The following is a 144179-nucleotide window of genomic DNA, read 5'->3' on the forward strand; positions in this document are numbered from 1 at the left end:
AGTTATGCTGCGTTGTTTGCTATGCACAGGTCTTTTGTAGCAAGCGCCGAAAAAGTATAAGAGTGTATGCATTCTTCATCCAGTGGCTGAGTGAAGAGGACTGCTCCATACACACGCACACACACACGTCTTTCGTTTATATATATCTAATTCATACCCATCGTGGTCAGGCGCATTCTGTTTCTTTATGTATTCTCAAGATATATCTAGAACTTGATTGGACTTTATTTGTGACAAACTGAATTGCTTGAACATTATTAAGAAGAGCACACACCTGTGTATATAAGGTCCCACAATTCACACTGCATATTAGGACAAAAAAAAACAAGGCATGAAGTCCAAAGGCCCTCTGTAGATCTATGTGAAAAAACTGTGGCGATGCATATACCATAGGAAGGGCGTAAAACCATTTCTAAAACTTTAATTGTTCCCAGAAGCACTCAATAATTCTGAAACAGAAGAGGTATGGAACCACCAGGACTCTTCCTAGAGTTAGCCAGTTGGCTAAACTGAGTAATTTGTGTAATTACAGGGAAGTGACCAACAACCTAATAGTCACTCTAACAGAACTTCAGAAGTGAAAGAACTTTCCAGAAGAATGACCAGCACAAGCAGCAGTTAGGTGTAAGTTTTAGAGTGGCTAGAAGGAAGCCACTTTTGAGTAAAATGTGTGTGTTTTCATTGGAAAGGCTCTGAGATCACAAAGAAAAAGGTTCCCTTGTCTGGTAAGACAAAAAATAAAGCTTTTGGGCAGAACTCCAAGCACCATGGCTGGACATTTCTCATTGCCTCCCTAATTGTAACCTTGTGGTTAAGCATTGTGGTGGTATCATCATGTTATGGGGGTGTTTCTCAGCAACAGGTATAGAGAGACTGGGTCAGAAGTGATGGAATTCAGCCAAATGCAGAGAAGTCCTGTGGAAAACCTGCTTCACAGTGCATGCAGCCTCAGACTGGTGCAACGTTTCACCTTTCAGCATGACATTGACTAGAAACATAGAGCCAAGGCAATACCGGGCATTCTCTTACTGTCTTTAAGTGGTCCAGCCAGAGCCCAGGCATAAACCACGTGGAGCATCTGTGGAGAGATCTGAAGACAACAGTTTACAGACGCTTCCATTCCAATCTAACAGAGCTTGAGAGAATCTGCCAGGAAGAATGAGATAAACTAAATCCAGGTGGATTTAGCATTACGGGATCAAACTCACGACCTTTTGATTCCCAGTCAGCAGCTGATTCTATCGAGCCACGTAGGCAGTCATAATAAACAGGTGTCAATGTCGCATGTTAAGGAGGCTTTTTGTTTCTGCAGTTATATTTTTGAATATAAGTCGAAATTGTTGTGTTAGATTTGTAACTTTTGTGAAAGTATTTGTTTGATACTTCAGGCTTCATACATTATATAGTTTATGCCTACATTTTGTCATCTACTAGTAGAATATAAAAAACGTTTCTGTTTTAACAATGTGTTTACACAGATTACTGTAGAAACGGAACAGACATGATATGCGTGTGTTCCAAACAACGATCTATTATTTCCACTCTAAACTCCACTTCATTCCCAGAAAATCAATCAAGGCATGAGCTGGGAGAAGTTTGTGCACGCTCTAAGTCGGTGGGGGGATGGAATAGCTGGCTGCTTGCAGCCGTTTTTTTATCAGCACATTTAGATGACAAAAGACGCTGGTGGAGAGCTGTGAACAATTTTAAGAAGCGATTTAAGGTGGGACGGATTTACGAGTTTTTTCATAGGCTCTGGTAATTCTAGTGTTAAGGGTCTAAATACTTACAGTATATAAATGAGATAATTTAGGTTTTGATTTTTAATAAATTTGGAAACCTTTCTGAAAACATGCTTTCACTTTGTCATTATGGTTTATTAGGTGTAGATTGATGGGCAAAACAAGCAAATGTATCCATTTGACATTAAATCTACAAAAAAATAATATGTGCAGAAAATGGAGTCTGAATATTTTCTGAATCCACTACAGTAATCCCTCGCTATATCGCGCTTTGACTTTCGCGGTTTCACTCTATCGCGGATTTTAAATGTAAGCACATCTAAATATATATCACGGATTTTTCGCTGGTTCGCCGCTTTCTGCGGACAATGGGTCTTTTAATTTAGGTTACATGCTTCCTCAGTTTGATTGCCCAGTTGATTTCATACAAGGGACGCTATTGGCGGATGGCTTAGAAGCTACCCAATCAGAGCATGTATTGCATATTAACTAAAACTCCTCAATGCTATAAGATATGCTTCCCGCGCTGTGCTTGTTTGCTTCTCTCTATCTTTCTCGCTCTCTCTGCCTGACGGAGGGGCTGTTTGCACAGAGGACACGGACGCTCCTCTACAAAATGCCGCTTTATCGCGGTGCTTCTGTATACTTAAAAGCATGTATTGATTTTTTGATTGTTTGCTTTTCTTTTGCGCTCTCTGACATTCTCTGCTCCTGACGCTCCTTTATGATGGCGCTCCTTTGAAGATAAGATATGTTAGCTTTTAATTGTGAGAAAGAACTGTCATCTCTGTCTTGTCATGGAGCACAGTTTAAACGCTTGACTAAAGGGTGTTATTTCATGTCTAGAGGGCTCTAATAATGTTAACAGGGTGGGAGAGTTTATAAGGGCTTAAAATATATAAAAATAACCACACAAACATATGGTTTCTACTTCGCGGATTTTCACCTATCGCGGGGGGGTCTGGAACGCAACCCCCGCGATCGAGGAGGGATTACTGTATAGCTATTCTAAGATCAAAAACATGGAGACTGCAAATGAATGTTGAAATACACTAAGAGTGAGGTCATTACCATGAGTTTTAGTGCATTTGGGCTTTAACTAGCATAAATTAAAAATACAGAGCCAAATATAGTGAAATTTACAAAAGATAATAGAAGATGGGGAAACACAGTATAAGCAAATGTAATTAAAAATATTTCAACAGCCTTCATAACTGGCAAATACTAGGAAATGAAATTCACTGGCGATTTATATACTGTGAGTTGCAAGTAACACATGTCGTCATGATGTACTTTGTGCTGCCTCCTTTTGTAATGCTAACTTTGAGCAATGCCACTTCTTATTCAGTAAAAGATTCCAGACATTCCACAGGAGAAAGACTATCTGAGACTAAGGCTACAAAGCTTATGGAGCCATTTCTGGACAAAGGCAGAACAGTAACAACAGTTGCATAAACTGTGATGGGAGCTTCCACCTGCAATTAAAGTCACTTCATTACACATGTACTTTGTCAGCATGCCCGTGTCAATCAAACAAAGGAAGCTCTGCACTCTACTTAAGACTTTAAGCTGTAGGGAGATAAGTAAATAAATCGAGGTAAATAAACTTCGATCTGTATTTTATATAAATAACATATACATGTTTTTTTCTTATAAAAGACCATCACGAAAAATAATCACCAACAGGACTTTGCACAATAACTTGGCAGGCTCTGTATGCCCTGCTATTTCGCTGCAGGACATGCTTGTGGCAGATTCACTGGCAGGATGGTGCCCGACCTCTTGCTCATCTCATCTTTCACCTTTATGCCTGGTGCAGCTGCGTTGTTCTTGTGTGTGCGTGGACGTTTCTTGCGGGGAGGGATTCTGTTCTGTTTCTCCAATGCAGAACCCTCATCCTCATCTGAGTTCACCTCTGCTAGCAGTGTCAGATCAGGGGGAGCATGAATGTGACTGAGAGAATAAAAGTGAATAATGAAACAAACTTTTACAGGTGGCATAAATGTACACTGGCTGTAACAGACTCATATAAATCAAATGTATGTTTTTATTTTATAATAGTAATAATCACTACTCAAAACAGTTCAATGCATGAAAGACCCAGAACCAAACCTGCCACCTCTTGACTTGAAGACAGCAGTTCTTACCTCTACACCAGCCAAGCAGATGTATATATGCGTGTGTGTGTATGTGTGTGTGTGTGTCATACCCTATCCCAATTTCTTGTACTTTGATTAAATTCTTGAAAAAAAATGCAATTGGTTTGTTATATCTGTGTCTTTTGTGAAAGTGTTTATATGATATTTGGACTTCAGTCCCCACACATTATACACTTCACATCAGCATTTGGCCAATTATTAGTAGAGCATGAAGAAAGTTTCTGTTCTAATCATGTGTTCAACAGTTCTTTCCTCGCATTCCCTGTCATCCTACATTTACACAGATAGTTGTAGACACGGAACACCCACAAATTGTATGTGTTCCAAATAACTATATATATATATATATATATATATATATATATATATATATATATATATATATATATATATATATATATATATATATATATATACACTCACCTAAAGGATTATTAGGAACACCTGTTCAATTTCTCATTAATGCAATTATCTAATCAACCAATCACATGGCAGTTGCTTCAATGCATTTAGGGTGTGGTCCTGGTCAAGACAATCTCCTGAACTCCAAACTGAATGTCAGAATGGGAAAGAAAGGTGATTTAAGCAATTTTGAGCTTGGCATGGTTGTTGGTGCCAGACGGGCCGGTCTGAGTATTTCACAATCTGCTCAGTTACTGGGATTTTCACACACAACCATTTCTAGGGTTTACAAAGAATGGTGTGAAAAGGGAAAACATCCAGTATGCGGCAGTCCTGTGGGCGAAAAATGCCTTGTTGATGCTAGAGGTCAGAGGAGAATGGGCCGACTGATTCAAGCTGATAGAAGAGCAACTTTGACTGAACTAACCACTCGTTACAACCGAGGTATGCAGCAAAGCATTTGTGAAGCCACAACACGCACAACCTTGAGGCGGATGGGCTACAACAGTAGAAGACCCCACCGGTACCACTCATCTCCACTACAAATAGGAAAAAGAGGCTACAATTTGCACGAGCTCACCAAAATTGGACAGTTGAAGACTGGAAAAATGTTGCCTGGTCTGATGAGTCTTGATTTCTGTTGAGACATTCAAATGGTAGAGTCAGAATTTGGCGTAAACAGAATGAGAACATGGATCCATCATGCCTTGTTACCACTGTGCAGGCTGGTGGTGGTGGTGTCTTGGCACACTTTAGGCTCCTTAGTGCCAATTGGGCATTGTTTAAATGCCACGGGCTACCTGAACATTGTTTCTGTCCATGTCCATCCCTTCATGACCACCATGTACCCATCCTCTGATGGCTACTTCCAGCAGGATAATGCACCATGTCACAAAGCTCGAATCATTTCAAATTGGTTTCTTGAACATGACAATGAGTTCACTGTACTAAAATGGCCCCCACAGTCACCAGATCTCAACCCAATAGAGCATCTTTGGGATGTGGTGGAACGGAGCTCGTGCCCTGGATGTGCATCCCACAAATCTCCATCAACTGCACGATGCTATCCTATCAATATGGGCCAACATTTCTAAAGAATGCTTTCAGCACCTTGTTGAATCAATGCCACGTAGAATTAAGGCAGTTCTGAAGGTAAAAGGGGGTCAAACACCATATTAGTAGGGTGTTCCTAATAATCCTTTAGGTGAGTGTATATATAACGATTTATTAGTTACCCTATACAATTCAAGGCACCTCACACCCAGATAAACACACTTGAGCTGGGAGAACTTTGTGCACAACTAAAGTTGTGTCAGTGGGGGGATGGGACAGCAGACCGCTTGCTATTTGAGCTGATCGACACATTTGCAAAACAAAAGATGCTGATGGAGAGGTGCGAAGGAATTTAAGATGGCCTGAGATTACGAGTTTTATTTCACTTCAGGGATTTTAGTGTTAAGACTTCACCCAAGTATGACTATTACTTTAGCTTTTCAATTGGGAGTGTTCTGTCTCTCTCATGATTGACCTAGTTAAGAAAACGACTCAGTTTCCCAGCCCCTGCTGGTAGAATAGAGTAAAACATACAAGAAATGAAGCATTGTTAATACATTTTAATGTTAAAGTGTTATTAGTGTCATAAATTAAACCAAACAGAATGTAGAAATCTACAGCACATTACCTGATTAGATTAGATGTTCAGCCTCTTAGGTGGCATTTAATATTTTTTTACTAGAAATCTTGGCAGTAACGTCCACCATTATTGGAGACCTTTCTCTCTCTCTGATCTCTTGTATCTCTCTAGTAAGTTCATTTGTCTGATTTTATATAGTCCTCTAATTTGTGAGACTCATAAATTTAAAATCCTGTCTGTTCCATCCCCCAAGCTTTTTTGTCCTGTTATCTCCACACTTCTGAAGCACACTTGTGTTGCTTCACACTTAGAAGCGGTGCTTGCATAAAGCATAAAGCACAATACACTCAGAATCAGGGGCTTGAAGTGCTCTAGTAATGCCATATCACATAGGTGGAACACACTGAGAAGCTCTTCTAAAACCAGCCAGAAGCAGACATTGCACTCATCAGGGGGTTATAGTAGAGAGGTTTTAGAAGTGCATAATTCTCAATAGTCCTACTTCTCAAAACAATACTTCTCAAGCTTATCTTTTGAAGACATGTGCAGATAATTATCACAAAATGCCATATGTTACAAGTATATATTAACAAAGTGAAACAGCAACAATGCAAGTTTTAGAAAGCAAATACATTTTGTGCAGTCATTAACTCAGTTCAATTTTCGTTATTCCTGAGCATAATTTGAAGAATGCTTACTGATATACACTATCATTAGATTGCTATTTTTTTTTCCATTTGTTTTTTATTGACTCCATTCTCTAATTTTGGTCAAGGAGGTGGTAGATAATATCTATGAATTATTTGGTTCCTTTCTTTTTTAAATAATACACATAGAGACTTAGAATAAATGGCTAAAAGGCTGATAGGTTCTCTACTTCTAGTGAATTGACAAGCTCATTAATTTAATTCATCTAATCACCGCAGGGCTACTGGCTTTCTCTTCTTCTCACATAAACTCACATAGGGTCTTGCGTATTCTAAAAGTAGTCAAGTTGCTATTTTTGTTTTGTGAACATTCCATTTGACAGTTGAACATTTCTGAATGTAAAATATTGAGTGTAATATTGGTGAATTTCTGTTAATGATTGCTAAGCTATAGAAGAGAGTACAATATGACATATAAAGGTCAGCATCATGAACTTTCTGGTCGTTTGAGATTCTGCATACAAAATAAAAAGTCTTGTCAGTGCGGCCTACTTTACTGTTTTTCTTTGTGTGTGTCTTCCTGACAAAGAGTTTGGGTAATGGAACTTAACTTAGCTTTTTCATTCATGGTTCATCTCTAATCTATGATACAAATAAAATGTGCCTTTAATTTTGGTTTAAGTTTGGGAGGCTGGACATGAAAAACTATTCATCTATGACTATAATGAATGAAATAATAATAATAATAATTCTTTTCATTTATATAGCTTTTCTCACTACTCAAAACACTTCAGTGAGTACAGAGTCAACTCAACCACCATTGATGTGTAGCATCCACATGGCTGATGCGATGGCAGCCACTTTTGCACCAGTACACTCACCCCACTTTAGCTGTTAGGTGAAGTGGTGAGAGACAGAAACTGGGGATGATTAGGGGGCCAGAATGACTAGGCTGTGGTGGGCAATTTAGCCTGTGCATCATGATACACCCTACACTTTACGAAGGATGCCCAAGGATCTTTTATGGCCACAGAGAGTCAAGACCTCGGTTTTATGTCTTATCTAAAGGAAGGTGCCATTTCTGCAGTACACTGTTCCCATCACTGCACTAGGGCATGTGGATCCACATTCAGACCACAGGGTAAGTGCCCCCTGCTGGCCCCCTACTAATCCTTCTTTCTTCTGCCCAGGCGACATGACAGCAGCTCACCCCTAATGGGAGCTCTATCAGTGGGAAGCCCCCACCAAGCATGGTGAGGGAACATGCAGCCCCACGTGTTGATCTCCCAGACTTCCTTTATATTCCTCTCCTGAATGGGAAAGGGAACACCAACCATCCTATTTATAAGAGTTATAAGAGATGCCCTTCGGTCTCAGCTTTCAAATCCTGGCTGAAGACTCACTACTTCAGTTTAGCATATCCTGACTAGAGCTGCTGATTAACTGTACAGACTGCATCTCTGTTGTTAGTCATTAGCACTACAACATAAGTAACATGACAGTTACAGTATAATTTGTTACTAACCCTCACCTATTCTGTTTTTCTTCTCAGTACTCTAATGTGGCACTTGGTGCCACTACCCACCTGCCAAGTTGTTCTGCCTGCCCATGGTAAAGTCATCCATGATGGAGGATCGCAGGCGTCATTGGGTAGATGGGTCTTTTCATTGGATTGGCTGGCCCAGTGCTGTCTCAACTGTGGAATGGCCAATAGGGGGTGGCAGCTTGATGGCTGAGGTCTTCAGAACTGTAAACAAATCCAAATCATATTATCTGATATCATCTACTGTTCAGTTCTGCTCAATACTTGTAATATTTTTATTTTTATACTGTATTGAGGATTACTTCTGTTCTGTGTATTGTATTGTATTGACCCCCTTCTTTTTGACACCCCCTGTACACCCAACCTACCTGGAAAGGGGTCTCTTTTTGAACTGCCTTTTTCCAAGGTTTCTTCCATTTTTTTTTCCTACAAGTGTTTTTTTTTGGGAGTTTTTCCTTGTCTTCTTAGAGAGTTAAGGCTGGGGGGCTGTCAAGAGCCAGGGACTGTTAAAGCCCATTGCGTCACTTCTTGTGTGATTTTGGGCTATATAAAAATAAATTGCATTGTGTTGTATTGTATTGTTTGGAATGACTGCATGTTCAGTCTGTTCACAGACACTGGCCAATTCAGTAACTGGGCTTAGGTTTTGAGGTGGGTAAAGCTGACCTTGAATAAATCCACAACATTTTAAGAGGCAATAGAAAATTCAATTTAGTGGATTTCTTTTCATGCCTCTGAATATTTTGCAGCTTGGCAGTGTTGGAGACAAATGTGTTTCTTCAAAAATCTATAGTTAGAGGGATAAATCTACAGTTAGTTGTGGTATCGGGTACTAATTGTAAATCGTTTCAGGTTACTTTTCTCATAGCATAACAGACTTGAAAAACCTTTTGTACTATTAATTAAATTCATTATTGATGAGTGATTTTAGATTATTTACCATCCATACTATTATTGGTTTTAAATAATTATTTTCACATCTTAGAAAATAAAATGTAACATTTCCTCAGCAACACAGAGATTTACATAAAATTATCTTTAAATTTAATTTCTGTTTCAGGCACACATCTAATGAATACTTTCCTCAGATATCTATCCACTTGACAGTCTTTAGAGTTGACAGCATTTAAAGATTTATCTGCAGAGGAGATGAGTGATGACTCTAGATGGGGTTCAGAAGGTGACAAAAGGAGCTGACAGAAGGCTGCAGGCTATAACAAATTGAACATATTGACTTTTGATACTGACTTGCTGTGGTCGCAGAAGTGCTTTTGTAACAATAAATAGAAAACAACTTGGGATTTCTATGAATAAAGATGATTGCACTAATATAGTAAATTCTATTACAGAAACAGGTCAGCATTTATATACAGTATGATGCTCAGTTGGTTTTGGCCCCAAGGCCTGATATAAGACAACATGGAGAGATTTAGATTTGTACAATTTCAAAGGTGTAAAAGATAATATCTGCAAGTGTCATTTTATCATTGTTTTCAAGGGCTGTATTTCTAACATTGTTATTTCTTCCTGAACTCTGATAAGTTTAGTTCTTATATAAAAAAACTAGATTGTACTACAAGGGTATGTTTTTTTGTATTTGTATCTTTACAACTTCCCCTTTGCTTAGTTGATTATGAATAAAAAGAATAATTTAGTAAAAATAATTAATAAATAATTTAGCCTAGTAAATTAATATTTTACTAGCTGTGCTACCCATCGGGTTGAAGTCTAAGTAATCTACGTAGACCTCAGCGTTAACATTTGCAGTGCAATGTATATGTCTCTTTTATATGCCATTTGGTATGGGATTTGTAAAAGTAGTGTTAATAATTGTGATGTGCCATCTACTGGAATGACAAATGCAAACCGAGACAGATATACACCATCTTTTGGAATGATTGAGACATAGCAACCGGACAGACACACATAGGCACACTTGCACTTATCCTTTTATTAAGGCAGAATAATTCCTTGAACCCTCTTTTTCCATTACAGAGGTCTTGAGTTGCCAGAGTGGAATTGGATACAAGGTAGCATGTAGTAATGGATGGAATACTAGTCTAACAGAAAGCACATTTTTGTGCAAGAAGCCAGTTTAAACTTCTCACCAATTAACCTGTCTTCTCAATATTGGGTTGCAAGAAATCAGAGTATCCTGGAAACCAAACATAGACATGTGTAGAATGTGCAAAATCCACATAGATAGTAAATAGCCTGGAATGCAGGCCTTATTCCATGTATGGAATTAGGAGATGGCAGCAGTGAAAATATCTGCACTCTGTCACCATAATTAATTAGCTGCCCAAATTCTGTGCGCTCATAAAAAAATATAATGATTTTCTTCATTAGGTACAAGTATATAAGAAATAAGAATACACACTCCAACGTCAAATACTTGAAATATTAAAATATGTACTTCAATTTATTAATCATATAAATATTCTCGATTGTAATAGAAATTTGTCATTTTTCACCCTCTGATAGAGGTCCATAGAGGGCTAGACCCTAGTAAAGGATCAAAAATCAGAAATAACATCATATTGATAATCACTGGCCTTGAAATAGTCTAAAATTGTCTAACACAATACCCCACATGCTTATTTTTGAAATTTGCCATTTGTAACTTTGTGGAAGCTCTCTCTTTGTGGAACTCTGAGAGGGCTAGGACCATCAGTGAAAAATCAAATGTGAAAATTATTGTTATATTTGTTGTAAGAGGGGAAAACTGTGCAAACACAACTCAGTAACATGAACCTGGTTATTGAAACTATTGTCCAGCAACACTAACCACTGTATCACATTGTTACCCTTAGGGAATAGCATTAAAAATTTGTAAACAATTATTTATGATCATCTTGTTCTTTCTTGTGCAACACAGATCAAACACTACATAAAAGCTGTCCATTAAGGCTAACTGCAGTATCATTCTTAGGTATTATATTAGGAATGTATACAGTATACAGAGAGTATGTTAGGTTATATAGCATGATGAATAAAGTATAAGTCAAAGGAGGCTATGCTTATGATTTCTAATGCACTAGTGCAGCCTCATCTGGAGTGCCCTGTGTAGTTTTGGTCTCCAAGCTACAAAAAGGACATAGCAGTAGTAGAAAAAGCCCAGAGAAGAGTGCCTAGGTTGATTCCAGGACTGCAGAAGACGAGATATGAGAAGAAATTAATAGAACAAAAGGAAATTAAAAGGAGGGAGGAGTGAAGTGTTTAAAATTCTGAAAAGAATTTGTGCAGTGGATCGATACTTTAAAATGAGTTCAGCGAGAACACTGTGAGACAGTTGGAAACTTTTTAAGGGTAAAATTTGTGCAAACATTCAGAATTTTTTCTTTACACAAAAAACCATAGACACATGGAATAAGCTACCAAGTAGTGTGGTAGACAGTAGAGCTTTAGGGATCTTCAGTATTAGATTTGGCCTTATTTTCGAATAATTAAGTGGATAGGACTGGCAAGCATTGTTGGGATGAACGGCCTGTTCTCATCTAGATTATTCTAATGGTCTGTTATCAGACATGGCAGAATACCTGAGCATAACCTCTGGTGGTACTTTTCTTCTCCGGTTAGTTATTTGAGATTTCACCTCAGTCTAGCTTTTAAGAAATCTCTGCCAAATAATAGGTCAGCAAGCTAAGCTAGTAAATATATCAAACTGCTATTCACAATTGTTTTATGTTGGAAGCGTTTAAGAGTTTGCCATAATAGGAAGTATAAAGGAGATTCCATAATGCCATGAAATTGAGAATATGCACGATCCATTGAATGCAATGGCCATGGCCTCAGACTTAGCAGTTCTGGATGAGAGGTACATTTTAATGCTTCTGTTTAAAAATAAACTTAGTTTCACATATTCATCCCCACTTCCAGTAGTAGCAAACACTTCCCATGGCAAATTAAGAATTACTAATTAAACTAACATATCTTCGGGATGTGGGAACAAACCCACACAAACATAAAATCAACAATGATAGAATTTGGGCTACGTGTTCCAATCTAGAATGCTGCATCAGTGTGTAAGTAGTGCTAAGTACTTTGCCACTGTATTGTGAGGTAGATGGAGGATAAAGAATACATGCCTAATGTCTAATATCTGTTTTTTTCTTAACAATAAGAGTTAATACTTACTTGTTGTAAGCAAGTTTTGTACAAGTCTTCAAAAAGCAGTTAATGGGTTAATTGGAAATCTACTAAAGATCTTAAGATCTTATATCGTGGGATATATAAATGAATGTGTATAGTGTATCAGAAATATAAATATAATGAGCCATTAGTTTTTGGTGGAATGTCTTTGAAACAATGCCCAATTATAAAGATAAATTGACAGATTTCACTGTATATAGAAAGGGAGACACTGGAAAACAACTGTTTTGCATGTGTTCAGTAAATAGATTCATCAAGGCAGACAACTAATAAAAAGAATCCATTTACAGAATGCATAAACCAAAGCAGACTCAAGATATTCTATACAAAACCAAGTAAGCCAGAGAGTAATTCATAAAGAATTAGCAAAGAAAGGAATATTAAACATAAGGCATGACTACATGGGGCTTTGAAAGCAAAGAATCAGTAACTGTAACTCCAGAAATACTTAAAACAAAAGCAACAAAGTCTTGGACAATTACATTTCTTGCAGACACTTTAATCCAAGCGATTTACAAAGAGGTAACATAACAGAGCTACATTAGGCTAGGGACTGTTTGCTCAGTAGTGTAGTAGGACTTTTGTGGCAAAAGTTGATTACCACAAATGAAAAGATGTAATAAGTAATAAATTTACCATAATAGATTAACAATCGATAAAGCAGTTTAATGTAATGTAACAACAAATTAACCAACAATATGAAAGATCACAAAGTTGTTTTTTTTCCAATCAATTGGACAGATATTCTCAGAACAGATGGGTTTTCAATAGCTTCTTAAATACATTGAGGGAGTTAGCAGTACGGATGGAGGTAGGTAGCTTGTTCCACTATCTAGCAAATACACAGGAAAATAGTCTGGATTGAGACTTGATACCACACAGCGGTGGCATCACCAGACGCTGTTCCCTGGCAGACCTAATTGGACAAGCAGGAGCATAGCACCTCACCAGTGTCTCCATATACACAGGTGCTGTCCCACTGACTACTTTGTAGGCAAGCATTAGGATTTAAATATAATATGTGCTGCTACAGGGAGCCAATGTAATGACCTGAAGAGAACAGTGACATGTGTCCATATTGGCTGGTTAAATACAAGACAGGCAAGCTGCATTCTGTACCATCTGCAGTAGCTTGATAGCACCTTGTAGATACTTCTGCAAGAAGTTAGTTGTGGTAGTCCAGACCTGACAAGACAAAAGCCTACACCAGGGCATCATGTATAACGCTGCGTAGAATTCACACTAAAAGAAGGGTTAGGGACAAAAATGGAAATGTGCATATGCACAAAAAACTTCAGATGCACAAAACTGTGTGTAACCAACTTCCACACGCTTCAGCTCCCTAAATGTCTGTCAGCGTGAAAAGTAACGCTTGTGCAAACAGAATAACGTCCCTTTGAATAAGCAAATCAATATAAATAGCCCATTATGTTCAGCATTTTGTGAAAAGGCAACGACAAATGCGTGAAAAAAGAAAAAACTTCAGTGAATGAGAAGTGGAGACAAGGAAAACATTCTATTTGATGGCTTAAGCAATGTTATAAGCAACAAAAGGAAAGTGATGAAGTGATACAGTATGGCGAACTGTATTGAAAGTTCAAGTTTAGAAAAGTCGCGCAGTGTTCAAAATAAAACAGAAGTGATCAGATGTCAAAGTCCAGGTGAAAAGGCGAGTCGTAGCCCACTGTCAGAGTGTCATACAGAAGTGTATTAGGGCACAGAGAAAAGCAGAAAAAAAATACTAGGGACACAGTGAAGATAAAAAAGGTTGAAATGTAGACTTTCTTAAAATTTCCACTTTAATCTCGTAGTTTATTTTGTCATTAAAGCAGAACGCTGTAAACTTCATCTTAAAATTGATGGTTAATTTATTAGTGTTTCTCAAATCCCATCGTAACTAAAGTAGCATGTGTTCCCCAACCCAGTCATTAATCGGTACGTGCTTATTAAACAGGCTTTCTCTTTCATAGACAGAAGCGCGCAGGCACTAATAGCCAAAAAGGATACATTACATTCATGATATAACAGTTCTCTGAACATTTTAGAATAGTAAGATGTTTTCTTAATAAACTTTCATGATGAAATGCATTAGAGCATGTATTAAACATGTGGGAGAACGGTGACACAGCGGTAGCAATGAGCTGGCACAACGTCCAAAAATTGTGATTTTTCTTGCCTTCCCTATTCAGGATTATTCCTGCTTCCGTAAGATGTTTTCTGTTACACACACGACCCTGAATGGAATAATTTATTGCAGCAGTACTGTCTCTATCAAACGTACTAACTACAATTCCTGTCCTTCCTTTTCTTTCTCCAAGTAACCAATCTCCTTCAAATAAGCTCTGTAATAAATGTAAAGCCAGCTGTAAGGTTAGAATACTGATTCTTCAAAACTTTTATGGAACACTAAAAAATCTTCGTTATACACTCACCTAAAGGATTATTAGGAACACCTGTTCAATTTCTCATTAATGCAATCATCTAATCAACCAATCACATGGCAGTTTCTTCAATGCATCTAGGGGTGTGGTCCTGGTCAAGACAATCTCCTGAACTCCAAACTGAATGTCAGAATGGGAAAGAAAGGTGATTTAAGCAATTTTGAGCGTGGCATGGTTGTTGGTGCCAGACGGGCCGGTCTGAGTATTTCACAATCTGCTCAGTTACTGTGATTTTCATGCACAACCATTTCTAGGGTTTACAAAGAATGGTATGAAAAGGGAAAAACATCCAGTATGTGGCAGTCCTGTGGGCGAAAATGCCTTGTTGATGCTAGAGGTCAGAGGAGAATGAGCCAAATGATTCAAGCTGATAGAAGAGCAACTTTGATTGAAATAACCACTCGTTACAACCGAGGTATGCAGCAAAGCATTTGTGAAGCCACAACACGCACAACCTTGAGGCGGATGGGCTACAACAGCAGAAGACCCCACCGGGTACCACTCATCTCCACTACAAATAGGAAAAAGAGGCTACAATTTGCACAAGCTCACCAAAATTGGACAGTTGAAGACTGGAAAAATGTTGCTTGGTCTGATGAGTCTGGATTTCTGTTGAGACATTCAAATGGTAGAGTCAGAATTTGGCGTAAACAGAATGAGAACATGGATCCATCATGCCTTGTTACCACTGTGCAGGCTGGTGGTGGTGGTGTAATGGTGTGGGGAATGTTTTCTTGGCACACTTTAGGCCCCTTAGTGCCAATTGGGCATCGTTTAAATGCCACGGGCTACCTGAGCATTGTTTCTGACCATGTCCATCCCTTCATGACCACCATGTACCCATCCTCTGATGGCTACTTCCAGCAGGATAATGTACCATGTCACAAAGCTCGAATCATTTCAAATTGGTTTCTTGAACATGACAATGAGTTCACTGTACTAAAATGGCCCCCACAGTCACCAGATCTCAACCCAATAGAGCATCTTTGGGATGTGGTGGAACGGGAGCTTCGTGCCCTGGATGTGCATCCCACAAATCTCCATCAACTGCAAGATGCTATCCTATCAATATGGGCCAACATTTCTAAAGAATGCTTTCAGCACCTTGTTGAATCAAAGCCACGTAGAATTAAAGAAGTTCTGAAGGCTAAAGGGGGTCAAACACCGTATTAGTATGGTGTTCCTAATAATCCTTTAGGTGAGTGTATATATAGATAGATAGATAGATAGATAGATTATGGCATAATATGTAGTGTATTAAATTTAATTTTCTGCTGTGAGAAACAGGAAAGTTTGTGATGTCACATTGAAAACAAAACTATTCATATCCTTTCAAATGTATTAAACAAAAAAACTATTTTGTTCATGTCAAAAAATTTCAATTATCATTAGTGCAGTTATCTTCAGAAGTCCCATAATTATCTGAAAATTGGCCAATGCTTGCCCCAGCTTCTCACAAAATGTAAATAATAAAGACAAAGAAATGTTCAAAGCAAATTCAAGATGAAAAATAATGAAAGACAGATAAGTGGAATAAAAATATTTCCAAAACCTTGAAATTTCCTATCTTACAATAAGCTGCATAATAAAAAAATACTATAAATACTATAAAAAACTATAAATCAGCATAATGCTGAGCATCTTTTGAACTAAGCATTAGATTTAAAAAGCCTGCCAAGAGGCCTATTAGAAATGTAAAAGAGTACAGTTGAGATAAACTGGAAAAAACACATTAATTGCCCATGCCATTTGCTAATTTAGTTTTTAAAGAGAGAATAAAAAGCAATTGCTATTGTTGATACAAAAATACAGTATACAGTGCCTTCAGAAACTATTTAGACACCTTTACTTTTTCACATTTTATTATGTTGCAATTGTGCTATAAAATCGTTCAAATTCATTTTTTACCTTATTAAACAGCACTCAGTTCCCCAGAATTTTAGGAATTTTGCAAACCCTATTTTCTTGGACATTATTGCAAACACAAGATAAGCAACAGATAAAAAATAGCACTTCTTTAAAGACATATTGTCTCCCGTCACCTAACAGCATGGGAAGCCCCTGTAAAAACTTCCATCATGCCCCAATGCCCATGACTCCTATTGGTCCCTTAGGAGTAGTGATCTTTGGGGATCTATTCACAATACTGAAGCACAGTGTTTTCTACCAGAGGTGCCCTTATCTCATTGTCAGCATTACCAATAACAGTACACTTTCCACCAGGGTGTCCCACTGGCCAGTACCAGTTCTCCAGTATGGTAATGTCCCTGAAGCTATGGTCCTGGCGAGGCCTACCTTCATAAACTTTAAAGTAAGCTACTGGTTAATGGAGTTAACTAAGTAGTGCATAAACTAAAATAAATATTACCAGGGCTCTGCTAATAAATGAAAGAACTGTCTAAAAACTTTACACAAAATATTTCTTGTACAAAATTGCAAGGCTTTAGGAAAAAATATTTAATTATACTCAGCAAAATGAATAATGAAGATTTATTAAAAATATTTTAGTTAATTTACTTTACAAAACAGGATGTGTGCCATGTCATGGTGCTAATTTCTATCTATCTACATTTCTTGGACGTTGCCAGAGTAGACTCAGGAACCCTGGGTCTCTGTAATATAAGTCCAGAAGATAGATAGATAGATAGATAGATAGATAGATAGATAGATAGATAGATAGATAGATAGATATGGATTTTTAGGCAGAATAACAAATAACACATTCTTTAAAATGTTATTTTCCTTAAATCTTACAAAAATCTTGCAGCAGATGAAAAATCTTGCTCGTGTTCTTTCCTTAACAACATCTGCAGTGTTATCTTCCAGTGCAAATGCTGGTACTGCTGGACAGTTGGAATACAACTCATCACATTATTTACAGACAGTGAATCTTATGTGGCTGGTAAGTGTTTTCTAGCAACTAATGCTCCTTTGGACCATGCTGTGCATTCATCCATAGTTTGACGCTGATGAAAACTGACATATTCCTTGTAGGTGCACTGAATGAACACAAATAGAGCTAAGGCGTGTGTACACGTTTACCTTTGTCCCCAACACCAAATTCTGCACTAGGCCTAGGATGAAAATGTAAATATCAATTAGGCACAATAGCACATTATTTCAAATCTGAGGAGATTTAGAAAACCTATGTCATACATTCAAAATATAATTATACTGATACGCGATGTTATATTTATAATATAGTGACATATAAAATAAAGATGAGTGAAAAGCTTGGTAATACTGAATTGTCTGTAAAATTGCTTAAAAAATTTAAATCATTCATCAAACAGAAAACAAGAATACAATTATAAAATGTTCAGTCTAGAATTAGAGGCATTTCTCATCCACGTTTTTGTGGCACACTCTATTGTTTAAGATAGAATTCAGATGTGTGAGGACCTAGAGGCTTTGTGCCAACTGATACCAGGGCTGGCACGGTAAGACAGAAAAAATATTTCCTGTTTGGAATAACTTTTGAATTGAGACCTCCTCATTTAATTGAACCCCTTATGTTTGTGATGTGGATCATGTCTGAAAGTATAAGTGACCAAACAGGCAGAGTTATAAACAGAAAAAGATTAAGCAAACACCAAGAAGAATACAAGTTGTTGGTCAGAAGTAATCATGAATCAGAATAAAAAAGACACAAAAAAGAAACACATAAAGTATTGGAAAAAAAAATCGCCTGGATTAAAACAAGTTTTCCTCTCATACACAGACATGTCTCTGGTTAAGAAAAGAATTGTGCAATTCTGAATTTAGTGCAAACAGTTTCTCTAATCATGACTGGTGCATCCAAGATTAATCTGTATTTTAATTCTTGGTATTGCTTTTACTGTATTAGAACTGCTGGTACTGCAACATAGCTGGACAAGTTACATCAGCCAGGATGAGTCACCAAAAGTATGAGATGGCATTATATTACATGGCAGGGCGCCTATAAAAATGGCAAATCTGCAAAGTTGCACCCTTTTATCTTTGTGTGACTAGTGGTTCTTTTAAGGATAGCAATCTATAAAAAGAGCATAAAATGAGCATGAATCCATTGGGTCATCGCTGGCAGGCAGCACACAGCGTTTTAATACTGTATTATCGTGGGATTCCCCTCTTCTTCCCATTGCTTACTTTCTTCTGGGATACATGAACTTACTAGATTCATTACTAGGTGGGTCTACTCTTGCAGTTTAAGATTAACACACACACACACATAGATATACACATACACACAGACCCTAACCACAAAAGTGCCCTTGTGAACAACGTACACACACCACTGTCTAGCACTCTAACCACATAAGTGCCGTATGAATGATACGCCAGTCTCTAGCACTTAAAGAGACTTACTTGGCACGAATGATGTACAATGTCTTAGATATATCTCAGACCTAAATATTACTTTTTGGTCTTCAAGAATATATTCAAACATACAAAAGCTCAACATCCTTGGTTATAGGCCATTTTTCAACCAATGAAAGTCTTTATTTATGCACTCCTCACTATTGGATAGAGCTTTCATCCTCAGCCCGATAAATCCTTGCATTTTGGATCATATGGCAATTCCTTACTGCTCCAGGTGCTCGAAATATTTATGTTATTACTTCAAGTACCCTAGATTAAATTAAATTCAATTAAAATGAATTCATAATAAGTTAATTAGCAGCCATATTGGTACTCCAGGACCGGACTTAGCGACCCTGCTCTAAATATAAAGACAAAGTATAAAAAGTTAAAAGTAATGTGGTACTTATTAAATAACAATATACTAGTTGAGAAAAGCATAATATATATATATATATATATATATATATATATATATAGTCTTTAGAAAAAGCTTACAAAAAATGTTTTTTATTTATATTAACTAGGGGGCTTTGCTCGCGAACCCCTGTGTTTGGTTAATAATCGGATATACAATTTAAATTTTTTTTTCTTTGGAATTGTTTCAATTTCATTATTTGCACTTTTACTTGAAAGCTTCATTAAAAACAATATTTTTTGGAGACACATTGTGACAGTACAACATATAACAGCCTGTGAGTGAATATTGTTTATGTTTCTCTAATAAATAATCCGACTTTTTCTTATGTTTGTCCCTGTGATTTATTGATTGTCATAGCAAAAGCTATTCTCACGGTAAACTGTAAACATTTTAATACAAATGGCATATCACAGTCTCCTTTGGTGTGTAAGTTATTCGTGGAATATATACATTACCTTTCTTTTTGCTTGTTAAAATTTGCAATGCTTCTCCGTGATCATAAATATACACCTGACCGAATTGTGTATTCTTTGAAATTCAACTTGTTGTTGCTTTAACTGTTCCGGGACCACAGATTCTCATAGAGTATGGTCTATTATTGTGTAAATCCACGTTTTGTGCATTGAATGATGCGAAAAGACTTTGTTGTCTACTCTTTGCCTTTTATTTCTGACCTCGATTTGTCCCATTCTCTTTTTTCAATTACACCTGGTTCTGATGGTTAATCACCTTTTGTTTTAACAGTAATGCGATATTTTCTATCTTTTTTTTGATACTGTAGCGACTGACATGATAAAGTATCACAAAAGTTTTACTTGAACAATCGCTAACTTTGTAACCACCAAACAGAACTTTCTAGAACCCTCTCCAATCCCTCATACCCCGCGTTTCACCCCCCCCCTTACCGCATCAGTCAATACCCCACTATCAGTCTTTCGTGCTGTACTCCGCCCTCCCTCAATCGGACCGAATAGTCACTTAAAGCGAAAAAGGCCTAAACCTGGCTGGGACGCTACAATGCTTTCTAATTTTACTGCTTTCATATTCTGTACGTTTCTCTGCATGTGTATCGTGCCATCGTTTGTTTGAGCCTTTTGAATTACACTGCTTTCATAATCTCTTATCTGCCTTTTTTTCTCTCCAACACCTTTGGGTCTCTATTCTCCGTATTGTCCTTATAAGCTTTATATGTGTTGAGAGCACAGGATCTGTGTGCACTACGTGCTTTTACTGCGACTGACTGTTTTTTGATGGGTGTGCTCTTATATGATATTTTTTGTAAGAAGGGGGTGCCTTTCTAGAATCTCATGTTCCACATCCCCGCAAGATGGCCCTGGGACAATCTGTTGGCACCAAGTCTCATGTTTACGGTCCCCACGAGACACTCGTGACAAGTCTCTTTTGTCTCGTGGGTCTTTTAAATGTCTACCAAGAACTTCCGAGAAGATCACTTATCGTCGCCTTGCTTTTCCTTTCTACGATTTCTTTTCATAATAGAGAGACTAGTTTTTACTTTGTTTTTGATGTACTGTATTTTAATTAATGTGAATATGTCACAGTTCTGTATTTAGTGAGTGGTATATTGTATTTCTGAGGTGCCAATGACATATTACTTAACTAACTCTGTGAAGAGGAATACTTGTACAGTGATCATCGCTATATCAAGCCGACTTTCGGGCTTTACTCCATCGTGGATTTTAAATGTAAGCATATCTAAATATATATCACGGATTTTTAAGCTGGTTCGCGGATTTCTCACGGACAATGGGTCTTTAATTTAAAGTACATGCTTCCTCAGTTTGTTTGCCCAGTTGATTTCATACAAGGGGCTATTGGCGGATGGCTTAGAAGCTACCCAATCAGAGCATGTATTACATATTAACTAAAACTCCTCAATGATATACGATGTGCTTCCCCGAGTGGATTGTTTGCTTTTCTCGGTCTTTCTCTGACATTCTCTGCGCCTGACGGAGGGGGTGTGAAACAAGGGGCTGTTTGCCTAGAAGATATGGACGCTCCTCTAAGAAATGCAGCTTTATCACGGTGGCCCAAAAGCATGTATTGATTTTTTGATTGTTTGCTTTAATCTCGTGCGCTCTCTCTCTGACGTTCTCTGCTCCTGACGGAGGGGTGTGAGCAGAGGGCTGTTGCACAGAGGCTGTTTGTTTAGAAGATACGGAGGCTACTCTAAAAAATGCTGAAAGACTGCCTTCACATTACTCCCTTCTTTGCGGCTGCTTTATCGCGGTGCTCATACTTAAAAGCCCAACAGCACGTATTGATTTTTTGATTGTTTGTTTTCTGTCACGCTCTCTCTATCTCTCTGACATTCTCTGCTCCTGATGGCACTCGTTTGAAGAAGATACGTTTGCATTCTTTCAATTGTGAGAAAGAACTGTCATCTCTGTCTTGTAATGGAGCACAGTTTAAGCGTTTGACTAAAGGGTGTTATTTCATGTCTAGAGGGCTCTAATAATGTTAACAATGTGGGAGAGTTTATAAGGGCTTAAAATATATAAAAATAACCATACAAACATATGGTTTCTACTTCGCGGATTTTTACCTATCGCAGGGGGTTCTGGAGCATAACCCGATCGAGGAGGATTACTGTATTCTGTTTTGGGAGTCGTATTTACCACATTTGACACCCATTGCACGCCCCAACCTAGCTGGAAGGGGATCTCTCTATAAATTGCTTTTCACAAAATTTCTTCCATTGTTTTCTTCAAGGTTTCTTTGGTAGCTTTTACTCAAATTGTTAGTGAGTCAAGGCTGGGGTAGGTGTCAAAAACAGGGCCTGTTAAAGTCCATTGCAGCATTCCTTGTGATTTTGGGCTGTATAAGAAATAAGTTGTTATTGTTGTTATAATTATAATTCTGGAGTAGCACAAGTACATTTTAGGGTGCTGACACATTTTATACTATTTTAATTTTTCAGAAAAATTGTCTCCATATTTCAACAAGGAAAGTGCATACTGTATAAGTTTTAAAATATATTTAAGCAAACACATATTGTAAGAGTGTATCTTTAATGTAGTATCTTATATAATAGCCACAATTACTGTATAAACAGCACCCTTCACAATATGCTGCAATAACTTACATTTGTACAAAAGAATGTTAACAGTTCAGTAAAGGCCATTGATCCATCCATTTTCTAACCCAATTATAGAATCCAAAGTGACAAGTGCCACATTTTAAAAGAGCAAAATATTCTGGTGACTGCTTTACCCAACTGAGGATGGTTGCTTAGGAGTCCTGAAACCAATCCCACCAGCATTAGGTGCATCCCTGGACAGGGTGCTTGTCTGTTGTAGAACTCAATCATGCACACATCCACAATAATACAATGTAGGCATGATATGGGTGTTATAAACATTTTCTTGTAGGTTGGATGCTGTTTTGAAAGCAGCAGGAGGGAGAAAGGAGTTCTGGTACACAGGGCAGGGAAGTTCCGTTGGAGGATGGATGCTTTTTTTGGCAGAGGTTGGAGGAAGAATGAGTTTTTTTAGTGGGTGGAGGATGTCCTAAAATGGGCACCATAGTTATGGTGGGCAGTCTGGAAGCATGTGTTCATATAACTGAGTTGAGTCTGAATGTTCTTCTTGTACCTATTTCATTTTTAGCCTTGCATCTCAAAGGTGTTTGTATTAATTAAGTGGTTTTGAAAATGCATGGATGGATAACTTTCAATGGTTAAAATGACAAAAATAACAGCATGCTTAAGGAATTGGAAACAATAAGGATCTAATTATTAAGAAAATATAAGAAAAAAAAAAGGAAATACCAGTCTTTCAGATAATTCAACAAGCAGAATGAGGAGAAGCATCTTCAAACAAGGTATGTACTGGGCAGAGAAAAAAGCGTGAAGAAAGATTTGCATTACTCAGTATATCTCATTATAACTTCATAAACAAAACATGTTCTTATGACATAACAAGTAATAAAGTATTATAGAAAATAAAACTAAGGAGGTGTAAGAAAGCTGATTGTTAAATGCTTGTGAGTTTTCTAAGTGTTGATATAGTGTTTTTTATTTTGTTTAATCTATTTAGATACAGGGGTCTTTCAGTGGAGGAATGCATAGTAATTAACTTCAGATAATAAAATAAGCAACTGGTGAGAGGCAATTTGGCTGAGCTTGCCTTCTGTGAGTATAATTATTATACTTGGTTTATTTACTCCCTCCAATTTATTTCCATTAACAGATTCCATGGGTAGTTCATTATTGGTAATTTATTATTTCGTTCATGTTAATTCAATAATACAATTCAGTAAGAATATGTATTTGTCACACTGTTCTGGTTTTAATACATCTTTGATAATATACAGTATAAGTAATTAAACTGATGCTATTTACCATTATAATCTCCTTCAGGAAGGCTTGAGTGTTTATTGCATAAATGACTGATCATGCTGTTTCATTAATGCTGTGTACTATTTATATTTAAAAATGATGTCTATGTAGCAAGATCTCAGGGCTAACACTGGCCTTTACAAAGTGACTGCACAATAGTGAATAAAAATGTTGTCAGCGTTAATCCATATTAACAAATATCCTAGTGATTCAGTATACTTTGCTTTATGAGCTACCGAATTGTGCATGATCAGCAGGATGTGAGATAGCTAAACATAAAAGGGAGCAAATAGATGCCAGCAGAATTTTGTGAGTCAGGCCAGATACTTAATTAGAGATGTAGTCAACAAAAAAAGTGCTGGGCATGTAATATGCCCATTAATATGAGATACTTTTTCTAATTAAAAATTCTGTTTTTAACACTTAGTCTGAGTTGTTCTTGCTTACCTTTGAGAAAAATGCCAATGTTGATGCAATGGGATCATAACGAATGGGCAGGTATTCTTAGGAAAACTGCTTTATTTGTGATGTAAATACATAGACAATTATAATTTCTTGAAATAGCAAGTCATAATTTATGAGAATCTGTCTTTTATGGTTGTCTGTTTCATAGTTGCATCAAAAGTACAGTTTATATGGTTTGGCACAAGACCTTATGCACCTTATTTCAAGTTATAGACAAGATCATTTTCTTGAATACATCTTCTAAACATTTGTTTTTGCAATAATATTCAATTAAAATGGAAAGAAAAATGTGCAAAGATTGTTCAAGGTTAATCTTTAATCACTCATGCAGTTATTCCAGAGACCTGACAAAGTGAACACTACATGGAAGGAGAAAAGACTAAAAGGATGAAATTCAAATAAAGCTCCCCATTTTAGCAGCACACTAACTGGACTCCTTTCAACTGCTTCCTGGAAAAACCAAATGGTGCCTTGCAAAACTGGAGTCCTCCTAATAGGAAGACCGAAAGATCTATTATGACTATACAACAAGTCCAAAAAAGAGCTTAAGTGGTAAAACAAATCACTGTTGTTAACACTATTGACACCCTGTGATTTACTAGTTCTTAACTTGTAATAATACAATACAATACAATTTATTTTTGTATAGCCCAAAATCACACAAGGAGTGCCACAATGGGCTTTAACAGGCCCTGTCTTTTGACAGCCCCCCAGCCTTGACTCTCTAAGAAGACAAGAAAAAACTCTCCAAAAAAACCTTGGGAAAGGCAATTCAAAGATAGACCCATTTCCAGGTAGGTCAGACATGCAGTGGGTGTCAAAAAAGTGGTCAATACAATGCACAGAACAGAACACGAGTAATCCTCAATACAATACGATAGTATAATAGTAATAATACAAATACAGATCAAAATACAGGAGCAGCTGATATCACATAACACAATTCAGATTTATTCAGAGTCCTGGAGACTTTGGCCATCAAGCTGCCTCCCCATTTGGCCATTCCAGAGCTGAAACAGTGCTGGGCCAGCCAATGCAAAGACTTCTCTTTCCCTGTTTCCCACGATTCCTGCGATCCTCCATCAGGGATGACTTTATCTTAGACAGGCAAAACAACTTGAAAGGTGGGCCGTGGCATCAAGTGCCTCATTTGAGTACCAAGAAGTGAAACAGAATAGGTGCGGGTTAGTAACAATTTATAACTATGATTTTACTCATGTTTTAATGCTAATGACTAACAACAGAGATGCAGTTTGTACAGTTAATCAGCAGCTCTAGTCAGGATATGCTAAATTGAAGTAGTGAGTCAGCTGGGTTTGAAAGCTGAGACCGAAGGGGCATCTCTCATAGCAGAAGGCAGACCATTCCACAGTTTAGGGGCCCTGTAACTAAAAGCCATTATTTTATTAATCCTTGGAATCATAAACAGACCGGCATCTTGATATCTTAATGTGAGCTCTGGTTTGCATATTATAAGTAAGCCAGATCTTGGCCATTTAAGGCTTTATACGTTAAAAGTAGGACTTTGATTTCCCAACATCTTTAAGATGGAAGAAACATGTTTTGGACAATTTTGTAATGTGCACTCTAAATGACATGCAAGAGTCAAAGATAGTGCCTAGATTGTGGGCTGATTCAGTAAAATTAATGGTGATTCTACCTGGGTAAATAATGACAATGTATTGGTGTGATCAGCATCATTCCTTCCAATAATTAGCATCTTTGTTTTGTCTGTTTTTAAAGGCAAGTAGTTCTCATCTATCCACTCCTTTAATTCACTAACACAACTAATTAAAGACAACATCGGAGAAACTTCCTTTGGTCTCAAAAGGTATAGCTGGGTGTCATCTGCAAACGAGTGAAAAATAACATGATGCTTTCTAATGATAGATCACAATGGAAGCATGTAAAGTGAAAATGGTAAAGATCCCAGTATTGAGCCTTGTGGGACACCATATCTCATTTTTGTGTATAATGAAGGAGTACTGTCAACACATTTCTGTACATATTGGAATCAATTTGATAAATAAGAACTAAACCCAGTCAAGGACATTACCTGTAAGCACAATGTAATTTTCCAGCCTATGTAGTAAAATGGAATGGTCAGTGTGTCAAATGCTGCGCTTAAGTCTAACAACATAATTACAGTGGAGTTTCCTTCATCAGAGGATATCAGAATGTCATTTACAATGTGTATTAGTGCCGTCTTTGTACTATGACCTGTATGGAAGCCAGACTGGAATTTCTTGAATAATTTGTTATGTGTAAAGAGTGACTGAAGCTGATTGGTGACTACTTATTTATGTATTTTAGAGAGGAAGGTTACATTTGATATGGGCCTATAATTAGATAGATAGATAGACAGACAGATAGATAGATAGATAGATACTTTATTAATCCCAAGGGGAAATTCCCATGATCCAGCAGCAGTATACTGATACTGTGAGCGCTGAAGTCGAAAACAACGGAAGAACTTAAACCCAATTAAAGTAAAAATAATTTCTTTATTCTTAATTCTTGGTGAGTAGAGAAAATGTGAGACTACCTCTTCCCAACTCAGTCGACTGATTTGGGTTTTAGCAGAATACCTAAAGTAAAAACGTTCTCTCTTTTATATCCTAGAAAAGGAAAAAAAAACCCTAGCAGTTCATTCTGAGGTTATACATAAATCTTAATTTATAACATACTGGAATGTCCTAAAACATGAAATAAACAGCCATTTGCATTCCTAAGAAATACACCCTTGTATTTGTACCCACTTAGAATCAATTTAAACATTCTTATAGTCCATAAAGATCCTACATTCTTCAGGGGTCTTCTGATAGTAGCAGAGGTCAGCCTTTCCTCATAAAGGAATGCAAGTTAATGGTTTAAGTTTTTTCTTTCTCAGTTCCCCCCTTTTGCACAAAAATATGTGCACATGTGAATGATCAGACCCAATCATCGGGAATAATATCATCATATTCAGAAGAGGGAGAAAGTTCCGAAAGCAAAGGGTTGTAATCAGGGTTTTGGGAATTGTCAGCATGAAGAAAATAGGCTTTTTGAGAGAGGTGTCAATAAGCCTCTGAAGAAGGCCACGAATACAGGGATGAGGCAGCAACCACAAATAACCATGATTGCAAGGGAAATGAGGACAGTGGTGAAAATAGTTTTACACCATCCGGCCCAAATTCCGAACCACCGTTCAAATAGTTCATCAAGGGGATTGGAGATACCAGAATTTTCTGCAAGTTCTACAGAAAGGGCAGTAAGACCAGCAAGTGCACGAGATACTGAGCCATCAGGAGCAGTGTTATTAGGGATGAAGGTACAGCAATTGTCCCCAAACATGGCACATACACGCCTTTCTCAGCTAAAAGCATATCAAGTGCTATCCGGTTTTGCCAGGTCATGAGAGAAGTTTTGTCTAGTTGTTCATGGATGCCCTCGATGGCTTCACGAGTAAAATTTAGAAATCGCTGTTGATTGTAATAAAGATAATTTATCCAATCTACATTTTTATTTATTGTTGACCACCAGAATATAATTGATTCAAATCCAGCAGCCACTTGATCACGTGCTTTGTATTGGTTTGGAACTCCTCTGGGGACTCCGATACCATCTATATATACATTAGAATCAAACATTTCAAGGGTAGAACGAGTTTCGGGGGTTTACCTGGGCGACCTGACTCAGAAGGGTGCAGAGGTAAGAGGTAGAAAGGCATAAGTAATTGGATTAGGGCGCAACGGCCACTCCAGTCAGGGGAAGGATTGAGAGTAACATGTTCTTTTACACATCCACCATATATCGGCACGTGGGGAATTATGGGAGGAAAACCAGGAATGAGAAAGATTTTCATGAGTGCTTGAGCCGAGGGATACATTATAGGTCTGATGACACCATTCAGGTGGTAGTTTACCAACGAAGTTCAAGGAATCAGGGCCATTTCGAGAAAAACAAGTATAATTGGCCTTGTATGAACGGTACATTGGCGGGGTCATAGGGGGAAAAGGAGGGAATAGATGGTGTAGAGATGTACATAAGGGGTCCTTAGGGGGAGTCGGGGAGGAAAATAGCTGCAACACACAACAGAGACCTGCAGGGTGCAATAGGTCTGTTAAGGGAAAAGGGGTAGTGGCCAGATGTGGTCGGGCCATAGCACAGGCATAACAATTTGATTGGTTCACCTGTTTAGCAGAGTAAATTACCCACTGAAGCCATCGGTTCTGGTCCCCATATCCAGTCTCAACTGCGAAAGTAGAGGACAAGGAGGTAATATTTAAATACTGCACAGGGTGCGATGGAGAGTCATCAGGAAGGACAGTGGTAGGGAAGGTTAAAAAGGTAGGGGTGACAGAATCGGTGTTGGTGCTGTGACTCGAATAACGAATTTCCAAGAGGATCTTTTCCAGAGACATCTGCCCCTAATATGTAAATACCCCCATCATAAGGTGACGGATCTTTTAAAGTGATAATTAACGGATTACAATTATCATGTAAACATGTTCTGCTAGTATGTCCCTTAATGATAGAGAACCTTGTCTTGAGATCATGTTGCTGAGCCTTCCAGGGCTGATAACCCCAGTCATAGGTACCTGTATTGGCAAATACCCACTGCCATTTTTCACAATTACTACCATAATGAGTGGAGTCAGTAGTCACACACACATATTTTTCAGCCTTAGTCCATTGTTCATGGCTGCGGTTCCACAAGGAGCAACAGTACAAAAGTCAATCTGGGTGAGGTAGTCTTCCCTACTTGGAAAGTTAGTGTGGGAAGGTCCCCATAAGTTCGCTGTCCCATGTTCAAGGGGACAAAAGAAGTTATTAATAATAGAACTAAGAATGCCATTCTTTGCAATGTGAGATGTGGATCCAGGCAGGAAGTCCTTCGACTTTAACAGCGTGAGGTGTAGATAATAGCACCTGGAATGGTCCCTCCAGCGAGGTTGATGCCAATGTTTCCTTGGGTGTCTCTGACCAGTATCCAGGTTCCAAGGGGATCTTGAACTCCGTTGGTGGGGACCGTCCGCCAAGCCTTGTTAACTTGTTCGTGGACTTCCTTCAGGGAGGCTCGGAGACCTGCAAGACTAGAGAGAAGATCATTGTCCACAGTATGCAGAGTAACATTTCCGATAACCATGCCAACGGGCATGGGGGTCAGTTAAAATTTCAAATGGTGATAGTCCCAACTGCCGATGTGTTCTTCCTCTCAACCCCATCAAGGCCAAGGGTAGAGCATCTGGCCAGGTTAAGTTTGTCTGCTCACAGATTTTTGCCAATTTTGATTTTAGGGTACCATTGCATCTTTCTACAATACCTCCACTTTGGGGATGGTATTTGCAGTAATGATGCACATTTATCTGGAGCCAAGTAGTCAGCTCATTTATTACAGAATTCACAAAATGGGTTCCATTATCGGTCTGCAGTTTCTGTGGTATTCCCCATCTTGGAATAATTTCTTTTATTAGAGCTTTAGCCACAGTTTTGGCATCTGCATGTTTAGAAGGGAAAGCTTCCACCCATCGGGAGAACACATCGACAATTACCAAGCAATAACGGTAGCCTTTAGGCGGTGTTAACTCAATGAAATCCATTTGGAGGTGTTCAAAGGGACCCATTGGGTTAGAAGTGACGGGGCTTACCTGAGTACCTTTACCTACATTAAACCTAAGGCATAGTGCACATCGTCGGCAGAATTGTTCAGCATATGTAGAGGAACCCTGTGGTTTCCCAATGCGCTCGACATCCTGAGTCATAGTGTCTTTCCTGCATGATCCAGGCTGTGAGATTTTGCCATTCCTGGAAAAGAAGCTTTTGGGAGGAAAGGTTTGTTAGTTTGCTTATGGATCCAGACCCCAGCAGAGAGGGATCCTTCTTGGGACCACTTTATCCTTTCTCGGTCAGTGGCAGCTCTGTAAAGAAATAATTTGATTATCAGGGTCTTTGTCATCTTCCTGTTGGAATAAAGAGACTGGTGTAATATTATAAGCGCCTGTTTAGCAAAATGGTCAGCCAATTCATTTCCTTGGCTGACTGGGTTTTGTTTCCCAGTATGGGCTTGGCATTTAACTATTGCCAGTTTTGATGGTTCTGTTATAGCTTCGAGAAGGGATTCCACTAATTTCTGGTGTTGTATGGGCTTACCAGTACTGGTTTTGAATCCCTTAATTTCCATAATGCCCCATGATCATGGCAAACTCCAAAGGCATATCTGGAATCCGTGTAAATAGTTATGACCTTCCCTTTGGACAACTGACAAGCTCGGGTGAGAGCTATTAACTCAGCTGCTTGTGCACTTAAGTTTGAAGAGATTCGATTTGCTTCAAGTAAGTGATCTCCTTTGACCACTGCATAACTGGTGGAGAGTGTCCCATCGTCCAATCTCAAGGAACAACCGTCCACATAAAGTACTTCTCCTGTTTCTAGTGGAGTTTCCTGGAGATCTGGCCTGGGTTTCAGGACCTTTGTGATTTCTTTATGGCAGTTGTGTGGTTCCCCCTCTCCCTCAGTGGGAAGTAGGGTAGCCGGATTCAGAGTTGAGCATCTTTCAATAGTAACATTTGACAGGGTACAGAGTACATTTTGATAATGGATTGCCCTTGCAGTAGTGAGGTGTGAGGTTTTGGCCTGGACTAAAATGGAGTGAACAGCGTGAGGCACTTTCACTGTCAGGGGACTCATGAGCACAATATCCGTGCTTGCCAGCACAGCCTCCGTTGTTGCTGCAACTGCTCTAAGACAAGTCGGAAGTCCTGTAGCCACTGGATCTAATTTTTGAAAAATAAGCTACTGGCCTCTGTTTTTCTCCATGGAGCTGTGTTAATACTGCATTCATATATCCCCTTTTAGTCCACGAAGAGAGTGAATGGACGAGAATAGTCAGGAGTCCTAAAGCAGGCGAGAAAATAATGCACTTTTAAATCACACAGAGCCTTCTCAGCCTGCTCATTCCACTGTACACGACCTGTAAGAGGAAGGTCGACAGTGTTAGCTAGAATTTGTAAGGGCTGTGCTCTTTGGAAAAATTTAGGATCCAATGTCGACAATAACCAAGAATGCCCAATATAGACATTACCTGTTGCTTTGTGACCGGTCTGGGAAGATTTTGGATGGTAGTTATGCGGTCTTTGACAGAGCTCTGGTACCACAAGTGATGTCATGCCCCAAGTACTTGACAGTGGTTTTAATTAGCTGCAGCTTTGCTTTAGAGACTTTGTGGCCATTTTCCGCAAGATATCTTAATAATAATTCCGTATCTTGCACGCATGCTTCCTCTGTTTCACTACAGAGCAATAAGTCATCAACGTACTGTATTAATACACTTCCCCTGTTAGGCCAGAAGCCTTCCAGGTTTTGAGCAAGCGCCTGTCCGTATATACAAGGAGCTTCCGTATAACCTTGTGGCATAACGGTCCAGGTCCAGCGGCGATTTTGAAAAGTAAAAGCAAACCAGAATTGCGAATCAGCGTGTACAGGAATAGAAAAGAAAGCATTTGCAAGGTCAATAACGGAGAAATAACATGCAGAAGGAGGGATAGTAGACAGAATAGTGGAAGGATTAGGTACGATCGGTGCTCTAGGAAAGATAGCAGAATTGACTTGTCTAAGGTCTTGGACGAAGCGCCAAGATCCATCCGCTTTCTTTATTGGCAGAATGGGAGAGTTAACAGGAGAATACTGAATAGGAATTATAGCTCCCCGTTCAACTAAGTCTTTGTGTACAGCAGCAATTCCAAGTTCAGCCTCGGGAGAAAGAGGATATTGTGCACGAGCCGGAAGGATGACTTTGGGAAGACCACTAAAGGTTCACAATTTGCGATTCTGCCAAAATCGTTTTTTCCCTGAGACCACAGAATGTCAGGAATTGTAGATAGCCAAGGGAAAGAGTCTCTTTGCAAGGAATACAGAGAAGGAGACGGGTGACACAGGAAACGAACAACTGGCAGGTCGATTTTGCTTATCACCTTAGTAACCAGGTGATCAAGGGTGACAAAATTCCTGGTGCAATGTATGTCCAATCAGTCCTATTTTGACATTGTTCAACCCAGTCCCCAATTTCTACCCAACGAGCAGTGTTAGATTTTGCCAGGGAAACATGGGGGACTGCACCTTCTAAATAGAAAGTGTTTTGTAAGTGTGTAAGGTGAACTGAAGCAGCAGCTTTAGTGGGAGAGATGAAAATACAAGGGATGTGAAGACTCTCTGGACAAGGGGCTGAGGAGAGAAAAGATTCAAACCAAGGGATATCAACTTCAGTGTGGAAATATTGGGCAGTACAGTGAAGAGTGTCAGGGACTTGGAGGTGGGGAAAATTACAGGACGGAAAGCATGGAGGGCATTAAGAAGGAGTATTTGTGGGGAAATGTTTAGGGTCCAGGCAGCAAAAGAAGGTCGAGAGGGTTGGAGAGTTTGGCACAGGAGCTTAGGAATGGAGCAATAGAATCCTTGTTCAGATAAGGAGATTGAAACAGACAGTTTAGTCATGAGATCTCTTCCCAATAAGTTAACTGGACACAGATGATTTAACAGGAATCGATGTGTCAAAATTGAACTATCAGTGGACAGTTGAACTTGAAGAGGCTTGGATACTGATAAAGTATGAGGTTGTCCTGAGGCAGTGAGGACCTTCACAGTGTCTTTCGAGGCAGGGACCTCCAACAACGATAAAGTTGAGCGGTAGCTCCAGTGTTCCAAGGAAAACAGTTTCCTTACCATTTACTATCAAAGTTAGTAAAGGGTCTGCATCAGCATGATGAGTGAGCAAGGGAAACTGGAAAAAATGGCTGGGGGTCCCTGCTAATTCCTATGACCAGGGAATATCACTGGGTTCCGGGAGTGGAAGTGGTGGAGGTGAGCGCTTGTTTGGGCAATTACGTCTGAAATGGCCAGCTTCACCGCAGTTGTAGCAGGTGTAAGGTGTGTGAAACTGTTCTGATGATTTAGGTATCTGGGTGAACTGGTCAGTAGGCATGGAGGGTTGGAGTCTTCTTCCCTTTCCACTTCCTCTCCATCTGAAGGAGTTGCCACGACCACGACCTTGAAATCCTCTGCCCCTACCCGTTCCCCCGGTGTAATATTGAAGCTGTGCAGCTATCAATTTAGTTTTGTATCATATTCTTTTTGTTTGGATTGTCTCTCAGCATGCTCAGCATGGCGTTTCACTTCCTCAAAAGTAGCACTTTCCCAGCCTATGCAAGACGTTCTGACTTTATTCTGTATGTCACTTCTTAAACCCGAAACAAAAGGGGGAGCGGTAGCGGTTTGATCTTCGTTATCTCGCAAACCAGAATGATTAGCCATCAGGTCTTGAATCCTTTGGGCCCATTCATCAACCGTCTCATCTTTCCGCTGCTTGGCAGCTGATATAAGTGACCAATCTGTTCCTTTTTTGTATTTTCCTGCAATTGCAGTCTTTAATAATTCCCATTGTTCTAAAAATTGGGGCTCCTGATTATCACGATTCAAGGACTCATCCCATCTCCATTTCCATCCTCTCTGGTTCCATGATTTACTGTTGCCCAGGTGGTGCCTAGCTTTGGCGCAGCACCTCGCCCACTCCGCAGCATTTGGTTTATACATGTCATCCAGCTGCTGAAGTGATTCAACAAATTTTAAGCCGCCGACTCCCTTTGGATCTGGCAGTTCTGACACCACATCTTTTAATTCTTGGATGTCCCAATTTCGATGTATCATAACAGTGGTGGGATTATTAGCTCCTGCGGGTTGATTGGGGTTGTGCCTGGGGTTTGGGACTTGTATTAAGGGACATGAAAATTCGGCTCCAGAATTCTGTGGCTTTAGGGACGTAAAGCTGCATCCCAATTGGGGGTTTTGGTGTGATTGTAATGTTCGGCTTCTTGTATGACTAGAAATAGGGGATTGGAGTGAAGCATGTGGCTGGGATTTAGTATTATCTCCAAGCCGGGCGCCTCGGTCTTCGTCATCCGGGTCTGAATGAGAAGACGAGTCATAGTGAAACTGTGAATCTGCTCTGGGTAAATCATCGGCTACAAGAGGAGCGGTGGGGCATTTGGAGCAGGAGGAAGAGGTGGTAGGGGTTGATAAGGAGGTGGGGTGTGAATGATTGGGTAAAGAGGATTCTTTTATCCGATTTCTTTCGCCTATTTTCTGGCTCTGTCTCTGTCTTATTCTTTTGTAATGCTAGTAACATCTCCTCTTTTTCTTAATTTCTTAATTTCCGCAGAAAGCGTCTCATTTCGCTTCCGCATCGCCTCAATTGCTTGATCTTTAATTACTAGTTCCCATCTATCAAACATATCCATCCTATAGGGACCCATTTTCCAGCAGCTTTGCATGTTTCTACAGAGGATTTTTCTAATTTCTTGTATTTGAAAATATCCCCAGTTCCCTCAACTGGCCATCTACCACTGCTTTGTTTATTCCATTTCTTATACGCTTTTTTAAAGTCTAGCCCTGTTGTCTTTTCCACTAATTTTCTAGGTGATCCTCCCTTCGGACTCATACTGGGGTGTGGTAAGTCTTCCGAAAACAATCCTTCCAACAAAGACTTTTGAATTCCTAAAGGGGATCTTGACTGGTTTACTATTTGTTTTTCCCATTATTGGATAGCTAATACTACAAAGTATAAGGTTACAGCCCCTGCGTTTTCTGCCTCCAGTCCCTTCCGTTTCCCGGATCACTATCTGCTGCTTCGTGGTTTTAGCGGACTAACAGTTTTATTGACCACTGAGTTTGGGTTTTGACAGTTCAGTGCCAACCCCCTTTCCAGTCGTCTAACAACTAGTTAGCGCTTATGGTGTCCACAACAGATTAACCCGTTGGAGCAGGAATATGACCAGACTATAGAGGCAAAAGAGTCTCGCCCTCCCGCACCAGTGCTTTGTTGTCCCGCCGTGAGGTGTTTTCCCTTTTATCTATTCTTCCCACTCCCTGCCTTTTATTCATTTTTCCGAGCGGTATAAGACTCCGTCCCGTTTCAGGAAGCGTACTAACTAAGCCTTCTCAACACCTCACTTATTTGGCGCCCAGATCAAAAGGTGCTCCCTTTCTAGTTTTCTGTTCTTCCACCCCTCCTTTCCTTTAATATTTCTTTCAATTCCAAGGGGCGTACTCACTAACTATTCTGGCACTTTTTATTTCCGTCCGGAAGCGCCTTAATCCGCTAAGTCTATCTTTCCCAGTTAAGAAAACCCCAGGTACTCACCAAGAATTTTCCTCCCGTCTGGAAGTTCCCAGTTCACTCGACTCAGCAAAATCAGAGGAGGACAAGGGCTCTTCAAGCGGGACTCGGCAGAGGCAGGCCAGTCCTAACTTTTTGCGGATCTGGTCCTACCGACCCGGCGAATCGGTCCTTCACGGTCCTCTGGACGATCGCTCAAGGAGTCACTTGGCCGTCTCTGCCCCACGTTGGGCGCCAAAACTGTGAGCGCTGAAGTCGAAAACAACGGAAGAACTTAAACCCAATTAAAGTAAAAATAATTTCTTTATTCTTAATTCTTGGTGAGTAGAGAAAATGTGAGACTACCTCTTCCCAACTCAGTCGACTGATTTGGGTTTTAGCAGAATACCTAAAGTAAAAACGTTCTCTCTTTTATATCCTAGAAAAGGAAAAAAAAACCCTAGCAGTTCATTCTGAGTTTATACATAAATCTTAATTTATAACATACTGGAATGTTCTAAAACATGAAATAAACAGCCATTTGCATTCCTAAGAAATAAACCCTTGTATTTGTACCCACTTAGAATCAATTTAAACATTCTTATAGTCCATAAAGATCCTACATTCTTCAGGGGTCTTCTGATAGTAGCAGCCTTTCCTCATAAAGGAATGCAAGTTAATGGTTTAAGTGTTTTCTTTCTCAATACAAAGAAACAATATTAAATTAAATAGTAATAAAAATGAAAAAATGAAAAAAAAAGCAGACAATAACTTTGAGTAATGTTAGCATTAGCATAGGAATTGAAGAGTCATAGTGTGGGGAGGAACGATCTCCTCAGTCTCTCAGTGGAGCAGGACAGTGACAAAAGTCTGTCACTGAAGCTACTCCTCTGCCTGGAGATGACACTGTTCAGTGGATGCAGTGGATTATTTATGATTGACAGTAGTTTGCTTAACACTAGAATTACCAGAGCCTACGAAAAAACTCGTAATTCCATCCCACCTTAAATCGCTTCTTAAAATCGTTCACAGCTCTCCACCAGCGTCTTTTGTCATCTAAATGTGCTGATAAAAATCAGGCTGCAAGCAGCCGGCTATTCCATCCCCCCACCGACTTAGAACGTGCACAAACTTCTCCCAGCTCATGCCTTGATTGATTATCTGGGAGTGAAGTGGAGTTTTAGAGTGGATATAATAGATCATTATTTGGAACACACGCATTTCACGTGTGTTCCGTTTCTACAGTAATCCGTGTAAACACATTTTTAAAACAGAAACGTTTTTCATATTGTAGTAGTAAATGACAAAATGTAAGCATAAACTATATAATGTATGAAGCCTGAAGTCCAAATATCAAACACTTCCACAAAAGGTACAAATATAATAGAACAAGTATGCTTTTATTCAAAAATATAACTGCAGAAAAAAGCCACCTTAGCATGCCATATTGACACATACTACAGCTACCACGGGAGCATAATGGTATCAGCCACTGACTAGTATCCAAAAGGTCATGAGTTCAATCCCACATAGTTCAGTTTTGAGAAGTAAACTGCTCTTATTCTTACTATTTTAGAATAAAACACGCATTTGATTTCAGTGTGTAACAGCCAGTAATTTATGATACTTGTAAAGGTTTGTTTGTTTTTTTTTATTCACTTTTCATTCTCAGTCTCAGTCGTGTTCAGGATCCTTCCCTACCCCCCATCTGAGAATGCTGTTTTCACATAAAGATGCGCTGTAGCTCTGCAGCGTACTTGTTACTGCATTCTCGTACCAATGCTTGCGAACTGAAGTGCCTCGTGCACTTTTCGTGGCATTACGTCTATTTTTGAGCATGCCCGTGTCGCTCAAACACAGGAACATATGTTGGTGTACAAGAATAAAAAACAAGTGCACTTTTATTCTAGACTATAAGTGAAGAAAAAATAAAGCAAGTTACAGTAGGCGGTTGATCGACAGCTTGCGTGGTGCAATGCTAAGAACTGCTGATTTCGATCCATGCTATATAAAATCATCACATTCAAATATTAACAATTTCCACACACCCTTCCTACATTCACGACATGTGTACTTGTTGCAGTGTACACATCTCTCTGTGCTATGGTTTCTATTACACTGAATGAGCACCTGACATTGTACTTTCTTCCCTATATAAATAACATTCGAGTATAGCGCGTCTCCAAATAAATCACATTTGAGTTATAGCGCTTCTTTATGTGAAAACAGCATTGTCAGATTGATGATGGGGGGGGATCGTGAACGCGATTGAGAGAATGGAACTGAATAAAAAAAAAGACTGAAATCAAATATATGTTTTATTCTAAAATAGTTAAGTACATGCAATATTATTTGAAAACGAACAGCGTCAGATCGGGTTTGAATATATGCCCGATCTGACGCTGTTCGTTTTCAAATAATATTGCATGTACTGTGCGTTGAAACTGCTGCACTGAATAAGCTGAAGCGCTTCTGTAATAGCGTCAGAGTGTATTCAAACCCGATCTGACGCTGTTCGTTTTCAAATAATATTGCATTAGTGCGATGATGTTTTTACATATATTGTCTCTTTCATTCATCTTGCGGTTTGTAATCAGTAACTGCGTGTTTTTTCCCCGATCTTGCCAGTTCGCACATGTTGCTGTATGGTGCTGTTTCTTTTGTACTCCAGGACATGCAGAGGACAGAATAGTACAGAGCAGTAAGTTCAGCGCTATATGCAATCAGACAGACAAACAGGCAGAGAAGGCACTAGATATATAAATAAACAGGGAAGGCACTGTATAATAGATATATAAAAACAGCTAAGGGGATAGATATATAGATAGGTAGGAAGGAAAGGCACTATATGATAGGCAGACAGGGAAGCTCCTATATAATAATAAAATTACTGTTATTACTATGTACATAGATAGACAGGGAGTTCAGCGTAGCAGCGTGTATTCAAACCCGATCTGACGCTATTCGTTTTCAAATAATATTGCACGTACTTAACTATTTTAGAATAAAAACATATATTTGATTTCAGTCTTTTTTTATTCAGTTCCATTCTCTCAGTCGCGTTCGACCCCCATCTGACAATGCTGTTTTCACATAAAGATGCGCTATAACTCAAATGTGATTTATTTGGAGACGCGCTATACTCGAATGTTATTTATATAGGGAAGAAAGTACAATGTCAGGTGCTCATTCAGTGTAATAGGAACCATAGCACAGAGAGATGTGTACACTGCAACAAGTACACATGTCGTGAATGTAGGAAGGGTGTGTGGAAATTGTTAATATTTGAATGTGATGATTTTATATAGCACGGATCGGAAATCAGCAGTTCTTTTTTTTTTATTAATTTTATTACAATCAATACATAGCAATCAAGTTTTTACAAAAAAAAGAATTATGCTAAGAACAGATCGATCCCCACCCTTGAGAGAGAGAGCAAGCCAAACGGTGTAAAATTTAAGGCTTGTAAAAATACCTAAATCAACAAATTCTCTGTGCTTTATAAAATCATTTCAAAATATTACTGATTAGATCCTGCCATGTTTTGAAAAAAGTCTGCACAGATCCTCTAACTGAGTATTTGATTTTTTCCAATTTTAAATAATATAACACATCAGTTTCCCACTGACTTAAAAGAGGAGAGTTTGGGTTCTTCCAGTTTATCAGAATAAGTCTGCGTGCCAACAGTGTAGTGAATGCAATCACAATTTGTTTGTCTTTCTCCACCTTAAGACCCTCTGGAAGAACCCCAAACACAGCTGTTAATGGGTTAGGAGGGATTGTGAGTCCAAGACTGTCTGAGAGGTAATTAAAAATTTTTGTCCAGAATAATGTTAATTTGGAGCAGGCCCAGAACATGTGACCTAGTGAGGCTGGGGCTTGGTTGCAACGTTCGCAGGTTGGATCATGCCCTGGAAACATTTTGGAGAGTTTTAGTCGAGACAGATGTGCTCGATATATAATTTTGAGTTGTATAATTGTATGCTTTGCATATGGAGCTTGAGTGAATTCTCTGCATTGCTACTTTCCACTCCTTTTCTGATATATTAATTGAGAGGTCATTTTCCCAGTGTCCTCTTGGATCTTTGAAAGGAAGGGATTGTAAAAGGATTTTATATATTGTAGAGATGGAGTCTAACTCCTTGAAATTGAGCAATAATTTTTCCAGCGTGGATGAGGGTGCAAGATGAGGAAAATCTGGAAGGTTCTGTTTAACAAAGTTCCTGATTTGAAGATAGTGAAAGAAATTTGTAGCTGGAATGTTAAATTTGGAATGTAATTGTTCATAGGATGCAAAGACGTTGTCTATATAAAGATCTCTAAGCAAGTTAATTCCAAATTTTTCCAGATATTAAAAACTGCATATGTTTGTGAGGGTTGAAAGAGGTGGTTCTTTTGCAGGGTGCCACAGAAAGAAGCTTCTCCGTCTTAAAATGCTTTCTACATTGGTTCCAGATTCTAAGTGAGTGGAGCACAATTGGGTTATTAGTGTATTGCCGATAGCGTGTGTTTATTGGAGCACAAAGCAAGGAATACAAAGAAGTACTGCAGGATTTTACTTCTATTGCGGTCCATGCCTGTGTATGTTCTTCTATTTGTGTCCAGGTTCTTATCGACTGTATATTTGCCCAGTAATAAAACTGGAAGTTAGGTAGAGCCATGCCGCCTTCTGCCTTTTGTCTTTGTAGGGTCGCTCTTTTGATGCGTGGATGTTTAGAATTCCAAATAAATGAGGTTATTGTTGAATCTAATTGCTTAAAGAACGATTTATTAATGTATATTGGTATGTTTTGAAATAAAAAGGAGCTTAGGAAGAATATTCATCTTAACAGTGTTAATTCTTCCAGCTAGTGTGAGATGAAGGGTTGACCATCTATGCAAGTCTTGTTTAATTTTTTCCATGCAGACACGAAATTTTGTTGATAAAGAGCTTTATGTTTACTTGTGATGTTTACCCGAGGTATTTAAACTGTTCTGCAATGATAAAAGGAAGGGTGTCTAATCTAATATTATATGCTTGAATTCACGGAAAGAGTACACTTTTATTCAGATTAATTCTGAGACCAGAGAGCTTTTGAAATTCTGTGAGTGCTGCTAAGACTGCAGGCACAGAATTTTCTGGGTCCGATATATACAGTACCATGTCATCTGCATATAATGAGATTTTCTGTTCCAGTCCTTCTCTGCTAATCCCCTTTATCTGATCAGTATTTCGACAATGTATTGCCAGTGGTTCAATGGCAATTGCAAACAGCAGTGGTGACAAAGGGCATCCTTGTCTTGTGCCACGTTCTAGTTTAAAGTAGTCTGAGCAAATGTTATTGATGCAAACTGAAGCTTCTGGGTTAGTATACAGTAATTTAATCCATGCACAAATGTTGGGCCAAACCCAAACTTCTCCAAAATAGTGAAAAGGTATTTCCATTCAATCATGTCGAATGCTTTTTCTGCATCCAATGATAATAATATTTCTGGGGTGTTTGATTTAGTTGGTGAGTATATTACATTAAACAGGCGTCGAAGATTTGAAGATAAGTGTCGGCCCCTAATAAATCCAGTTTGGTCTTGTGATATTACTGAGGGAGCACTTTCTCCATCCTTCTAGCTATGATTTTAGAGAGTATTTTAACGTCGTTATTCAGAAGTGAAATTGGTCTGTATGATGCACATTGTAATAAGTCCTTATTTTGTTTTGGAAAGACAGTGATTAGTGCTTGGCGAAAGGTTTGTGGAAGAGATTGGTTATCTCTGGCTTCTGTAAATGTTGCTAATAGGAGGGAGCTAGCTGAGCGGAGAATTTCTTGTAAAACTCTGCAGGGTAGCCATCAGGGCCTGCTGCTTTTCCACCTTGGAGTGACTTTATAGCATCCAGTAATTCTGATAATGACAGAGGTTTATCGAGCTCCTCCACACTAATAGCGTCAATTTGTGGTATCTGTAATTTATCCAGAAATGCATTAGATTGTATATTGTCTTCTTTAAACTCAGTAGTATATAGGGATTTATAGTAGTCTCTAAAAGTGTACATTATATTTTTGTGTTCGATGATTTTATCTCCGTTCGTGTTAGTAATTACGAGATTGCGTTGCACATCTTGCTTGTGAATTTGTTGCGCTAAAAGCTTATTAGCTTTCTCTCCATGTTCATAATAATGATGTCTGGATTTGTAAATTAGTTGTTCGGTTTCTTTAGTTGTCAAGAGGTTTAATTCTGAATGTAGAGCCTGCCTCCTCTTATGTAGAGTCTCGCTTGGTAGTCTGGCATGTTCTTCATCTATTTTAGTAATTTCGCTTTTATCTCTGCTACTTTCTTCGCTTCGGATTTATTTCTGTGGGAAAGATATGAGATAATCTGTCCTCTTAAGAAGGCCTTAAGAGTTTCCCAGAGTATTCCTGCAGAGATCTCAGGGGATGTATTTGTCTCTAGAAAGAATTCAATTTGTTTGGATATAAATTCAGTACAATTCTCGTCAGCTAATAGAAGCGGATTGAGACGCCATCTGGGGTGAGTGTATGGGGCTTAGTAATTTCAGCTCCAAGATCATCGGAGCATGGTCTGAAATAACAATAGCATCGTATTTACAAGATTTAATCTTAGGCAAGAAGTTATTATCTATAAAGAAGTAATCAATCCTTGAGTAGCAATGATGTACTGGTGAGTAGAAAGAATATGTTCTTGAATTTGGGTTTAAAAACCTCCAGGGATCTGATAAGTTGTGATCAGTTATAAACTTTGTAATTATCTTTGCGGTGTTAGTTGCGTTCCCCTGTGGAGGAAGTCTTATCTAAAAGTGGATTTAGAACACAATTAAAGTCCCCAGCCATTATAAGTTTATGAGTGTTCAGATTGGGAATGGATGCAAATAAATTTTGTATAAATTCCTTATCATCAACATTAGGTGCATAAACATTTATCAAAATCATTTTACAGTTAGATAAGTCTCCCATGACCATCACATATCTCCCTTCAGGATCCAATACTACATCTGATGCTACAAATGGTACTGTTCTATGTATGAGAATTCCCACCCTCTAGTTTTCTTTGTAAAACTAGAATGGAACATTTGGCCAGTCCAGTCTTTTGCAGCGGAACTGATCCTTACTTAGTAAGTGGGTTTCCTGTAAAAATACTATTTTAGCATTTAGACCTGTTAGGTGAGAAAGTACTTTCTTTCTCTTTAATTCGTGATTCAGGCCTTTAACATTCCAGCTTACGAAGTTAACTGTCCCATCATGGAGACACTGATTCTGAGTTTTTGGTGTCATATTATAGTCTTAACTGGAAGTGAAATAGTTTAGGTCTTAATTTCCTATTCCCCCAAGAGTTGTTGCCATGCAGCTTATTATTACGTTGATAGTTATAATTATAAAGATTGAGATGATAGATTAGATATAGATCAAGCCTGCTCTCTTTCTCTTCCCCTTAACCCCCACCCTCCCTTTTTGCCTCCCCAGGTGAGGCTAAAACCCACTTCATGCAGTCCCAGTCCTCTGACATACCCAGAGACAGAGCACGTCCAAAGCACATCAAGCCCCCATGCAGTGGCGCTTTAAGGTTAAAAGATAGAGATATCTGTTACCAATATAGTCTTTAAAAGAGGAAAAAGAAAAAAAAGAAAAGAATTTTGCACTTATATATATATATATATATATATATATATATATATATATATATATATATAATCTTCATCAATTTTAGTGCATTAAGATGATATCCCCAGATAATAAACCCAGGTGATGGTGTTAAAGATGTGTCCAAAACAAGCATAACAAGTCTTAATGCAGTAATAGCAATAACAGCAAACCAAGGGTATGATATTGAACAGTCTCATTTAGGGTACACATGAAATAATTAGAAAAGAAAAAGAGGAGGAAAACGTAATTAAGCACAATAAAACATAAACATTTAGCCCTAGTAATACTAAGTAATGATAAGTAATAAGTAAGTAATAATAATATAAGAATATGAGAATATATGCTGATAAAAACCCATATTTTAAAACAAATAGATCAGACAGTAGATTATTAATCCTAGCTTTATCATTTACCGCCATGACTCACAATTATGTATCAGAATAGTCCCGGGATCAGCTTTCTTAACTCATTTTCTGCCTCCTCCTTGCTAGCGAAAACATAGAAATGACCCTGCCATTCCACTTTCAGTTTTGCGGATACAGGAGGCCGTATTTGACATTGGCTTGCCGTAGCGCTGTTTAATATTATAGAAGGCGCGCGTTTGATAGCTGTTGCTGGAGAGAAGTCAGGGAAGACGCGAATGTGGCAATCTTCATATATAATATCTTCCTTTTTTCCTGAGGAGTTCCATCACCTCTAACTTAAATGATAATCGTTCAAAACGAACTATAAAAGATCTTGGTCGGGGTCTGACGGTGTTTGATCCGCATACGCTGTAAGCTGCTGCTATCTCAGATTCTGCTTTAAAGTCGCCCCGATTATTTTAGAAAAAAGTTCAGTTGCGAATTTCACGGGTTTAAACTTTCTCGATTCTCCGGCAGGCCTTCAATTCTGACATTATACCTTCTATTCCCATCTTCTAAAGCAGCCAGTCTGTCTCCAAGTTTTTCTCCAAGTTTTTACATTCGAACTGACATTTACTGCTCTTTCCTCGGCACTGGCAGCTAGATGTTCGGCTATTTCGATCCGATTCGTGAATGTCTCACTAAGATGCTCCAATCGATCAGCAAGCGTGCTCAGTTTAACGAGTTTTTCTCAATGCGCTCTTCAATTTTACCCAGCACCTGTCGAAGTTCAAGTTGTACTTCTTGATGCAGCCTTTCATTTGCCTGTTGGATTTCCTGTTTTAATTCCTGTTTCAGTCTCTCAAGTGCCTTTGCCGTTGCTTTCTCATTAGCCTTCTCGCTTTTCTTTATATCTTGCCTGAGCTCAGCGAGCAACACTTTCAGTTCAGATAGCTCAAATGTGCCTTCTTGTGCCGTAGATGAAGCCGCAGACTCTGCTGAAGCCGGTGTCCCCGCTGCTCCAGTCCCATGTAATTGCGTAACTGAAGCCGCGGACCTCCCGGCCTTTCCCAGTTTCAGGTAATCCTCTCCAATCGGCGAGCTATCCACATCTGCACTCACGATCGCACCTTCGCTCCCCTTTTCGCTCTCAGCCGGCGACGATGTAACGGACCGTGGTCCAGAGGAGTCTGTACTTTCGCCCATCTGATCCAGGTCTGTCTCTGAGAGGCCGTATCTCGAACTAGGGCTTGCTGATCGCAGCTTGGATGTAGCTTTAGTCTTCGATTCTTTCGGACCCCCCTTCTTGTTGGCCATGTTTATATGTGTTTACATATACTGTAGCGGTCCCTCTCGGGTTGAATAAATACAGGATATCTCAGAATAATAAGCACGATAATATGAAAAATAGCACCACTGCTAGCGGAGCTCCACTTCAGACGTCCATCTCTCGCATCGGACGAGACCAAAACCAGCAAATCAGCAGTTCTTAGCATTGCACCACGTAAGCTGTCGTATCAACCGCCTACTGTAACTTGCTTTATTTTTTCTTCACTTATAGTCTAGAATAAAAGTGCACTTGTTTTTTATTCTTGTACACCAACATGTTCCTGTGTTTGAGCGACACGGGCATGCTCAAAAAAATAGTTGTGTAATGCCACGAAAAGTGCACGCAGGCACTTCAGTTATAAGCATTGAATGCGAGAATGCAGTCACAAGTGCGCTGCAGAGCTACAGTGCATCTTTATGTGAAAACAGCAGTGTCAGATTTAGAATCCTGAACACGACTGAGAGAATGAAAAGTGAATAAAAAAAAACAAACTAACCTTTACAAGTATCATAAATTACATTGGCTGTTACACACTGAAATCAAATGCGTGTTTTTATTCTAAAATAGTAAGAATAAGAGCAGTTTACTTCTCAAAACTGAACCATGTGGGATCGAACTCATGACCTTTAGGATACTAGTCAGTGGCTGATACCATTATGCTACCGTGGTAACTGTATTAAGAGTGTGTCAATGTGGCATGCTAAGGTGGCTTTTTTCTGCAGTTATATTTTTGAATAAAAGTATACTTGTTCTATTATATTTGTACCTTTTTTGGAAGTGTTTGATATTTGGACTTCAGGCTTCATACATTATATAGTTTATGCTTACATTTTGTCATTTACTACTACAATATGAAAAACGTTTCTGTTTTAAAAAATGTGTTTACACGGATTACTGTAGAAACGGAACACACGTGAAATGCGTGTATTCCAAGTAATGATCTATTCTTTCCACTCTAAAACTCCACTTCACTCCCAGATAATCAATCAAGGCATGAGCTGGGAGAAGTTTGTGCACGTTCTAAGTCGATGGGGGGATGGAATAGCTGGCTGCTTGCAGCCTGATTTTTATCAGCACATTTAGATGACAAAAGACGCTGGTGGAGAGCTGTGAACGATTTTAAGAAGCGATTTAAGGTGGGACGGAATTACGAGTTTTTTCGTAGGCTCTGGTAATTCTAGTGTTAATGCCCGTCGCTCTGCCACAGATGTTAAACTGTCCAACTTTACTCCTACAATAGAGCCTGCCTTCTTAACAAGTTTGTCCAGGCGTGAGGCGTCTTTCATCTTTATGCTGCCACCCCAGCACACCACCGCGTAGAAGAGGGCACTCGCCACAACCGTCTGGTAGAACATCTGCAGCATCTTACTGCAGATATTGAAGGATGCCAACCTTCTCTGAAAGTATAGTCTGCTCTGACCTTTCTTACATAGAGAATCAGTATTGGCAGTCCAGTCCAATTTGTCATCCAGCTGCACTCCCAGGTCTGCACCCTCTGCACACAGTCACCTCTGATGATCACAGGGTCCATGAGGGGCCTGGGCCTCCTAAAATCCACCAACAGCTCCTTGGTCTTGCTGGTGTTAAGATGTAAGTGGTTTGAGTTGCACCATTTAACAAAGTCTTTGATTAGCTTCCTGTACTCGTCCTCCTGCCCACTCCTGATGCAGCCCACAATAGCAGTGTCATCAGCGAACTTTTGCACGTGGCAGGACTCCGAGTCATATTGGAAGTCTGATGTATATAGATTGAACAGGACCGGAGAAAGTACAGTCCCCTGCGGCGCCCCTGTATTGCTGAACACAATGTCAGACCTGCAGTTCCCAAGACGCACATATGTGTGAGTCTACTCCCATCTCAGTCAGCTTGTCTCTAAGGAGCAGAGGTTGGATGGTGTTTAAGGCGCTAGAGAAGTCCAAAAACATAATTCTTACAGCACCACTGCCTCTGTCCAGGTGGGAGAGGGATCGGTGTAGCATATAGATGATGGCATCCTCCGCTCCCACCTTCTCCTGGTATGCGAAATGCAGAGGGTCGAGGGCGTGGCAGACCTGTGGCCTCAGGTGGTGAAGCATCAGCCGCTCCATGGTCTTCATCAGATGTGACGTCAGAGCAACAGGCCGGAAGTCATTCAGCTCACTAGGACGTGATACCTTTAAACAGGGGTGATACAAGATGTTTTCCAATTTTTCCAGTTTTACAATGAGCCTTGGGACTCTCCCCTGTTCCAGGCTCAGGTTGAAGATGCTCTGTAGATGAATCCCCAGTTCCAACGCACAGGCCTTCAGCAGTCGTGGCGATACACCATCTGGACCAGCTGCTTTGCTGGCACGAAGTCTTTTCAGCTCTCTGCTCACATGGGCTGCTGTAATTGTGGGTGGGGATGTCTCACCTATGCTGGTATCAGCAGAAGGATGGTTGGAGGATGCAGTACTCCGAGGTGAGAGTGGGTTAGGGAGATCAAACCTATTAAAGAAGTTGTTCATTTGGTTTGCCCTCTCCACGTCTGTCTCAATGGCAGCACCCTGCTTCGAGCTGCAGCCAGTGATAATCTTCATCCCATCCCACACTTCCTTCATGCTGTTGTTCTGCAACTTCTGCTCCAGCTTTCTCCTGTACTGCTCTTTCGCCGCTCTGAGCTGGACTCGGAGTTCCTTCTGCACGCGCTTGAGCTCATGTTAATCACCACCTTTAAAAGCACTTTTCTTCTGGTTCAAAAGGCCCTTGATGTCTCTTGTAACCCATGGCTTGTTGTTAGCATAGCAGCGTACTGTTCTTACTGGAACTACAATGTCCATACAGAAGTTGATGCAATCAGTTGTGCATTCAACAGCCTCTTCAATGTTCTCACTATGTGACCCAAGCAATATATCCCAGTCTGTAGCTCCAAAGCAGTCTCTCAGAGCCTGCTCTGCCTCAGGGGACCACTTCCTGAATGAGCGTGTGGTTGTAGGTAGCGCCCTCACTCTTGGTTTGTATTGAGGCTGAAGCAGAACCAGGTTATGATCTGTTTTCCCAAGCGCAGGCAGCGGGGTGGCGCTGTATGCGTCTTTAACGTTTGCATACAGTAGGTCGATAGTCCTGTTTCCCCGAGTGTTACAATCCACATACTGGGAGAAGGCAGGTAATGTTTTGTCCAGCGTTACCTGGTTAAAGTCTCCAGCGATTAGCACAAGTGCCTCAGGGTGCTGCATTTATAACTTAGCAACTGTGGAATGGATGATGTCACTCGCCATCTCTGCGTTCGCTTGAGGGGGGATGTAAACAATAACAACACTCACGTGTCCAAACTAGCTGGGCAAGTAATAGGGATGCAGACTTATGGCCAACAGTTCGATGTACCTGCAGCAATTGAAGATTTTAACGTTTACATGTCCTGAGTTGCAACAATTTGTATTGACATAGAGAGCGAGTCCCCCTCCTTTCTTCTTTCCGCAGGTATTTGCGTCTCTGTCCGCTCTAACTGTGCTAAACCCGGGTAGCTCCACGTTAGCATCTGTTTGTCGATCTTATTTGGTAGTGAGTTTACATTTCCCAGGATCACAGAAGGCACCGACGGTTTATAACGCCATTTTCTCTCAAGTTGTCTCGATTTAATCTTATCTTTTATCTTTGCACCGGCTCGGCTGCCCCGATATCATCTTCTTACCTCGTCAGGTAAATAAGGAACCATACCGGCATAAGCATTTCTTCTCAGTGCTTTAAGCTGACTACTTGAATAGGCGATTCTCGGAGTGTAAAAATCCATGTCAAGTAGTAAAAAATAGTAAAAAGTGTCCAGGGAGCAATTCCACATAAAAGAAAGTGGTAGGAGTGATCAGTGAAATAGAGAAAAATACAGATAAAAAGGTAAAAAGTTAAAGTCATATACGGAGCTACTGGAAAGGCTGCCACTCGGATGCAGCGCTGGAAATGAATTATTAAGAATGTGTGGATCTAGATCTGACTTTTTAAGTAATGGTTTGATGATTGGCACTTTTAGTGCATCAGGTACAGTGCCATACAATAATGAACTACTAATAATGCTTAGAATAGGCACTGCAAGAACATCCATTGCACTTTTTACTAGTTTTGTTGGCACCAGATCTAGGGAACAAGTAGTGGGCTTCATTTTAGAAATTAAAGTTAAGACCTGTTTTAAAGTGTTGAATGCAAGGTGTGACATACCAGCAGACTGTTTAAAAATGTACTTATATACTACTTCCAACTCAAATTGTAAATGTATTTAGTCAGAATGGCTTTTGCATCATTTTAGTTGTGCAGTTTGTTTTTTCTGGAATATAGTAGTTGAAAATACTGTCAAAATTGTACAATATTTTCAAGTGATGTATATTAATACACATTCGTTAGAAGTTATGTTTAATGATTATAATGCAAAACTAAATGTTTATCTAGTTCAGTTGGTCTTTCACACTATATATAATAAGTAGGTCTGACTCAGCCATTTAAAACTCAATGAAAAGGCGATGGAAAAAGAAAAAGAGGATGCAACATTTATAAGCTTCTGTTCCAAGACCGCCGTTTCCCCCAGGAAAACAAACTTAGACAGTGTCAGGTGCCCCTTCAGTGTTATAATAACCAAGGCATAGAGAGAAGTGTGTACATTGCCACAGGTACACATGTCATAAATATAGGAAGGACGGTCCATGGGGGTGTGGGAACTGTTAATATTTGAATCTGATGATTGCATGTGGCTGACCTCTCTGTACTATTCTTTCCTCTGCATGTCCTGGAGTACAAAAGAAACACCACTATGCACCAAAATGTGGAGACTGGGCAAAATCGGAAAAAAGATAAAATGTGGTCACTGATTACAATTGCAAGAAGGTATGCAAATGAATATGAATAGTATGAATAATGTTGCATCAGTGCCACAATGTTTTTCGAAATGTACTATACAGGTCATAAAATTAATTATTCCAAATATAATATATATCTATGTTTCTGTTTTTTGTCGGTGCTGCTTTGACATCATGGACCATAAGGTGCATACTAATTCAGTGTGAGCAGGAACACTCAATAAAACTGAAAAAAAATTCAAGTGACAGTGAGATACAAAGAAGGCTGATTCACCAGCGTTTGTGTGTCAGCTTTAATCCCCACAGATCAGAGAATTTCCAATTCCATTGTCTCAAAACACCACTCACGTCTACAGTTATTCCCAGTTTCAAATAAAAACTAACAGCGTCAGATGTGGGGTGGTCGTGGGGGTTGTATCGTGATTGTGACTAAGAGAATAAAAGTGAAAAAAAAAACCCACTAACTTTTACTGGTACTATAAATTTACACTGGCTGTTACAGACACAAATCAAATGTATGTTTTTATTGTATAATATTAAAAATAACAGAACCTCACTACTAAAAATGGTAAATTTGTGTGGCACCCAGGTTTGAACCTGCGGCCTTTTGATTACAAGTCACTTAGCGCTACACCACAGAAGCTGTCATATTGCACTTGCACGTTTTGTGAAAGTGTTTATTTGATATTTGAACTTCAGCTCTCACACATTATGCCGTTCATGTCAACATTTTGTCATTCATTATATGAAAAACGTTTCTATTTTAACAATGTGTTTACATAGATTGTTGTAGACATGGAACACACATGAAATGCATGTGTTCCAAATAATGATCTATTATTTCCCCTCTAAAACTCCAGCACCTCACTCCAAGATAATCAAGGCTTAAGCTGGGAGAACTTCTTACCCTTTCTGCAGTGATGTTAGGGGGGAATAGCAGGCTGCTTGCTGCTTCTGTTGATCGACACATTTACAAGACAAAAGACGCTGATGGAGAGGTGTGAAGGGATCTAAGGTGGGCTGGGTTTACATGTTTTTTCGTAGTCTTTGGTAATTCTAGTGTTAAGAAAAGGTTTAGAATGAAAACCTGCCGCCACTGGGGCCTTTCTGGTATAATCTGACTTGCTTAAAATGTACAAAGTAAGAGACGAAGAGAGAGAAAGAAAGAGAGACCAAGTGTGTTTATCCTGACAAATTCAGTAATAGAACTATAATGTTAACGTTTGCCCTTTCATTTGACATTTCATGTGTTTCAAATTCTAAATCAATGACAGCAAAATGATAAAAAAAAAATATCAGGAGTACTTTTTCAAGGCACTGTACTACCAAAACATCATTGGTTTTAATCCAACAAAGTATTACCTACAGTTATTAAGTTATTAAAACTGCATCCAATATTTTAAAAATTACTACAATATCTGGCACATTTATAACTGGACAACTGCCAAATACTAATACCTGTCATGTATCGTAGTGTACAAAGCAAATTTCTGGCAATGTTCCCTCCACAGGCTTTCAGTAAAAGCAGCCTACTGTAGCAAAACACAGATTCCTTTTTTAAATAATTGTGTTGGTGATCAGCAACAGCGCCAGCCCAGCTGGACACAATTAAGGCTTTTCATAATTGCATTGACAGTCATTGACTTTCCCCCTCAGTATCTCACTATTTCTATACTTTGTCCCTGTACTGTTTTATCCTACTAAGTAAAAACTCTTTTCAGCATTCTGTTTTCTTCCAATTTTAGCCTTTAATGATTTTGTCTGGACTGAGACAATCCTAAACACCTTTGGGTGTATCTTATGAATTTTGGCCTGCTGGTCAGAAAAATGACTTGTAAATGTTCCTGTTACATGCTATTTGATTGCAAGCACCAGATTGTGTGATTCTTTTATATTAGAAACAACAACTAAACCTGAACCATCTGTGGCAATCTAAAAGTAGCGCCACTGCTACTAGGAATGCAGCTTGGATATACCAAGTACTGTTGTTATATTTGTGAATGGGACAGTCATACTAAAGAGTTTCACTACTTTAATAAAAACAGGCCACACTATAAGTATTTGCTTCATAAACCATACTTTGAAATGTCTAGACAAAACACTTAAATGCCCCACAAAGGAGGGAATCGCCATCAACCCCTGACGTGTTCCAAGCAAGACTATGAGGACACTTTACAAAATCAGAATTTATAGAAGGAATCTAAAAGAGAAATCAAAGTGATAGAAGCAAAAAATATCTGCAAGCCAGAGATCAAAATCAAAGAGACTACAATGCTCACGAATCCCACCTTAATCCACCAGAGTGTGTTTAAACTGCTCATCCCTGGACTTTCTCAGCCTGCCTTTATAGTGATTGGGACAGTCCCTTAATGGTGATGGACAATTGGGACTGACTCTTGGGGATACACCAACAAAATACAAGGAACATAAGAGAACTGCAAAACACATACAGATACTTTATAGTAACTAAACAGAATAAAATTAACAGATAATGCATAATTAGAAGGTAATTATTGAACATAACAGTATTATTGATTGGTTCAGATCCTACCACTCAGGCTGCACTCAGTTTGTTCATCTTAAAACTTTCACATCCCAACCCACCGCTGTTACTTCAGGTATGCCCCAGTGTTCTGTCCTGGGTCCCCTTCTTTTCATTATTTTCCTCCTTCCCCTTGGTAATATGTTTCGTAAATATAACATTAGCTTCCACTGTTATGCTGATGACACCCAGCTCTATCTCACTAGCAAACCTACTGTTTCCTTTCCACGCTCCTCGCTTATTGATTGCATAGCAGAAATCAAATTCTGGTTTTCTTCAAATTTTCTTAAATTAAATAGTGACAAAACTGAGGTTTTCCTCATTGGTACAAAATCAAGATTATCCAAAACTGATCATTTTTCATTTGTTATTGATAATTCCTCTGTCTCCCCTTCCCCACAGGTTAACAGTCTGGGTGTCATCCTTGACAGTACTTTATCCTTTCACTCCCACATCAATAACATCTCCCGTACTGCATATTTCCACCTGCGTAACATTAATCATATTCACCCCTCCCTCACTCCCCACACCACTGCTATCCTTGTTCATGGAATTGATACTTCTCGTCTGGATTATTGCAATTCACTTTTCTTTGGTTTTTCTTGCAAATCTCTTTATAAGCTTCAACTGGTCCAGAATTCAGCTGCCTGCATCATTACTAGAACCCCCTCTATTCACCATATCACTCCCGTTTTGCAGCAGCTTCATTGGCTTCCAGTTCAGTTCCGAATTCAATTTAAAAATCTCCTCCCAACTTTTAAGGCTATCCACAACCTTGCCCCTCCATATCTGTCTGACCTCCTTCATGTTGCCATTCCCTCCTGTACCCTTAGATCCTCTTCCTCCATCCACTTGACTTTTCCCTTCGTCTATCTTACCACTATGGGGAGCAGAGCATTCAGTTGCTCTGCTCCCTAGCTTTGGAACTCATTATCTCCTGAGCTTAGAAATATTGAATCATTTTCACTTTTCAAATCTAAACTTACAGCTCATTTGTTTAAGGCTGCTTTTTCTCTTTGATTACAATTGCTCTGTCTGATTTTAACTTTTGTATTTTACTTTTGTTTATAATCTGTGTTTTGTCTATTGTTCGGTGTCCTTGAGTGTTTAGAAAGGCGCCTACAAATAAATAAAATGTATTATTATTATTATAAAAAAGTAGAAAAGAATTTTAAATGATGAAAGTGAAGAAGGAAGATGAAAAGGAGCAGTTTAAACATAAAGCCAGGGGAGCAGCTCTGGCTTGACCTACTAGGTTCTGCGTCACAAGAGAAATAAAGAAATACATTCTGATACAGACTGCATCCATATTGCATCTATAGACCCAATTTTTTTTAATCTATAAAGAGCTGTTACTGGGATGTTTACTCTCTAACATAAATGTTGGAGAAAATCTATTTCTCTATTGATGCTTCTTGCTGCCATGTAAGAACAAGACGAAATAAGTCTGACATCACTCTAGTCAAGTGTACTTGAAGGTTTTTTGCATTGTTTTTTTTAATACTGATTTATCCAATGGCCCATCTTCCCTACTTTTCAAAGACTTTCAGATAGCTTTGACATTATAATACTGAAGTGGAATGGCTACAAGCTTTACTGGACATGACCAAGGGAGTCATCCTGTGACTGTATGCTGCCTGGTACCTCTCCTATAAAAATCAGGATTAGATAGTGAGATTTACTATATTATAGCATAACTAAGCTAACATGAAAATTGTTATTAGAAACATAAATCCAATGTGTAAACACAGAAAGAACCACCTTAAACCATGTCACATTGCAAGTGATAATATAACTGGTAATGCATAACATTGTTATCAAGTAATATGTGAGAAAGTATGACAAAATGAGGATGTGGTGATGTCAATATAACAATGCACATTTAATATAATACTAAAGGTAATATCAAATATATAAAAAAAACCTACAATAGAAAGTATCTGCAGGTTCAGAAAAATAAGATTATGTGAGCTTTGAACACACGTTTATTTATTTTCAGTGTGTGTTAGTTATTTGTACTCAATAGGAGCTAGTGCCATGTAGGATGGTTCTCACATCTAGCCATGCAGGACCAAGGCATGAGGATTTTTGTCGGTTTGACCGCTAAATCTTTTTACCTACTTTTTTAGAGTATACAGCTTAATAGCATCGCTGTACTATATGAAGTTTTCTTTCTTGAGGCAAATCAGTGTTATAACTCCTTCCTCCAAAAAAAAAAAAAAATTCATGACAGCTGAACGACAATGGCAGTTTTGCTAACCCGTTGTTCCCATAATGTTGCAGTTTTGAGCAGTTACGACAGAATGTCATATACAGTTACTAGTCCTGATCACCAGTGAGGGCACTGTTGGTTATCTTGGTCATCTTGTGCTCTTTTTGTACCCATTGTGCTTGCAATTCATTTTCAAGAATTCACAGTAATTCTCTTTAGAACCTATTAGACTTATTTAAAGGAATTATATAATGGGCAAATTGTGAAGAATCTCAAGCTGTTTAAATTCTTGTTATAACCATACATTACTAAACTTCAGGAATTCTTTTTCTGCATTTAGAATGTATTTTATAAGTCCCTAAGATGCTCTGCAGTCCTTATTGTTATGATGTAAGTCAAGAAATGGTACAGCACAATCATTCCAATCATCTCAGAATTACAATCTTATTGAAATAATTCAAAATAATACACTCTAAGGTAGGAAAATAAATAAAATGGAGAATTTTCCATTTTTCCAGCTTTGCATGTTTTGTTTAGTATATGTCAATTTTCAAACTAAAGATAATGACTTGATTTTTTGCTAGTCCTCAGGCATAAACTGAAACATATATCATGCATTAATTGGGTTACCAAAGAATTTGTTAACACACTGCTTGAAGAGTCTTTCTAATATGTACTTTATAAGCACTATAGATTAGATGTAGATGAGGTGGACCTGCTTCACTGACAAATCTGTTTGCTTTAAGATGCTTTCCTCTTTGCACTATGTGCTTTGAACCCACTGGCAATCTCAAGGAACACGAATTTCAGTCACAAAAAAGCTGCCTTTTATAGCCAATTGTAAAGTGTAGGCAACATAACTTACACATTCCCACACAACATACCTCTATCTGTTGGCAAGCACAACAGTTCTCATAATGGCATACTTGCCAACATAAATATCTTCTATGCTCAATCTTTTATCTATAAATTATAGGTTTACAACAGTGTTTTCAGTTATGCATCACTTTGGAAAATTTTCCATATGTAAAATGACTACTTCATTATCACAGTTTAAGGCAGTGAGGTATTTTATATTTTTAGTGCTGCCTTGCTTGCTTTATTACGCACCTTGTAATGGTGCTACTATAAAAATTGCTATAAAGAATAATGTCTGATTATTTGACTGATGAGAAAGTACTTCCTTTTTATCTTTCTTTAAATTGATAGTTCAGAAAACTTGCATTTTATGTACCTCAGGTAGAGAAGTTGTCATCTTTTCTGCTCAAACACAGCACAAAAAATCCACAGTCCTAGTTTCACTTAAAATAAAACTGAGAAATCACTGATCTTTTATTATTTTATTGGTATTATTTGGAGAATAACTCACTGACTTATAACAGGTGGGCTGTGATGTAGTAATGTGATGTAAACAATTACAATCAATCTGTCCTTCTCCACTTTAAGCCTATCTGGGAGTACACGAAGCTGTTAATGGGTTAGGAGTGATTGTGACACCAAGGCTGTCTGATAGGCATTCAAAGAGTTTTGTCCAGAATTATGTTAATTTTGTGCATGTCCAAAATATGTGGCCCAGTGAGGCTGGAGCTAAATTGCAATGCTCACGTGTTGAATTTTTGGACAATTTTAAATGAGATAAATGAGCTTGATAGAAGATTTCAAGTTGGATGATTGAATGTTTTACAGATATGGAGCTGGAATGTATTCTATGCATGGCTGCCTTCCACTCCTTTTCAGAAATGTTAAGTGAAGGATCCTTCCCCAAGTGTACCCTAGGATATTTGAAAGGAAGGAACTTTAAGATGTTTTTAAATATTGTTGAGATACTATGTGAGTCTTAAAGACTGATCAGTATTGCCTCTGGAATAGAAATGTGTGGGAGGTGAGGAAAATTGGGCAGGTTCCTTTTAGCAAAGTTTCTGATTTTAAAGTAACTGAAAAATGAGGTTGATGGGAAGTTAAATTTATAGTGTAATTGTTCATAAAATGCAAATAGATTATCAATATCCATGTTCTTTAATCCTGGATGTTATTATAACATTAAATACAAAGTAGGTTTGAGAGGGTACAAAAAGATGATTATCATGTAAAGGTGCAACAGATAAGAGCTTTTCTGTCTTAAACTGCTTCCTGCATTGGTTCCATATTCTGAGTGAGTGATGAACAATTAGATTATTAGTATATTGATGACAGTTTATATTTACTGGGACACAAAGCAAGGCATATAAAGAAGTTAAGCAAGATTTTATTTATATTGCAGACCAGGTTTGTGTATATTCATTAATTGATGTCGATGTCCAGGGGCCTCATGCATAACGGCGTGAGTAGAATTCACACTAAAACATAGCGTGTGGGCAAAAGCGGAAATGTGCGTACACACAAAAAAAATACAGATGTGAATGTCAACTTCCACGTTCTGCTCCATAAATCCCAGTCACAGTGAAAAATAACCCACGTGCACGCACCTGCTGCCCCACCCCAACTTCTCCCAGAATTACGCCTCTTTGAATATGCAAATCAATATAAATAGCCCTTAAGCTCAGCGTTCTGTGAAAAGGCAATGGCAAAAGCACAGGGGAAAGAAGAAGATTTCAGCGTATACCAAGTGGAGGCAAAGAAAAACATAGTATTTGTTGGTTTAAACAGTGGTATAATCAACAAAAGGAAGTTGATCGAGTGACATAGCGTGTTGGAGAAACAAGCTCAAGTTCACAAAGTCGCACGGTGCCCGACATAAAAAAGAAGCTGTCACATATCAAAGTCGCCATGAAAGGCGAGACGTAGCCCACCGTCTGAGTGTCATATGGAAGCTTATTAGGGTACAGTGAGAAAAAAAGGCACCGAGTAGGAAAAAAGCATAAAATGTTAACTTCAATCTCGAAATATCCACTTTAATCACGTAGTTTATTTTGTCATTAAAGTAGAACATCATAAACTTCATCTTTAAATCGTTTAATTTACTAGTTTCTCAAATCCCATCGTAACTATAGTAGCACATTAAATGCTTTGTTTTGTGTTTGATCATCAATGTGCTGTATGTGTGTGAATCACTACGTGCTTCCGTTCTTTCCCTTTCTCCGACAGGACACAGAATCCATTACATTTGTGATATTACAGCTCTCTGAATAATTAAAATACTGAGATGTATACGTGATATCATTTTCATGATGATTGGAATAAAAGCATGTTATTAAGAACGCGATGGTGCAGTGATTGTTCATGTCTCAATAAGATGCTGCTACGCCATGTGCAACCTTCGATGAAGTAATTTACTGTAGCAGTACTGTCTCTTGCAACCGTACTAACCTTCAGTTCTTGTCCTTACTTTTCTTTCCCCAAATACCCAATCACCACACAATCAGCTCTGTAATAGACGTTAAGCCATCTGTAAGCTTACAACGACGATTCTTGAAAACTTTTAAGGAACATTGAAATATCTTCATAGTACGTGTTTAATTATTCTATCCATCTATCCTTCCAGTGTCTTGCCAGTCTCAGCAAATATACAGCGCGAGGCAGGGACAATACGTGAACATGCAAGCGCTGCGGCACCGTGTCCTCACATGTTTAATTATTAACAATACAGATTATTTAAATGAAGTTAAAGTTTTATCTGTATAATATAATCAACATATTTTGCTGTATTTCATCTTAAAAATGATATCGTCATTATATGTAAATACGCGCTTTATAAAGCGGTGCAGGTTATGTAATATTATAACTGTAGTGCAAGTTTACAGTGGGGTAATTGTACTTATAAGTACAAACAGTTCTACAAGGAGCAATTGATTGAGTGCGTTTATAGTTCTTGGGATGAAACTGTTTCTGAACCACGAGGTCCGTACAGGAAAGGCTTTGAAACATTTTGCCGTGGCTGAGGTAGCATGTGCTTGATTCTGTATCCCGATAATTCTCTTTCCAATCAGCTGTTGCTGTGATTCATACTCAGATACAGTTATATAAATACTCCGAGTTGTGCAGTGAAAGTAATATGGAAAAAGATGATCCGCTGTGGCAACCCTAACGGGAGCAGCTGAAAGAAGAAGAAGAGGAAGAAGAAGGTGCAGTGAGAGTAACAACGCTGAAGCAGTTATGGTATTTAGAATACTATGGCTATTCCCTAGACAATTATATTGTTACAAATTAATTACAATCAGATGCATTACACTAATAAACAATATGCAGTTAGTTTCAGTGTATTTATAAAGCCGCGTCAGGAAAATAAGGAGTAACCACACAGGAACAGTAGCACTGCTTTGATGCTGGGTCTGCAAAACCGACCGGAGAACTTGCGTACTACAATGTATGAGGTACTGTGGAAAAGTGCGTGGTTTTACGCCAAGTGTAAGTTTTATACATCGCGATTTGAACGTAACATTTCTGTGCGTATGCACCGTTTATACATGAGGCCCCTGGAGGGCCACAGTGGCTGCAGGTTTTTGTTCTAACCAGGTTGCTTAATTAGAAATCAATTCTTGCCAATAATTTAATTTCATGGCTTGTTACTGCTTTAACTCTGCCATGTCGAGTCATTCTCATATCCTAGATGTTCTTCCCTTTTCTAATCAACAAAATGATTTGAAGGCTAAAATGGACAAGCAATTCTCAGTCCTTCACTTTCCTTCCAAGTATTTAATTAAACCCAATAGTGCATGATAAATACACACAGGTGTAAATGGTAACAAGCTAAATGGAGAAATGCTAGTCTCTTTTGTCATGTTAATGTTATTGCTAATTAGAAGCAATTAAAAACCAAGAATGCAGCTGTTTAAAAACAAAATACGCAATAAGTGTTCAAAATCTTAACGAGTGAGACAACTGAAATGAAGCAGAAGTGTTACTTGAGCAATAAGTGCTTCTTATTAAGTAACTGGGTTAGAGCAAAAACCTGCATCCACTGCGCCCCTCCAGGACTGTGATTGAGGACCCCTGACCTAGGGTATAATGCTAACCAGACCCCAAAGGCAAAAAGAAAAATGGAAAAAAAAAAGTCTAATAACACAGTAAATAAAACGTTATTAGTGGTTACCAAATACACATATACTTAAAAGAAGAAATTTCAATATTATTATTTAAAAAAAAGTGGCAAAAAATGATACATAATGTAGTTACAGCAAATGTCACATTACAAATAGACCAAGTAGCAATTTGAATCTTCTATGCCTTATTGGAACACGATACATTTTAAATTACATTGAAAACTCTCTTTTAGGCTCCTTTTCTACTTTAGGAGAACTGAAGATATAGAATATGTCATCAAAAATCACTTTCAATATGGCATGATGCAAGAGGCTGTATCTGATTTTGGCTTTGCGTAAACACTGTTTAATGCTGTAGAATGTGGCTCGTTTAGCAGTTGTTGAAGGAGAGAAATATGGGAAAATATGAATGCAGTTATTTTCAAATATAATCTCTTTCTGTCTGATTGTTAACATCAAATTTTCTTTAACCTGTAGAAATGGATAATCAGGCTTCTCAGTATTGAGACATTCGATTTAATCCATATCTGGTAAATTGCTGAGACTTCATTTTCTAATTTAAAGTCCTCTCCATTTAGAGAACAGTTCAGCTATGAAGTTAACTGGGTTTGGATTTTCACAGTTTTCAGGGATAATTTTGATTCTGTTGCTGTTCATTTTATATCTATCTTCCAGGACAGCTAGTTTATCACCAAACACTTTGCATTTGGACTCTACAGCTGTTGAATTTCTTGTCAAAGGTAGATGTCAGTTGTTCAACTTCTTCAATATGAGTTTTAAATGTTTGCTTAACTTCTTCAAGTTGAGCACTAAGTACATTAATTTTATTCCCAAACCTACTCATATTTTCCTGTATTTTTTCATTAATTCTTGCTTGAATTTTTTAAAGGTTTTAGCAAAGTTATTATGTCAATGTTCATCCTGGTCTTTTATATCCTGAAGCAGCTTGTCATGTCACTTGTATATCCTTCTTTATATCTTATATGAGAGATGGCTGGCAGCTTATCCCGGTCCGTGCATCCAGGCCACTAGATGGAGTACTCCCTGCAGCATGGAGGTGCCCCGGATTCCCGCAGGGCATCATGGGAGATGGAGTGCGACTCCACAGTCCTGCTGGGTGCCGTGGGTACCATTCCCTATAACCCGGAAGTAATGCCAAGTCACGGGGACAGAAGAACTGAAGTACTTCTGGGCTGAAGAAAAATAAGAGTTTTCATCTGACCCGGAAGTGCTATGGAATCACATGGACAGAAGAACAGAAGCACTTCCAGGTCAAGGACTATTTAAAGGACTGTGTGAAACCCAGCAAGCGGAGCCGGAGTTGGGAGGAAGTGTGACGGAGGTGCTGGGTGGAGAGGAGGATTATTGTTGATTATTATTGTTTTGATTATTGATTATTATTGTGTATTGTGGAAGTGGAGGTGCTTTGTGAACATTATATAAGAAATTCAAATTATTTCTGGGACTTTTACCTGGTGTCTGAACGTGTTGTCTGTGGGTTTGGAGGAGCGACAGTGCCCCCCTACTGTCACACCTACTTTATGTCACCCTTTATATCATTTGTATTCCCTCAGAGTGTAGTAATCTTATCCTTCAGCTCAGACAGTTCATTTCCACCTTCTCTGCACTCCAGTAGCAGAGTTCCGAGTCCGGTTGGAGTTGTGGCTGTTGAATCACTCGGCGTGTTGGGAGTAGTTGACAACGGGGATAAACAGGCCATGCTCAGTTGTGACAGATTTCCTGAGATTGGTGAATTCTCATTGCCCACATCACTTACAGTTTTGCCTCCACTTTCGTTCTCAACTGGAGCTGATGCTGCAGCATGAAGCCCCAGCAGATCCATTCCTTTGCCTGTCCCTTCTAAGTCAGTCTTGAGCAGGCCATATTGTGAACTTGAAACTGAGCCCAGTTTAGACTTAGTTGAAGTCTTATGTGCCTTTTCCTTCTCTTTCTGAACTCTTATCTGCTGCTCATTCTTGTATATACTTGTATACACTTGTAGTTTAATCCTTTTGGCTTAACTAAGGAATCACTAATTATAATAAATATCACAAAATTTCATAAAGCTGGCAGTATAACTAAATTTTATTTGTTTATATTTTTACCTTTTCTAGGAAGAAATTTTAGATACACAAACATGACCGACAGCAGCTCTGCTCAGTTCATAGTTTGCCAAAAGTATCTGTGGAGTTTAAGAACTTTTCCATGTTAATTAAAAACGCAATTTTTTTAGTAAGAGTCTGTTATGTGCATGGTAAACTGGCATCCTAATTAAAGTTTTGCTGCTGACTTCTCACCAAATTTTCATAAATTCATCCTTCTGTTTGTTGCTAAGATCTTATGAACTGAAATCAACATCTGAGTGATAAGCTGTAAATGAAGATTTGGTTGTACAGCAATACAAAAGCTAAGCAACTGTATTATACTGTGTGACTTGTGAAGTCTTCTATGCACACCAACATTTTTTACATCATAAGATCAGATCAGCTCATATTTCAAAGTGATGCCATTGTTACCTTACTTAATTCTCTTTAAACTTACGTAGATAATTTCATAGTATACAAAGTTACAAAAAAAAGGGCCAAAAATGGTTATTTAAAATCCAGACTGGAATGCTAGTAGTTTTACTTATAAAATGAGAATTTATAAAATTAAAACTTTAAAGTATTGGATGAAGTTAGAGCTCTCACAGGAGATATGCATAAACACAGAGGTAACACGCAGCTCCACCAAGATGAGGAGAGGTGGTGATGCTACCCACTGAGCTGCCTGAAGCTATGAATCATAGGGAAAAATAGTAACATTTGGGTTGATAACAAATTTTATAAACTAATATACATCATCATTAAAGTTTGTGAAATACCAAAAAGGAACATTTTACATACATTGAAGTGATTATTCATAAAGGACATTGTCAGTTTGAGTATATGCTTGAATGTACTGTAATTTGAAATAAGGGAACGAGAAGCTGAGAGATTTATTTGCCTTTTTCATTTTATTAACCAAGGTAATCTTCCAAACAGTAAACAGAAAAACTAGTTATATTCATATACTGTAAAATACTGTTGGTGAATTTTAAAATATTGTTTATAAAATGTGTGGATGATCCAAGAAACCATAAAAATCTGTAAGGAAAAACAACTTAAAACAGATCTCTGTAGAAAACTTATTAAATCAAATAAAAAGAAAAACAGTTAAATTGTCTTCTGGTGAATAAATTACTGGTACAGACTTATCATAATAACTTTTATAAAGCTACATGCTTTGATCACAATAAATAAAAATATGGTTAATCTTGATTCTCTGAAGTAAAGAAACAAATACAAATGTAATTTATTTATTTTATGAAAATGTTGCTTTGTACTCTATTTTTAGCATTGCTCTGCAACAAAATTTGAATCTCTTGTCACTTTAAGTTCCAATACTGTCAACTGTCTTAGTAAAGATTATTCTCTGATGCATCTGTTTGTGACAGGAATTAGAAATTCTTCTATTATTCAGTCATTATTTTCTAGCATCCGATAATTTCTGTAAAATTAAGAGGCCATTGACAGTCAATGAAATACTGTACTGTTTTTATTTATATGAATTTCAAATTTCAAAGAAAGTGTCATTTCTAGGAAGATCAGTAAATTGGAATCCTAACGTCTCCACTCTATGAGCATTATTATAGGCAGGCTCAGAGCACTGTGAACAGTTCTCTATTAATATACTGTAGAAGTAAAGTATAGATTATACTAATTACTAAATACAGAACTAGTACACATAAAAGTACAGATTTGTTAAAACACATGGAAAAAAGGTAGGAACTGATTAAACATAAATGAAAACCAACAATATCTGTCCATTAATTAATTTATGAACTATGGCCAGTTGACATCGCAGGAGCCTAAAATACCGTATATACTCACGTATAAGTCAGGTCTTGAAACCTGAAATAGCAATCATAAAATCAGACCCCGATTATGCTCCCATTCAAAAATATGACACGTAATTTTTTTTTTTTAACATCTTCTTGCCTCCTCCAATCTCTCATCAGTTTCTCAGATGCATCGAATTTTGTTGCAGCAGCGCAGTTACCAATTTCTTTCACTACTTCAACGATGTTTAATTTAAAACCAGCTTCATACTTTCTTCTGATCAAACGCTCCGTCGTAGATAAGGAATGCTCTTACAGTAAAGGTGTATGAGGGTGTGAGATACAAAAAACGCAAAACACAAAGCCTGGCAGTACAGCAGTGGCAAGTAGTAATACTATAATAAACTACTGTACATTTACAGCCCTTTTATTTTTGAGTTGACGATAATTATAATTTTAATTTATAACATTAATTTTAAAAATCCAACATTTTTGTAGAATGGTTCTTTAAGTAGAGTAGAACAAAAATGAGTGTAACCTTGAGAATTTTGATTAATTTGGTTTGTTGATTGTTTAATTGAATATTAGCAGTTGCACTTTCTACGGGCGGCACGGTGGCGCAGTGGTAGCGCTGCTGCCTTACAGTAAGGAGACCCGGGTTTGCTTCCCTGGTCCTTTCTGCATGAAGTTTTCATGTTCTCCCTGTGTCTGTGTGGGTTTCCTCCGGGTACTCTGGTTTCCTCCCACAGCCCAAAGACATGCAGGTTAGGTGCATTGGCAATCCTAAATTGTCCCTAGTGTGTACTTGGTGTGTGGGGGTGTGTGTATGTGTGCGCACCCTGCCGTGGGCTGGCTTCCTGCCTTGTGCCATGTGTTGGCTGGGATTGGCTCCAGCAGACCCCCATGACCCTGTAGTTAGGATATAGTGGGTTGGATGATGGATGGATGTACTTTCTACTGCATTATTTTTGTGATTTTGGAAAATGTTTATGAGGATCATTGTAATATTTGCATGAACTGTGTTAACTACTGGTACTTAAGCATCTAGTGTTCCTGGAACTTTTGTGAGATTGTGAGGTTTATATAGAGAGGTAGATAAAGTTCATCCATCCATCTAGTTTCAAACTTTAATCATGTTCATGAAGGGAGAGCTCTGAACACAAGGTAGGAACCAACAGAACCATTACAGGCCACATTCACGCAAATGGTGCCAGTTAAGAGTGATCATTTAAGCTCATATGTGTCTACTGGGGAAAGCCCAAACTGCTTGGAGGCTCCTAGTGACACCACTATGCAGCTCATTGTTGAAATATTTATGACCAATATAGTACACAAAAATGAGAAATGATATTAGAGTAGGCTAGTACTACTATCTAATTAAAATAGGATTCTCTGCTTTGATTTTGTAGTCTATATTATCATCGTCTGTAACTACACAGTCACAAAAGACAAGCTGAATAGAACAGGACAGGACAGGATTTATATATTTCAGCTCATTTTTTGCCTAGATTTAATTTTAAAACTTAAAGCAAAATGCCAATGATGCAATCTTACAAAGTTTTACTTTTACAAAGTTTATTGGTAGTCTAAAAACATAATGCTTTAAATAATTTTTAGGCTATTCATAGCTTACCTGGGCAGACATCTTGCCAGTCCACAGCACTAAAAGGATAGGTATCAGTCCACCTTCACGTTTCTGCAAGACCTGTGTGTTGTCAACGTATGCAGTTTTTTTTTACTAATTTACATTTTATGTTTATCCGTGAGAAAGATTGTTTTTAATGTCCTCAGATGCAGCAACACTGTTACATGTACAGAATCTAATGAATTAATATATTAAGCACTGCCTATCTTTTTCAATGACGTGGTTTACCTATCTACAATCTTTACTTCCGTATAAAAAGAACTTATAATACCTCATAATAGCCTACAATATCATAATCACTGATTTTGATACTTTACCAAGTGCCTGTTTTGAGGAGCATGAGCTAGCTTCACAAAGACAATTCTTAAGTCAAAAACCCATAGGTCATTTTTATGACTTGGTGGCACAAGAGTGCAAACTCTTTATAATGGGTATTGTAGCCATGTTCAGATTTAACCAATCACATTGAAAATCATATACATACTGTGTGTAATATTCCTAAGCTTGACATCAGTTGAACTGATTCTGATTCATTCTACATAAAATTAACAGTTGACAACAAAACCTCTGTGGGATTTTAGTGCTAAAAGCTGCAGATAGTTAAGGTATGTAAGAATTATAAATACATTACATGTACCATAGAAGGCAGTAAAATGAAGTAGATGACATAAGGCACTGCCAGAATATTACAAAAATTGCAATACTCTTTCAAAATTGCAAAGAAATGGCTCATCAGGGAGGTGTGGACGAAACCTCAGACCAGACAGCAGGTGTGGTTACAAAGCAGCTTTATTTTTCAGAGTCACGGTGAGAAGAGTTTCAGAAAAGCAGACAATCAAATATACATGACCGTCTGTTGGGTGGGGTCCAGTTTTATACCCCTAGAATGCGTGATTTAATATCATTATAAAATGCAACAGTCAACACTTTATTATACACAATCCTTGAGCCCCTTCAATGTCCCTTATGCAACTTGATTTCTTGGCCCCTTTTGCTATGGCGTTCAGATGCAAGCTAAGGGAAAACGTGATAAGGCAGACTCATGTGTGGAATGCTTGAGTCCTTTGCACAAATATTTTTCTGTTTGCTAGAACAAAGCATGCTATTACATATTTTTGTAAAGCTTACTTCTCAGACATGAATTAGTACAAGGGAACGAAGAGAATATTCGTCTTCCACAGTGGCTACTGACAACCTTGAAACAGCATAACACTGAAATCACCGCCATCTTGAATAACCTCCACAAGTCTGAGCTGTGTGGAAGGAAAGTCATTTTATTTACAAAAAAAGAAAATCCAAGGAAATATTCTGTATATTTTGCCAAAGGACACAATCTATCTTATAAAATGTTATTGGAAAAATGTATTATGGTGTGATAAGACTTGTTCTGCCAGCAAGGCAAAGGCAGGGGAAAAAAACACAGTAATCAAGATATAAAAGTAAATACTGTTAAACAAAGTAATGGGTCAAAACCAGGAAATCTAACTACAATGTGCTAAAAGCCCTAATCTAAAAAAATGTATTTTAGTCCTGTATTTCAACTTTAAGACACCTTAGAATTATTTGGTTCTATCCACAATCTTGGTTGGTCTGGAAGTGTACAACACTGATTTTTTTTTATTTTGATGTCACAATTCTGTGACTTTCATTTGTCATATGGTAGCAAAAGTAAAAATAAATTGGCAACAAGGGTAAATTGAAACATTAGAAATGACAAAAGATGTTGAGTTATAAAATGAACACCTTTCAAAATTCATAACTGGGCAAAACATCAAAAATTGATAGAACTTTAACAAGACAAGTATGGAATTCTGCGTGCACATGGTGTTGAAAATTCATCATAAACTGTTTGAAATTTGAAAATAAAATTTTCTGGTAGATTAATGGGAAGATGTCTTCAAGAAAAGAAAAGGAAATAAAAATGAAAGATAAGTAAATTCTTCCTTTTTGGTAGACTTGAAGAAGAAACCTGCGTTGAATAATAATGAATTATCACTCATGTCATTGCACATTTCCAGCACTGATTATCACTAATACTCAGCTATTCAGTTTACCCCATTGGAATGCTAATATCCAGTATAATAGTCTGTCTTTCATTATGTCTTCATTTAAGAAAGGAATGTTTGTATGTGCGTACGCTGTATAAGGATTTCAGAGAGCCAGATCCTATTGTGACAGCCATACTAGAAGTAGCGGTAGTATTGTCACATATACACAGTACAGCAAGTATAGCCAACGGGCAACACATTGGCACTATCTGGCTCCATGATAAACTTCAATTTACTGAATAGAAAACACAAATCAGCTTAGATGCTGTTTTTATGCTGCCAGTTCAGTGCTGTGTGCAGCATTGCTGACTCTCACCTAAAAGAGAACAGGTGAGAGTCAGCTCTTGCAGGACTGACAATAAATGTTAGTTTTGTGCATTGTAATGTCAAGGAATCTAACTCACTGTGTGGAGGATATGATATCGAGGGTGAAAAGTCAGCAATAGCTACTGTTCTGCTGGAGGTTATGCCAAGATGCAAGTATCTGGCGTCAGTGGGCAAATATTGGTTCCACTTGCATCTGGGATGGTGTGCTGTTTCTCTGTAGTACACCCCATAAAGGGTAAGGAGGAATCTGAGTAGATGTGTAGTTGTCCAGCACATTCCATGGATTTCTGAATGAAAGCCAATGAGGTCTCAGTTGAGAACCAGGGGGAGGAAGGCTTGGAGTTGAGTTACCTCACCAGACAGATAGGAAAAATACCTGTGAAGGCAGATAGTGAGGGTCATTTTACTGAATAGAAAACACAAATCAACTTAGATGGTGTTGTTATGCTCCCAGCTCAGTGCTGTGTGTAGTATTGCTGACTCTCACATAAAAGAAAATGGTTTAGAATCCCCCAATTTCTAACCAAAATTGTTTTGGAATGCTAAAGCACGACAGGGATACATTAGAAGCCAGCACTCACTCATATTATGACTAATTAGAGATCCCAACTTGACACCATGTCTTGACACTGTTGAGGCTAATATGGACTAGGTGTAGTAATGGTGAAAATCAACTTTTTTGAATTCATTTGCCTGTATTTGTGCATTTCATTATATTGGATATGAATTTACATTTCCTGGTTTTATTTCATTCATGTCAATTAAGCCTTTCTTTTTCATAAGAATTTGTTTTCATCTCCTGCCCAATTAGCTGATTGCCCAGGCTGTGTAGGGTTACGAAGTTGGTGTATAGTATTGCAAAAAATGGTGCTGTTAAAAACAACCCATGAAGAACTGAAAGCTCAAACTATATAACAGCTCTTACAGGTCTGACAATAGAAGTTAATTATGTGCATTGTAATGTCAAGGAATCTAACTTACTGTGATGACCAGCAGTTAACCAGAGTAGAGGATATGATATCAAGGGTGAAAGGTCGCCAAGAGCTATTGTTCTCGCTGGAAGTTATGCCAAGATGCAAGTACCTGGCATCAGTGGGCAAATTTTGGTTCCACTTGCAACTGAGGTGGTGTGCTATTTCTCTTATTATATTTCCAGGTCAGTGCAGATAATGAAGAATCCCAGGAGTGTGTATTTGTTACAGAAAAGTACAAGTGTAAGTAAGAATGGCATCATAAGCTCTTGGGGTTCCTTATACAGTAGGACAATGCCTTTGCACAGTGTCAATATGAAAAATGATCTGCAGCAGGGCCATTGGCAATTGATGGATCTCTAGTTCCTGTGGAGTTCCACCAGCTTTCCTGCTCCAGATTTTATTCTTTTAACACAGGCTATTTTCAGGATTTTTTACAGCTTTAGATACACTAGAGACTTCTAACTATTTTTAAGTCTGTTTCTGGAGCCTGCTGTTTCTTTTTTAGTGTGTTTTTAGAACTAAACTCTTCACTCTGTAACTGAAGCTTTGTAGTGACTGTTCAGGGACAGAATTGAGTTTGACTGGGTATGAAGAAGACAGTAAATAAGATCAGGGAGAGTGTGTATTTGAGGCTTTTTAGTTTGGATTTGACTCCTTTTGTTTTGTAAGCATTTCATCCTTATTACTCAGTCTAGTGAAAGATGTTATTATATGAAATGATACACTCGTAAAAATAGGATGGTGAAAAAAGGAAAAAAATTACAGATGAACATTTAGAATAGAATTTCTTAACTTCTTGTTCATGGATTTTGACTCAGGCTAAATCATACCCTACAGTGGACTGTCGTCTCACCCAGGTAGGATTTGACTCCTTGTGACCTTAAATGGGTGGATGGTTGTTAATAATGCTATTGATCCTTTCATTCAAAAGTGTTTGTTGAAATCATTAAAGTTAATTGTTCTTTTTCAATGATACCTGTTGTAAAGATAAGCGGCAATATACTGTGGGTTTAAAAGTGAAACAAGCTGCAGGAAAATATTGAGGCACTGGGAAAAACATGCAGATATTCTGAATATATGTACAATAGATGTCAAATAAAGGGAAAAATGTGTAGATTAACCAACCTAATCATCTCAATACAACAATGCAGTAAAGTTATTTATTCAGTTAAATAAATGAATAGCATATCTAAAGTACAAGGTGGCCCATGAAAAAGTGGCCCGTCTCCACAGAGATGTCTGCATTATGTGTTGAAGAGAAAAATTGTCAAATTCGATACTCACATTTACAGAAGATGCTGAAAGTGATCTCACTGTGCGTCAATACATCTCTGTGTCTGTTTCAGCAAGTTCATGTACACTCTTTGCAACATGATGGGATCCATCCTGTGTATGGCATTTTCAATGTTCAACTTCAATTCATTTACAGTCCACGGATTTGTCTCATACACGCAGCTTCAGTACACTGGCACTACAAAAGTGGTTTCCAGGGGTCAGACAGCAAGGAATCAACGCAGGCAACATGACTGCAGCCACCTATCTGACGGCAGACAAGATGGGAGTCGTCTCGGTGGAGGTGGGCCTCTTTTTCGTAGGCCACCCTGTACAAGAGGAGAATAGACTATTTGGTGCAATCCAAAAGTGGTAATCAGTAAAGCATCACTGGTCAACTTTTGGACAGCTTTACACAAGTCGGTTTTTGTTATGAGTTGAAAGAATTTTGTCATGAAATGAAAGAATTGGGAAGATGAAATAATGCTCAGATTAAAATTAATAACCAAGGCTTTCTGTTATTCTTATGTCTATACTTACATCAAACAGACAAGAGCTTGTCTAGGACAACTGCACAGTCTATCTAAAAAATGAGTAGAAAGTAGTCCAATAAGAAAATTATACAAAAGAACAATACTGGCAATGATAGAACAAAGAATACCTGTGAGGGAAGGGAGGCACCATGAGGGAGCATAGCCCTGTGACGATGTGGGTTCTGGCTCCACGCTCCCATGGCTGTTTGGGAACCCTTGAACCCAACACCGTCGATAATGAAACCGAGTGAGCCAGTCAATGGAGGCAAATTGAGCATCTGAGCAAGTTGATGGTTGAAAGTACAAAAGTGCTTTTATTAAAACAGTCAACAAAAACAGTGTTCCATAAATAGTGCAGTTCTTCAAATTCATTAAATAAATAATCCATAAAAAGAACGTGGAGTAAAACCAATAAATAGAAAAAAACAATCCTTTAAAACGAAGGTTAAAATCTTCTCCTGGAAGCAGTCTTTAAAACAAAAACAAATCCGGTGCTTTTCTGTATGCGTCTCACCTGCTTATCCCGTATGGGCCAAGCAGCAGGCAAGACGCTCTCTACAGCTGCCCTCCTCAAACACACGCAAGACTGGAGACCTCCCGATCCCTGGCTTCGGTTTGGCTCTCATCCCAGCCTCGAGACTTGGACTCCTTGGTCTCCAGGACGCTCACACCAAGGACTGCCACTCCAAGCCTCCCGACTTCCGCTGCCTTTCTGCGGCCTTCTGCGGCTCGTCGCTTTCACCTTGGTCACTCCCGCTACCTGCTCGCTCAGCGGGAGCGACATCAACACAAACACGTGGGTGTCGGCCTAACACCCAGCTTCCATGCAGCTGTCCACGAGCGCCATTCGCTCGCACGTCCGCGCCGCTCTTCGCGGCTCTCTCCCTCTCACCGACCTGCTTCCTCTCCTGCTCCCGGTAACCTCCGTCCTCTCCTTTCCTTTCTCTCTCCGATCGTTTTCTCTCTTCCCGAACGTTTCTTTTCTTCCCGATCGTTTCTTACACTACCCCACAACCGACTCGCGCTTCTTTTTAAAAACGTGAGGGGCCATCACAGCTGCAGCATTAGCCACGGGAGCAATCACGAATGTGGGCAGTTCCTCACCTGTGCACACGGTGAGAAACGCCCACATCGACGACTGCCCAGCGCTGCTACAACAACGCCCCCTCACGAAGCCGCCTCGGGTGCGATGATTATTTATTTAAAATCAATGGCCTTTTCTCCACGAGCTGTGGACCCATAACACCACATTCCACCCCCCATAAAACTCCAGTTGCATGGGAAGGCTCCACTCCACTGCCAACCCAATGCAACTGGAGCTCAGGTCCACAGCTCGGCCACTCTACACTGCACTAAAACAATAAAAGCACTAAAACAATCCCACTAAAACAAACCAACCCAAGCCCCCTTCATAAAACCAGGACATTAAAAGAATAAGAACCTTAAAAGACAAATAAAAACCAGCAATAAATAAATGTACTTAAAAAGCTCAGTCTCTTAAAAATGTCCTCCTCCGGCTTGGGTACGCGGGTTCTTCAAAGTCAGTTACCAATCCCACTTGCTGCTCTGTCTCCTCTTCTGGCCTCCACTGCTAGCTCATCCCACCGCTGGGGATATCCCACCGCTGCCACCAAATGTGACGATGTGGGTTCTGGCTCCACGCTCCCATGGCTGTTTGGGAACCCTTGAACCCAACACCGTCGATAATGAAACCGAGTGAGCCAGTCAATGGAGGCAAATTGAGCATCTGAGCAAGGGGATGGTTGAAAGTACAAAAGTGCTTTTATTAAAAACAGTCAACAAAAACAGTGTTCCATAAATAGTGCAGTTCTTCAAATTCATTAAATAAATAATCCATAAAAAGAACGTGGAGTAAAACCAATAAATAGAAAAAAAACAATCCTTTAAAAAACGAAGGTTAAAATCTTCTCCTGGAAGCAGTCTTTAAAAACAAAAACAAATCCGGTGCTTTTCTGTATGCGTCTCACCTGCTTATCCCGTATGGGCCAAGCAGCAGGCAAGACGCTCTCTACAGCTGCCCTCCTCAAACACACGCAAGACTGGAGACCTCCCGATCCCTGGCTTCGGTTTGGCTCTCATCCCAGCCTCGAGACTTGGACTCCTTGGTCTCCAGGACGCTCACACCAAGGACTGCCACTCCAAGCCTCCCGACTTCCGCTGCCTTTCTGCGGCCTTCTGCGGCTCGTCGCTTTCACCTTGGTCACTCCCGCTACCTGCTCGCCAGCGGGAGCGACATCAACACAAACACGTGGGTGTCGGCCTAACACCCAGCTTCCATGCAGCTGTCCGCTCGCTCTTCGCGGCTCTCTCCCTCTCACCGACCTGCTTCCTCTCCTGCTCCGGTAACCTCCGTCCTCTCCTTTCCTTTCTCTCTCGATCGTTTTTTTCTCTCTTCCCGAACGTTTCTTTTCTTCCCGATCGTTTCTTACACTACCCCACAACCGACTCGCGCTTCTTTTTAAAACGTGAGGGGCCATCACAGCTGCAGCATTAGCCACGGGAGCAATCACGAATGTGGGCAGTTCCTCACCTGTGCACACGGTGAGAAACGCCCACATCGACGACTGCCCCGCGGCTCGCTAACAACGCCCCCTCACGAAGCCGCCTGGTGCGATGATTATTTATTTAAAATCAATGGCCTTTTCTCCACGAGCTGTGGACCCATAACACCACAAGCCCTTGTCACAGATAGTATCTTGCATTTTAAACAGGCAGACAGGGTAACTGGTTAGGAGGAATCTGAGTAGATGTGTAGTTATCCAGTACATGATATAGATTTCTGAAAAAAAGCCAGTAAGGTCTCAGTTGACAGCCAGGTAGAGAGGAGGACAAGGAGTTGAGCTACCTTACCAGACAGATAGGGAAATACCAGTGAGGGTCAGCAGAGTTTTAATTTGTGCTTTATAGTTTTTTACTTTGAGATATCAGCTGTGTTTTACCTCTACTGTATGATTAAGATGAGAACCGTAACATATTTTTATATACTATAATGGTGGTCTAATTAAGTAGCTTCTGAATCTTTTTACTCTCAGTAATGACCCTACTGTACCACACCCAAAAGCACAAATACAATAAAACAGTCAGTCAGTCTCCAACCCGCTATATCCCAATCCCAGCCAACACAGGGCACAAGGCAGGAACAAATCCCGGGCAGGGCACCAGCCCACCACAGGGCACACGCACACACACCCACACTACGGACACTGAATGTCTTTGGACTGTGGGAGGAAACCGGAACACCTGGAGAAAATACACGCAGACTCAGGGAGGACATGCAAACTCCACACAGGCAACACCCGGGAAGTGAACCCAGGTCTCCTTACTGCAAGGCAGCAGCGCTACCACTGTGCCACAGTGCCGCCCCTAGCATAAAACAATTTAGTGTAATTACAAATACAGTACACAATTTCTTACTATATGCAGTAACTTCTTATTTCAGTATCATTAGAATTTCTTTTCAAATAAACAAAAAAAAACTTTATAGGATCGTGACGCTTCTCAGTATAAAACTGCTTTAGCATTAATTTGTATTTATTTGTGAAAAAACAAATGTGATACATTTCAACCAGATTGCCAAATAAAATAAATAATGAAATAGAAACTTTTTATATAGTTGAAAACTTACAATCATATTCACATATTTATGTGGACATGTAAACATTTGTAAGCAAATGGCATGCAGACTAATTATAAACCTATTTGTATCAGCAGTCAGCACAGACATTTGGCATGCTGCTGCTCTCAAAAGTTACACCATTTTGTATTATTGAATGTGCATCTTCCCATTTGGCATTGTATCTTTCTGAAATGAGTTAGACTGACCTTAACGGATACATTCCAAAGGTTGTGCTACTCCTCAGTATAAAACCGCTTTAGTGTTTTAAAAACAACTCTTTGTAATGAGCTGGGCATATAAAATAACAAATGAAGTAGAAAGTAATATTTTTCTTCATAAACAATGTAAAAAACATCTTTTGTATTGCTTTTCACAGAGGGGTAGCAGCTCCTTTCCCATTCTGTTTTCAGTACAGCTTGTCTTTTAGGCAAGTAACTTGTTTGTTTTGGAAAGCGAAGTGAAAACGTTATCAGCAGAGACATTCCGCCCATTGTCTGTTAACACTAGAATCCCTGAAGCCTACGAAAAAACTCATAATCTTGGTCTACCTTACATTCCCTTGCACCTCCTCATCAGCATCTTTTGTTTTGCAAATGTGTTGATCAGCACTGGCAGCAGGCAACCTGCTATCCCATCCCCCACTGATGCAGGCAGCAAAAGGTTGGGGGTTCGATTCTGGGTCTTTCATGCATTGAACTGTTTTGAGTAGTGAGCAGCTCTTATTATTACTATTATAAAATAAAAACCTATTGGTTTGGACATGTGCAGAGGAGAGATGATGGGTATATTGGGAAAAGGATGTTAAGGATAGAGCTGCCAGGCAAGAAGGAAAGGGGAAAGCCTAAGAGAAGGTTTATGATTGTGGTGAGAGAGGACATGCAGGTAATGGGTGTAACAGAACAAGATGCAGAGGACAGGAAGATATGGAAGCAGATGATCCGCTGTGGAAACCCCTAATGGGAGCAGCTGAAAGCAGATAAAGAAGAAGATAAAATAAAAACATTTGATTTATTTGAGTCTGTAATAGTCAGTGTAACTTTATGGTACTTGTAAAAGTTAATGTTTTGTTTTATTATTCACTTTTATTCTCTCAGTCACGTTCACACTACTCCCGATTTGACACTGTTAGTTTTCAAATAAAGACATGCTATAACAGAGGTGAACACAGATGAGGATGAGGGTTCTACATCTGAGAAAGCGAACAGAAGCCCTCCCCACAAGAAACCTCCACTCACACATAAGAACAACACAGCTGCACCAGGTGTAAAGGTGAAAGTTGGCACTGTTTCGATGCAGCAAGAGTTTGGGCTTCATCCTACCAGTGAATCTGCTACATGCATGTCCTTCAACGAAACAGCAGGGCTTACAGAGCTCGCCATGGTATTGTGCAAAGTTCTATTTGTGATTATGTTTTGTGATGGTCTTTATATAAAAAAATGTATAAGTTACTTGTATAAAAGCCAGCTCGAATGTTATTTACTTATCTCCCCATAGCGTAAAGTCACAAGTAGACTGTAGAGCTTCCTGTGTTTGATCGATATGGGCATGCTCACAGAGTACATGTGCAAGGCAACTCCTTATTCAGGAAAAGATTACAGTTATTCCATGGGAGAAAAACTTTCTGAGACTAAGGTCATAAAGCTTATGGAGCCATTTCTGGACGAAAGCAGACCCGTAACAGCAGTTGCATAAAGTGTGACAGGAGCTTTCACCTGCAGCTAAAGTCACTTCAGTACACATGCTGACTGTTTATTCTGGCATACATTGCTGGGTCTGTTGAAATGTTGTGAGTAAGTTGCCTTCCAGCACTGGGCTCTTAACACACCTCTTTTTCTATCCAAAATGTGTCATCTAACGTGATCTGTTATACTTTTTGTCAAATTGATACTTTCTGTGTATTTTGTATTCCATGTTGTGTGGAAAACACTGTGATGCCATATGTGAGTTTGTAGTTATTTTTCACCTAACTGAAATACAGTGGGATGCAAAAGTTTGGGCAACCTTGTTAATAGTCATTATTTTCCTGTATAAATCGTTGGTTGTTACAATAAAAAATGTCAGTTAAATATATCATATAGGAGACACACACAGTGATATTTGAGAAGTGAAATGAAGTTTATTGGATTTACAGAAAGTGTGCAATAATTGTTCAAACAAAATCAGGCAGGTGCATAAATTTGGGCAACACAAAAAAGAAATGAAATCAATATTTAGTAGATCCGCCTTTTGCAGAAATTACAGCCTCTAAACGCTTCCTGTAGGTTCCAATGAGAGTCTGGATTGTGGTTGAAGGTATTTTGGACCATTCCTCTTTACAAAACATCTCTAGTTCATTCAGGTTTGATGGCTTCCGAGCATGGACAGCTCTCTTTAACTCACACCACAGATTTTCAATTATATTCAGGTCTGGGGACTGAGATGGCCATTCCAGAACGTTGTACTTGTTCCTCTGCATGAATGCCTTAGTGGATTTTGAGCAGTGTTTCGGGTCGTTGTCTTGTTGAAAGATCCAGCCCCGGTGTGTGACGATGCGGGTTTTGGCTCCGCGCTCCCATTGCTTTTTGGGAACCCTTGAACCCAACACCGTCGATAATGAAACCGAGTGAGCTAGTCAGTGAAGGCAATAATTGAGCATCTGAGCAAGTGGATGGTTAAAAGTGAAACAGTGCTTTTATTAAAAACAATCAAAAACAAAGTGTCCATAAAGTGCAGTGCTTCTTAAGTTCAAATAAATAAATAAATAATCCTTAAAATGAAAACGTGGAGGTTAAAACACTACAAAAAAAACACAATCCTTTAAAACCAGAGGTAAAATCTTCTTTAGGAAGCAGCCTTTAAAAAAAACAACAAGTCCGGTGCTCTTCTATGTTAGCGTCTCACCTGCTTCTCCCAATTGGGCTTTGCAGCAGGCGAGACGCTCTCTGCAGCTGCCCTCTTGTAACACTCACACGAGACTGGAGACCTCCTGATCCCTGGCTTCAGTTGGCACTCATCCCAGTCTCGGAGAACTTGGTTTCCCACAACGGCCAGGTCGCCCACGTTGGGGATTCCAGCACCAAGTCTCCCGACTTCCGTTGCCTTTCCATGGCCTCTCTGTGGCCAGTCGCCTTCCCTTGGTCACTCCCGCTACCTGATCGCTCAGTGGGAGCGACATCCAACTCACACGCCTGGGTGTAGGCCCAATACCCCAGGCCCTTGCAGCTGCCCTTGAGCGCTCATTCGCTCGCTCGTCCGCTCACTCTTCGCGGCTCGCTCTCTCTCTCTCTCTCTCACCAACCTGCTTCCTCTCCTGCTCCTGGTAACCTCTGTCCTCTTTCTTTTCATTCTTTCCAATCTCCTCCCATCCATAACCGACTCGCGCTTCTTTTAAATAACGTGAGGGGCCATCACAGCTGTAGCATTAGCTACGGGAGCAATCACGGATGTGGGCAGTTCCTCACCTTTGCACTCGGTGAGAAACGCCCACATCACCGACTGCCCCGCTGCCCGCTACAACAACGCCCCTCACGAAGCCGCCTCGGTGCGGTGATTATTTATTTAAAATGGCCTTTACTCAGCTGTGGACCCATAACACCACACGGTGCAGCTTCAGCTTTGTTACTGATTCCTGGACATTGGTCTCCAGAATCTGCTGATACTGAGTGGAATCCATGCGTCCCTCAACTTTGACAAGATTCCCAGTCCCTGCACTGGCCACACAGCCCACAGCATGATGGAACCACCACCATATTTTACTGTAGGTAGCAGGTGTTTTTCTTGGAATGCTGTGTTCTTTTTCCTCCATGCATAACGCCCCTTGTTATGCCCAAATAACTCAATTTTAGTTTCATCAGTCCATAGCACCTTATTCCAAAATGAAGCTGGCTTGTCCAAATGTGCTTGAGCATACCTCAAGCGGCTCTGTTTGTGCTGTGGATGGAGAGAAGGCTTCCACTGCATCACTCTCGCATGCAGCATCTCCTTGTGTAAAGTGCTCGAATGGTTGAACGATGCACAGTGACTCCATCTGCTGTAAGATGATGTTGTAGGTCTTTGGGGCTGGTCTGTGGGTTGACTCTGACTGTTCTCACCATTCGCCGCTTCTGTCTATCCGAAATCTTTCTTGGTCTGCCACTGCGAGCCTTAACTTGAACTGAGCCTGTGGTCTTCCATTTCCTCAATATGTTCCTAACTGTGGAAACAGACAGCTTAAATCTCTGGGACAGCTTTCTGTATCCTTTCCCTAAACCATGATGGTGAACAATCTTTGTCTTCAGGTCATTTGAGAGTTGTTTTGTGACCCCCATGTTGCTACTCTTCAGAGAAAATTAAAGGAGGAGGGAAACTTACAATTGACCCCCTTAAATACTCTTTCTCATTATAGGATTCACCTGTGTATGTAGGTCAGGGGTCACTGAGCTTACCAAGCCAATTTGAGTTCCAATAATTAGTTCTAAAAGTTTTGGAATCAATAAAATGACAACGGTGCCCAAATTTATGCACCTGCCTGATTTTGTTTGAACAATTATTGCACACTTTCTGTAAATTCAATAAACTTCATTTCACTTCTCAAATATCACTGTGTGTGTCTCCTATATGATATATTTAACTGACATTTTTTATCGTAACAACCAACGATTTATACAGGAAAATAATGACTATTAACAAGGTTGCCCAAACTTTTGCATCCCACTGTAAATAAAGAGCTGACAGTTTTTCATATTTGTCTGTTGTGTTCTTCATCATGCATGAGTGTGACACGCTTTGGTGATTATTTTCTGCTTGTCTGTACAAGCAAGACCTTAATTCACACTTGGGCACAATGGTCAATATTGTTAACAACAACAGCAGGAGAGGATGTTTTAAGTATGAGGAATATGGAAAACTGGTCAAGTGTGAGCAGGAGGAGATAGACAGTAATAGCATTCAAAGAGATGACACAAGAATGCCTTCTACACATCTGATTTCAGAGTGCAATATATTAATTAGGATTTTTGGCTGTATGGCAATAGAACAGTAGAAACAGAGCAGTGTTATTGTTAGCACTGCTACTTCATAGCTTTATATGTACCTGAATTTGATTCCCAGTATGACACTTTCTGTGTGGAGTGTTTACACTCTTCCTATGTTTAACCTGAGGTGCATATAACTGGTTGCACTACATTGCCAATTCAGTTACTGTGCAGTTGCACAACTTTAGCTAATCCATGGAGGGAATGCAAGCACTCATGAAAAGGAGACATTTTTCTTCAACCCCAGTGGCTAATATTATTTATGACTAAAGCAGTGTGTGTAATATGCATACTACTGAATATTAGTAAATGCTGATATGTTCATTATTTCATATATATACCCATCAGAACTGTATATCACTCTAAAGAAGAGATAATTACTAATTGGTATTCTGTCTTTTTATCATGATAGAATTTCCTTAGTTTCCACTATCAGTGTAGCCATTTCCACTCTCAGACCATGTAGGAAAAAACATTGATATGTTACAGGATGCTTCTTGTCATTCATTAAACAGTAATCGGGAGTTAACTGACATTTTTAAAAATAAACATAAAGTCTATATGGATGGTATAAAGGGTTACCAAATGCATAAGTATATCACCAGAGTGGCAACAAACTGGGCACAAATTGTGACTCATCTGTTCATACCAATGGTTGTAAGCAGTGGCATAAGGCCTTGCCACTCAAGTTTGCATCTCAAAGTAGAACCCCTAGAAGAAGTGCCCAGGTTAGCAATTGCAGTAATAGTGTCCACCCTGGGACAACTGGAATGTTGTTCAATTCTCTTATCATTACAATCTATTGGTAAGGTGCCAGAATCAACTAAAGAATTACAATTTCTAAAATTTTTCTGTCTTTGCAAACCACTTCCATTTTTGCCATGAATTTTCAGTGTTGTATAATAGCATATGAAAATGGTCTGATTTAGACAAAAATCGGTGTAGTGTTATCCTTTAATTACATAAAACTATATCATTAACTACCAGTAAAGACATTACCTCAGTCTTTAAAAAGCATGATGTATCACTATTATGTATTGTATCAATATACAAAGTTACGGTATACCACCCTATTAGCAAAGATTGACAAATGCAAAAACATCTGCCAATATGATCCATATGTACTCTGTGTGGAGTGAAATCTTAACTGGGCAAAGCCCTTCAGCTTCAGGTTTCTGTTCCAACTCGTTTTCTTAATTAGAAACCAGTAATTGATGCTGAAGCAATTACCGTATTTATGCGTGTACCACGCGCACATTTTTTCCCGAAAATTAGAATTAGAAAATCAGGTGCGCGTCATACACGAGGAAATGTAATTCTGTAATATTTACTTCTTCTGCTTGGGCTCGCTCGCTTGTTCTCTCTCTTGCTCGCTCGTGCTCTCTCTCTCTATTGCTCACTCATGCTCTCACGCTCTCTCTCTCTTGTTTTTGAATCAGTTTGGCATCATCATTCAGTATGGATAGTAGCAAGCGTTTACTCTCCTTCACGGCGGGAGAGAAACTAAAAGTGATTTTGGAACCAGAGAAGATAGGAAATCGGGCAGCAGTTTGCAAGTACGGTGTTCCAGAGTCATGTGTTGGAGATTGGCAATGGAAGAAAGAAAAACTTTCGTCATGCAACAAAAACAGAAGGGCATTTTGCGGAAAACATGCCCTAAACGCTTCCTATACAATCACAACGCGTGTCATACATGGGGCAAAACGATTTTCTTTGTAAAAATTATGGTGCGCGTTTTACACGAGGGCGCGTGGTACACGAGTAAAAATGGTATTACTCAAGCATCATTTTATGCTTCATTTTAGTTAACCGATGTGTTAAAAATTCCAACTCTCTAATTGTTTATTTTCATCTTTAAAACCTACATTCACTGCTTTAGTTTCTTCTTGCTTTCTTAACAAGCTGTCCATTAAAAATGAGAAGGAAAAGACCAACGAACCAGCCATTCAATATATAACTTGGTCCTACTTATATACATGTGTGTTTATCAGGAATTATTATTAGTATTAATACAATATTTGCACAGACATGCATTAGCACGGTAACAGACTATAAAAATAAAAACATTCTGTTATTGATGAAGGCTAACTTTTTGGGTTTGAACAAATATTTGCTGCCAATGTTACCCTGCTAGACTGAACTTAAGAACCTTTACTCTTCACATCTGTGAGACACCTGAAGATAAATGTAGATATTTATTTGTGGAAGTGTGGACACAAGGGGGCACCACAACTAAACCAACACAAGTCCCAGGTTTAGAAACACTTTTTATTTTGTTACCTTCTTCTCCAATACAGTAGGCAACCCTGCAGTAATCAGTACAGTGCTCAACAATATTCATTCTTCTTCTTACTCCTCCATTCCAAGTGACTGTTGTCCCAACTCTACTCCAACTGAGGTGGACAGGCTTCTTTTAAAGCCAGACCTAAACGCTTTCCATTTCAGGCATATCTTGGAAGCACTTCTGGAACAAACAGATGAGGGTAGGTGTTTGGTCCTGGAAGGGTCCAATGGTGCTCCTATCCTCAACTTAGGACTTTCTATGTAGGTCTGAGTATCTGGAAACATTTTGACTCTGCCTTTAATAAGTCACACTTACCACCCTGTCATACAGATGCAGCTGAAGACTGGATGAACTGTGGTTGACTGTATCTATACTTGAAATACATCTTCCCTTCTCTTACCTGTAACCTCCAAGTGGTATACTGGAAAGAGTTCAAGGCAAAACAGAGAAGCAGTTTCAAAAGTTTATTCACCTGTGGTGGGCTGGCACCCTTCCCGGGGTTTGTTTCCTGCCTTGCGCCCTCTGTTGGCTGGGATTGGCTCCAGCAGACCCCCGTGACGCTGTAGTTAGGATATAGCGGGTTGGATAATGGATGGATGGACGTTTGTTCACTCAATACATTCTGTGAGCTTAATTTCCTAAAGTGCCAAACAAGAAGCAAAGCAAATTGACAAGACAATTCATAACAGTGCAGCCTGGATGGATAGCAGCTCTTCTTGCTACTAGTCTAGGCAGCTAATATGCCTAGATAGAAAACGAGAGAGATGACTAGTTACTACATATACCCTATATTTATAGGGCTTTGTTCTTGTGCCATTCCACCTGGGTTTGTGGGCTAGAGTAATAATTAGTTTCTTTTCTTCTACCTACCCACCAAGAAAGAAAAGGTTAATGTATCAGATAAGACAACTCCAATTTCCTTGTTTAACTGCCTCTGACCTTTTAAGTTGTAAGCAGAGCAAGCAGACAAGTTAATTTAACAAGTTACTGTGCAAAGATTTATTAAACCTTAAGGACTTTCTCTCTTACATGCTTTAACACTATAAGAATACCAGTAAAATAACTATTACAATGTTAAAGTAAACACACCAAACAAGTGTCCAAAGTCCATCCTTACATCAGCAAGGGAGCTTTCCCACAAACAGCTTCCTCCAGTAGTTCCTGGAAGCCTCTTTTCCATGCAGTTCTGTGGCAACCCAAAATAGAGCAATGCCAGAGGTAAGCTGCCATCCAGCATACTGGAGACTCTTTTTGCCATGATAGGCAGTCCTGCTCTGGCCTTCATTATATTAGTTTCTCATCCTGGAAAGGTACCAACTATTTCCCTTGCCAAGTCACCAGTTTATTCATGGCCTCCTTTACATAAGATATAAGATTTAAAAGTGCTTTGAGTAAAATTGCTTTAAATGAAGATAAAATAGCTCAGAGTATACTTGGCTATAACTCCTTTTTATTCTAAGAAGTATTCTGAATTATGGTTATTACTCTGCTCTTGGAATTTATGCTCTGTCAGCTTTCAAAATTCTTAATTCAGAGCTCAGCAAAAATATGGCATTAATCTAAATTAACAACAGATAAGTTAACTTTGAAAATCCAAATCAAGAGCCGGGCATTGATTGAAATTGTTACTTTTCAAATTGGAGGTCTCCAAAAAGTACCGTAATTAATAATATATTCAAAAAGTTTTAATTTTATGATACATTCTTTGGACTTTAAAGTGCCTAATCAGTTTCCTTATATTATAGTCCTGTCTTGCTTATCATTTAATGCTCTTTTAATGTGGTTCTCATTCCTTCAAATACTGAATTCAACTTTCAACTCATTGGCAACACCAAAAGTTACAAAAAATGGAAAGCTTCTTATGAATTTTCATCTTGAACTTTTATGGCCTTTAGATCATGACTTATGGCTGACCTATTTCTATGATTATAGATGTTGACAATAAGAGGATCTACAGCATGGGTGCCAGCCTGAAGGGCTGCAGGGTTTTGCATCAATCAATCTCATTAAACACTAATCCATGCATTTAATTGAGTTTCTTGCTTAATTAGCTTTACTGCATATTGTAAATACAGTTTGTGGATTCTAAAATACTTTACAGCACACATTTTGTTTCTATAATAAGTTAGCTGTTTTCATTAATTTTATCACATGGCTGTTGTCTCATGGGCTTGATTTAGAGAGGTTTGAGCCCTTAATCCTATCAAAACAATACTGCTCATGCAGTCAAATTATGGCACATCAGGCAGGTACAAATGACAGTGCTTTTGTGACTCCTAGAGAATCTACTGCACACATGTGCCTATAGTTATATGATTATAGATTATGTTTGTTGTATTAATTAAGAAAGGAATACACATAAAGGAAAAGCCTCTTCAAAAACCCAGTAACTAAGAAGGGTGAGTGGAATGTCTAAAATTAATGAGACCTTTTCTGTGGTGATTGGATTACTAAAATTCAGAGTACTGTGTGTGCTGTAGTTTCATTGGAGCATAGGCTACATCTCAGACATCGGGGTGAATAAACAAGGATATTTAGGAATTCACATCTAACTAACAGTATGGTTGACATAGAAATGAACACTGCTTTAGGTCTATAGCTGATTTTTAACTGCTGCTCGTCATTTCCAAAATATCCACCCATCTGTCCATTCATTTTGTGAACCAAACTTAAATGTTGGACACAAGACATGGTGTAACCCAAGCATGAGAAACCAGGGCACCTTCAAACAAATTTCTAAGTTCAATTACACTGGATGTAATCTATACATTTTGGAGTATCCAGAAAAAATACATTAACAGGGAGATTATACAAACTCCACACAAATGAAAACATTTATGATGCAGGACTCTGTGCCACTGCACCATTGTGCTGTACCAACGCAAATATCATTTGTAATACCTGTATAATAACAGCAGTAGGTCACATTTAATATCTCATTATATACAGGGTGATGTCAAAATTATGTTAACATTTGAATAGCAGAAACAATTTATTCACAAAACATACTTTATATGTGCAAGATGATTTACAGGAATGCCTTAACCTGTTCGCCATCATGTTCAAAACATGTGCAATATGTGGCACATAAATTGTTCACAAAAATTGTATATAAGTATATACATATCAGTACCATTAGTGTTAACATGATTTTGACTCACCCTGTAAAAATGCCAAAAACACTCCACCTTAAAGGAAACCTATAAAGCCCCTGAAGGAACATGGTGTAGTTTCCAGGGTTCGTACAGTCATGAAAAACCAGCGAAAGTCGTGGAATTTGAAAAGACCAATTTCCAGGTCTTGAAAAATTTTGGAAAACTAAATTAACAAAGTTATGGAAAAGACATAGGAATATGATTGACATATCTGTATAATGAAGTAAATGGCTCCTTTAAGACTGAGTAAGAAACATCTTTATATGTTAAAAACATACATTTTCGCATAGGTCTGTAGTAACTCGGCGCACTGCGTTGGTGAGCGTCAGAAATGCACTTTTCTGTTTTCAGGTATGCAGGAGATTCAGTATCAAAATTCTGGGTAAATGCAGATTTAACAATGCATAGCTTCACTTGGATAAGTATAAGGGATGGTTTGAGAAAGACCAGGACCTGGGACATGCAAAATGTCGACTGTGTAGTAAAACACTCAATATATTGAATATGAGAGAGGTAGTGCTAACTAGCTATAAAAAGTGGGCCAAACACCAGGCTGCTGCTAAGCGTGAATCACCTCTCAACCCCATTATGAGCTCCCCACTCAAGTCTGTTGGAATACTTCCCTCTCATCCACCTTCAAACAAGGGCAGATTTTAGACGCTATGTCCAGAAATTAAGCCCTAACTGCAGAGGTACTGTGGACGGTAAAGGTGGCAAATTCTCACTATTCTTGCAAGTCTTGTGAAGACACAAGCCAGGCTATTTCAGGCTATGTTTCCCGACAGCCGGATTGCTGCTAGATTTGCATGCAGTGAATGCAAGTACTCATATATACAGTGGAACCTCGGTTCATGAACGTCTCGAAACACGTGCAAATTGGTTTACGACCAAAAAGTTCACCAAACTTTTGCATCTGTTCACGACCACAGACTCGGTATACGAACAAGCCAGTTTCCCTTTCGGTTTGTGCGCGCCGATGATTTCCGCACGTGTTCAGTCTCTCCCTGTGCAGCAAGAGAGAAAGCGCCAGAGAGAAAGAGAGTCACACACACACACACACACACGCGCGCGCGTGCACGCACGTGTGAGAGAGAGAGACAGACACACACGTGCAAGAGAGACACACACACACGCACACACGCAGGTGAGCAAGAGAGAGAGAGACACACACACACACGTGTGCGTGCAGGCGGGCAAGAGAGAGAGACGGCTGGAGGCAGTTAAAGAATGCTCCAGGCTTGTTTTTAAAGAGACAGATCCGAGCATTGTTTTAACCTCATTGTATTTAATGAAGACTTTTTTTCTATTGGATTTTAACTTCCACTTCACTTCAGTTCGTAGCACTATAGCGCAAACTCTTGCAGTGTTTTCTGTATTGTTCAAGGTTTTCTCAGTGTTATTCAATGCTTTTACATTTAGTTTACTATTATGCTGTGCATTCTATGGTGTAATTAACTATATTTGTGCTTAACAATCTTTAAAAAAATTGGTCTGGCTCCTTACTTTAAGAAAAAGATTTTGTCTGAAATATCAAAACAAAGACTGTACGTAATGTTGTTTGATGAAAGTCTGAATCACTATTTACAGGCTAAATAGTTAGACATGCACACCAGGCTGTGGAAATTGAATACATTGGGTCAGAGTTTATGGGTCATCCTACAGCGCTGAGAAAATGACAGACTTGCTTTCAGAGATCGGAATTGCGAATCTTGTCTAAATCTCAATGGATGGTCTGAACGTGAATTGGAATGTGTTCAAAATGCTCCAGAAGCAAGTGCAGAATAATGTGGGAAAGTTGCTGATTAACATCGCTTCATGTGGGAAGCACATATTGCATAATGCGTTCAGAGATGGATGCAGATACACCGACTGGGAAGTTGAACATGAACTCTTAAGCTTGTATTGGTTGTTCTATGATTACCCTGCTCATCATGAAGATTTCATGACAGCGACTGGATGTAGGATGCCCGTGCTTAAATTTTGCAGGCACCAGTGGATACAGAATGTCAGCGTATCAGAAAGGGGAATGGTGCTCTGGCCATATGTCAAACACTATTTTGAGATGGTAGAGCGAGGTGAACTACCCAATCCAAAAGTGAAGTCCTATGAAGAGGTGAAGAACCACTGTGCTGATCCTCTGTTTACAGTGAAAATGGGGATATTTAACAGGATTTCAAGAGAAATCACCACCTTCCTCACCATATATCAAACAGACAAACCCATGCTACCCTTCCTCTCTCAGGACATGCACAAACTGATTAAAGGTAAGTATTTATCTGTATACTAATAATAGCATATGCTAACATATTGATGGTGTTCTTGCCAGTGCTTTAAATTACCGTATTTTTCGCTCCATAATACGCACTCAGCAGACGATGTTTTGCGCATTATTGCTGAGTCAGACTTTGATTTTTCAGAATCTGATTTTGTTGAGAGTGATCAGGACATTGAGCAAGAGAGTGAGGAACTGGCATCAGCTGATCGGACACCAGCCGATGCTGCCCCAGCTGAGCGCATTCGGGCAGCCGATGCACCTACGGCAAGGTTCGTGTGGGAGGAATACGCAGACATTGATCCGTGGGGAGCCAAACTGGCTACTGGACTTCACAAGACAGCATGGCTTGCTCTTGGACACAACAGATTACCAGCCGCTGGACTACTCCAGGCTATTCTTTCCTGAGGCTGCCTTTCAGCTACTGTCAGACAAACAGATATACAGAGCTATTTTTTGAATCGCGGGCTGCGCTTACATAGCATTCTCATTTTTCAAAGTGGAAACCCACAACAAAAAGATGAGATGAAGGGCTTTGTGGCATTACAAATGGAGATGGGACTAGACTGGCGATATAACTTCAGGGAGCATTGGTCCAAATGTGCTGTGTCCCCTGGTGGCTTTGGACAGGTTATGCCTTGTGTTAGGTACGTGCTCCTGCAAAGTGATTGTGAGCAACTGAGCTTCGTAAATTCTGACACTAGCAATGATAAGTTCTTGGGGTTTCCAGAAAACTAGAAGAGTGCTTGAACCTTAAAGTCTCTCCTCATTTGTTAATGAAAGTGATGAAAGTTCTTAATACCGCTGTTGACGTTACATGGTTGAAATATTATTCTGTTATATTTTATTAAATATATTAGTACACCATTTGGTTCAGAATATTTCTTTTCTTGTTTTCCTCCTCTAGACCTAGGTGCATCTTATGGTCACGTGCATTTTGTGGAGCGAAAAAGACGGTAATTGCTTTCTATTTCATGTCAGTTAATCTAGAACAAATTGGAATATGCTAATAAAGCACAGTGGTACTCCGGGAGTGTCAGACTTTTTTGTCATAAAGATGAAATGATCATTACAATATATAAAATAGTACAGTACATATTAGGAATAAAATAGCCTCCTGTGTAAACTATATATAGTTAAATATGCCTGCACTACTGTACTTTACTGCCAGTCATAACGGTGGTACTTGGAGAGTCTAATATTTTGTGAGGTGGTACTCAATGTGATAAGAACCACTGGCATACTTGTATCATCTAAGCTAAGAATGTGTAATCACTTATTTGGTCTGTTTAAATGAAATATGACTTGTAAATTGACAAATTATGAGTGATAAAACTGGAAAACAAAATCTCTTCATTTTAATTGTTTACAAGGCTTATGGTACGATTTATAAAGGAAGAGGCTTTAACCACACTGAAGCTCTTTCATGTCCCTTTTCAGGACAGCAATTTGCACAAGGGCAGTTCAAAAACTGACATTGGATTTGCAGCAGCAGCCATACTGAAACAAGTGAGGTCTTCCAAAAATATTTCAGAAAGGCAGATACTACAGATGAAGATAGACTGCAAGATGCTTTTGATTACACTCCTTGAGAAGTTGCTGAAAAAGGCTTCAGTGCATTCACAGATTACTGAGAAGCATGAAGTGCCTTAACCCAAGATGCATGGCTGAATGTAAGGAGCTATGTGCCAGTCAGCTGAAAAGGATATTGCACATACGGTACTTATTGAAGCTAAACACATAGATGAGGCAATGTGTGATGATATCCTTAGAGAGTTTAGGGAGCTCTGTGATTTGGAAGTTCTTCAGGCAAAATTTAGGGAATTTGACCCAAAAAAAGATCAAGTGGACACCCTGCTGTATGAGACAATGGGGACAAAACCACCATTTTCCAGAGTGTGGAATGTGGTCAAGATTCTACTGGTCTTGTCACATTAACAGGCCAGCATGGAGAGGGAGTTTTCCATTAACAAAGACCTGATTATGGGGAATCAGAAGGAGATGTCTCTGGTAGTACAGAGGCTCGTTGTTGACCATGTCAGGTCCGTTGGGGACATAACCAAGGTGGAGATCACAAAAGAGCTACTCCTTTTGGCTGCAGGTGCCAGACAGAAGTACTATGCCTACCTGGATGAGGAGGAGAGAAAAAAACAACAGCAAGGTGTTGAGTTGAAGCGGAAGGCCCTCACAGATAAGCTGCATGAATTGAAAACGAAGAGGGCTATAGTGGAGGCTGACAGTTCCGCCCTCGAGAAATCATCTGATGAATATGCTGAGAAAGCAAAAGCTACAAGCAATCTGACCTTCATTAGTAAATCCAACAGTTTGCAGCGAACTGCAAAAGAAAAGAAAGCATCTCTGCTGAATATTGAAAAGCACATTGAAGAAAAGCTTGCAGAAATGAAAAATGAACTTTGCATGGATTGTTTTCTTGAGATTCAAAGAAAGAAGGCTATCGTTTGTTAACATTAAATTAGTGATTTAATATGTTAGCGATTTAAACAACAATATCTTTTATTCCAATGGACAGTTCCCACCCTGATACTACTGTCTTCTGAAGTTAATGTCAGTGTTACTGAACACTTATTTGTATTTATTTTTTAAATTTATTGTTGCCTTCCAGTCATTTATGTTAATTAGGGCTACATAATGTTTTTCAGAGTTTACATTGTGAGGGAGTTTCAGCAATATTTAAATAAATCTTTATTTTGTATGAACCTGCATATCTTGTCATTATTTTAGTTTAACAATATTTTGGTAAATTTTACATTAATTTTTATTATTGTTTTTCAAATTTATGTAGAAATTTCAGAGAACATACTGTATGGTCATAGAAATTTGCCTTAGAATAAATGAAAAGTCATGGAAATTTTTTTGTAAAAATGTATACGCACCCTGAATTTCTTTTTCTTGTGCACCAGATTCTCTGGAACAGAAGATACCGTTGCATGCATACCAGATAATATCTGATGAACACCAGATATTACAGAACATTTTACCATGCTAATTTTCAGTTGTGTCACTTAATATGGGCTCTGTATCTCTCTAATGTGATTCACTAAATACAGCCCTCTGCCCAGGTGCCTTGACTACATCCATCTTGGAGGAAGGTGTATGAGAGGGGTGTATGAGCATAGACAAAAATCAAACAAACAGTAGATTCTCGTTTTAATAAGACTGTGGAATTTGAGTATGAAAGTTTCAAATCAGCATGCACTTTGTTTTCTTCATCTAGTAAATAAAACACTGCGAATAAATTAATTTTGTCCAAACAAAGGTTTGGTTTCTGAATTTTACCCAGCAGTCTATGCCTCTCCATGACCCAATACTTTGTCAAAAAATATTCACCTCCTTTGAAGTTTTTACATTTCATTTTTGTACAACATTGAATTGTTGTGATCATAAAAAGGCCTTTTATTGTCAAAGTGAAAATAGATCTCCGCAAAGTGGTCTAAATTAATTATAAATTTAAAATGCAAAATAATCTGTCACATAAGTATTCACTACTTCAAGCACCTTTGGCATACATGATAGCCTTGGGTCTGTGTGCACAGGTCTTTATTGGCTTTGCACATCTGGATTCTGCCTTTTCCCTGCTGTCAGGTTGCATTTTGATCGTAAGTGAACAACATTTTTCAAGTCCAGCCACAAATTCCCAATTGTTGTTTTAAGGCCATTCCTGTGTAACATTAGCTTTAGGCTTGGGATTGCTGTCGTGTTGGAAAACAAGGTTCAGGTTGGCTCTGAGGCTAAGTGGCTCCGATGCTAAGGATCTGTGCTGGTATCCGGAAGGTTGCCGGTTTGAATCTCCATTACTGTCAAAGGGGATCCTACACTGCTGGGTCCTTGTGCAAGGCCTTTAACCTGCAATTACTCCAGGGGCACTGTATAATGGCTGACCCTGTGGTCTGACCCCAAGGGGTTTTCCTCCAGAGCTTTGCAGTGTTTTGCTGCATTCATTTTACCCTCTACCCTCCTAACATTCTAGAGTCTGCTACAGAGAAGCATCCCCAAACCATGATGCTGACACCATAATGCTTCATGGTAGAATGGTGTGTTTTTGATAATGTGTAGTATTCAAACATGGTGTTTAGTCTGATCGCCACTTAGCTCAATGTGGTCTCATCTAACTACAGAAAATGTTTCCAGGTAACTGCAGAGTCTCCCATGTACCTTCTGGCAAACTCTAGCTGAGATGTCACATGCATTTTTTTAACAGTGGCTTTCTCATTGCCATAAGGCTGTGACTGGTGAAGCACCTGACTAGTCTCTCTAATTTTTGCCTCTGTAGCTTGTAATTCCTTCAGAATTCTCATAGGTTTCTTGGGGGCCTCCCTCACTAGTCTTCTTCTTGCATAATATTGTTTTTGAGTCGCTTACATTTGCTTAAGGCAGATATGCAGATGTGCCATATTCCTTCCATTTCTTACTGACTGATTAAACTGGACTCCAAAAAATACTCAGTGACTTGGATATTTTCTTTTTTCCATCCTATGATTTGTACTTTTTCAATCGCCTTTTCAGAGTTGCTTGAAGTGTTCTTTTTGTCTTCATTGTGTAGGTTAGGCCACACTACTGACTCACACCAAGTTGGACCTTCCAGATGGAGGTGCATTTATACCATGATCAGTCGAAAACCCTTGACTCTAGACAAGTGACCTTCATTGAATGTGACTTCTAAAGCCAACAGGCTCCATCATTTATGGTTTAAGTGTGTTGTATTAAAATGGGTGGATACTTTTTATAGGCGCTGTACCTGAGCTAACCTTGTCGGTTTTAACCACAAGTGAGACTTGAGTCCAGAGTTCTGTGTTATTAAGGTTAAGCCTGAGTCTGACGCAGGTGATGTTTAATATATCCTCTTTAGTGTAAAGCCTGAATAACTATTGGGAGAGTATTCTGCTGCCATATAGTCGATAAAAAACAACATTAAGCTGCAAAAAATCCAAGGTAACTCATCCATTTTAATGAGTGGGGTGAAGTCTTCAACCAACAATACAATGGCATGTAAACAAGAAGCTGTAAAACCAGTTTTAAAACAAAGTCAAACTGACCCATTAATTGAATCAAGTAGTAGTGATGACAATGTGAACTGGTTAACAGACGATGACACAAATAGTAAAATTGATGTATACAGCACTGTACAATCGAACTGCCAATGGATTTGGTCCTGTAAACCTTCACCTTGGTGCAAGTAGCTTCACAGGAAAAAAGGCCAAATGAATAGTGCTTAGAGGGATAACATTTTTCTTGTCCTTCCACTTGATGGGAGTGGAAGGATGAGAAAGACGTTAGCCCTCTATGCACTATTCAGAATTCAGCAACTGTCATTGTTTGTTTCAGGGGAAATGTGAAAGTCACTACGCCTGGCACTGTGGTTGCCTACAATAACACAAGAGGCAGGTCAGGCACTGACATTGTACCCTCTCATGCACAAGCAACAGGAAAAATGTTATAAGAAAAGTGTGCAAAGAAACTGTCCTGATTGTGACGTCGTGTTCGTATGTTTCAAAACATATCACAAGAAGGACATGTAATAAATCAGCACCAGTACAATGGCAGACACTCCACATACCTTTCCTACTATATTTATGTTAACGTTTTAGTATTTATGTGTTTCTGTTACACAAATTTGTTGTTGAAAAAATTAAACATTTTTGGCACATTTTTCTGGAGACAAACACAATGCTAAAGAGGTTAATTACATGGACTAAATTGAAACAGTATGTAACACTTTATCATAACTTCACATGAAAAAGATGGTACACCTCCACAATGTCATATATTTAAAGAAATGTTATATAAAAGCATTTTAAACAGTAGCTCAAAACAATACACATTAATCTTCATCGGTCATCTGTTGTATTCTTTTTTTTAACACTTTTATGTGATTAAAACATTTAACAGTCCCTCAATTTTATGAACAAAAATGCATTAGCAGCTATGCGTTTTACATTTAGAGACAAAAATACTTTATATTAATACTATCTGCCTTAAAATAACTACACATCCTACTGATTCCTGTTTTTTCTGGATTCACATCAGGTTCAGTGAGTTTATAAATTCTGCTATTTACAATTTGAAATTATTATTATTATTTCACAAATATGGATTGACTGAGCAGAATGTAGAAAAATGAAAGCAGAAGTCTTTAATCTCTCTGAAAGGGAATCTGAAGAGAGGTGTGAACAGCATGGGAAAATTGAAATATTCAGCTATTGACCCTAGTTTCCTTTTGGCTGTAGAAAAAAAATATCAGCAGAGTGGTGATTTTCATGCTTAAAATACATTTTGAAATACATAGCATAACGAAAAGCGAGGGGCACTTTCTCATTAAGAGAAAATAAAAAGTAGTGGTATTCTGGATGCCCTCCAATTCTACCAATAACTACTGGGAGCTGTGATGCAATGAAGATCACCAAACCCTTTTCCTGTGATATAAACTGTAAAGTCTAAAATTATTTGCATTATTAAATCTATCTGCCAAAATATATAAAAATTGGAAAATTCTTTTTAACTCTTGCCCTGCAGAACAAGTTATTTGTGCATATAACTGATTAGCAGAATGAAACACAAAGAAACACTTCTTTTTATTAGGCTGATTATATTTTATATAGCCCCGTTCCATAATAAATATCAATTACTGTATAGTAGATATACAAGTACAGATAAATGTATATAGTATGTGAACAACTAATGGCAAAAAGGCATTTATTACTAGTTTAATCTTATGTAACTTTAACAAACAATTCTTTGGGTCTTCATAACACTTAAAAAACATGAGTAAAGTGTTTATTCATCTCTGTAAGGAGACTGACTAGCAAAACTTCACTTTGGAGTGATCTGAGGGGGCTTAACTGAGACACATTCCTCTTGATATTACATTTTATTATAAAACCTGTGAATACTTCCTACTAACGACTAATTTTACCATCATTCCAATATACCACACTGAACAGAGATGAATACCCTATCTACTGATGTTCTATAAGTGTTATTGAGACTCAAAGTAGCCTTTGTTAAGGTTTTGTTACATAAAAGTAATTGAGTAATAGATGCATTTTTGTAGTACCTAAACTAAAGTGTTATCCAACTCTTCATTTTAAGCAAGCAGAGATTTCAAGTAAATGAAGATTAAGTGGTGACATGATCAATTTTTTAAAAATAATAAAAACAGGAATTTTTACAGTGGGTCCCAGCTGTTACTTTAAAATAAAACAAGGACACAGGGATACAGTTGGAAACTTGCTAACAGCAGATTTTTTCCAAAGAACTATGGACACATGAAATAGATTATTAAGCAGTGTAATGGAGTGTAATTGAGTACATGACTTTAGGGTCCTTCAAATCTTAAAATCTTGATGTTATTTTAGTAATCTGGGTGAACAAGATGGACACGCTTGTTGGGCTAATTGTGCTGTTCTCATTAAGATTATTCAAATGTTCTAGGTACTTTACAATTTGGATGAATTTTAGAATAATCCCAAGGTGTAATTCAGATGAATACAGCAGCAGTAACATCAAAAACAAGGATACAGTCTTGCAGGACAAATAATACTACCAACTAGTCAATCAATCAATCAACTGATAAATTAATTAATTAATTAATTAATGCAAATTGTACAAGAATTTCAAAATGAATTTAAAAAGTACATTATGGGGAAGCATTGAATTGCTTGATAGCACTGGGCAGAAAACCCCCCAGAGGTGCATATGAGTACACCATGGTAGAATGAGCCTGTGCGTAAAAGTGCTCCTGGAGGGGATGGTATTTTTATCCATGATGGTATCCAACTTTGCCACCATCCTATTTTCCACATCAGCTTCTGTGTGATGGAGCAGGCTTTCATGATAAGTTTGTTCAGGCATTGTGCATCTTTTGAGCTCAAGTTGCTCCCCCAGGAGACTGTAGTGTAGAACACCACACTGGCTACGATGGACTAACAGGACATTTCCATTAGCTTGCTGCATACATCAAAAGACCTGAATCTATTTATGAAGTACAGTCTGCTCTGGCCCTTCTTGTACAATGTCATTGTATTGTCAGATCAGGGCAAGGGGCGTGGATTCACTAAGCCGCCGAAAAGTAAAACACCTATGGCGCACGCAGGAAGGAGCCACGGCCACCAACTCCAAGACCATTGGAGACGACAACAACTCGCAGAGCCACGCCCACCAACTTGGACGTGACGACACAGAAAAAATGCCGTCATTTATATTCGTCTGTCGTAGAGCCCACATGCACCTCCGAGCCACGTTGACTGTTCATAGAGGCATATTTCTCGTGGAGGTGAATCGCCATATGCAGCGTGTAAAACGGTTTGTGAGGGGTATCCCATGGGATCCTTAAAACAATCCTTTACAACTGAGGTTAAAACACAATGAAGTAAGCAGTCTTTAAAAACTGAGTTTCGGTTACGACGCACGACCGCATGCACCATAGCAAACTGTTTTACACGTTACATACAGCAATTCGCATCTGTGACAAACATGCGTCTTCTTAGATGCTCCTGTAGGAACACGGAAAGTCTACGTGAGTCATAGGTGCATCTGGGCTGTGCAAAGACGACAAGGACTCAAGTGACGAGTTGGAGGTGGGCACATGAGCGATGGCAATCCGCCAGTTTTCAGTCACGGACGATTGTGTGTTGGTTCGTTCCGTGCATTGTTACAATGTTGCTTTTCTTGCTGATTTAATACATTACCGATTTTTCATATGTTAATTTTCTCCCTGTGCTTAAAAATCATTAAAAAAACCGGCCTGATTATGTGGCGTATGGTACGCTGCGGGTTGGCTAGTTTCATATAATTTTCCTGATTTTAACATTAATTCTTGTGCTAGCTGAACCTGCTTATATTTATAAACGTTTGTAGTGTCCTTATATTGTAGTTTCTGTTTTAAATTAGTCTAGAGATGCTGCCCTATTAAATTTGTCTTACAGGAATGTTCCACCCAAAAATGGTATTTTGTGTAACTTTGACATACCTCATGTGCTTTATATCTGGGGCACCAAACTTTTTATGGAAGGGCCACCTAAAGTGTTGTACCATCTGGTCAAGACCCCTCAATAACATGAATCCAGTGCTGCAAAGAACAGCATGGGTGTCTGTCACATGCATATATTTGAACTCTATGAACATCACATAAAAATAAAACAAGCCGGGGGTGGTCCACTTCAGATATTTGAGTTTGTGTTCATAACATTACATTGGGGTTGGAATAAGGAAAATTAGAAACAGAAAAATTATGGCTTTACTTTTCTATCACATATGCCAAGGTCACCCTAATGGCAGATCCACCCATAAGTTGCAGAAAGAGAATTCTGCTTCAGATATTATTCTAGTAATTTCTACCGCTCATCATCATTCATTTTCGAATAGGGATTTCTGGCCCTTTTCATACACTCAAAGTGAATTATGCTTATAATAATAACAGTGAGCGGCACGGTGCTGCAGTTGCCTCACAGTTGGGAGACCCGGGTTCGCTTCCCGGGTCTTCCCTGCATGGAGTTTGCATGTGCTGCCCGTGTCTGCGTGGGTTTCCTCCGGGTGCTCTGGTTTCCTCCCACAGTCCAAAGACATGCAGGTTAGGTGGATTGGCGATTCTAAATTGTCCCTTGTGTGTGCTTGGTGTGTTTGTGTGTGTCCTGTGGTGGGTTGGCACCCTGCCCGGGATTGGTTCCTGCCTTGTGCCCTGTGTTGGCTGGGATTGGCTTCAGCAGACCCCCGTAACCCTGTGTTCGGATTCAGAGGGTTGGAAAATGGATGGATAATAGCAGCCAATGTAATGTACTAATTGCTTTTTTACCAAGTTTACACGAGGAGGTACTTTTTCTCTGTACTCAGTCCTGTTAAATTATGGAATGTGGAATGTGTACCGACATGTCGTTGATTGAGAGAGTGGACGGCATTATTTGCCGGCTTGCTACTGTTAACTGGCAGTCAGACAGCTTGTTGAGCAAACTGAGGAGAAACACAAAGCAATATTTTTTCCATTATTTTTTGACTTGGTTTAAACCTTGCTTTTCATCCCCAAATATGCCTTATTTACTTTATTATTTCCAATATTGTGACAGTTACAATTATCCTCGGACATTTCAGTTGTCCTTAATACATTTTACCCTCATAGACCGTGGGACATTTCCAATTGCTGCCTGATAAAATTTGTTACTCGTTTACTGACATAAACTTAAGAGAATTGAGAATTAAGTTTTAACCCTAGTCATTGGTAAAGATTTCATTCAGAACACCAGTAATACATTAAAGACATCCATGACTGTTAATAATTGTAACTGAAGAGTAATTAAATTAAATTTCTTCAGTTACATACAAAGTTCATACTTAAATTTTTTTTTTTATGTTAGAAAACAATAGCATCCTTAAATAAAAAAAACATAAAAAAAAACATGATGCCCCACTAGCGGCATTCATTATCCAAACACTTAAAGTAGGAAAAAATAATTAATTTCTAGTGAATTTCTTTTAATGTTCTGATTTCAGCTTTGCTTTGCCCTTTATAATGTTTTTTTTTTTTGTTACTTTTTCCTGCTGTCTTGCTTTTGATTTGTCTTCATTTTGTTCTGTGTATTCATTTTTTCCCTTCACTATTACCCTAGCCTTTGTTAATTAGGACTTTCAGGTTGTGTATTAATTCACCTTGCCTTCCTACTGTATATACATCTCCTGCATGCCATAGCAGGTCTCTGTGGCATTAGTTCTCAGTTTACATTGTTGTTCTTTGACTTACTTTGCTCTTCCTCTTATCATAAGTTTTGCAATCATTTGACCATTTAGACGTTTTAGGATTTATTGGTGGACAGGAAATTTGTATAGTGGAAGCACTGCTGTTTTGCAACAAGGAGACCTCTGATCAGTTCTTGAGTGCTTTGTGAGTGGAGTGTGCATGTTCTTACCTTGTCTGTGTGGGTTTCGTCCCATAGTCCAAAGACTTGTAGGTTAGGTGGAGAGGCAATGCTAGTTTGGCTCCTGATGTCTGTGTGTTTATCCTGCACTATAGACAGGCACCCTGTCCAGAAATTGTTCCTAATTCTTGCTGGGATGGGCTCCAGTTTGTCCATGACCCTGCTGTGAGTTTTGAAAATGGATGAATAGTTGATTTTCACATAAAATTACAACTTTTGTAAAGAAAATTATGCTTTTTTTGCATTGTGTGGAGCTACTCTATAAAAACATTTTAGCAAATACAGAATATTTTAAAAAGGCAGTTTCTGAGATATTCACCTGGATTCTGAGACCTCTGTACAATGATAAATTAAAGTATATATATATTTCATCTTCAAACAAGTGGCATCGTGTTTGCCTTTGTTAAAAGCTCTGGGCTTATTGTTTTAGGCATAGTTTTGTTCAGTACTCATTTCCATATCCTTCAAAAACAGTTTGACCTATGCACAACATTAAGTGCTGTAGAAACGATTTTATTTAACCAAGATTTTTGCAGTCTGCTGGGACCAGGTCTTTGGATTTGCAAAATTTTTGCAGAAGCAGATTTTAAGGCACATAATTTATTTAAATGTTCAGTACATACAGAACATGCACACACAAGCGCATGCACACTCAAAAGAAATGTTTAATGTTGAAGATAACTGACAGCATGTTTGTCCAACCAAAGCATATTCTTGAAGATGAACACACACACATACGTATACAGTAATCCCTCGCTATATCGCACTTCGACTTTCGCGGCTTCACTCTATCGCGGATTTTAAATGTAAGCATATCTAAATACATATCACAGATTTTTCGCTGGTTCGCGGATTTCTGCGGGCAATGGGTCTTTTAATTTATGCCACACGCTTCCTCAGTTTGTTTGCCCTGTTGATTTCATACAAGCGACGCTATTGGCTGATGGCTTAGAAGCTACCCAATCAGAGCATGTATTACATATTAACTAAAATCCCTCAATGCTATAAGATATGCTTCCCATGCGGTGCTCGATTGTTTGCTTGTCTCTGCCTCTATCTCACCCTCTCTGCGCCTGACGGAGGGGCTGTGAGCAGAGGTGCGGTTTGCACAGAAGCTGTTTGCCTAGTGGATACGGACGCACCTCTAAGAAATGCCGTGTCAAACTTAAAAGCACACTTATTGATTTTTTGATGGTTTGCTTTAATCTCGGTCTCTCTCTCTCTCTCTGACGTTCTCTGCGCTTGACGGAGGAGATGTGAGCAGAGGGGCAGTTTGCACAGAGGCTGTTTGCTTAAAAGATACTGACACTCCTCTAAAAAATGCCGCGGCAAACTTAAAAGCACACGTATTGATTTTTTGATTGCTTTTCTTTGCAAGCGCTCTCTCTCTCCCTCTCTGAAATTCTCTGCTCCTGAAAAGAAGATCTATTTGCATTCTTTTAATTGTGATAAAGAACTGTCATCTCTGTCTTGTCATGGAGCACAGTTTAAACTTTTGACTAAAGGGTGTTATTTCATGTCTAGAGGGCTCTAATAATGTTAACAGTGTGGGAGAGTTTATAAGGGCTTAAAATATATAAAAATAACTACACAAACATATGGTTTCTACTTCGCGGGTTTTCATCTATCGCGTGGGGTTCTGGAACGCAACCCCCATGATCGAGGAGGGATTACTGTACACGAAAGCCTAGCTCTGTAAAGTATGACGTGGACCAAAACATTAAGCCAGTCACTCAATCTATGCAGGTTGTTTAATTCATTTTCAAATGAAATATGATTAAAGTTGTTTGCTTCATTCAGTTTCCTGTTCATTTTACTCTACATTTATTTGTGTACATAATATTGTAAAGGTTAGTTTACTTGAGTCTATATCATTGTATAGTACAATCAACTGCATTATATTGTAAAATCTTTGCTTGAGCGTAATTTACATGGAAGTACTGTATGGACCATTCCATACCAATTTTTTGAATTTGTACTATAAATCTTGAATTCTTTACCTTATAAATGAAATTAAATACAAGCGGTAATGATGGACAAAGTCTTCCTGTTTGGGGAACAAAATCACAACAGTATAATTTAACATAAGACAAATTTATATGATTTCATTACTTAAGGGTTAGTATTAACTAATCCACTAACACTCAGACAGTTTTAATTACATAATGTGACTTTTGTAAAAACCAGAGACTAACAACGATTAATCATGGGATTAAAAGCCAATAATTGATACAAACTAATGTGAGACGAGCCTCGGACACAGACAGACGGACAACGTTTTCTCACTCAACACACACATTTATTGCAGTCTACTATTTACAAAGGTGCGCACAATGCAGTGCTTCCAACACCAATCCCCCAAAGTCCAGGCCTCTCTTTCCAGTGCCTTTCTTCAGGCCGCCTCCACTCTTCTCTCATAAGACTCCGGCCCACTTCCACCCGACTCCAGTCTTCTTCCCCCCAGCACTTCCTGGTGTGGCGGAAGTGCTGAGGTCCAGGGCTCTCCAGACACCAGGGCACCCCCTGTTGGTGACCACGGGCCCCTAAAGGGCTGAGTTTCAAAGCTCTGTATCCGTGGTCCTCATAGCAACCAGGGTGGCTGCCCCCACGTGGTCTGAGATGGGCACACGCCCTCTTCCGGTCCTCCAGGACGTCCCGGCCGGGTCGTCGCCCCAGGCATCTGCCACACTAATTAAATGGAATACCCACATTTAAAACAAGAATTCTGTTTATTTTTAATGTTACTGGCACCTTGTACATGAGGTAGTCCTGCTTAAATCGAGCCCCTTTTTGAGAAAGTTTGTTCAAACAACAATTTTATACATAATGAAGTCAACATTAATATTTTCCATTCATTGTCCAGCCAAGAATTATGTATAGAAGCTGTCAGCCTCAGAGCTAGGGAATAAATTCTCAAAAAATAACAACTAAAAAAAGTTCTACAAAATTATTAAGAAACTACGTAGCAAGTGCTGCAGACAGAGAGAGATTAATAAAAAAGTGTGAAGAGATGGATTTGTCATTCAGTGACATAAGCTACTGCTAAAATGTTATGTCTTTTCCCAGCTAAACGTAGATTTTCTCATTGTAAGTTTCAGAAAGTTATCTCTTCTTACTTGTTGAGCATTCGAGTGTAATATTTTGAGCACTATACGTTGGGGGGACTGCAATTCATATTTATACAGTATTTCTAAGCACTTTCCATCTTTCCATTACTGGTATCCTAGAAAGCTACATGAAAGTGTAAAAGGAGTAATGCCTTGTAATGGATGCAACGATACCCCAGCTTTCCTGCTAGTCTGTTGTTAGGTAATGGCACTATGACATAAGAAGTTACTACCTTCATCTAAGCTTTGTTGATAGGCCTTTACAGTTGGGACTTTTGGGGCTGATTATAGTACATCTTATTTACTTATTGCTGATTAAAGTAAGCAAAGTCTTTGTTAGAGTCTCATTGCAAATCAGACAGTGGCCAAAGAGTTCATTATAAATGCTCTTATAGTGAACCTATACATGCTTTATTAGGTTTATTAAGACAAAACAAAGCATTTCGTAAGACAAGTTGATTGTCTTGTGTACTTAGTACAATGACATACATATATGAATGTCTCCTCAGACAGCCAACAAAAATACAATGCAGTAAAAATAAATAAATAAAATCTGAATTAATTTAAGTCCCCCTAATTTAGGGTGTTAATAAACATTGTAATGATTTATTTCATGAGATAAAAGTACATAATATTAACCAAAAATAGTTGTTTCAAATATTTAAAATATTAAACTGTGAGCTTCAATATTAATGTTTAAAGTCTAAAAATTTTTGATTGTAATAGAAATTTGTCATTTTTCATCCTGATAGAGGTCAATAGAGGGCTGAGTCTTTAGTTAAGGATCAAAAATTAAAAATATGGTACCCTGACTGCTGTTAGGTACTGGAATGAAATCCTCAGAGCCATTGTCAGATCTTATGCTGGTGTAGTGGGCCCTGGGTTCCTCCTGGTACAGGACAATGCCCAGTCTCATTGGCCAGAGTGTATAGGCAGTTCCTGGATGACTAAGGTACTGATGCCAATTAAAGGCCCACATGCTCCCCAGACTTGAATCCAATTCAGAGCCTCTGGGACATCATGTATCAGCAATCCAAAGGCTCCAAGTAGTGCCACAGACTGTCCAGGAGCTCACTGATGCCCTGATTCAGATCTGGGAGGAGATCCCCCAGGACGCCATCTGCCATCTCATCAGGAGCTTGCTCAAACATTGTTGGGGTACATACAGGCACATGGGAGCCATACACACTACTGAGTCACATTATGAGTTACTATGAAGAAATTCACGCAAGTTGGATCGGTCTGTGATTTCAATTTTTAACTTGAATGAATCTATACTAATAAAAGGCAAAGCCCTCACTCACTCACTCACTCACTCATTCACTCACTCACTCACTCACTCACTCACTGACTCATCACTAATTCTCCAACTTCCCGTGTGGGTGGAAGGCTGAAATTTGGCAGGTTCATTCCTTACAGCTTCCTTACAAAAGTTGGGCAGGTTTTATATCGAAATTCTACGCGTAATGGTCATAACTGGAAGCACTTTTTCTCCATTTACTGTAATGGAGATGAGCTTCAACGCCGTGGGGGCGGAGTTTCGTGTGACATCATCATGCCTCCCACGTAATCACGCAGTACATAGAAAACCAGGAAGACCTCAAAAAAGCGCTGAAGAAAACATGCATTATATAATTGAGAAGGCAGCGAAACAATAAAAGCGAGCGAGTGACATATACAACCATATTCATGAGTTCTGCTACTTCGGAAACAAAGCACGATGTAAACCTACACTTTAAATTAAGTTCATAGACAGGCTGCCGCTGGCGTTTGTAATTTAGTGCCTGCCCATATAAGGCCGTCCGTCAGCGGCAATCCAATAGCAAACTGCCACGGGTAAATATTCACGGGTGAAGGACTGTGCTTATGGAGAGGAAGATGAGATGGTCAGGGTGGTGTTTGACACAAACTCAGCGAAACTGCGAGAGAAAGTTTTAAGTGCCAGGACTAAGGTAACATTAAATACAGCCATGGACATAGCACGAGATGGCACCAGCACAGCTGGGAACCTTCGATGCATGTACACCGAGTGGCTCACGTGAACTGACGCAGTGCACAGATAAAAGCAACAGTTCAAAGAGCTGAACAAAACCGAATTACACAATTGAAAAGGCAGCAAAAAATATGAAGCGTCTGATACATACAAGCATATTCATAAATCCAACTACTGTGGAAACAAAGCACACGTTGGAAAAAGTCAATGTCCCGCTAAAGGAAGACAGTGTAAAAAAAACCCGTGCATGCAGTGTGTCAGGTCTCAGATAAAGAAGAAGACGAGCTGTTTATTGATGCAGTAAGAAACGAATCGATGAATGAAACCTGTCATCTTTACAACGATTGACAAACACGGAATGTAACTTGAACACAACACATCCTACAAATACGAACCTGATTGAAAGAAATAATGATAATCAAATCCTTGATGACAGCAACACTCAGTAACACTCACAAAACAAATACTGTATATTGACAGTCATGTTACGTTATTTTTAAAATGTTCCCTTTTCTTTTCTAGCTTTTTAACACACTACTTCTCGCTGCGACGCGGTATATATATATATGTATATATATATATCCCGATCTACATACTCGAATAATGGATACTTTATTCGCCATCAATGATTGTTTTGGTAAAGCCATACTCAGTGTATTCATTAGATGAAGCGGTAAAAAGTAAGAGCGAGGGAGGATGAATCATTGAGGCATGCAGGCTGTAGTGCGCGTCAACTCTATCTGAATTGCGATCACATTTGAAAAATATATCTTTTCAAGTTCTATTTAGTCCATATGTGTCAAACTCAAGGGCAGCGGGCCACATCCGCCCGGCGTAATTATATCCGCCCGCGAGATCATTTTATATACTGTATTATTGTTATTAAAGCCCGGTATATGAAGCGCTGGTAACACAATAAACTACAGATCCCATAATGCAGCGCTTCAGCTGCCTTGCCGAACACTTACGCGTTAATCAAGTCTAGCTTATGATGCTGCAAGTTATTGCGAAGCTAGCTCACACGATGCTGAAGAGAAAAGTTGATTCTGAAAATAGAGCCTTTAAAACCGATGGGAGGCTGAGTATATGTTTACTGAACCCGTGTGTCTCATTTGTGGAGCTAATGTGGCTGTAATTACAGAATTTAATCTAAGACGGCACTATGAGACAAAACATCAGGGTAACCTGAATGCAATGCAGAAGATACAGAAAGCAGCATAATTAAATAAGAATCTGACACTTCAGCGGACGTTTTAACCCGTGCACAATCACAAAGTGATTTCAAGTGAAGCTGCTTTTATGGGACACAAACGCACCAGTGCAACTTGCCCCACTTTCCCTGTTGCCAAGTAATGTTAAACCAAGTCGTCACTACGGTGTTCCCAAATACGCACTTTGCTGATAAACTGAGCACTGCGCACTGAGTTTGCACGGCGCTTTGGTGACTTTGAAGAACAAAAAAAGTCCGTCTACATGCGGCTCGAACCTTGTGCATGTTTGGTAGTACATATCTGTGTGAGAAGCTCTTCTCAGTGATAAAGACTAACAAAACAGCACACAGGAGTCGCCTCACTGATGAGCACCTGCAATCCATCCTGAGAATCTCCACAACACAGAACCTCACACCAAACAGAAACGAACCTGTGGCCAAAAAAAGATGCCAGGCGTCCAGCTCTAAAATGACATATGAGCAAAGACAACTGAATGATTTGATTTGTTATTGCTGAAAGGAACACATTTTATTTATATTTCTAGGTTTTGTTATGCAGCATGTTCATATTTGAATTTGTATAATTTTGACAGGATATATTTTTATGGAGAGCAAAATCTTTTGGGATATTTAAAATCTAAGTTTATTTTTATATAAAATTACATAAGAGTAAAGAAATTTGAATGTTTGTTCTTTTAACGTTTACTTTATTTCTAACTTGTATAATTTAGACAGGATATATTTTTATGGAGAGCAAAATATTATAAGTTGTTTAAGGTTTGAGTTGATTTATTCACGAATAATATTCCTGTCTGTTTTACCATTCCTACCAAAGATATTTCTTGCGACTAAATAAAAATTCCTTCTATTTAAAATTTAAATAGAACTTGAACAAATATGATAGTTCATAATATCCACGCAGACTTGCGTAAGAGCGGAGTTATCCGTTTTAACAAACAGCGTATTGCACAGATACTGAAATAGCTGTGTGTGTATATATGTAGATATGTATGTATATGTATATATATGTTTATATATGTGTGTGTGTATGTATGTGTATATATGTAGATATATATATATGTATATATGTGTATATGTATAGATATGTATATATATATGTTTATGTGCGTGTGTATATATATATATATATATATATATGACAACAACACTCATCACTCACAACAGTGACAAAACAATTACATTGACAATCATGTTACGTTATTTTCAAAATGTTTCCTTTTCTTTTTCATTGCTTCTTTAACACACTACTTCTCCACTGCGAAGCGCGGGTATTTTGCTAGTTACTCAGTAAATTACACTCCTCAAGGGAATTACTCAGTAATGCTTTTTCACTTGAATATTTCATTCATCGAGATCCATTGTGTGATTTAAGTGGTCCCTTAATTTTTTTGTGGCATGTGTGTATATAGGCTTAGTCTCCATACTTTAGCAAAACTAACTTTATTCAGCTTGAAAACAGGAACAGCATGATTATTTATTGTAGCAGGATCTACCACTTTCCTATACACAGATACAGCAATCAGGCTGGGTTGTGGCCAAGTAGTAATGTTCCCTGCATTTATAATGTTCCTTGCATCACCCATCGACGACAGGCACTTATAGCACAAACTCAATCGACTTGGTTTTGCTTTTACTGCAAGCTACTACAGCGCTGTGTTGCCCCGGCAACTGATTGGCTGTCTTCCACAGTCGCGGGATGCTCTTTGGCGTGTCTTCTTTTGGGGGGGGGTCACAAAAGAGTTTAGAAACCTTACAATATACATATATTTACATATACAGTATTTCTCAAAATGTAAATTAGCTGCAGGCAATATGATAATTTTAAAATATTTGCTATCTCTTGCTCAACGTGTACCTTCAGTACATTTCATTTTGTATTCATGTGTATCTGAACCTCTCTATACCTGCGTTCCTTCCCTCAAGTTTGTTGCCGTAAAGCCTTCTTCTCAGACTCTGTCATTATTTTTGAGACATCTTTCTCTCATCTTGTCTGGTTTTAAACTTTCCACCTTTAAAGGCGACCCTTTCTGCACACTTCCTTAGCTGTTTCTCCTCCTCGTGTATCTAGCACTCATACTTCCTCTTTCAATCACGTCACCAAAGCCAAACTGACCAATCATATTGTAGGATTACAGGCCTTACTATATATACAAATTTATATATATACAAATTTTATATATATATATATATATATATATATATATATATATATATATATATATATATATATATATATATATATATATATATATATATATATATATATATATATATATCATGCATAACAGATTAATAGATAACCTATAGTTAGCATTCATCACTAAAGTACCATGTCAATGTAGAAAAGGATAAGCAATAAGTACTAACATTTTAGTCTGCATTCACTGCTAATTAATTGTCTTATATACAATATGTGCAATGGGCTGTTAAAATGACCACACATGTCACAGTTTGTCCTTTAATTTATAAAAAAATATCTTATGTTATAATGTGTCATGCTGTGAGATCACTTCTTATCTTCAGTCTGCTCTTCATGCTTTGTGTAGTTTTACCTTTCTCCCATAGGGCTCTCATTACTTGTAATGTCAATGTCACTTTTAAAGTTTATGTGCCATGTAGAAATGTGTTGTGCAATGTAAGGCGCCATATCCTTTATTGAAATGGTTTATAAATTGCTCAAAGACCCTATTTTACTCAAAGAGCTTGGTGTTGCTTATTGTCTGTCATATTTACCAAGTGGTCAAAGAAAAATCTCACCCTGCATCAGAGTGCAGCTGCAAGGTAAAGGCATTTAAATGGTGGTTGGCAGACAGCCATTTGAAATGGTAAGAGAATGTAGTGAGAGGAAAAAATTCAGTATGCTCTTTCCAGCTACACAGTATTAGAAAATACATTTCTTTGAGTAGGTTAAACCTGCAGATTGATTTAAATATAAAAAAGAATTCAGATTTGTTTTCTTGCTTCATGAATTTATAACAAATCAACTTTGTAGAGGAATAGTTTTGACTCACTATGTGGACAAGCTAGTGTTAGAAACTTAAGAAGAAAAAGCTAGAAGGTGAATTGGTGGCAGGCACTTGCCCTTTCAGAATTTCAGAAATTCTGGAAAACCTTGGTGCCAGTCCAGGCAGGTGGCGGGAGAGACTGGATCCAATGGCTGGCTGGGTGTCCTTGGAGATTATCCCATTGATGCTAATGGCTTAAATGGACAAAGACAGATCTACAGCTCCATAGTGCAGATATATTTTAAGATCTTCTAGTCTTGCCTGCCCAGAGATTTATTCTTGGTATACCTGGTTGGACCATGCTTTGACATTTTCATTTACCCAGATGCTAGATATTGTTGCTTGTTTTTCGACTGATTTTTGGAGTTTGATTTTGCCATAGCTTGCAGTTTTTTCTCTTATCATCTGTTTTCTCAGAACACTTGTCAAATCTGAACATAATTATTAGAATTAAATATGTGTTATTTTTAACAGTTTACATTACTTTATCTGCATGATAATGCTCCATCTTCTCTTCCTCCAAAGTATTTTATTAATATTAATTATTAAAAAAAAGCAATTTACTCTAAGAGATTTATAAATGAAAGCAATCAAAAGATCATACAAATGTTGTGATCTATTCAGCTTCTTTCATGCATATTATATGTGTTCAACACATTTAAAAGATGGCAGAGCATTTGAGTGACAGTTTGCCAAGCACGCAGCTCTAGTAGATCTATAAAAATTTCATGACCATGTATTATAACTTTAAAATTATGAATTACAGGGCAAAAACACAACACATCAACTCAATATTTCAAAAGTTACTTGATTATCAATAAATGTATACTAAGAAGAACAAACCTCCAAATGTATTAATACAAACAAGACATTACACATCATTGTAAGGAATAAGCCATCTCTTATTCTGAGTTCACATTAGAACATTAGAAAAATCTAGATGGGAACAGGCCATTCAGCCCAACAAAGCTAGCCAGTCCTGTCCACTTGATTCTTCTTAAATAACATCAAGTCAAGCTTTGAAGGCCTCTAAAGTCCTACTGTCTACCACACTACTTGGTATCTTATTCCAAGTGTCTATGACTCTCTATGTAAAGAAAAACTTCCTAATTTTTGTGGGAAATGTACCCTTAGCAAGTTTCCAACTGTGTCCCTGTGTTCTTGATGAACTCACCTCTATATATTATGGACCACCAGGCTAGCACACAGACAAGCGTGGCACACAAGTTTAAGGTACACACGTGTTTTTTATTTTCTTTTTTACCTCCCCCCGTTTCCCACAAGTACAGCACAGTCTCACAAGCACAATGCACCAACACAATACTCTTCCTTCTTTTTCTCTCTTTCTTTCTCCTCCACTTCTCTGGTCAAGCTTCATCTTCCTCCTCCTAACTCTGGCTCTTCGAGTAGTGGCTTCTGGCTCCTTTTATACTGCAACCGGAAGTGCTCCAGCTGCTTGATGACAGTTTCCAACAGCACTTCACTCTGGCCACACTTGCTCCCCCGGTCCTTCCAGTGTGGAGGCGTCCTGGCCAGGCAAGGGCCCCAGCCGCATGCTACAATATATAAAATCCCATGTTTGTTTGTCTGTATGTCTGTCTGCTTTTCACAAGAGAACTACTTAACAGATTTAGATAGGGTTTTTTCATAATTTGCTTGAACATTCCAGTTGATTTTGCGACTTCACTCATCACGCTAAGTATCACAGTTCACTTGCAGGAGTGATTTATTTGCTCTAATCCGAGACAGAGGCTGTGGGCCAAGACAAGGGAGAAGCATGATGTCAGGAGTAGGGATCTGGGTGGGGTTCTCCTCATTCATGCACCAGCTTCCATTTGAGTTGGCTTACCTGTCACCACGTTTTGGAGTGTACCTTGCCTCCGCTTAACTAGTGATACCTGTTTGTTTATTGATTTGTAACGTTTGTCCTGTTTCACTCCTATATGGGACATCAGGAGTGGGGAGCTGGGTGGGGCCCTCCTCATTCACGCGCCAGTGTCTGTTCGAGTCGGTCTCCTTCTCGCGACTGACAAATCAGACAAATCAGAGTCCGATTCAGCGATAATACGAAAAAAGTCATCCATGGGTTATTTTGCTTTGAGCATTCACTTTGGTATCTTTCCACATGCCATTTTAGAAGCTGTTTGCTCTTCGGTACACATACACACGCAGGGAATCGAGGTCAAATCAACAAAGCTAACTTTCCTTCTGGCAAAAGTGTATTGAAAAGCGCTGTGACAAGAAGATCTCTGATCTCTATCGCTCGCTAGCAAGTCTGAGGCTTTCAAAATAATAATAATAACAAAAACTGCGTTAATGCACGATAAAATAATTGTTGCCATTAATTAATTAATGCGTTAATGCGATAATAATGTGTTAACTTGCCCAGCCCTAGTTAAAATATAAGCTATAATCTCGAATTCCTGTGGTTATTAATAGATTATATTATGCAGTCTGATTTGGGTACCTTGATGTAAGACCTCACATACAGAGAAAGACTAAAAATAAAGGAGTCATATATTGTCAAAGAAATTATTGGCATTATCAAAGGCAAAACCGATAATTTAGTTATTAACATTGACCAATTTCTCCTCTTCCCTACACACTTCACTACAATTAGGTGTGTACTCCAACTGTTTTATTTCTCATTGGAATTTATTTTGTATAATAAACTTCATATTTTTGATTAAAGACCTTATTTTTCTCTTTTTCTTCTAGGTCACCACAATAATTTAGTTTTTTTAGAAGGCCAACATGGTTCTAATAGCACACTAAATTTTAGCTCTAGCTCAATTTGCCACCTAGTGCAACTTTCTACTGAGCTCCACTATGACCATCCTGCAATTCATCGTGGCACAGGCAAATGAGAATGCGTCCTGCAGCATGCAATTAGAATGTTGGATTGTGTCCACTATCTTCATCTATTCATTTGGAGTAGTAATCAGAGACTGCCCTTTTCAGAGGTTTCTTACAATGTTTAATACTTTTAGGCCATGTAGACCTCTAAACATTCAGCTTTGTTTTTTATTTGTCCATTTACGCACTGATGTATGGCATTTTAATATAAGTGGTATCATTAAACTATAGTGAATCCCCTTTTAGTTTAATTACATTTGTTTTGAGCTGAGCAATTTTATTTAATGCCTGTTTCATGAAGGAGTTGTAGTTATTTGTCAACTGTTTATTAGTCTCTAAGCTTAGTATTGAGGTTTTTGGAATGTCAATAAATCTTTAATTGCTGTTATTATTTAAATGTCTCACAGTTTTGCTCTTTAACTGAACAATTATTGACAATGTAATATCACTTAAACTTTTTAAGATATTTGAACTTCACCATTAAAATTTCTCTTCCTCTATAGTGGGATTTAAGGAAAAAATAATACTACTTCCTAGCTGGCCCAGTCTTTCTGCTGCTCCATTACAGTGGGCTTAGAATGTCATACGAACAACCAGAATCCATTGAGATATCCAGTCTTTTGTCAAAAGATACAGGATACTGGAGGTGGCATTAGTGTAATGGCACATATTAGGCCTCTTATTACCAAATAACAACAACCACAACAACATTTATTTATATAGCACATTTTCATACAAATGATGTAGCTCAAAGTGCTTTCAATGAGCATCCCCTAAATGTCATAGCATACCAAGACATTGTTGTTGACTATATGTATCCTATAAGGCTATAAATGGATGCATATAGTCATTTTAATGCATTGTAATGTTTTTCAAACCACTATGTTCAGCAGCTTAATGCACCATAATAGAGCATGCTGAAACTGGGGCAATGAATATGACAGTGAAATCAGTTTACTGTGGCCTGCACTGTTCCAACATATTATTCCAACAAAGCACCTTTTTGCAGAAGTAGTACAGGACACTTGCAGCAAGAATCTGGGACTGAAAAAATCTGCAGAAAATCCATGATGCTATCCATGATGCCAATAAATGTTTCCAGCATCTGGGTGAATCCATGTCTCAAAAAAAAATCAGGCTAATCTAGAGGGGCCTTATTCAGTACTAGATAAATATACCAAAGTGGTTCTATATATATACCACACCTAAACCCCAGACACAACTGCTCCGACACAAGTCCTGTGTTCAACAACATAGCCACCAGCAGTACACATTTTCTCCTTCCATTTCCTTCTACTCCTCAGTAGGCAAACTTTATTCACCTTCTCTACTGACTCTGGTTTGCCTGGGTGAGGCAAAGCGCTCCTTTTTAATCCAAACAGGGCAGTGGCCAGGAAGAAATTCTGGATCATCCAGAAGATCCCTCTGAAAGCCCACAAGGACCCCAGCAGGGTTTCCCCCCAGAACTACAACTCCCATGTATCCCTGCATTTGTCGAAATGAGTGCTACACCAGAGATATGCTACAACCCAAGATACTGGTGGAACCCATGGTCCAATATCATCCTCTGTCCTTCCATTATACCAGCTTCCTGAATGGGAAATGGAAACACAACCATCCTGGCCAGGTTAAACATCAATCCATTCATGCCGTCCATCCATGGTGGCCTCCCAGCCAGAAAAAGTAAACACTACCCATCTCAGTTGAGATGCCTGTCTATTTCTGGTGTCCATTAAAGTATATTCTATATACAGTGCCATTAAAGAGTATTTTACCCTTCCTGATTCCCCTTATTGTTTTTGAGGCTGGATGTTTTTACATCCGCATTAAAATTTTAATATTAATAAAAGCTACCTAAGTAAACAAAGAGCACAGTTTTAATTTAACTCAAATGTTGAATAAACAAATTTATCAACACCAGTTAGCAGTGTCAGAAATGTAATTGCCCACTTACATGTTATAAATAGTGTTATCAGCTTCAGCTGCAATGACTGCAACCAGTCACCTTCTGTAATTAAATATCATCAGTCTTCTACATTGCAGTGGAGGAATGTTTGCCCACTCTTCATTAAATTGCTGCTTTAATTCAGATGTTGATGGGTTTTGAAACAAACTTCTGTTTTTTAGATTTAGAATTAGATCAGGGCTTTGACTAAGCCAAACAAAAACTTAACTTTTTTGTTTCTCTTCAGCCATTTTGGTGTTTTGGATCACTGTATTACTTTATGACCCAACTGTGCTTCAGCTTCAGTTCACACAAAACTATCCACAAGGTTCTCTTTAATTTTTTTCTGGAACTCAGTATAATTCACACTTTATTCAATTATAGCAAGTCGTGTAGGTATTGATACAGAAAAGCATCCTCATACCACCAATCTAACAACACCATATCTGACTAAGGGTACTGCTATGTTTGCTTTATGCAAGACATAATGTGGCCAGTGTTGTCCTTACAATTTCATTCCAAAAAGCTGGAGGATGATCCTGATGCATGCTGGCAAATGATAATTAAATATTAATATTCTTCTAGGTTGGCAGTGGTTCTGTTTTGCTACACCAAAGCAAAGCCCATTCTTGCCGAGAACCTTTGTTGATCTTGGCTGAATTAAGAGAAATATGCTATTCTTCAGATTTTTTTAGAATGCTTTCCGATTTCCTGAATGATTTTCCATTTGGAAATTAGAGCTCCCACTGATAGTTTGGTGGCGTCCCACAGTCTTAGAATTGGCCTTGCAGACATTTCCAGATGAATCACTATTCAGCTTTTTTTTCTGATCTCTTTGAGAATTTACTATTAACTTGGAAATATCTATTTGTTGAATTGTTGTCCTAGAATCTTAACTCTGATTATAAGGTTCAAAATACAAGAGGTTTATGATAAGTAGGACAGGCTGTTATCAAACCTGGCTGCATTCAATCAGCTGACCCACTAATAAGGTTGATTTAACTAGGGGCTAATTATTTTTTCACAACATGTTAGATAGTGTTGAACAACTATGTTCATTAGATGGTTGAAGTAAGTTAGATGTAACAAAATGTTAGATTTCGCTTTAGCATGTGAAAATGATCAGTGTGCAAAATCGGCAAAAATAGACAATTTTGGAAAGGGATAAATACATTTTCAATGCAATATATAAAGTGTGTATACATTATATGTATATATTTATATATGTATAATATATATATATATATACACACACAGACAGACAGTGGAATTTGATTTTACATTTTAAATAATACTTGCATCACAGGAATTCTCATAAAATCTTCCAGAAATTCACAGTAACTTTGCCTTTGCACAGAGGTGCTTCATTTACACTTTAAAATATCGTAACTTTCATTTTCACTTTAAAGACAAATCCAAGTGATTTTATCTTCTAGGATAGCATGTCTCTCACCAAGTATGTCAAACTCAAAGAATGGCTATTGATAAATGGCAGAGCTGTATGCTGGCCAAGACATCAAGGAAGCTGTAGCTAGAGCTGGAACTCAAAAGAGTTGCTTTTACACAGATACCTCATTAGTCTCAACAAAGCCACATAGCAAAATCACCCACAGGAGCTTATTAGTAATCTTTTAATTGACAGTCAACTTTATATGCATGAAGGAAAAAACATTTTTAGCATAACAATGAGACAGGCCCAAAGCATAAAACTTAATTTTTATTTAGAAATCTAAATATAGAAAGAAAAAAATTTAAAATAAGTGATAAAATATTGCTTGAGTATAATATTGAAAAATTTACAAAGCCGAAAGGCTTTAGTTTGACAGTATAATGAAAAGATACTTCCTTGCAGTCCTAGAATAAAGTTACGAAGATGATCTCAGAAGAAAACCTATATTTAGCATGTAGATGAGCGCTGAATAAATAATATTACAGCGCACTCTAGTGTTGAAATCATTTGCAGTTCAAAATTGAGCGTTTTCTAATGCAGTTTTAATAGACTCACATTAGTTTAAAAATTAAGTAATATATAAAAGAAAGTATTTTATTATTATTTGTAAAATTAAACATACTCTTTATGAAAACAATAATTTACCAGAATAAAAACTAGTTAGACACACACTATATTGATATTGCATCAATATGGTATTTTGTGATAGTCATATGTTTTGAACTCAATTATGGGGCTTCAGATCTAACAGAGAAACAAATGCTAGACAGAACTCCATTTCCTTGTCAAAGAGTGTGTCTTACACACACACACACACACACAGACAGACAGACAGATATACTGTATACTCAGTCATACTAGCCTGATTTAGTGTTACCCATTAATCTAGCCGCATATGCTTACACTTGGCAGGAAACTGGAGTATCTGGACAAATGCAGACATACATGGGGAGAACGTGGTCTGTTCACAAAATTAAAATTTAGCTCAAGAAGGTGCTGAGATAAGTGTATTAAATGTGCAGGTCAGTTTCGTAATTATTAAAACAGAATGGACAACATGAAAAAAAGTGGTAAACAAAATGTATTTATTTTTTGAGGAACATTAAACTGAAAATTATGCCAGCACTGTATCTCTTATTAATTATATTCAGTGCCTATTCACTCCTTTGAAGCTTTACTATTATACAACATTGAATCACAATCGATTTAATTTAGCCATTTTGACACTGATCAAGTTGAAAAGTCTAATGTCAATGTGAAAACAGACCTCTGCAAAGTGGTCTAAATTAATTACAAATACAGGGTGACATAGAAAAACGGTAACTTTTGAAAAATCTAATAAAAATAGAAGAAATCCAACAAAAAAAATTTATTAACAGCAATTGAACCACTACAACTTGCCTTTTAAGAGACAGTAATCCAAATTATCAATGTCTGAAAATTACGTCCTGTAGATGGCGTCCTCCTGTACGTATGCATTCTTCCAATCTGCTGTTGAGGTTCCCCATTGATCGCTTCAACATCTCAGCTGGGATACCACGAATTTCATCTTGAATTCTTTGTTTCAATTCATTCAGTGTTCTTGGCTGAGTCGTGTTGACCCGAGTCTTAAGGTAGCACCACAAGAAAAAATCACAAACGGACAAATCTGGTGATCTTGAGGGCCAGGGAATGTCACCGAATCTTGAGATGACACGGTTACTGTACAATTCTCGCACAGCTGCCATTGATTGCCTTGCAATTGATTACTAAATTACTAAATGGCGAGATTGTTTACAGCTCCAGGTCCCTGTTCCGCAGTGCTGCCAACTGTACAAGGCTGCCACTACGCATTTCAAAAGTTCCCATTTTTCTGTGTCACCCTGTATAAAAAACAAAATAACTGACCACTTAAATATTCACCCCCCTTTAATATGACACACCTAAATTGTCACTGGTACAGCCAATTTGTTTTCAGAAGTCACACAATTAGATCTTTGGAGAGTACCTGTGTGAGGTGAAGGGGTTTCAGTACTTTATAGAATTAATATGCCTTATTTGGAAGGCCCAATTACTGTTAAGTCAGTGTGGTGGACTAATCTACACAATGAAGACAAAAGAACGCTCCAAACATCTCCTTAAAGAGTTGGCTGGAAACAACAAGATACAAAAAATATCCAAGTCACAAGTCCAGTTAAATAAATCATTAAGAAATGGACAGAGTAAGACACAGCTGCAAATCTGCCTAAAGCAGGCAGCCAAAAAAGAAACTGACTTATCAAGGCAAAGACTAGCCAGGGAAGCTACCAAATGAGCTGTGAAAATTCTGAAGGAGTTACAGGCTACATTGTATACGATTTTAGAGACTGTGCAGGTAACAACTGATGCCTACTCATAGCTTTATGGGAGGAGGTGAAGACAAAACCTCTGTTTCAAAACACACACATGACTTGGCTAGAATTTACAGAAGGCACATGGTAGACTCTTAAGTCGGCTACAAAAAGGTTCTATGGTCTGATAACATCATTATCAAAAAAACACCATTCTCGTGAAGCATGATTGTGGCAGCCTTATATTTTTGGAATGCCACTTTGCATCAATTCCTAGAAAACCTTTGCGTGCAGAAGGTAAAATTAATGTAAGAAAATACTAAAGGAATACATGATGCAGTCTGCAAAAAACATGCACATTGAGAGATTTGTATTAAAGCAAACAACGACCCCAAGCATTTAACCAAGGCTACACCGGAATGGCTTTAAAACATCAAGTGGCTGAGTCGGGGTGCAAATCCCCAGCAACTTGATAGAGCAAAGTGTCCACAACATGCAACAAAGCTGATAGAGACCTGTGCACAGATGCAAATCTACCATGGCTGCCAAAGATGTATCTACTAAACCAGGGGTCTCCAACTCCAGTACTGTGGATGCAAGTTTTCATTCTCTTTTCTTAATTAGTGACCAGTTTTTACTGTTAATTAACTATTTCCCTTTATCTTAATTGACTTTTCTTGAGACGCTGACCACTGAATTGATTCTTTTTTCCTTAAACGGCACCTAAAAATAAATTTCATGTGAAGTGAGCCAACAGATTACCACCTAAGTTGGGGCCTCAAACTCCAACCTTCATTCAGTTTTTTAATTTGAAGCCAATTCTCGTTGCTAATTACACCAGTTATTTAATTCCATGGCGCTCATTCTGCCATAGCAGACATTTCCAAAACTGTTGATTTTCTTTTTTAAGAGCGCTGTCAAAATGTTTTGTGGACCAGACCAGATCAACATTATTGAGGCTTTCACCTTTCTTTATTTTCAGTTATTGTGTGATGGACGCAGGTTGTTGTTTATGTGTTGGTTTATTTTGTGTCTTAATATTGTTTGGTTGCTAATTAAGGTAAAAAAGAAATAATTAAGGGGCCTGAATCTTAAGATGTGAATCAATTAAAATGAAGGCAAAGAGTTAATTAGCAGCAAAATCTGGTCACTAATTAAGAAAAGGGTTAGAATGAAAACCTGCAGCCACAGTAGCTCTCCAGAGCTGGAGTTGGAGACCCCTGAACTAAACACTGACGTGATGGGAGTGAATACTGATACAATTGATTATTTTGTGTTTTCTGTTTATAATCTTTGTGAAAGTCTTTTTTTCCTTTGATCAATTTAAAAAAAAGTCAAATTAAATCCACTCTGATTCAATGTTGCTGAATAATAAAATGTGAAAACTTACAAGAGGTGAAGATTTCTAATAGGCACTGTATCACACATATGACATGCAGTGAAATTTTATTTATAGCAATATAGGTGTAATTGACACTTCAATATTTAGAAAATAGAACAAAGTCAAGAGTTAGAATTCTGAAGAGACAGTGAAGATCAATTTAATGGTTTCTCATTCTTGATACTGCCTAATTGTGGTTGTGGCAGCCCCAGTTTCTCCCAGTAACAAGCACAGGAGAGGAAAACTAACCAAGCATCGTTCAAGTGGTGCCTAATGTGAAATTGCAGAAGGCCTTGATTGTATGTTTTTGATTCAATTTCTTTTTAGAAAACAATAACAGTAGAGTGATGTACTATGTTAGCCATTTATGGATGCAATGAGAAGTTAAGCAAATGATACATTCTATTGGCTAGCTCAATAGATTACTATATGCAAGCTTTCAAGGCAGCTCAGACCCCTTCTTACATCTTATCTGAAAAAGGGGCATGAGCTGCCCTGAAAGTCTGTATATTATAATCTGCTGCGTTAGCCAATAAGAAATGTAATTTTGCATCACTTAAATTGAACAGAAAACAGTACGAAATTGAAAGTAACAAAAGCAATACAACTCAAAAGGCCAACCTTTGTAGTCACATGAAGTAACATGTATACCAGACTTAAAGAAAAGTTCAATTTAGCTAGAATCAATGCATTACAAAAAATTCAGAACACCAAAATCTATATCTAAACCAAAAGCTAAATCTACATACGTCTCTAGAATGCTATTTGTTTTAGATGAAGTCTTTCTCTTTAGTTCTGACAACAGGTTATGCAAGGTACCATCTTTAAAATGGCAATGTCATGTGTGGGGGCCTTTCTAAAAACAGTGTGGTTTATGGTGGCACCCATGCAAACCAACATTTAAAAAAGGCAAAAAAAGACAAACAAAATGGTAAAGTGACTACATCATGGAAAGACATTCAGACACAGAGAACTATAGATACATAAACTAACAAAGAACTATAGACACATGGAAAAAATTACTAATTAGTGTGGTAGACAGTAGGACTCCTAGGTGGGCAGGATTGGTGAGCTTTATTGGGCAAAGTCTCCCAATTCAGGAGTGATATTAGATAAAATTCCCGCTGATAAAATTAAGTTTATAAGTCCATACCAGACATCTTTGAGGATATTCATTATTACAGACTTGTTAAAGGCAGATGCATAGTTGTTCTGTCAGCAATACAGGCAGACTACAATAAAAGTGACAAAATCGAAAACTTATTCAGCAGAATAATAATCCATCTTCATAATAATTTAAGTGCAAAAATAATCAGATGATTTTCAGGCATTGACTGTGATGCCTGTTTTCTGCATCCATGCTGACATATGCAGAGAAAGCAATATCACAATCTTATTAATGCATGACGTTAAACGGTTTTTCAAAAAAGAAGCCAACTAGAGAAAACCGTTTTCATGAACGAACTTCAAACATGCGAAGTGTGTTGCTAAAAATACTACATGAAGATGATGTGAAGTTCAAACATGGCCGTTCTTTATTTAAACCTACAGGTGGAGTTCCCCTGTGACTTATTCAAAGCATCATAACAATCTGAAGAAACCTAACAGAAAGCTTCCTTTTATCAGTTAAATTAATTTACATAACACATTTCAGTTGATTTTCACCAATCAGCTTTAGATAAATAGTATACTCCAGAAACACATTATATAAAGTCCCAAACTAGTTATACATATTAAAAGTCTCAAGTATAAGAAATAAAACCTTTAATATATAAATTGGTATTAGAGAACAAAACACAAATTTAAATGTTATGTTTGATCTAATTTTCTTATGTGAAATGACAAATGAAGTCGGCTGTTGTAGGTTAACAGCCAGGCAGTCTCAAGCACTTTTTTCTTTTCCCTAAACAGTGTCATGGTAGTGAACAATAGTAAAAGACCAAAGTTTGGTTTATTTTCAGTTTTTAGAAATTATTACTGAATCATAACTGTAATCTGGTTGGCACCCTGCCCAGGATTGGTTCCTGCCTTGTGCCCTGTGTTGGCTGGGATTGGCTAGACCCCGTGACCCTGTATTATTCAGCGGGTTAGAAAATGGATGGATGGATAACTGTAATCTTTACCCATGTTTGCATCGGCTTCCCTGCATTCTCCAGTTTCAACCTACCTACTAGTTACATACAATTTAGGCTAACTAGTGACTTGAAATTGAATCTGTGCAAATGATACGCTTGTGTTCCGTCCACCACTAGTTTCTAACTTGCTCCTGAATTCTCCAGCTCCTTGAAACCCTTTCCATTTGGACATGTGAATTCCTGAAGAATATCTTTCAACAGGAATTGTAATCAAATCTGTGAACAGCATTATGTTTTTTTCATTGTAATCATGTTTTAAAATATGAATGGAACAGAAGTTGCAACAGGAAGCACTGCAGAGAGATGCCTTTATAATTTTAATATTCCCAAAGCCAATTTGGTAAAAATGTAAAATATAACATTTATATAACATAAATGCACTTTTTGTTTACTGATACAGGAGCTGTGCAAATACACTTTCTTGAAAAATGTTATTTCTACAACTATCCATCCATCCATCCATCGTCTTCCGCTTATCAGAGGTCGGGTTGCGGTGGCAGCAGCTTAAGCAGAGAGGCCGAGACTTCCCTCTCCCCGGCCACTTCTTCCAGCTCTTCCGGGGGAATCCCAAGGCATTCCCAGGCCAGCCAGGAGACATAGTCCCTCCAGCGTGTCCTGGGTCTTCCCCGGGGCCTCCTCCTGGTTAGACACGCCCGGAACACCTCACCAGGGAGGCGTCCAGGAGGCATACTGATCAGATGCCCGAGCCACCTCATCTGACTCCTCTCAATGCGGAGGAGCAGCGGCTCTGCTCTGAACCCCTCCCGGATGACTGAGCTTCTCACCCTATCTTTAAGGGAAAGCCCAGACACCCTGCGGAGGAAACTCATTTCAGCTGTTTGTATTCGTGATCTCGTTCTTTCGGTCACTACCCATAGTTCATGACCATAGGTGAGTGTAGGAACGTAGATCGACTGGTAAATTGAGAGCTTTGCCTTACGGCTCAGCCCCTTTTTCACAGACAGACCGATGCAGAGCCTGCATCACTGCGGATGCCGCACTGATCCGCCTGTCGATCTCACGCTCCATTCTTCCCTCCCTCGTGAACAAGACCCCGAGATACTTAAACTCCTCCACTTAGGGCAGGATCTCTCCCCCAACCCTGAGAGGGCACTCCACCCTTTTCCAGCAACTTTTTTCTATTTTTTTTTTCTACAACTAAGTAAAGAAAAACATTAATATTTTACAATACATTGCAAGGATACTAGAAATAATCTGGATTTTTTTACAGGAATACAATGACTGTGTTTTTCAAAGTATTTAACTTTTGTCAATATGTGCACATTCTACAAAAAGAACTGTACTGATAAGTTAGTTATATTTCACTAAACTTTATAAAGTATAACCAGCAATGTTTTCTTTTAATGCAATTGACAACATTTTATGTTGCTAGACAGATTTTTTCAACACAAGACACTTTTTTAAAATTAAATTTTATTTTTTTAAACTATGCATTACAAAAGAAGTGTAATAACTTAAAAATCAAACACAGAGATCAATAAAATAAATAAATGTCAATTCAATCAGAAATACAATCAGGCTCCTATGTCATAGAAATTGTTATTATTTATAAAACCCAACCTTGCTCAAACAGAGAGCTAATTAGCAATAAAAACAGAGAGACTGTGTTATGCAGCCTCATATTAATTAAAACAATGGGAGTTTATTAGGAATGGTGGCAGGAACCCAGCAGACTTACTTTACAATAACATTAATGAATTCTTGCCAAATTCTAAAGCAAATTGGCTTGTTTCTATTTTCACATAATATGTAATTTTCCCATTGAGTAATGGTGGGCACACTAGAATTCTTCCTTTTGACCAGAATTAGTCAGCTTGCTTGTGTAGGAAATAATGAATAGTTTATCCCCAGATAGTCTAGCCTCATCTGAAATAACTCTGAACACTGCTGTTTAAAGTATTAGCAACGATGGTAAATCTGATACTCCCTGCTAGATAACAAATTATCTTTGCCTAAAAATATTTACATTTTGAACACTTCCAAAACATATGCCCAAGCAAGGTCAGATCACACCTGGTATTGTTCTGGAGGTTTACTGGACTGTTTTTGAACTATGATTCTTGAACCACATCTTGAACACTATTTGGTAAACTATTAGGCATTTTGGTTCTGACATTTCAGAATTTTGGCTTAGCAACATCTGCTGATTTATTTCAATTCCACTCAAAAGCTGCTGCCACCTCATGAAGTTGGTACACAGTCATATTACCTGTTAATCTACTTTTGATTAAAATGAAAAGTTTAAACTACTTCGACCTTTCTTCATAGCTAATATCTCACTGTCCCATAATCATTCTATGGTTCTTATTTGTACTTTCCCCTAGGGCTGCTATGTCTTTTTTGTAATATGGAGACTAAAAGTACACACAATGCTCCAGAACATGCCTCACTAATGTATTATATAAATTAAGCATGAACTATTTTGATTGATACTTCTCACATCCTGGTACATAATCTAACATTCTATAAGACTTCTTAATCTTCTCTAAAACTGCCTGGATGTGGACAAGTAAGAGTTAATTATGACTCCCAGGTTTCAAACCTCCCACTGTATATTCTTAATCTAAAATTTTTTCATTTCTATGTATAATCCTTCAGATTTATATATATTAAATTTAATTTTCCAAAAATTTGCCCAAATCTGAATTCAGGTTAATTTCCATTAATAATGTGGGGAGTCATTTGACAACTTAACAAGTTTGTTATTTCTATTCTACTTAAGATAAAAAGTTTAAAAGAGTAGTAGCCCCAGCACAGATCCCTAAGGGGCACTGCTTTTAATATTTAATAATTTAATTCAGAACCTTACACAACAACCCTTTCACTCCTGTATTTAAGCCAGATTTGCTCGCATCTACAAACTGTCCCTTGAACTGTCACTTCTTTCTGTTTGATCACAGGGTAGTCAGTGGAACCTTATCAAAAGCTATCTGTATATAAATATAGAATAATATCATACGGACCTCACAGTTTGTATTGCTTTGGTTGCTTCCTCATGGAATCTCTGATATTAGGGAAACACAGTGCCCTTGAAAAAGCCCATGAAGACTGTTTATTTATATACCTGTTCCTGACCTATATTATGCTATCTTTTCCTTAATAATTGCTTCCATTAATTATCCCATGATGCATGTAAAGCTTACTAACCTGTAGTTACTTGGACTGACTATATATATTCACATATTATGGGGTGCCAAACAGGCAAATACATTGATTTTCTGAATATATAAAGTCGGCGTCAGAATATATAAAGTCAAAACTTGAATATATAAAGTCAGTGTCGGTATGTATAAAGTCAAAACTTTTTTCTGAATATATAAAGTCAAAACTTGAATATATAAAGTCAGCGCTGGAATATATAAAGTCATTCCCGAATATATAAAGTCAAAACCTGAGTATATAAAGTCAGCGTTGGAACATTTAAAGTAAAACTTGAATATATAAAGTCAGCTGGAATATATAAAGTCTTTATATATTCCAGCGCTGACTATTACACTTTATATATTCAGAAACAAGTTTTGACTTTATACTGTATATATATACCGGCTGACTTTATATATTCAAGTTTTGACTTTATATATTCCAGCTTTGACTTTATATATACGGCTGAGTTTATATATTCAAGTTTTGACTTTATATATTCAGAAACAAGTTTTGACTTTATATATTCGACACTGACTTTATATATTCAAGTTTTGACTTTATATATTAGGAATGACTTTATACAGTATATTCAGAAAATCAATGTATTTGTCTGTTTGGCACCCCATAATATATATATATATATATATATATATATATATATATATATATATATATATATATATATATATATATATCATACAATAGTTTATATGAGCATTACAAACTTACTTAACCACTCTTGGATAAATGTTATCCAGTCCTGTGAGTTATTCAATTCGAGTCATTTTATTGTAAGCAGCTCTTCTCTCTGTACAATTTCCAAATCATGTTTTTTGCAAGAATATCAATTAAATGCTTGGCGAATTAGACTGAATTAGTATCTCTTTCCCTCAATAGTTCCACAACAATGTCTATCCTACCATCTATTCACATTTGATTAATCCAACTACCACTTATAAACAATATAAAACAATACAAATTGTCAGTAATGATTATATTATTAAAACTGTATTTAAAAGCTTACTGAAGAAAAGGGGTCACTTATATTTTAAGACAAAAATAACAAACTAATATGCTCATACCTTAATTTAGGGGCCTATAGGCAGAAAACAGCCCTGAACAGGGCAACAGTTCATCACAGGGTCTTCTAAAGCACACACTCACGCAGGGACAAATTTGAAATCAACAGAATTCCTATTTTACAGGTGTTGAGATTTCCAGAGGGAAACCAATGTAGACACAGGGAGAGTGTACAAGATTAGATGTGACAAAAAACTCCATCTATGAAGCAGCAGGGCTAACCAATGCATTACTGGTGCATTGCCTTAAGACAAAAATAACACAATCATAAACAATTAAAGCAGTGTTTTCTAAAGTTAACTTGTTAATCACAGGAAGATGTATGATTAAATTAGTTCAGGAATGTGAAGAATATCATTATATTCAGAGAGTTAAGTAAAATCTTTATTTGTATGGAAATGTTTCATTTTTTGGCACTGGATGCAATACAAAGGGAGTACATACTTGAACTAAAATTTATCATAGCAAATGGAGTCATGAAATTCAATGTTAAAATATTATTGATGCCATCTGATAGAAAAGCCTGTTATGATTGGGGCTCAGTTTAGAAGATTTTGTTAAAGGTAATTAAATATAATTGTAGAATGTATTTATTATTTGTAAATCTCCCTATTATAAAAAAATATCTTGAAAGGCTTGGAAGGAGACAGTTTAACAACAACAACATTTATTTATATAGCACATTTTCATACAAACAGTAGCTCAAAGTGCTTTACATAATAAAAAATAGAAAAATAAAAGACACAATAAGAAAACAAAATAAGTCAACATTAATTAACATCGAATAAGAGTAAGGTCCAATGGCAAGGGGGGACAGAAAAAACAAAAAAAAAACTCCAGACGGCTGGAGAAAAAAATAAAATCTGTAGGGATTCCAGACCATTACCAGACCATGAGACCGCCCAGTCCCCTCTGGGCATTATACCTAACATAAATGAAACAGTCCTCTTTGAATTTAGGGTTCTCACGGAAGGACTTGATGATGATGCTCACGTAGACTTCTGCCTTTTAATCCATCCATCATTTCTGGAGCATCATGAAGCTTTGAGTAGGTGGAGGTGGCGCAGGCCACCACCACAAAGAAACCGGAAAAAGAAACAGAAAAGAGAGTAGGGGTCAGTATGGATTTTAGAGCCACCATGAATAGTTATTATGAAGAATTGAACATACAGAGTATCAGGATTAAGTTAAATTAAGTTAAATTGAAGTTATAGAAAGGCCATGTTAAAGTAATATGTTTTCAGCAGTGTTTTAAACTGCTCCACTGTATTTGCCTGGCGAATTCCTATTGGCAGGCTATTCCAGATTTTAGGTGCATAGCAGCAGAAGGCCGCCTCACCACTTCTTTTAAGTTTTGTTCTTGGAATTCTAAGGAGACACTCATTTGAGGATCTAAGGTTACGATTTGGAATATAAGGTGTCAGACATTCCGATATATAAGATGGGCGAGATTATTTAAGGCTTTATAAACCATAAGCAGAATTTTAAAGTCAATCCTGAATGACACAGGTAACCAGTGTAGTGACATCAAAACTGGAGAAATGTGTTCAGATTTTCTTTTCCTAGTTAGGATTCTAGCAGCTGCATTCTGCACTAGTTGCAAACGATTTATGTCTTTTTTGGGTAGTCCTGAGAGGAGTGTGTTACAGTAATCTAGTCGACTGAAAACAAATGTGTGAACTAATTTCTCAGCATCTTTCAAAGATATAAGAGGTCTAACTTTTGCTATGTTTCTTAGGTGAAAAAATGCTGTCCTAGTGATCTGATTAATATGCGATTTAAAATTCAGATTACAGTCAACAGTTACCCCTAAGCTTTTTACCTCCGTCTTGACTTTTAATCCTAATGTATCCAGTTTATTTCTAATAGCCTCATTGTATCCATTATTGCCAATCACTAAGATTTCAGTTTTCTTTATTTAACTTGAGAAAGTTACTATTCATCCATTCTGAGATACTAGTCAGACATTGTGTTAGTGAATCAAGAGAATCGGGGTCATCAGGTGCTATTGATAAGTACAGCTGTGTGTCATCAGCATAGCTGTGGTAGCTCACGTTGTGCCCTGAGATAATCTGACCTAACGGAAGCATGTAGATTGAGAATAACAGCGGACCCAGGATAGAGCCTTGTGGAACACCATATTGGATATCATGTGTCTTTGAGTTGTAATTACCACAACTAACAAAAATTTTCTCCCTGTCAGGTAGGATTCAAACCAATTTAAGACACTGCCAGAGAGGCCCACCCATTGACTAAGGCGATTTCTAAGAATATTATGATCAATGGTGTCAAATGCAGCACTCAGATCTAAGAGGATGAGAACAGATAAATGGCCTCTGTCTGCATTCATTTGCCAATCATTTACTACTTTAACGAGTGCAGTTTCTGTGCTGTGATTTGTTCTAAAACCCGACTGAAATTTATCAAGAATAGCATGTTTATTTAGGTGGTCATTTAACTGCATAATGGCTGCCTTCTCCAGAACTTTACTTAAGAAAGGCAGGTTAGAGATGGGTCTAAAATTTTCAAGAGCCGAGGGGTCAAGATTATGTTTCTTAAGAAGGGGTTTAACTACAGCAGTCTTAAGACAGTCTGGGAAGACCCCCGTATTAACGTCCCACGAGATAAGGCAGTGAGAACAAAGGACAGCTGCTGCACAGGCTTTTAAATGATCGACATACAGCACGACAAGCAGAACACACAGCAGGCAGCAGCACCAGCAGAAAGACGGTGAGCTGATCCGACCATATCTCCTTAGCGTGTGTTTAGCCCCAAACAACGCAAGTGACAGAGAAGCGAAGTGGCCCCCCCAGTATAGATAAATAGTAATTAACAAAATAATACAAAATAATACAGAAATAATACAGAAAACATCTAATTGTCAATGTAAACTTATCAAATGATCTATACACATCCATTCATTATTTTTAATCCACATATTCCAAAGCTGGTTAACAATATCCTGACAGCACTGGGCTCAAAGTATGAAGCTGAACACACCAGCATTCACTTACAGTTTGCCAATTTTGTGGCATCATATAAAATCTACCTAAAATTGTATTTCAACCAAAATTTGTCATCACAATGGAGAAAATGTGCAATCTCCACAATGGCACTGTTACTACATTTTGATCACATACCTCTAGAACTGCAGCAGCACCTCCAAAAGTACCTTCTTTGTTTTTGTTGTGTCCTTCAATTCTGTATATATTTTTTTCTGCATCCTCCAGTCTAGTATTATCACTAGTATCATTGGTCTCACATTTGTCCTTTTCCCTCCAGTGTACCTTCAATGACATTTCAAATAAGATTGCAGAATTCTCCATGCAAGATGTGTCTGATTCATTTTTCATACTGATTGTATCGACAAGTAATCTGTCTTCTCTGGAAATCTTCAGTACTTCCTTGTTTGCGTGACATTCCATCCAGCTGACTTTAACCATTTGTTATCATACCAACATTCTGAATGCCTCCCTTCGTCTGTTGTGTTCCTTCATCAATGTCCACATTTCTGACCTAGGAATTTTGATTTCTCCTTTCTACAGCTTCTTCCATTTGTAATATATCTCTTTACCTACTACTTTTCTTTTTTTAATCTATTAATGGCATTTTTTGGTTATTCTTCTAAATAGAAAAAGAGTTTAGCCTGTTGTATGGTTCTTCCTTTTAATTTTGCTTTGTCTGTCTCTGCTGTAAATAAAAAAATAAAACTACAACACATCATAGAAATAATGTAAAAGAAATGTGTTCATGCTATATCTTGTTAAACTTTTTTTTTTTTAATTTCTGTTTGGGGTCTTGGATGTCTGTATTTTGAAAGCAGAGTTTGAAGTCTTTATCATAACCTGGAGGAAAATAACAAAAATCATAGCATGTCTCTTTGAACGAGATGTAAAAATAAATTACTTGCCACACATACGATATCCACCATATTCACTTGACAACATAGGTGAAAAGAAGAAGCAATACAAGTACCAACATAACACGTATCTACTTGCTTGTCTCTTCTCCCAGTTAAAGTAGTTCACTGAACACTGTCACCTTTTGTATTCTTACAAATGTACTCTTGCAGTTTTAAGTCAAAAGACAACAGTTCAATTTCCAGTAAAATCATCTCAATTAGCTTATGCCCAAGCAAGATCCCATCATACTGTTCTTAGTCCCTTCAGTAATTGTTTACTAAAGGAATTATATCTTCTGTTCCTGCTGACATATCTATAACACTTCTCTATATCTAAAATACTCCTGAACCATGTTACACATTACACAGGTATACAATGAAAAAACTGTGGTTATTTCATGTGATTTTTTTAAAATTTTTGTTTACTGAATTCAAAAATGAAAACCGTTTTTTTCCATCAAGTAATTAAAAATTTTTTTTTTAGCTGTCAGTTATAGTGTCTTACTGTGTTCACACTACAGTGGTATCTCGTACCTCAAACGATTCTACCTTCAAATATTCCATAGTCTGAACGCTAAATTTGAGAGAAATATGACCCGGAGTTTGGACGATTCTTCTACGTTCGAACTGTGAATGCAGTGAAAAAAATTCAGCAATAGATGGCGTGTACTCAGCAAGTGTAAATATCATCTGTTGTGTACAGTCTTAGTGTTAGCACACCAACTGTTGTTGACATACAGGCATAATCCTGCCATTGTACTATGGGGCCTGCTAACTCGATAGCTGTGTTCGGAATGAGTGATTGAAACCAGTAATTATAGATAATTACCAAAATGCATCTTATTTGCTGCAACCTGTAGCTTCAATTCATCCATCTTATTTGCGAGGGCTCTAACCTTTGAGAGAAAAATACTAGGAAGAGTCAGCTTAAATGGCCACCTTCATATCCTTGCCAGCACACCAGCCTGGCAGCCCCACTTCTGCCTCATGTCCCTGCACCTCCTCTGTCTCCTACCTGTAGGGATGGGAATGTCTGCCGGAATGTCATGGGAGCGGAGAAACTCAGCTGCAACAGTCCGCTCGCTGCGTAGTCCTATTTTCATACTGGACATAGATATTATTTGCCCAGCAAAATGTCATTATGATGAACAGCAAAACATACAGAAAAGGACAAACAAAGCCCCAAAAGGAAGAGCTCCGAGCCACTGTGTCTGTGTGCGCCACCATACATTTAATTTTATTATACAATAATTACTTATTTTATTTATTGTTTTCTTGTTTTAATGTATTATTGTAGGGCATTTAATTGTGTTATTTGTACCTTGAATTATGTGTATTTGCTGTTTAAGGTTATCGAAATAGGTGGTGTTTAGGGTCTGGGAAAGGATTAATTCACTTTCCATTATTTCTAATGGGGAAAATTGATTTGGACTTCGAACAATTCAGAGTTCAAATGGTCTCCTGAAACGAATTAAGTTCAAAGTATAAGGCACCACTGTATAATTAATTAAATATTAATATTTTGTTTTAATGGTAATTTGTTTCAATTAAATATTGTATAATATTAACTTTTCTTATTAAAGTAAAATGGTTATTGCGTTTTTTTCAATAATAAGGTCAGAATATAGCTAGAACTAAATATGGTGATGAGCCATACCAGGAAGTGGCAGTTTGTGAAGCTCTTAGAGACATGCCTGGATAAAATTCCCATGTTTTCTCTGTGAGAGAGACAGCAGAGCCAAAAACTAACATTGAGCTCAGAAGGAATGGCCACCTAGACAAAAGCTATAGCTTGGTGCCAAAAACATCATCAAATCTAGATTGGTTGACTCAGATAAAGTACACTAACACCACTTCATATTAAGTTTGGTTTAATGAAGCAGTTTATAAAATGCCTATGAAAGGGTGAAGCCTATTCTATGTATTTTTCCTGAATGTTCCTTAGGCTAAATTGAAAGAGAGCCTTTTTGGTAGACCTAATATTAGGAAACTGATTTCTGAGATAGAATTTGATGTTGCATTCAATGACCCAGAATGAGAGACTTGGGTATAATTCAAATGAGTCATTTCTATGTTTTTGGTAACAATAAAGATCCAAATTATAAAGTAACAATAAAAAATTTATTAATTAAGTCCAAAGAATTGAGTTTCGACATTACCCAGGTGAGGTGATTAGGACATCTGATTAGGATACCTCCTAGACAGACGTCTCCCTGGAGTGTTGTTTTGAGTCTGTCCAACCGAGAGGAGTCCCAGGACACACTGGGGAAATCATATCTCTCAACTGGCCTAAGAACACCTTAGTATCTCTTCGGAGGAGTTGGAGGAGATGGTGGGGGAAAAGGTGATCTGGGTATCTTTGCTCAAACTGTTTCCCCTGTAACCCAGACCCGGATAAGTGGCAGAAAACAGATAGATAAATGGATGGATTGCAGGGTCTGAGTCTCAAAGTTTATTTTTCTGGATTTGAATTTGGAATTTTTCTATGAAACCCTTGGAGTAGTGTGTGAAAAGCATGGTGAAAGATTCCATCAGGATATCAAGGGCATGGAAAGAAGATGCCAGAATGATTGCAGCCTGCTGTTAAAATGATTCATAATGATGCACCGGAAAAAGTTTACAGACGACAGGCCAACAAAGTATTGAATCTATACTAATAAAAGGGAAAGCCCTCACTGACTCACTCACTCACTCACTGACTCATCACTAATTCTCCAACTTCCCGTGTAGGTAGAAGGCTGAAATTTGGCAGGCTCATTCCTTACAGCTTACTTACAAAAGTTGGGCAGGTCTCATTTCGAAATTCTACACGTAATGGTCATAACTGGAACCTATTTTTTCGTCCATATACTATAATAGACTTTTGCTCGATGGCTGTGGGAGGCGGAGTTACGCCTCCCATGTAATTTAGTGCCTGCCCATATAAGGCCGTCCGTCAGCAGCAATCCAATAGAAACACTGCCACTAAATATTCACGGGTTAAGGACTGTGCTTATGCAGACGAAGAGGAGATGGTCAGGGTGGTGTTTGGCACAAACTCAGCGAAACTGCGAGAGAAACTTTTAAGTGCCGGGTCTTAGCTAACATTAAATACAGCCGTGGACATCGCACGAGATGGCACCAGCACAGCTGGGAACCTTCGATGCATGTACACCGAGCGGCTCACGTGAACTGACACAGTGCACAGACAAAAAGCAACAGTTCCAAAGAGTGCTGAACAAAAACCGAATTACACAATTGAGAAGGCAGCAAAAAAATATGAAGTGTGTGACACATACAAGCATATTCATAGCAGCAGCTACTGCGGAAACAAAGCACACGGTGGAAAAAGTCAATGTCCCGCTAAAGGAACACAGTGTAAAAAAAACCCGTGCATGCAGTGTGTCACGTCTCAGATAAAGAGGAAGACGAGCTGTTTATTGATGCAGTAAGAAACGAATCGATGAATGAAACCTGTCATCTTTTCAACGATTGACAAAGACGGAATGTAACTTGAACACAACACATCCTACAAATACGAACCTGATTGAAAGAAATAATGATAATCAAATCCTTGATGACAGCAACACTCATAACACTCACAAAACAATTACTTTATATTGACAATCATATTACATTATTTTTAAAATGTCACCTTTTCTTTTTCATAACTACTTTAACACACTACTTCTCCGCTGTGAAGCGTCTGAGGTTCGATTCCCGAGACGGGGTGCACTGAGTATGTACGCCTGATGACCCTAAAATTAGGGCGAAACACGTGTCGCGTACTCTTTGCATTATTTCACAGTAAAACTATTTCAATATATATATACACACACATACATACTGTATATATCAGCGCTTCCCGATTCATTTTACCCTCGCATCCCCTTGGTTTGAGACGTATGAAAAAATATGCGGTTAACGCAGAAAGACAGATCACCAATTGAAGCTTTATGAATAATGGATACTTTATTTGCCATCAATGATTGTTTTGGTAAAGCCATACTCAGTGTAATCATTAGATGAACGGTAAAAAAGTAAGAGCGATAGCAAGCAGGCTCGATGTAGTGCATGTCAACTCGATCTGAATTGCGCGATCACATTCGAAAAAATATATCTTTTAAAGTTCAATTTAGTCGACAGAAATATCTTTGGTTGGAATGTAAGGTGAATTTACTCTTTACATTTCTATAGTGAAGAAAAATTTATGCAATGATGCCTACATTTAACTTACATTCCTACCAAAGATATTTCTGTCGACTAAATAAAAATTCCTTCTATTTAAAATTTAAATAGAACTTGAACAGATACGATAGTTCATAATTTCCATGCTGACTTGCACGTAAAAGCGGGAGTCATCCGTTTTAACAAGCAGCGTATTGCACTGATACGAAATAGCCTGCCCATTTAATTATTTAGGAATCCTTCTATATAAAAGCGGTCGGGTGTCCTTCCGTCCCGTGAGTGCTACGCAGGCGCGGAGTTTCACACACGCCGCCCATTTTGCAATGCACGATGGGATTTGTAGTTTCGTTTTTCCAGGTAAAAGATGATTTTCTACTCCAGACTGTGCGAGTAGCACGGAGTTTCACACACACCCCGTTCATTTTCTTTCTTTCTTTCTTTCTTTCTTTCTTTCTTTCTTTCTTTCTCATCCTTCTGTCCTGTCAGTGGAAAGCGTAGCGGTATTCCACTTATCACAGATTTAATACTTGCAGCTTGCGGTACGAAGCGACATAATGTGAGCAGAGTTCTGGGGCTCCCATCGTTCCCTTGCTTTTGTGCGCGATGCGCTGGAAAAATAGACAAAATTATGTCTCTGGAAATAATTAATGTTGATGGAGTACAAATACCTCACCGCGTAGTTCAAAAAGGGCGACCTCAATATAGAAAAAAGTTTACATTTTATCAGAAAAATAACAGAAACTACGAGTATTAAAGTAATACCGCTCAAGTGCAATATAACCAAATTAATGAGTTTGTATAAAATATCAAATTGATCTATATATTGAATTGCCTTAAGAAGTGGTCAACTTAAAAGTCGGTCCCCTTTAAAAGGCGGGTGAGCTTAGTGGATAAATAAATTAAGATTTTGTACAAATAATGTTTTTCATTTTTCTTCCTTGATGGTTTCTGGCACCCCCAGCAACAGTTGCTCGCACCCCAAAGGGTATATATATATATATATATATATACTATATATATATTTATAATATGTGTGTGTTTATGTATATATGAAGATATGTATGTATATGTATATATATGTGGATGTGTGTATATATGTATATATATATGTATGTATATATGTGTGTGTATATATATATATGTGTATATGTATATATGTATGGATATGTATATATATATGTTTATATGTGTGTGTGTATATATATATACTCAGCAAAAAAAAAAACGCCCTCTGACTTTCAACTGTTTTTACTTTCAGTAAACTTAATGTGTAAATATTTGTATGAACACTAAAAGAGTCAACACCATAAGACATAAACTAAAAATGTTTCACAATGTGTCCCTGAATGAAGGGAGGCTCAAAATCAAAAGTACCAGTCAGTATCTGGTGTGGCCACCAGCTGCTTGAAGTACTGCAGTGCATCTCCTCCTCGTGGACTGGACCAGATTTGTCAGTTCTTGCTGTGAGATGTTACCCCACTCTTCCACCAAGGCACCTGCAAGTTCCTGGACATTTCTGGGGGGAATGGGGAATAGCCCTCTCCCTGCAATCCAACAGGTCCCAGACATGCTCAATTCCTTCGATGATAAACACGAATCCGTCCATCACCCCTGGTGAGACAAAACCGTGACTCATCAGTGAAGAGCACTTTTTGCCACTCCTGTCTGGTCCAGCGAAGGTGGGTTTGTGCCCATAGGCGGCGTTGTTGCTGGTGATGTCTGGTAAGGACCTGCCTTACAATAGGCCTACAAGCCCTCAGTCCAGCCTCTCTCAGCCTATTGCGGACAGTCTGAGCACTGATGGAGGGATTGTGTGTTCCTGGTGTGACTCGGGCAGTTGTTGTGGCCATCCTGTACCTGTCACACAGGTGTGACATTCGGATGTACCGATCCTGTGCAGGTGTTGTTACACGTGGTCTTCCACTGCGAGGATGATCAGCTGTCTTTCCTGTCTCCCTGTAGCGCTGTCTTAGGCATCTCACAGTGCGGACATGGCAATTTATTGCCCTAGCCACAACAGCAGTCCTCATGCCTCCCTGCAGCATGCCTAATGCACGTTCACGCAGATGAGCAGGGGCCCTGGGCATCTTTCTTTGGGTGTTTTTCACAGTCGGTAGACAAGTCTCTTTAGTGTCCTGCGTTTTTAGAACTGTGACCTTAAATGCCTACTTTCTGTAAGCTGTTAAGGTCTTAACGACCATTCCACAGGTGCATGTTAATTAATTGATTATGGTTAATTGAACATGCATGGAAAAAATTGTTTAAACCCTTTACAATGAAGATCTGTAAAGTTATTTGGATTTTTAAAACATTATTGTTGAAATACACAGTCCTGAAAAAGGAAAAAGTGACAAAACAATTACATTGACAATTATGTTATGTTATTTTCAAAATGTTTCCTTTTCTTTTTCATTACTTCTTTAACACACTACTTCTCCGCTGCGAAGCGCAGGTATTTTGCTAGTCAAAAATATAAGAGATGTCAAAAACTAAAGAGGTTATATGTAAGTCAATGAATATTTAAAAAAAATGATATATTTTTGTAAAATAAATATAATGTATATAATAATATTTGAGTAACAAAGTATTTAAATGTTAAATTGTATACATGAATAATTTTGCAATTTGTTAAATTTTAATGAATCCAAATAAAAATAACTATTCACAATGCAAATAATTATTATGAGTTTAATTTTGCAAACTTGTATTATGTATAATGATGACAGATAGTTCCCAAATTATGAACGTGAGTCAAGTTTGTTTAATAATGCCAACCACATTTTTTCCCTTATAACTGAAAGAAAGTCATCTGCTCTCTAACCCTTTCAAACGGATGACAATTTCTTTTGACTTGCCAGTTGCTGTGACATGTCTGGTAGTTGGCTTTATATATGAAAGAGACTTAATCTCCAACTCACATAGCACCTTTAGCCCCACTTTACACTCAGGTGCTGCCACTTTCATTTTCCTTCAAGGGAAGTCACATGATTAATCACATTAGTGACATTAATTTAAAATGCTCAGGCTTTCATAGACCACTGTCTATGGTCATTACACCATAGTCAGTCAACACAATTATAAAGTGAAATGCCTAACCAACCATTAGACCCATTTTCCTTTCTTTCCATTTAAGTTGCTTTGTTGTTGATGAACAAATCTAAAGTGCATGCAAAATGTTTGGGAATCTTAACCTATTACCTCAACTTCAGAAAACAGTCCTACCAGTGTTTTCAAAAAGCACATTATCACAGAGATCAACACTTCCTTTGCATGAAGGATACCAAAGACTAGATCTTTATTTAAAAAATTGTGGGACAAAATAAAAGCAAAGGTGGTAACACAAACCCAAATAATATCATCCCCACTGGTTTATCTAAACAGGTTGCGTCACCAAGTATAAAGTTAGCATGTCTTAGCATCTTATCCACCATCTCAAATACAGTGCCCCAAGTACCAAGCACTCCTGAACCTTTGTCAGGCCACACAACCTATAAAAGCTCAAATAGGAAAATGACAAATTGCATAATTTATTAGAAATATTTTAGTGTAAAAAGTCATTATTCTTTCCTGATTGAGAGTATTTAATATAGCATTTTTTAAATATAACAAGAATCCTTTCTGCCTCTTCATCTCTTCCTACTTTTGTGTGTGTTTGATGAGCCTGGTCAACCATCTCCATAGAATATTAAGGAAAGCTATATTTGAAATAGTAAATGCTAAGTAAAAATAATATGAAAGCTATTACAATTTTGAATGGTTCGCATTGTTATAAGGATAATGTAACATGCTATAATTGTTGCAATAACTATTAGGTATGATAAAATAGAGGAATATTTGAAACAAAAGAAAATAAATATATAGATAAATAAGTAAACATATTGTGAAATATGATGATAATCAACTAAAACTACTATAATATGTCAGCATAAATAGATGTCTCATAAAATATCTCTTTGTTGCTTATTTCTTTTGCATTTATTTAATTAGCTCTTTATTTGTTTATTTAACTGACACCACGTGCAACATGAAATATGGCTAGAAATGAAAACTGTAATTTTCACCCATCAAATTCGAGAGGGTGGGCTGTAACCATTAATATGCTTTGATTGATAAATCATTGGTAGAAGGCATACTCACAGTCATCACTTTGCACATGCCTATGAGCCATACAATTCCTAAGGCAAGCAAAGCACAGGCTCAAAGCTGAGAATTGTGCATGTCTGTGGCAGACATGAGTGCAAGAAATGTAGGGCAGAATTGCTGCATGAAGCGTCCACTTTAATTCAAGATTTCTTGAATTCATCATTCTCTCAGGTGTCAGGATTGATAGGTGGTGTCTTCCTATACAGTACACGTACCATTTAATGGCCAAAGATTTCAATTCACCAGTCAAAACAAGGTACTTAATACAGCACACCCGCTCAACTTTAAAGGATGAAGATGAGAGCTTTAGTTTCACATTAAATTTCATGTTGTGTTCAGTGTCACAGAAATAAATAGAGGAAATAATTCAATAAGTACATCAGAAAATAAGCATGACACATTTAATTAGTTATGCCCACATATCATTTTGTTATTTTGTTTTTTTTTCATTTATTTCTAATCATATTTCACAATTACACATTTATTTATTTGCATATTATTCCAAAAGCTATACTGTAATTCCAAGAGCTAAACATAGAAGTGGTGAGGTAGCCTTCTGCTGTTATGCACCTAAAATCTGGAATAGCTTACGGATAGAAATGCGCCAGGCAATATGGTGGAGCACTTTAAAAAACAAAAACTGTTACAAACCCATTATTTTAACATGGCTTTCTCCTAGCTTCATTTTAGTGTAACCCTGATATTCTTTTTGTATGCATTTAATTATTGTTTTTTCATGGCTCCACAATTTGTACTAACCCCTATATTCTCTGCTGTTCTTTTACCAGTTTTCTCTTGTGGCGATCTGCGCCACCACCACCACCTGATCAGGGCACCATGCACTCCCTACATTGATGGTTTGAAGACCAGATGTTCATCATCATCATCATCATCTAATTCTTCCATGTGAAGCCTGAAAACCATGAGGACTGATTTAGATCATTTATGTTAGGTAGAATGCTCACTGGGGGTTGGGTGGTCTTGTGACCTCAGAACCCCTGCAGATTTTGTTTTTTCTGTTCTCCTGGCCATCAGACCTTACTTTATTATTTGTTTCTAAGTATTACCTGATCTTATTTTTATTTTTTTATTTTTTTAGAAACTTTTCTTTCTTCATTTTGTAAAGCACTTTGAGCTACATCATTTGTATGAAAACGTGCTACATAAATAAATGTTGTTGTATGTCTATGTGCCTTATGTCACAGAATATTGTTGATTTTAAGAAATTAACTTTCATTAGTGAATAATAAAAGCAATCTATCTACAATAAATACAAACATTGTTCCAAGGCTGCCTAAGAGAAAATATTCTTTAAGGGCTACAAATAGCAAAGAGGTGAAGGCCCACACAGAACTGACAAGTGGAGTTGTAGACTGTCCCAGCAGTAAGGTATGGCAAGTTCAACCATGGAGTGAATCCGGAGCGTGCCAAAAATGACTCCAGCATTAGTTTTAATACCACCTTATAGCCAAAGTGCTTTTGAGCCTAGAGTTGTGAGGTCAGTTTAGAGCACAGTTTCAAAAGATTAGCAAAATTTGCCAAAGCATATTTCCCTGAAAATTCGCAGCTTACCTTACATAGGAGAATTTTTTTTCCTAGCACCCCATGATGCTTTGCAAGGCAGCATGACATCATTATGCTGTAGCAGCCATTTTGATATGTCACTACTGGATCTGAGATACCAACCCAATTTGCATTGCAAATATACAGAACTTTAACAAAGGCGCACTGTAAGCATATTCCACCTTAAACTTGCTTCATGCATACGTAAATAATTTAGGGCAGTGGTTCCCAACCTTTTTTTCGCCATGCCCCACCTAGGCCTCTCTAAAATCATGATGTCCCCCACTGTAACATATACCTTATTCTTATTATTACCTATTCAAAAAGTTAACTCCTACTCACATGGAGGAAGCCCATAATGTCATTAATTTGGTCTAAACAAGCTTCCAAAGAACATGGAAACAAAAGAGGGAAAGGATAGTTGAGGTACTGACAAAGAAATCCTATAATATGAAGTACTATGAAAATAAAGCAAATACAGTTTTGAAAACATAATAAGAGACGTGATATTCATAAATATAAAATAACTTTAATGACAGCTTTTTCTGTAATATTTTCATCATTTTATATTTTTTTATATTGCATAATTTTGTAATCATTGTTACAAGTCATATTATTTTAATTGTAAAAATGATTTCCAAGTAGAAAAACCCAAGCTGTTTGTAAAATCATAAATTAAAGGGTTAGAATAGAATAGAATGACTTTTATTGTCACTATACACATGTACAATGAGATTAAAATCGGCTCCTTCACTGCAGACATACATGTAGAACACAACAAGTAAATAAACAAATAAACAAATGGTGCAAAAAGTTGCAAACAAGTTGAAAAAAAGTTCTGTGATGCTATATACATACGGAAAAAATAATAACTATTGCACTATTAGGTTATTGCACATACTGTAATTTAAGTATTGCACAATAATGATTATCATGTGCAGTAAGTAATGGATGTTGGACCCTTGCACAGTTATTATCAATACCATTTAGATATTGGATATTGCAAAGTTGATAGATAGAAGGAAGTCCAGGGGTAGGGGGGCTAGACTGTGTAGTCAGTGCATGTGTGAGTTTAGAATGATTATGGCTTTTGGGAAAAAAACTGTTTTTGAGTCTGTTTGTCCTTGTTGTGATGCACCTGTAGCACCTCCCTGAAGGCAACAGGTCAAAGATCAGACCCAGGGTGGGAGCTTGTGGTGATATGGGTCCACAGCTCGTTGAGTAAAGGCCATTTTTAAATAAATAATCAATGTGCTCGCGGCTTAGCGAGGGGACGTTGGGCCATAGTGAGCCGCGGGGCGATCCGTAAGGTGTGGGCTTTTCTCACCTAGTGCACAGGTGAGGAACTGCCCACATTCGTGATTGTCCCGCGGCTAATGCTGCAGCTGCTGTGGCCCTCGTCATTTTAAAAAGAAGCGCGAGTCGGTTTTAGTGGGGAAAGAGAAAGAAACGTTCGGGTGAAAAGAAACGATCGGAGAGAGAAAGGAAAGGAGAGGACGGAGGTTACCGGGAGCAGGAGAGGAAGCAGGTCGGTGAGAGAGAGAGACGAAGAGCGAAGCGGATGGGCGGCGAATGAGCGCTCGTGGGCAGCTGCGTTGAAGCTGGGTGTTAGGCCGACACCCACGTGTTGGTGTTGATGTCGCTCCCGCTGAGCGATCAGGTAGCGGGAGTGACCAGGGAAGGCGACTGGCCGCGGAAAGGCCATGGAAAGGCAGCGGAAGTCGGGAGACTTGGTGGTGGGAATCCCCAACGTGAGCGACCTGGCCGTTGTGGGAAACCAAGTTCTCCGGGACTGGGATGAGTGCCATACCGAAGCCAGGGATCGGGAGGTCTCCAGTCTCATGCGTGTGTTTCAGGAGGGCAGCTGCAGAGAGCGTCTTGCCTGCTGCGATGCCCAAACGGGATTAGCAGGTGAGACGCTAACAAATGATGCACCAGATTTGTTGATTGGTTTTAAGACTGCTTCCTAAAAGAAGATTTTAACCTCTCGTTTTTAAAGGATTGTTTTTTTTCCAATGGTTTTAACCTCCACGTGTTCTTTTTATGGATTATTTATTTAATGAACATTGAAGTACTGCACTATTTATGAACACTGTTTTGTTTTTGTTGACTGTTTTAAATAAAAGCACTTTTGCACTTTCTACCTTCCCCTTGCTCAGTAATTTGCCTCCATTGACTAGCTCACTCGGTTACATTATCGACGGTGTTGGGTTCAAGGGTTCCCAAACATCAATGGGAGCGTGGAGCCAGAACCCACATCGTCACAGAGCTGTCCTTGATATGTTTTTTGCACTGCTGAGACAGCAGGAGGTGTAAATGTCCATCAGGGAGGGGAGAGGGCTGCTGATGATCTCCTGTGCTGCCTTTACTACTCTCTGAAGCCTCTCTCTGTCTGCCATGGTGCAGCTACCGTACCATACTGTGATACAGTACGCCAGCAGGCTCTCGATGGACGAGCGGTAGAAGTTCAATAGCAGGTTGGAGTCCAGGTTGTGCTTTCTGAGGACCCTCAGGAAATATAACCACTACTGAGCCTTCTTGATGACTGCTGTGATGTTGTCTGTCCAGAAGATGTCAGCGGAGATAAGGATGCAGAGAAACCGGAAGGTATGGACCCTCTCCACACACTCACTGTTGATGTAAAGGGGGGCTAAGTCGGTGCTGTGCCTCCTGAAGTCGACAATGATCTCCTTGGTTCTCCTGGTGTTCAGAGCCAGATTGTTCTTTGAACACCAGGCTGCCAACTTCAGGTCCTCCTTTCTGTAAGCTGCCTCATCTCCCTTTGAGATAAGTCCGACCACTGTGGTGTCGTCAGCAAACTTGACGATTAGGTTGTTGTTGTGGACCGGACTGCAGTCGTGGGTGTAGAGACAGTACAGAAGGGGGCTCAGCACATAGCCTTGTGGGGTACCAGTGTTCAGTGTGTGAATGGAGGAGTGGTGGGGGCCGAGTCTCACAGTTTGGAGCCAGTTGGTGAGAAAGTCTTTTATCCAGACACATGTGAGAGGGGGGAGGCCAAGAATGACCAGTTTGGTGATGAGAATGTCATGAATGATTGTATTAAAAGCTGAGCTATAATCCACAAAGAGCATCCGGACGTAGCTCTGCTGCTGCTCCAGATGGCTTAGCACAGAGTAGAGAGCTACAGCGATGGCATCTTCTGTGGATCTGTTTGTGCGATATGCGAATTGGTAGGGATCGAAGTCTTGGGGGAGATAGTCCTTGATGTGCTGGAGAACCAGTCTCTCGAAGCACTTCAGGATTACCGGAGTGAGGGCCACAGGGAGATAATCATTTAGGCTGGTGATGGGAGACTTCTTCGGGACTGGAATGATTGTGGCTGATTTTAGGCAGGACAGAATGACTGCCTGGGCTAGGGAGAGGTTGAAGATTTTGGTGAAGATAAAAGTGAGCTGGTGGGCGCATGCTCTGAGCACCCTACCATGCATTCCATCTGGGCTGGAAGCCTTCTTGGGATTCACTGCCAGCAGCACCCGTCTGACATTCTGCCCCTTTACAGTGAGTGGAGTATTGCAGGAACCCGGTGAGGGTGGGAGGAGGTCTGGAGCAGGTGAATGCTGCTGTTGTGATGATTCAAAGCGAGCAAAGAAGCAGTTTAGCTCCTCTGCTAGCGGTGCACTCTGATCTCCTGTTGTTACATCACAGCCTCTGTAGTTTGTGATGTTTTGTATTCCTTGCCACATCTCCCGTGTATTTTGGCTGGACAGGTGGGACTCTATGCTCCTCTTATGGTCCGTCTTGGCCTTTTTAATTCCACTTTTCAGAGCGGCTCAGGTAGCCCTGTACAGAGCTCTGTCACCTAACCTGAAGGCAGCATCACGGTCTCTGAGTAGTGTACAGACCTGGCTGGACATCCAGGGTTTCTGGTTTGGAAAAACCCGAATGTTTTTGTCCACAGTCACATTTCTGATGCAGAACCTGATATAGTCCAGTATTATTCCTGTGAATGTTTCCAGCTCTTGGTGTTCAAATATGTCCCAGTCTGTCTGGAGTGCATTTTCAGGCCACTTTGTAACAGTCTTTATGGTGGGTCTGGCACTGCGTCTGAGGGGGGTGTAGGCTGAGGAGAGCAGAAGAGAAAGATGGTTGGACTGTCCGAGTATGGAGAAGGGTATAGCTCTGTACGCGTGCTTGATGTTGGAGTAAACATGGTCCAGAGTGTTCTCCCCTCTAGTACAACACTTAACATGTTGACCAAATTTCGGAAGTACAGTCTTCAAGTTGGCCTTGTTAAAGTCTCCTGTAGTTATATGAACACCATCAGGGTGGGCTCACTGCTGTTTGTGAATTGTATTTAGCAGGAGAGAGAGTGCCGTGTTTACATTGGCGTCGGGTGGAATGTACACAGCCATGACAATCACTACTGTTAGCTCTCTCAGTAGAAAAAAGGCAGGCATCTTACAGACATGTAGTCAAGGTCAGGGGAACAGTGTGGGTCTATAATTGTCCCCGTTGTTGTACCAGTTCTCATGCATGTAAATAAAGAGCCCACCTCCCCTGCTCTTACTGGATTCCTTTGTCCTGTCCCAGCGGAGCAGAGTGCGACCTGCTAGCTGCATGCTAGCATCGGGTATCCCCGGGTGGAGCCAGGTTTCAGTGATAATCAAAACATAGCAATCACGAACATAGCGATTTCCAGCGAGATGTAATTCCAAGTCATCCGTTTTATGTACCAGGGATCTGGCATTGGTGAGATACAGGCTCAGTAGAGGTGGCTTGTGTGGTTGTTTCTTTAGCCTTAGCATAATGCATCTGTGTCATCTCCTAGACCTGACAACAATCCACAGAGAGCCCGCTGGTCTTGCTATGTTGTCTGGGATGTTGTGTGTGTGATGAAAAACACTTGAAACTGATGCCTGGCACTGGACACCGATGTCTATAAGGTTCTGATGAACCGATCGTGCACAAACAAGCAAGAAAAAAGTATAAAAACAACAAAAAAGAGCACTGAAAAGGAGAGCTGTGAGCCACTGTGACCTTGAGTGCTGCAATGATCATAATTTCTTCACCATCCCTTCTATGTTTATATAAATATATAAATATATTTGTTTATTTTTTCAATTATTTTTAACAGTGAATTTCTGTTTTTTTCATTTTATAAATTGTTTAACGTACCTAAATTCTCGAATTGCCCCACAGTGGGGTGTGTGCCCCACATTGGGAATCACCAATTTATGGCATATACAGACATATGTGATGGCACTACCTAATATCCAGCCAGATTTATGCCCAGAATGTGTTTATTTTAAAAAAATAAAAAATTCACTCATTACATTACACTTAATGCACAGACTGATCTGATGTGCACATGTAGATGCAAAACTCTCAATATTTTCATTTGATGGGTACTTTGGCTGACCATAATGAGAATATTATGAAAGTACTTTCCTTTTCTGCATAGATTCATTGTATGTTGTATCTTCCTTGCTATGTAGTACAGATCGGGTAGTGACAAAGCTTACCAATCCCCCCAAGTATATAACATAAATCAGTCTCATCACAGGGACTGTGGGTGTTAGTTAGTCATAGTCATAACAGCTCGTTAGTTAGTCATAGTTATACAAGCTTGGAAGATGAAGACAGAGATAAAGGACTCAGAATGTAATTTTATCTTGGGGAAACTCGCAGCTCAGATCATATTTTTGGTCACAGTAATCGGTGCAGTATTGTTGGCAGATGCTTTCCTAGCCCTGACAAACACTTAAGGCACAATTGTACCATTATACTCCACTCAAAACTAGTTGAGTTTCCTCTTCCGCACTGACTTCAATGCATTTCACTGACTTCAATGAAATTCTAAAGCATTTCAGTGTTTTCACTGAACGTGACATGAAGCAAATTCAGCATTGTGATTCTGCAAGGCTTTCACTACTCAGAAAAGGTGCATAAACCTCCAGAATGATGCCTTTAGGCACTCCTCCGGCCTGCTATGCAAAATCAACCCTCTCCCAAAATTTTGGAACAGGATTTTTGGCCTGCTCATTCCAAACACAACTCTTAAGGCTTTAAAAACCAAAATTTCAAAATAGGAAGATGGGGAACTGTAAAACTTCTTGTCCACAATGACAAAAACACAGTTCCTTTATATTTTTTAAAATGTAACAAATTTTCAATAATAATACTACCAAAAAAGAGTCAAAAAGGATATGCCTAAATGGCAAACCAAAGCAAAAAAAAAGTCCACAACCTGAAAAATCTTAATCCTAAATCAAGCCAAAGTTTAAAACCAAAATATTAAAAAAAAAAAAAAAAAAAAGAAAAGCCAATAGACAGAAGTAGCTAATGCCACAACAGCCATCTTAAGTCTACTGGGCTTTTAAAGAGCACTGAGGGCTGTCACTTAGCTGCAAAGTTAGGGAGGTCTCACTCTCGTGTCCTCACCACACAGTATAAAAATGTCATGGTTCAATCAGAGTTTTACCCTTGGCTCAAGTGTTGTCTGCTTATTTAACTTTTTTGTAGTCTTTCATATACTGTATATTGTTGTGTAAGTATTACTGCTTTTTTCTTTGTTTCCTTTTTATTTATGATTTGATTAATATTTTGTTCATTATAAGTTTCTGTTTATAAATAACGTTAGTTTTGTGGCCTTTTGTCCTTCTAGCTATGTTACTTGTAGTATGTACTTTGAGCCTAAAAGGGTGGTGCCACCTTACACTGCAGCTGTTTAACCTACCCTACTACTATTTAAGGAAAAGCAGCTGTTTTTTATTTCTGATTTTGCATTGAGACTTTTTTCCTGTATTATGGTTTATGTTTTTCTATTGTTATTGGATTTTCTGGTTTTGACCCTTACTAAATTAAGGGAATACTCCACCTCAAATTTTTTCTGTGTTACTTACTTCATGTAGTAGTGGCTGAGAAAAAAATTGTAATCTTATGTTTTTTTGGAGAAAGTACATAACAAAGATTCCAACTGAACGGGACCGAACCGTGACCACCACTGGACAATGGCAAATCATGTAAAAAACGAACATGGAATAATGAAAAACAATTCTCATGTAACTTATGTTGCATAATCCATATAACAATTACCCCTAGGTATGCTCAGAATGTGCAAAATACATGCATTTTTACTAAAATATTATTAATACTTTGGGAAAATTCAGTGCAATATAAACAGGAAAGGCACATTACCATAATACTATGCATTTGAATTGAAGATCTACATGTCTCCTTCATTCATTGATCAAGAGTCCTGTCTTTAGTTCAGTTGAATTCAGTTCTTGCAGTCTAACAGTTTTTAGCTGAAGTGCATGATATGGTGTTTGTCTCCAGCTCAACACAGCACCCAGGCCGAAGTTTCAGTCTGGAGGGTAAAAGGCAGAGTAAACTCGGGCTAATTAGAACTGGAGCCAGCATGAGGGCTAATTTCAAGTCACCTTGCTTCTTCTGGGGTGTCCATGTCGCCATATTAAGAGCACTCTTTTATGTGAGATTTGTCAAAGGTGCAGCCTTAGAGCCTCCATGGCTCTAATTTTCAAATTATTTAGCTGTATCTTCCAAAGTAACCCGTGGTATGTTTAATTTTAAGCGC

Source organism: Polypterus senegalus, chromosome 7 (genome assembly GCF_016835505.1).
Source record: "Polypterus senegalus isolate Bchr_013 chromosome 7, ASM1683550v1, whole genome shotgun sequence".
Lineage (NCBI taxonomy): Eukaryota > Metazoa > Chordata > Cladistia > Polypteriformes > Polypteridae > Polypterus > Polypterus senegalus.